The 123,858-nt window shown below is 52.0% G+C and overlaps 7 protein-coding genes and 2 pseudogenes across 34 annotated transcripts in view; 3 read left to right on the top strand and 6 right to left on the bottom strand.

The window, feature by feature from the left end:
* Positions 1 to 15,066: 15,066 nt before the first annotated feature.
* NFATC2IP (nuclear factor of activated T cells 2 interacting protein) lies at positions 15,067 to 27,523 on the bottom strand. 2 transcript variants are annotated; one of them, XM_054714545.1, is made up of 9 exons: positions 27,096 to 27,523; positions 26,381 to 26,453; positions 24,177 to 24,297; positions 20,762 to 20,842; positions 20,489 to 20,675; positions 18,765 to 18,909; positions 18,536 to 18,645; positions 17,798 to 17,884; positions 15,067 to 17,405 (listed from the first exon to the last, which is right to left on the bottom strand). In XM_054714545.1, the coding sequence occupies exons 1-9, from the start codon at positions 27,480 to 27,482 to the stop codon at positions 17,247 to 17,249; spliced, it is 1,350 nt and encodes a 449-aa protein (XP_054570520.1). In that variant the 5' UTR covers positions 27,483 to 27,523; the 3' UTR covers positions 15,067 to 17,246. The 2 variants fall into 2 exon arrangements, with proteins under 2 accessions (XP_054570520.1, XP_008155914.2); XM_008157692.3 differs by lacking the exon at positions 17,798 to 17,884.
* Positions 27,524 to 34,160: 6,637 nt separating this feature from the next.
* LOC114228407 (60S ribosomal protein L9-like) lies at positions 34,161 to 34,755 on the top strand (annotated as a pseudogene).
* Positions 34,756 to 38,240: 3,485 nt separating this feature from the next.
* CD19 (CD19 molecule) lies at positions 38,241 to 45,974 on the bottom strand. Its single transcript, XM_054714143.1, has 16 exons — positions 45,925 to 45,974; positions 45,562 to 45,773; positions 45,040 to 45,294; positions 44,536 to 44,727; positions 44,110 to 44,406; positions 43,017 to 43,124; positions 42,703 to 42,751; positions 42,320 to 42,408; positions 41,835 to 41,954; positions 41,607 to 41,705; positions 41,454 to 41,522; positions 41,305 to 41,364; positions 41,136 to 41,192; positions 40,187 to 40,279; positions 39,988 to 40,089; positions 38,241 to 38,816 (listed from the first exon to the last, which is right to left on the bottom strand). Exons 1-15 carry the CDS (start codon positions 45,972 to 45,974, stop codon positions 39,998 to 40,000), a joined length of 1,842 nt encoding a protein of 613 aa, XP_054570118.1. The 3' UTR covers positions 38,241 to 38,816; positions 39,988 to 39,997.
* A 3,737-nt stretch (positions 45,975 to 49,711) lies between these two features.
* On the top strand, positions 49,712 to 62,801 carry RABEP2 (rabaptin, RAB GTPase binding effector protein 2). 2 transcript variants are annotated; one of them, XM_054714543.1, is made up of 14 exons: positions 49,712 to 50,203; positions 50,679 to 50,888; positions 54,898 to 55,055; positions 57,262 to 57,372; positions 57,457 to 57,807; positions 58,898 to 58,993; positions 59,086 to 59,184; positions 59,893 to 60,045; positions 61,037 to 61,214; positions 61,353 to 61,364; positions 61,449 to 61,504; positions 61,596 to 61,637; positions 61,723 to 61,839; positions 62,187 to 62,801. In XM_054714543.1, the coding sequence occupies exons 1-14, from the start codon at positions 50,143 to 50,145 to the stop codon at positions 62,286 to 62,288; spliced, it is 1,746 nt and encodes a 581-aa protein (XP_054570518.1). In that variant the 5' UTR covers positions 49,712 to 50,142; the 3' UTR covers positions 62,289 to 62,801. The 2 variants fall into 2 exon arrangements, with proteins under 2 accessions (XP_054570518.1, XP_054570519.1); XM_054714544.1 differs by lacking the exon at positions 61,596 to 61,637.
* On the bottom strand, positions 62,756 to 78,423 carry ATP2A1 (ATPase sarcoplasmic/endoplasmic reticulum Ca2+ transporting 1). Its single transcript, XM_008157695.3, has 22 exons — positions 78,133 to 78,423; positions 77,765 to 77,782; positions 77,300 to 77,382; positions 75,904 to 76,008; positions 75,080 to 75,218; positions 73,133 to 73,213; positions 72,198 to 72,283; positions 71,486 to 71,783; positions 71,162 to 71,328; positions 69,052 to 69,140; positions 68,699 to 68,801; positions 68,323 to 68,454; positions 66,733 to 66,855; positions 66,396 to 66,614; positions 65,437 to 65,772; positions 65,032 to 65,252; positions 64,734 to 64,936; positions 64,461 to 64,546; positions 64,232 to 64,365; positions 64,017 to 64,134; positions 63,768 to 63,885; positions 62,756 to 63,036 (listed from the first exon to the last, which is right to left on the bottom strand). The coding sequence occupies exons 1-22, from the start codon at positions 78,248 to 78,250 to the stop codon at positions 63,011 to 63,013; spliced, it is 3,003 nt and encodes a 1,000-aa protein (XP_008155917.1). The 5' UTR covers positions 78,251 to 78,423; the 3' UTR covers positions 62,756 to 63,010.
* Positions 78,424 to 82,487: 4,064 nt separating this feature from the next.
* On the bottom strand, positions 82,488 to 92,219 carry SH2B1 (SH2B adaptor protein 1). 6 transcript variants are annotated; one of them, XM_008157701.3, is made up of 10 exons: positions 92,146 to 92,219; positions 89,247 to 90,277; positions 88,664 to 88,765; positions 88,342 to 88,433; positions 88,063 to 88,238; positions 84,717 to 84,920; positions 84,318 to 84,529; positions 84,011 to 84,182; positions 83,458 to 83,557; positions 83,164 to 83,276 (listed from the first exon to the last, which is right to left on the bottom strand). In XM_008157701.3, exons 2-10 carry the CDS (start codon positions 90,186 to 90,188, stop codon positions 83,240 to 83,242), a joined length of 2,037 nt encoding a protein of 678 aa, XP_008155923.2. In that variant the 5' UTR covers positions 90,189 to 90,277; positions 92,146 to 92,219; the 3' UTR covers positions 83,164 to 83,239. The 6 variants fall into 6 exon arrangements, with proteins under 6 accessions (XP_054570517.1, XP_008155923.2, XP_054570516.1 ...); XM_054714538.1 differs by having other exon boundaries at positions 83,189 to 83,276; positions 83,955 to 84,182; XM_054714540.1 differs by having other exon boundaries at positions 83,189 to 83,276; positions 83,955 to 84,182; positions 84,717 to 84,818.
* Positions 92,220 to 106,706: 14,487 nt separating this feature from the next.
* Positions 106,707 to 107,541, bottom strand: LOC129148667 (F-box only protein 31-like; annotated as a pseudogene).
* Positions 107,542 to 112,998: 5,457 nt separating this feature from the next.
* Positions 112,999 to 116,547, top strand: TUFM (Tu translation elongation factor, mitochondrial). The gene is made up of 10 exons (XM_008157702.3): positions 112,999 to 113,124; positions 113,239 to 113,433; positions 113,898 to 114,064; positions 114,320 to 114,424; positions 114,511 to 114,675; positions 114,829 to 114,961; positions 115,046 to 115,150; positions 115,265 to 115,416; positions 115,502 to 115,621; positions 116,188 to 116,547. Exons 1-10 carry the CDS (start codon positions 113,082 to 113,084, stop codon positions 116,359 to 116,361), a joined length of 1,359 nt encoding a protein of 452 aa, XP_008155924.1. The 5' UTR covers positions 112,999 to 113,081; the 3' UTR covers positions 116,362 to 116,547.
* A 2,878-nt stretch (positions 116,548 to 119,425) lies between these two features.
* The window catches only part of ATXN2L (ataxin 2 like), an 11,975-nt gene continuing 7,542 nt past the window's right edge, over positions 119,426 to 123,858 (bottom strand). For 3 of the 21 annotated variants that reach the window (XM_054714524.1, XM_054714526.1, XM_054714535.1), the window contains exons 13-24: positions 123,752 to 123,822; positions 123,290 to 123,582; positions 123,141 to 123,210; positions 122,467 to 122,613; positions 122,267 to 122,339; positions 121,989 to 122,176; positions 121,489 to 121,618; positions 121,275 to 121,396; positions 120,900 to 121,112; positions 120,476 to 120,719; positions 120,167 to 120,326; positions 119,426 to 120,054 (exon numbers count right to left, since the gene is read on the bottom strand). In XM_054714524.1, coding sequence (XP_054570499.1) covers positions 120,172 to 120,326; positions 120,476 to 120,719; positions 120,900 to 121,112; positions 121,275 to 121,396; positions 121,489 to 121,618; positions 121,989 to 122,176; positions 122,267 to 122,339; positions 122,467 to 122,613; positions 123,141 to 123,210; positions 123,290 to 123,582; positions 123,752 to 123,822 — 1,706 coding nt within the window. In that variant the 3' untranslated portion in view covers positions 119,426 to 120,054; positions 120,167 to 120,171. Of the gene's footprint in view, positions 120,055 to 120,166; positions 120,720 to 120,899; positions 121,113 to 121,274; positions 121,397 to 121,488; positions 121,619 to 121,988; positions 122,177 to 122,266; positions 122,340 to 122,466; positions 122,614 to 123,140; positions 123,211 to 123,289; positions 123,583 to 123,751; positions 123,823 to 123,858 lie in introns of those variants that run through there. The other 18 variants (XM_054714527.1, XM_054714528.1, XM_054714532.1 and 15 more) reach the window with 12 other exon arrangements.

Raw genomic sequence — 123,858 nt, 5'->3', positions numbered from 1 at the left:
GATGGAGAAGAAGGGGGCCACCCCAGAGCCATTAATAACCAGTACTCTGCCGAAACCCTTTTGGCTCAATGAATAGAGCCTCGGCCTGCGGACTCAAGGGTCCCAGGTTCGATTCCGTTCAGGGGCGTGTACCTTGGTTGCAGGCACATCCCCAGTGGGGGGTGTGCAGGAGGCAGTGATCGACGTTTCTAACTATCCCTCTCTCTTCCTCTCTGTAAAAAATCAATAAAATATATTTTTAAAAAATAACCAGTACTCCTCTGGGTGACACCCTACCCCCACCCTTTCTCCACTTTCTTGCTCCTCAGCCCTCAGTTCCTGAGACGGGGGCTGAGCAGGCACATAGAGGAGCGGTAGGAATCCCCTCCCCATATGCTTCCTTACCCTTGATGGCCAAGGGCATATATGCTGGTACAAGAAGAGGTTCGTTCAAGAGTCCCGTTAACTCCCCAGTTCATACACTACAGGTGCCCGGTCCCCTGAGGAGGGAATTTGGGCTCCTTTACCTCTCCAAGGGGCTCTATGGTCAGCCCCGCCCCTGGGGGCCATTTCCCCATTATCTACCCCTCAGCCCAAGGAGGGGTGAGGGGGAAGGGCTGTCAGTTAATATTAAGGTGGTTGTTGTTGTTTTAAACGAAATGGAGAAGCATAAATAAATAAAAGGTTTTATCTCAGTTAAAAAAAACAAAACACCAAAGGCAGTCAGGGGAATTGGTGAAGTTGCCAACCCTCTGAATCTCAGCTTCCTTATCTGCAATACCCTCTTGGCTGACTTCTTCCCAAACGAGATAAAGGAATATTGAAAGGGCCCTAACCGGTTTGGCTCGGTGGATAGAGCCTCGGCCTGCGGACTGAAAGGTCCCAGGTTCGATTCTGGTCAAGGGCATGTACCTTGGTTGTGGGCACATCCCCAGTAGGAGGTGTGCAGGAGGCATCTGATCATTGTTTCTCTCTAATCGATGTTTCTAACTCTCTATCCCTCTCCCTTCCTCTCTGTTAAAAATCAGTAAAATATATTTTTTAAAAGATGTTTCTAACTCTCTATCCTGCTCCCTTCCTCTATGTAAAAAATCAAAAAAAGAAAAAGGAATGTTGAAAGGTTCTGGCCCTGGCTGGGCAGCTCCTCCAGATATGCCCACTGTGGGCTCATCCCCGGTCAGGGCACGTACCAAGAATCAACCAAGGAATGCATAAATAATGGAACAGCAAAGAAATCTCTCTCTCAAGTCGGTAAATAAGTAAACTTAGAGGTTCTGAAAATACTAAGTATCCCTAGAAATGCCAATGAACTGCTCTCCCTCGAAGTGATTATCCTCTCTTCCTGGGTGTCTGATTTGGGCTTGTGTCGAATGAATGAATGTTGAGCAGCGGTCCCCAACCCTGGCCTCTCGCAAGGCAAGATGGAGGAAAGGACACCCTTTCCTGTCGTTCGGATCCCCAACCCAGCTGCCTGTTAAACCCTTGAGCTATCCCCGGAGACCTTAAAGGAAGCCTCTCCAGAACCCCAGACCCCCGCGGCGCAAGCGGGTTTTCCTCACCACGGACTTGGACCCAAGCTCTTGCGCCCTCTGGTGGTCTCAGTTGGGGCAGAGACTCCCAGCGGCAGGGGACTTGGGGGCCCCACAGAGACCTGCCCCAATCTCAAGATACAGCTAATAAACATAAAACCTAAATAAAATTAGTATAGTTCTATGCAAATGTTGCTTCAAGACCCCTCTGGCAGCCAGACCTGGGCTGAAACTCTGGAGTCTCATGGGGAGAGCATGGGGCCCCCAAGGAACCTTATCAGAAACTGTTTTGTCATGAAAACCCCTCATTGGCATTGTTCCAGGAGATGCTTCACGTTTCAGAACCTTAAGCCAGGTCTCCACTGGACCTCAATGAAAACAAGACTTTCAGGTTGTAAAGGCAAATATTTTTATGCTAATTGGTTTTGCGAAATGGGGAAAATATTCAGCTCTTCTCTGAATACAGGTGCTTTTTAAAATTTGATGGATCTCTTGATTTAAATTTATTTAAAGTCAGATAAAGAAATATGTCAGGCCCTCGCTGGTTTGGCTCAGTGGATAGAGCGTCGACCTGCGGACTGAAGGGTGCCAGGTTCGATTCCAGTCAAGGGCACATGCCTGGGTTGCAGGCTCGATCCCCAGTAGGGGGGCGTGCAGGAGGCAGCTGATCAATGATTCTGTCATCACTGATGTTTCTATCTCTCTCTCCCTCTCCCTGCCTCTCTGAAATCAATAAAAATATAGTTTAAAGAGAAGAAAAATGTCTGTACAGTTCTGTTGGTTTAAATTGGGGCCCAACTTTTGCTCTATTTGCTTTGGAAATTGTGGTTTTTGCGATATAAGCATATGTTAACGTCTCGGGGAAAAGTTCACTTATGACAAGTGCCACAAAAGTGAAATCTGCCATATGGGTATTATAAGGACCTGATAACAGGGACGTTTAACCGGGTCAGGGAGGTTGAGGGCCTCTGAGGAAATGGTCCTGGGGCTCAGAGGTGGGGGAGGGGTAATCGTTGACTCCCAGGGAGAGGAGAGAGGGCAGTCCAGGCGGTGTGCAGAGGCCCTGCCACAGAAGGAAGCATGAGGAACACCAGGGTCTGAGCGGGCGGTGTGAGGAGCAGCGAGAGGCCAGAGGGAGCCACCAGGGTCAGGCTGGGTGGGGCCGAGGCCACGTGAAGGATCTTCTTTATTTTAAAATCGAATTGGCATTTGAGATCACTCTGGCTGCCATGTAGATGGACCGGAGGGCCAGCGAGGCACAGAGCCACTGTGAGGAGGCTGTGGCACTAGGACGGGATGGAGGGAGGGAAGGAAACTGCTTTGAGTCATGGGGGAGTTCAGTTGACTTGGTAATGGAGTGAACGGAGTGTCAAGAGTGAAACAGGCCGAAACCGGTTTGGCTCAGTGGATAGAGCGTCGGCCTGCGGACTCAAGGGTCCCAGGTTCGATTTCGGTCAAGGGCATGTACCTTGGTTGCGGGCACGTCCCCAGTAGGGGGGTGTGCAGGAGGCAGCTGATCGATGTTTCTCTCTCATCGATGTTTCTAACTCTCTATCCCTCTCTCTTCCTCTCTGTAAAAAATCAATAAAATATATTAAAAAAAAAAAAAAAGAGTGAAACAGGCTCCTGGCTTACGCAGGGAGATGGGTGGTAGTGGGATTCTTTGAGACAAGGAGCTTATTTTTTTACTCTACAAACATTTGCTAGATAACTCCTGTGCCAGGCGCCGAGCGTGGATTTTTGAGAACAAGATATAGTACAGTCATGCATCGCCTAATGAAGGGGATATATTCTGAGAAACGGATCATCAGGTGATTTCATCGTGGAGACATGCGGAGTGAGTGCGCCACACAGACGCAGATGGCACAGCCTGCTACACCCAGGCCGTGTGGTGTAGCCGAAGGCTCCTGGGCTACAAACCTGCACAGCATGTTACTGTACTGAATACTGTAGGCAGTTATAGCACCAGGTGTTTGTGTATCTACACAGACCTAAACACAGAAAAGGTACAGTAAACGTACATATAAAAGATTAAGATGGTGTACCTACATAGGACACTTATCATGAATGGAGCCTTTAGGACTGGAGTTTATTGTGGGTGAGTGGATGTGAAGGCCTAGACTACTGTCCACTACTGTGGTCTTTTTTTTTTAATTACTTTATTGATTAAGGTATCACATATTTGTCCTCATCCCCCCCATTCCCATCCCAAACCCCTCCCCACGCATGCCCCCCTTCCCCCTGTTGTCCGTGATCACTGGTTAGGCTCATATGCAAGCACACAAGTCCCTTGGTTGATCTATCTCCCTTATCCCCACCCTCTCCTACCTTCCCTCTGAGGTCTGACAGGCTGATGGATGTTCTTGTTCATCAGTCTATATTGTTCATCATTTCCCCTAGACGAGTGAGCTCATGTGATACTAGAAATACACTTATAAAAACCGAAAATGAGACAAGCAATAATGGTTATGCTGAGAAGCAAATGAATCAGTCTATAGTGAGTTTCTTTCTGGGCCAACAGTTCTTTTGAGTCCCAATTTCTATGTCAAACAGTTCCTTATGTGTACATAACAGCAATGATATTTCAGTTCTGGATGGTGGACAAATGGTGGTAATGCAGGTCTGACCCTCTCTGCTTTGGTCCTGGGCAACCTGCAGTGACACACATCTGCTGACTGCTAGCATGGCAAGGCGACGTCAGCGTCTTCCATCTCTGGACTGCTTCTCTTCTGACTTCATGGCTGGAGCACTCCTGTCAATTCCTCTCTGTTGCAGGAATCCACATGGTCTCGGAGTTGTTTTTGCTGTCAGGCGGCGCACCTTTGGAGGTGAAGGTCCCAGGGTCCGCGCGTCTGCAGCTGTGGTGGCAGGTCTTCTACCAGAGTGGCTGTAGTGTCCTGGTTTGCTTGTGAGACAGACTGGGTGGTGGCGAGGCTAGAATTCTAGTCTCAAGCAGTTCTGTTCTTCAAGATGGCGGGGTCTCTGTGCTGCTGGTGTCCTCCCCGGAGTGTTTGCAGTGGCCGCGGGGTTTTGCCTTCTAAGACTGCCCGGATTGGAAGCCCCCTGGAAGAACTGCAGGGTCTAACTGTCCCTATTTCACTCACACACACACCCACACCCGTCCACACACACCTCTATCACTCCTTCACTCGATCACACACTCTCCCTCCCTACCTTCCTGCCGGTCGCCATCTTTTTCCTGGAACTGAGCTACTGTGGTCTTCATTTATTTTTTTAATATGCTTTTATTGATTTCAGAGAGGAAGGGAGAGAGAGATAGAAACATCAACGATGAGAGAGAATCATTGATCAGCTGCCTCCTACATGCCCCACACTGGGGATGGAGCCCGCAACCCAGGCATGTGCCCTGACTGGGAATCGAACCGTGACCTCCTGGTTCATAGGTCAGTGCTCAACCATTGAGCAACACCGGCCCAGCATACTCTGGTTTTTATAAACACTGCACACTCAGGCTATATCAAATTTATTTTAAAATTTTCTTCAATAATATATTAACCTTTGCCGAAACCGGTGTGGCTCAGTGGATAGAGCGTCGGTCTGCGGACTGGAAGGTCCCAGGTTCGATTCCGGTCAAGGGCATGTACATTGGTTGCGGGCAGATCCCCCGGTGGGGGGTGTGCAGGAGGCAGCTGGTCGATGTCTCTCTCTCATCGATGTTTCTAGCTCTCTGTCCCTCTCCCTTCCTCTCTGTGAAAAATTAATAAAATATATTTAAAAATAATAATAATAATATATTAACCTTAGCTTACTGTAACTTTATTTTATAAACTTTTAAATTTTTAATTGTTTGACTTTTGGTAATAACTTAGCTTACAATACAGTGTACTGCTGTAAAAAATTATTTTTATATCCTTATTTTGTAAGCTTTTTCTATTTTTTAAACTTTGTTAAAAACAAAGGCAAACACACACATTGGCCTAAGCCCGCACAGAGTTAGGATCCTCAGTACCGCTGTCTCCCACGCCACATCTGTCCGCTGGAAGGTCTTCAGGGGTGACACGGGCATGGCGCCGTCACCTCCTATAACTATGGCCTCTGCAACACCCGAGGCTCTCTGCGGGAGGTGTCACTCCTTTAAGAAAGCACCATGACTTTGGCTTTATTGCGGCTGAACCATGTCACCAGACAATAGGAATTTTTCGGCTCCATTATAATCCTGTGGAGCACCGCTGTATATGTGGCCCATCCTTTAGTGTCATGAAACAGCGCATGACTGTATTTGTCTTCAAGGACCTCACAGTCTAGGAGGGGAGAAAGACACAGACCAGTGGGTGTCCGAGTATGCTGAGCTAGACCCCTTCTGGGCTGAGGTGGGACATGAACAAGAACATGGGGGGCTTGATAGAAGGAAGGGCCGGGTGGGGAGGTGGGAGGCATTGAAGGTGAGGCTTTAGAAAAAAGGCAAAATAACACCTTGCTACTCCAAGTATGGTCCGCAGTGCTGCAACACGTGGGAGCTTGTTAGAAACGCCGTCTCTCAGGCCCACCCCAGACCGCTGAGCCCACACGTGCATGTTCGCCAGCTCCCCAGCTGACGTGTGTGCACATGGAAGTGTGAGAGGTGCTGGCCTCATCAAGAACCCTGAGCCGCGTCAGGCCCACCTGCTTTTCCATCTGGCTCGGCGCTCAGTGGCTGTGTGCTCTGGGCAGGTTAATTAATCTTTTCCCGCTTCTGTTTCTCTTCTGTAAAATCGGAATACAGAAGCCTCTCCTTCTACACAGGGGATACGCTCCCAGACCCCCAGGGGATGCCTGACACCGGGCTAGCACTGAACCCTACAGATATATTTTCCTGTACATACAGACCTATGAAAGTTTAATTTGAAAATTAGGAATAGTAAGAGATTAACAACTAACTTGACAGCAACGTTTTCTCTTGTGCCTGATTTAACCTCATGTTGCTTTACATGTGACGTGCCATACAGGGTCATATCCTGGGAGCAATAGGCTGTCCCATTCAGCCGAGGTGTACAGGTTATGCCACACGTGTGGTTACGTGCACTCTGTGATGCTCACACAAGGAAATGACTTGACGCATTTTTTTGTTTTAGCATTACTTTTTTTTGTAAATTTCTTTATTGATTAAGGTTGACGCATTTCTTAGAACATTATCCTGTCGCTAAGGGGCACCTGACTATACGGTAACATGTTATGTGACTGTGGTCTCATTGTACTGTACGCACCCTTCTTGTGATGAAGTGAGATCATACAATGCCTATGTGATGTTAAAGTGAGGTACTCGGAACGGCTATTTCTGAGATTTTTATTTTTTTTTAAATGTCTTCCAGGGGAACAGAGACTTTAGAATCATCTAAATGATTTTTAGAGAGAGAGGAAGGGAGAGGGAGAGAAACATTGATGTGAGAAACATAGATCAGTTTGCCTCCTGCATGCACCCTGACTAGGGATTGAACCCGCAACACAAGCATATGCCCTGACCAGGAATCGAACTGGCGACCTTTTGGTGCATGGAACAACAACAAACTAACTGAGCTACCCTGGCCAGAGCATGAAATTTTTCATTAAGTATATTCAGACAGAGGTTTACCACAGGTAACTGAAACCTCAAAAAGCAAAACTGCAGCTAAGGGGGACATCTGTGATAACAAAACCGGTTAGGATTGCTCTGAGGATGAATGAGATTAAAAGTGCCAGGCTTGGTGTGTGGCACCGAGTAAGAGCTCACTATGGTTTTGAAGGTTTCTAAGCAGGAGAGTTTTATTTTTAATTTTTTTGAATTGATTTTTTTAGGGAGAGAAGGGAGGTGGAGAGAAACATCAATGTGAGAGTGAAACATTGATTGGCTGCCTCCTGCATGCCCCCTAGCAGGTATCGAGCCTGAAACCGGGCATGTTTCCTGACTGGGAATCAGACGGTGCCCGGGAGGCCACCCAACCAACTGAGCCACAGGGGCCAGGGCAACAGGAGTTTTAGAAAGATCATCTGACAAGCGACCAATCTCTTTGATCAAAAGGATGAATAATCTCTCTCCTCAGAGAAGAAATGCAAGCTTTTTTAGTTCTTTCCCACATCCTCACCAGATTAAGTGCCGGGGACGATAGAGGAAACTGGACCTTCTACCACTTGCTTATGAACTTACAGAGGTGCCGCCACTTTGGTCAGAAGCCGGGCAGCACTCAGGAGAAACTGGGAGGTGCACATTCAGGGGCCAGTGATTCTACTCCTGGATACAAGCCTGGGCTCTCACCTGGTTCCCAAAGAGGCTCACTGCTAGGTTTCATCGAGCAATTGGGTTGATACCCCTCCCCCGGGAACTGGCTTCTCAGATCATTTCACTATGGACATTCCCTGTGCTGAGACCACTTTTCACTTGCAGTGACCACATTCCATTCTGGCTCGGCGCTCAGTGGCTGTGTGCTCTGGGCAGGTTAATTAATCTTTTCCCGCTTCTGTTTCTCTTCTGTAAAATCGGAATACAGAAGCCTCTCCTTCTCCACAGGGGATTGTTCCCAGGCCCCCAGGGGATGCCTGACATCCCCTCCAGGTATGCATAAAGAAGTCTCCACCCAGAAAAAGCCAGCCGCTGACTCCCAGGGCTGGGTGCTGGAGCCATCCAGGCTCAGCCACTGGGTGTGCGGATGATTGAGTAAATGTGTGATCCCTCACATTCTGGCCTCCTGTGTTCCCCCTCCTTCGGGGACCTAACAACTACAACATCGCCTGCAATAGCAACACCCCGGGGCTAGAGGTGGGTTTGGTTACAGGGACAGAAATCATCCAGTAGCGTCGATCTAAACAGGACAGGAGTTCCCCTTCCCCGTGTAGCCCAGAGGGCAGGGCCGGCAAAACACTGCTGAAGGCTGAGCCTCTCCTTGACCTTCCCTGTGCGGCTTCCACCCAAGGTCACCTCCGTCAGTTGGGTTGCTCCCCTTTGTTAACGAAAAAAAACCATTGAAACCTGTAAAGAATTTTAGTGAGTTTATTTGAGCCAAACTGTCGACATATGCCGGGAAGCAGAACCTCAATGAATTGAGATAATGCTCCTCAATGAATTGAGATAATGCTCCCGGCATATGTCGACAGTTTGGCTCAAATAAACTCACTAAAATTCTTTACAGGTTTCAATGGTTTTTTTTCGTTAACATTACTTGGCGTAGTCGTGGCAGGATTCCAAAGAAAACTCACCCGGGATCATCCCTTGGACTTGGACTTGGAGCTAGGATCCAGCAAAGGGCCCGTTGAGCCCACCGGTTCTCCGCCCATTGGGTGAACGTGGGTGAGTTGTCTCTTGGATCCGGGACCGTCCCTTGCTTTGGTAGAGGGTCTGACTTTATTTGAGCTGTGTTTTAAAATCCTCGAGGTGGAACCAGGGTTGACAGAACCCCAGGTTAAGGGTTGGCAGAACCCAGGCTAAGGCGGGACTGGAGGAAAAAATGGGTGGCTGGTTTTGATTTTGGCTTTTTAATTGGAATTGCTGAGAGTCTGAGCAAAAATAACCTTCGCCATATAAATGAGCTGAACTCATTCAGCTCTGAAGATAAAGGGGCAACATTTTTTTTTTTTTTTTAAAGAATAGTCCGATTCTGAGGTCTTCTTAGGTGACTAAGAATTTTGTGGAAGTGTCAGAAATGCAGGAGCCCCATCTGGAAGTTCCGACTGTAATTAACTAAATGGCTTTTCTAGGGGGCCACCATAAAGGCTTGGTCTGCCCGGGCTCCAAAACTTTTTTGTGGTTTTAGACAGCCGGGAGAGAAACTGAGGCCGCATTTCACTTACTACATAACATATCTAAAGTTTGCTCAGACTACAGATACCCCAAAAAAATAAAAAAATTTAACATGGGAAATTGTGCCTCCAAGGCTAGAAGCTCCCAAGACCCCAGCCCTCATTTAATACTCCTGATAAGAAGCCTTTACTTGCAAGTACTTTACAGAAATGAGAAAATTTAACTAGAAAATATTAACTGAGGAATGGCCAGAAAAAAAAAAATGCAGTTTGTTTGGGGTACCTATGTTAATATTTTGCATGCAGGAATTAAAAAAAAAATGCCGGCTCTGAAATTAAAGTGAATGAGTATATGGGAAGCGTATCTTGATTTGGAAACTAGAAGCTTCTAAGAAAAAAATTTTCTTCCAATAAGATGGAAATTAATAAAAAAGATTTTCAGAGACTGTCTCAGAACTATTCTGAAGTTAACAAATGTCTACAGCCATTTTTGAATGGTCCTTTGGGAGTGGACTGAAATTCTAGAGAGGGGCAGTTCCCGAACCGGGGACAAAAGACACTGCTTTGGTAATTTTAATGCTAGACATTCTCTGGTGTGAATTCTTAGTGTGTTTTCTGCACGCCTGTATAACAGTGTTGATGTTTTTGTGTCTCTGTTGTTGTTTAATTTGTTGAAAGAAGAGGCAAGTCCCTCACTGGGGAAGCCTAGTTGTGTGTGGTGGGGTTGAAAGCGTGAGAGAGATTGCAAGAACGTCCCAGCAGCTGCCAAGAATTCTTAATCTTGGGGGCTCTTCTTGCTCTCCCTCTCAGGGTTCAGCTTCCAGAAACAGCTAGTGAGATTTCTGTCTGTTTGTCTGAAATATAATTGTGGCTGTCTATCTTTTAGGGATTTCGGTTTGCTCTTTCCTTATTTATTGTGAGAATAAACAAATCATCTTTTCTGTCAAAGAATAGTTTAGACAGCCTCCATTTTGGACTGTGACTTGGCAGCCGCCATGTTGGCTGCATGGTTTGCTGCTCCCCTTGAAAGAGCAAGGGCCAACCCCTCCCTTTGATTTTTTTTTTTTTCAATATATTTTATTGATTTTTTACAGAGAGGAAGGGAGAGGGATAGAGAGCCAGAAACATCGATGAGAGAGAAACATCGACCAGCTGCCTCCTGCACACCCCCTACCGGGGATGTGCCCGCAACCAATGTACATGCCCTTGACCGGAATCGAACCTGGGACCCCTCAGTCCGCAGACCGACGCTCTATCCACTGAGCCAAACCGGTTTTGGCGCAACCCCTCCCTTTGAATTAGCCAATCGGGAAAGACTGTGTGCCTGAGCTCCAATCAAGAGCAAGGACAGGTCACGTGCGTTGTTAAGGCACTCTGCTTCAGAAAGAAACTTGCACAGATTCTCAGAGCCAAGTTCAAACAGGAAACTTTAGGAGGGTAGCATGTGTCCAGTCAGGGACACTGGCAAGCCAAGAGTCATGATTCCCTGTGGGGGCGTCTGCCAGTGATACTCTGGGTATTTGCGTTTCACTTATTGGGTGTTTATGTATTATTTTCAATGCTCAATATACTGCTTGCAATAAGCCATGTGCCTCATTTTAAACTCTTACATATTATTCTTTATATGTTGAAATTATAATTGAATCTAAAGGTATACAAATTTCATATTATTCTCTATGTCATTTTATAGGGATTATTACTTACCAAGAAGTTGTTGTCTTGGAATGTTACATTTTATAGAAAAGCAAAGTTTTATCAAATCTATAATCATGCTACTTTTAAATTTTTGTCATTTGTGGACAGCTTTATTCTGATGCATTTGTAGGTATATATGTCTAGAAAAATCCATGAAAAGGACTTGGATTTACTCTAACTTGCAGGCTTCTAAGCAGGTCATATTTTGAACTGGATGAAGATTTATAGAACTTCAAGGAATAAATAAACAAAAACAACTATGGGACTAAATGAATTGAGGATAATTATTCTTATGATTCTATTTAAAATATTGTTGACTCTTAAATCTTTTGTTTCCTGAATATAGGGAAAAGTAAAGAGCAGACATTCTGCATTGTAGGAACTAACAAATTGGTAACAGATTCATTTCACAGTGCGCTCCCGGGAGACGAAGGTTTCAAAGATCATGGCTTACAACCATGTCTTTTCCAAGACACCAAATAAAAGACTCTCTCCAACCTCATTGGAGGGGACCTTACCAGGTATTACTAACTAACTCATGTGCAGCTAAACTTAAAGGAGTTAGCTCATGGATTCACATTTCTCATTTAAAAAAGGCATCTGACTGTGAATGGACGTCTACTCCCATCTCTGACACCATCTCCGTCTGCAGCGGAGATCACAGACTTTTCAAGGATGAGAAGTCGCTGACCACGGAGGCAGACAGCTATCCCAAGACGACGTCAACAAGGCCTGTATACTCACAAACGGATATTGCTTGTTTTATATCATCTGATTGATATTGATTGAATGTACATAAAATGATTTTCATATTATCATTATCCTTATGGTTCCCTAGTGGAAACAATATCTACCTCCCCAGACCTCTTCCTTTATTAGATATGAAAAATTTAACCTAAATACCGGCTAATCTTTTCTACCTACTACACAATGATGTTCTGGTTATCAGGTATGATAGTGAAATTAATGCCTTGTTAGCCACACATTGGTCTTCTGCTATCAATATAAGCTTTGGTTGTTGTTGTTGTTGTTTTCTGGCTCTATCTATTATAAAGGACCCACCTTCGGCAAATACCTCCAAGAATATCTCCCTGATAATTCCACTGGTAGAATTGTATATGGATGTAATCTGGATGACTATTGTATGGCTATAGAGATGGGTGATGAATAACTAAGAAAAACACCTGGATATGATGGCCAAAGGCTTGCAGCAGTCTGTGCTATCTGTCATAGCATATCATGTCCTCAGATTCACCAGCCATGCTCTTATGGCTGGATGTCTGTGAAATAAGAAAGAAATCAATGGGTCCCCATTTCAGAAATTACTGACATCACTTGGTGGGTAGATATGTTTATAATTACCCCACCGTCCTTGTGTCCTGGACGTTTGAGGAGCCCTATAAATACTCAAACTCTAGCTCATTTGGGGGTCTCCTTCACCCATTTAACTATGGCATGGGAAACTCAACATTTTTGGCTCCACTCAGTACACCCTAACTGCTCCCAAGTCATAGCTACCCAATGGCAACAACATTTCTGGTGGATCCAACAGCATTGGTCTCCCTAAAAGAAGCAAAAGGGGAATACTTGGAGGAGCAGGGGCTGGCCTTGGTATCCTAGGACAAGCTGAACTTGCAGCTAATGAAGAATGTCATTCATTAGAAAAAGGTCATCTAGAGGGAATGCTGTTTCTGGAAGAAGGAAAAACAGTGGGAATCAGCATGGAAAGACAATAAAGCCTTAGTTTAATCGATAGAACAGGCTTGACAGACTATAAAAACTCATGCCCAACCCAACAATGGGAACGTGCCCTAACTCAACTGGGCCTGTGCCCTAACTCAACTGGGCCTGTTGTCTATGCTAATGCAAGGAATCTTAAGTGGCTATGAAACAGTGGCTGCAGAAGCCCAGGCCAGACACTTATGGGACTCATATGGTTCCCCAGGAATTTGGAAAATTTTAAATGGGAAATGTGATCTACGATATTATTATATATAATATAAATGTGATCTACGATATTATTATATATATATATAAATGTGATCTACGATATTATTATATATAAAAGCCCAGGTGCGAGTTAAATCCTAAGCTTAAAATTCCCAGTAGTTCAACTGGCTGGCGTAAGGACTATCCTCAATAATACTAGAATACTTCCAATGGGAAGTAGATGGGCCATGTTTAAAAATAATAAACAATGTGAACCCATCTCACTGTCTGTGAAAATTGGAAAAGTGAATGGTTATGCCCTCAATCCATATGGAATACTGAATTCACCCAGTCCTGGCTTATTGTATCTACCCCAACAAGTAACAATATAGTATATGGGAAAGGGGCGTTTTTGCTGGGAAGGGTTAAAAGCAATCTTTACTGTAATATCACCAAGTTTACATTAAATAATACTAGAATATGGTGTAATACTGAAATTATAGGCAGAATGACTTTGCCTGAAGTTCATAAAATCTGTGATAATATTGATACTGAAAAACCAATGTATTGGGAAATTGAACTCCTCCCCATGAAGCCATTTTTATGGGAACTAACTGGCCAGAAGGAAATTAGAGCTTCTAGATAATGAAATAGTAGAGTCTTAATTCATTTGGCCAAACATATCATAAAGTACAAATGACAGTGGATGAAGGAGGAAAACATAATTAGCTTAATAAAAGATTATGATAATACACGTAAAGGGTGTTTCAGTTGGCTGTGATGCTTGTTCCCCTTAGAGTTTTCCTTGTCTAGTATTAGACATTTTCTGTTCCTAATTAGTGTTATTAGTTTAGTATTGTTACTTTTGTTCATGATATGTAAATGTTATATTAGATGCAGAAAAGCAAAACGTAAGACAAACAGCAAAAAGACTCGGATCATGGTGGCTCAAAAATTAGAAATGATCCAGAATACTTTTAACAAGGACATATAGGATTTGACTGCCTCCCATTTACCTGCCTTTTTAAAATATATATGTAATTCGACCTTAAATGCCATCTAAGGTTATGGTCTTGCCCCATCCCCAGTGGTCCACCTGTTCAGCAAGACATGCTGACACTGAGACATCCTAGGAATGAGCCTTCCTAGCACCGTGGGACTCCATTATCCAACCAAAAGGTTGGTCATCAATGCATCCTTTGGATTGATTTATGACCAAAAGGGGGATGTGTGAACGAAAGAAGCCACCTGCTAACCTGACAAGCTCAGGGGAGGCCTGTGTGGCAGTCTTGAAAACTCAGAGACCTAAAGTAACCACAAAAGATGGTCTGAAAATTAAATATTTAACTACAAACAGGTTATAGTGGGCAGTCACGTCCTAGGCCGATATTTTCCCTGACAAAGATCAACTTAGATCTTTCCTGAGCCCATTTGCCTTTTTGCCTCTAAGATAACATATCTGTGAGATGTCTGGGTAACTTGTAACTTCCTTCTTTTGCTGGAGCCCCTGGGGCACAACCAAATGTGATGGGCGCCAGGACAGATGCCTCAAATTCCTTCATTATCATGTTAATTGTTCCTGTACCCACCTAAGTATGTGTCCATCATTTTACTTTTTATCCAATCCCAGGGGTTTCCCACCGTTTGACTTTATCCCACCTCCTTAATCCGTCACCAATGGATTTCATGTAACCCACCTATGTCCCTCCTTTGATGGCAATGTATAAATACAGATGTAACCCACCATTCTTCGGAGCATTATCTCAATTCACTGAGGTTCTGCTTCCCGGCATATGTCGACAGTTTGGCTCAAATAAACTCACTAAAATTCTTTACAGGTTTCAATGTTTTTTTTTCGTTAACACCTTCCAGGAAGAAAGCGAAGGGAGGGGCAGGCACTGCCCACTATGGTCGCATCCTGGACCTGGCGGCCCTCCACCCCTGGCACCCCCCGAGCCTGAACCAGCACTCCACCACGCCCAGCGGCATGGAGCCTGGGAAGTGCTGGCTTCATTCTGAAGTCTCTGTTACCCTGGAAGGAGGAACAATGGCTGTGAGGGGACAACGAATGTCTTAGTCACAGACTGTGTGGGGGTCCCATGAGGGCCACAAAGACAGAAATCCTCAAGTACACACAAGTGGAATGCATTCCCATTTATTCTGCTCACACTGAATATATAATTTTAATGTGTTCAGTTATTAGCAGACATAAAAGATCTGAAAAAAATGAGAGCTATACTGTATTATATATTATTTAAATGTTATAAAGGTTTCTTTCCTACAATACAAGGTCAAAAGAATGCCACATTCTAACAAAAAATATTTTAAGAATGTGATACACTATTGCCAAAATTATACCACATCTAGTGGAAAATTAATGGCTTTATTAGTAGACACTGAGGAAACTGGCTCATTATGTAATGAAAATAAGACTTGGATCTCATATGCAAATGTGAATTTTAAATAGTTGAAAAGTCATCCTCACTATCTAGCAGCCAGTACAGCCTGGAATCAACCAACGAGAAGAAATGTGTAACCATGCAGGCAGACACCAGCCACGGCCAGTGCCGGTGCGCACCAGCTGGACTTCAGCCCCACTTCGTGGCCTACACGTGAAAGGAAGAGCCAGGCCCTGACCGGTTTGGCTCAGTGGATAGAGTGTCAGCCTGCTGACTGAAGGGTCCCAGGTTCGATTCCGGTCAAGGGCATGTACCTTGGTTGCGGGCACATCCCCAGTGGGGGGGGTGAAGGAGGCAGCTGATCGATGTTTCTCTCTCACTGATGTTTCTAACTCTCTGTTCCTCTCCCTTCCTCTCTGTAAAAAACAATAAAAAATATTTTTAAAAAAGAAGAAGAAAGAAAGGAAGAGCCAGTAAGCTAACAAAAGAAAATGCAAAATATCTTACCTACTTTTAAATAAATCAAAGAGCAACAAATTACAACAAAACAGTTCATTCACCTAAATTAAAATTAAAAATGTCCGTTCAGTAAAGGGCACTCCTAGATATATAAACCCAAGTGCCATTCTGAGTTATTTGCAACTGCCCAGGAATATACGAGCAACTCTTGAGAATAAACAAAGAAATGAACAGCTTACAGAAAGGGAAACCAGAAAGGCTGACAGGTACATGAAGAAATTTCCTAAATTCCTGGGAATGAAATGAATGTCATTAAAACACAGTGCCACTTTATACCCAGCAGACTGGCAAAAAGAGGAACTGGGCAATCAAAGTGCCAGTGTGGGAGGGAGAAATGGGGAGCGACCAGTGGAGGGTCAGTGACCATCTAAAGAAAACTCTGGTAGAACAGAGAAATTAACCTGGCCCATAACCCATCCTGGTGTCTATGCCAGAGAACTTGCCACGTCAGCGTGGAAGGGGACACAACAGGGTATTCGTCGTGGCTTTGTCTATGTGCCAAGGGGTTGTAGGTACCGAGGGATGGAGTCACCTAGGGGGCCACCAGTGAACACGTACGTGACACACGGGCGACGCCCACTGTGGAATGTCGCAGAGCTGTTCAAAGCAACGAGGTCGATGTAAAACAAGCAACACGTGTTGGGTGAGAAAAGGAGCCGCACAGATCACAGCACACCACGTACATAAGAAGGGTATTCACATGTGCGGCACTGCGTTTACAAGGATACATTCATATTCAGAGACAGGTAATCGACATCCTAGAGTGGGTGCTTATGGGAAAGGATGGCGTGAAGGGAGAAAAGCCATGAAACCAGGGCCCTCATGAGATCCTTGCATGGACTAGGACCTGAGGTCCAAAACAAAGGCTTCCTGTGCTCAGTTATGCCCTCAACAATGTGTGCGCCGCAGGAAGGGGCTCTAAAGGACCTGGGTGCGCTGGACTCCAAGGCCGAGAACCTTCGAGATCCTTCACTGAGTAGCCCCGTCTGCCTGCGCTAAGCTCCTGCCTGTGTGAGCTGGATCATTTCTTTTCCTGCGTGTGTGCCTCAAGCAAACCTCACCACCTATCCCCAAATGACACTACGCCACTGCTGTCCTAGGTGGCGTCAATCCCAGGGCTGGAATCCCATTCTCAACCCTCATTTATTTCCACTCCCTCTTCAAACATGAGCAGTCCAGTGAAGGAAAGGGTGATGGTGGAAGTGAAAAGGGGGGGGGGGGGATGTCCCAGCGGGGGGTCGCAAAGCTCAGCACACCATGTGCATGGAGCCACAGTGCACCCCGGCAGCAATGACAAGCACAACTCAGCAGGGCACTAACAGTGTGAAACTAGTCAACAGGAGAGGGGGCAAATACCGAGCCTCGGTTTTGCTTCCGCTTAAAGGTGAGTTCTACCTCAGCTTCCGCTAGCCCTTCCGGGCCACAGGACAGCTGTCATCCAGGTCCAGTAGTGGGGTCCCAGGAGGGCCTCCCAACAGGGAGTGGGGTTTCAGCCCCAGACCTCAATGAGGTCCCCGGATTCCATGCCCAGATCAGCCGGCAGCTCCTTGCCCGAAAGCTTTGTCCCATCAAAGAAGAAGGAGAGCTTGTGGCCGGAGAGTCCCATGGCCTCCTCGTAGTGGGACATGAGGGTCTTGAGAGGAGAGTCCTGGAGAGACAGGAAAAGCTGATGTAAATGGAAGAACTCGTAGGGACAGAGGACTGGGACAGGGAGGACAAGGGGACAAGTAAAGTCCTGCCTTTGGAGGGGAGTGCGAGTGAACAAAGAAGCCAGGAGAGTTGGTTCCTCTCTAGGGAACCAGGCCACAGAGCCCACAGCGTAGGACGGCGGCGAGGCGTCAGGCAGGTTCTCCAAGTCTCCCCACCTACCCCTGGAGGCAAACATCTCGATGACTCCAGAGTGAGAATGATGGCGCTGGAGGCAGGCTCTCCCCCTAGACTGGATGTGTGTCCTTAGGCAAGTGTTACAGTTTGAACTGTGTCCCCTCCAAAAAGGTACCTTGTGGTCCTACCCCCTGGGAGGTGTGAATGTGACCTTACTTGGAAGTAGGGCCTTCGCAGATGTAACCAAGTTAAGATGAGGTCATTCTGGATTAGGGTGGGCACTAATGCAACATGACCGGTGTCCTTGTAAGAAGAGAAAACAGACATCCAGGGAGAAGCCATGTGACAACAGAGGCAGACTGCAGTGAGGCAGGGCAAGTCGGGGAACACCAAGGGTCAACTGGAAGAGGCAAGGAGGATCCTACGAAGTCTCAGGGGGCGTGACCTGCTGGCGCCTTCTACCTCCCGATTTCTACCCCCCAGAACTGTGACAGAATGCATTCTGCTGTTCTAAGCCTCTCAGTTTGTGGTAGTTTGTTACAGCAACCCTAGGACACTAATACAGCAAGTCACCCACCTCCCTAGACCTCAATTCCCTTGTTTGTTAAATGAGGGTAACTACTTTCCCATAAGGTTGTTGTGAAATTCAGTGCCCTCAATGTCACTTACGAGTGTGGCCTTAATTTGTTATTTTGATGGATTTTAGTGGTTACTGTCCAAAGTCCTTTCTATTTTAACTGGAAGGAGACAGGAGACTAGAGCAGAGGTTTCCAGCAGAAGGGGGAGGGAAGTTGAATGATGGGCCTTTCCCACTCTCTAGGATGGGCGGGAACCCAAGGCCAGGGAGGGCAGAGTCCAGCAAATCAGGACTAGAAGGAATCCATCCGCAGTTAACTGCCAAGAGAGGAGGCAGAGGAAGGGTGAGGGGCGCGGGGAGCCATGTCTCCCACTCACTCGGGACAGCGAGACCTGCAGCGTCTGGTGCTTCTCCTTCCCCTGCACGCGCAGCTGGAGCAGGTGGGCGGTCTCTGCTGCCTCGGGGGAGCTCGCCAGCACCACACAGTCTGTGGAGGCAGGATCAGGGCGCTGGGGCTGGACGCAAGCCCCCCACCCCGGCCTTCCCTTTGATCCCCTCCCTGTAGCAAAAGCCTCCTCCAGCTCCACCTCCCTGCCCTCCTCTCACCAATGATGTCAGCCACTCCAAGCTTTAGGGTCCTGGGGGTGGCGGTAGGGGACAGCTCTGTCTCTCCAAAGAGCAAGAGGATCCTGCTTGGGGACACCCCGAGATGGGTGGCCATGTGGTCCACCACACTCTGTAGGGGCTCCGACTGGGGAAGGAGATAAGAAGCAAGGAGGCCTTCCTGCCTTGAAGTCCCCATCTCACCGCCCCCCAACACAAGTTTGCGGCCTTTGCTACTCGAGATCCTCAGCTGGGAGTTGCGTCATATTTACCTGGGAAAATACAGAATAAAATCATGTCAATAAAGGTTTGGGCAAGTAACACAAAGAAATGAAGCAACCACGGGTTAGGAGGAAAAAGGGGAGGGTGCGGATTGCAGCAAAGCGGAGCTCACATGCCCCATTAAGCAGGCCAGCCGAGGCCTGGCCAGGGTGGCTCAGTTGGCTGGGTGTTGTCCCATGCACCAAAGGCTGCTGGTTTGATTTCCCCGTCAGGACACATGTCTGGGTTTCAGGCTCAACCCCGGCAGGTGGAGTACAGGAGGCAGCAGATCGATGTTGCCCGTGACTATGTCTTCCTATTTAAGAGAAGCCAGATAGCCGAAACCGGTTTGGCTCAGTGGATAGAGCATTGGCCTGCGGACTGAAAGGTCCCGGGTTCGATTCCAGTCAAGGGCATGTAACTTGGTTGCGTTCGGGCACATCCCCAATAGGGGGTGTGCAGGAGGCAGCTGATCGATGTTTCTCTCTCATTGATGTTTCTCTCTCATCGATGTTTCTGGCTCTCTATTCCTCTCTGTAAAAAAATCAATAAAATATATATTTTTTTTTTTAAAAAAGAGAGAGAAGCCAGACATCCAGACCTTTGCATGAAATCACCTACTGCAAAGGCTGGCAACCAATCCTGTTTTTTTGTTTGTGTATTTGCTTTTTGTTAATCCTCACCCAAGAATATTTTTCCATTGGTTTTTAGAGTGGAAGGGAGAGGGAGAGACAGAGAGAGAAACATCGATGTCAGAGAGACACATGGATTGGCTGCCTCCTGCACAAGCCCTGACCGGGCTGGGAATCGAGCCTCCAACCCAGATACGTGCCCTTGATCGGAATCGAACCAGCAATCCTTAAGTCCAAGGACCAACGCTCTATCCACTGAGCCAAACTGGGTAGGGCTTTTCTGTTGTTGTTGCTGTAAACTCCTAAGCTTTAAAGGCACTCTGCAGGTAGAAAAGGAAGATGCTCTGTTGACAAGGCCAGGGCTGCAGTTTGCAAGCTCCGGCTTAGCTGCTTGCCAATGCATGGCTATGGCTCCTTGCTGTTATCATTCTTATTTTTGGGTGGAGTCATCCTTACAAAAAGAGTAGCCGTCACTAGGCAGGTGGGGGAGCTGAGCACGCCTGAGAGTCTGCGTGTCTACCGTAGTGAGAGCACGAAGTCAGAGAAAAGCGCAGGGTCTGAGGGAAGGAAGGAGGGAAGGACACATATCCTGGGAAGGGGGCTGCCAAGTAAAGCTCCTTAGGATGCTTAGCCTCAGGACTCCTTCCATCCCTTTTCCTGGGTGGAAATTTTGCCAGAAAGGGGAGCGATAATAAAAGACAATCCGGACAGAGGGAATAGTGAGCACAAAGTCATGGAGCCTCAAAGAGCAGGCTGGGCAAAGAAAGACAGTCCCCTCTGCCTGACCACGGCCTCTCCTGGGACCTTCCTCCCCCAGGCCCTGCGCGCGCTTACCATGGTGACGGGCAATCTGATCAGGTCAGCACGGCACCGGACTTTGAGCTGGAAGCGTCGAGGGCTCCTTGGGAGAACGGGCCCCTCCAAAAGGACCACCTCATCGTCTTGGCTCAGGGGGTCCTGGCCCTGACGCTGCTTGGGACTCAGGCAGGAGCGAAGATCCTGGAGGCGCTTGTTCACCTCCCTGAGGTGGGAAAGGGCTTTGGGTCAGCTGGGGTGGGGCCTCCACACTGACCCTCTCCTCCCCAGCCGGCCTCCTGCCCCTGGCACCTTAACTTCTGGAGAGCTCGAGAATGTTTTCTGCTCTTGGTCCTTGGCAGAGGTGAGGGCACAGGAGAGGTGTCCTGAGACCTGCAGAGAGACGAGAAAGGCAAGATGGAGGAAGGGGAGAGACCCCAGTCTCACAGCCCTCCTCATGGGCCCCCTCCTCATGGGCTACAGAGGGGGAGTCAGAGAAGCAAGAGGGAACACCTTCCATAGCACCCACCTTACTGAAGACAAAGAGGGGAAAGGACTGGAAGACCTGAGTAACATTTTTATACAGAAGAAAATGCCTCTTTTCCCCCCTAATCCTCACCCGAGGATATGTTTATTGATTTTAGAGGAAGGTGGTGGGTGGGGTTGGGGGGGGGGCACTGAGCACCCTGACTGGGGACAAAACCTGCACCCTGGGCCTGTACCCTGACTGGAATGGAACGGCGATCTTTCGGTGAATACACTCCAAGCAGGCCACACCGGCCAGGGCGACAATGCCTAACTCTTATGGTAATCACTTCCGAGCACTTACTATACACCAGTGTTAACTTTTCTTTTTATTAATATGTTTTTATTAGCCAAGATGGCAGCAAAGTTAAACAACTAAACTGCCGCCTCGCACAATTTCAAAAATACAACTAAAAAACAAAACGTCTACCACCCAGAACCACGAGAAAGCTGGCTGAGTGGTAGATTTACAACTAAGAAGAGAAAGGAACACAAACGCTGAAAAGCTGAGGTACGGAGGCGCGCGAAGCGGGCTGGCGGCGGGCAACTGGGCGCGCGGCTTTTCTTCAAACCGAAGGGAGACAAGCTCCCGATCACTCTGAACTCCAGTTTCTGGGGACACGTGGGGGACCCAGACACCTATGGGGAGAAGCTGGACTCTCGGCCATCGGTCGGAGAGTGAGAGTGACTTTTCTGCAGAGGTGCACCCAGCAATCAGGGTTTGATGCGCTGGAGCGCGGGACACGGGGACTTGGAAACGCGGAAAGGCAGAGACAGCTGACGGCAGCCATCGCTGTTGGCCACGCCCCAGCCTAGTGACGCCCTGAGACCCCGCCCCGCCCTGAGACCCCGCCCCGCACATTCTACAAACCCGCCCAGGCTCCACACAGCGGCTTTTACATATAAATGGCCTGTTCTGTGGCAGCTCAACCAAATTAACTGCAGCTCCAGTCAGACTGCTCCAAAACCGCCCAAGCAAAGAGGAGAAAACTGTAGCTCTTGCTGTAGCTCCTGCTGGGAGGCCTCAGACCTGCACCCCATTGGAGATCTAGACACTAGGGTATCTAGTGGTTGGTGTGGACGACACCAGATTTCAACCACTCTCATAAGGGACACATTCAAGAGGCAGACTCAGTGAGCACCAAAGCCCTACTGTGTCTCCAGCACAGCAATTCTTCCGTTATAGACACAGCAGGTCCTCACAGCCAATTGGCCTGGAGGTCAATTCCTCCCAGTGTACCAACAGCAATCAAGGCTTTTAACTACATCAAGACTTTCCACTCAGCCCACAAAGGGGTGTACCAAGAGCGACCACCTAGAGTGATTGGGGAAGCTCAGCTACTGGCCCCTATAGGTCACTGACCACACAAAGCCACTCCATCAACACAGGGAGGCAGCCAAAATGCGGAGACACCAAAGTATGTCACGAGTAGGAGAGATAGAGGAAAGCAAACTAATGGACAACACAGTGTTCAGAACCACATTTATAAGGTTACTCAAGAATCTTCTAAAAACCGCTGAGAAACTTGAAGAGACCTTCAAGGACCTTAATGAGAATACCAAAAAAAATGGAAAAGGACCAGTCAGAAATTATGCATACAACTGTCTGAAATAAAGAATATACTGACACTCAACTGTAGACCACCGTATCCGAAGAGTCAAACCAAAGATCTGGAATATGAGGAAGAGAAAAACACCCAACCAGAGAGGCGGAAAAAAAGAAGAATCCAAAAGTGTGAGGATAGCGTAAGGAGCCTCTGGGACGGCTTTAAGCGTACCAATATCCGAATTTTTGGGATGCCAGAAGAAGAGAGAGAGCAAGATACCGAAAACCTATTTGAAGAAATAATGACAGAAAACTTCCCCCACCTGGTGAAAGAAATAGACTTACAAGTTCAGGAAGCGCACAGAACCCCAAACAAGAGGAATCCAAAGAGGACCACACCAAGACACATCATAATTAAAATGCCAAGAGCAAAAGACAAAGAGAGAATCTTACAAGCAGCAAGAGAAAAACAGTTAGTTACCTACAAGGGAGCACCCATACGACTGTCAGCTAATTTCTCAACAGAAACTATGCAGGCCAGACGGGAGTGGCAAGAAATATTCAAAGTGATGAATAGCAAGAACCTACAACTAAGATTACTCTACCCAGCAAAGCTATCATTCAGAATTGAAGGGCAGATAAAGAGCTTCACAGATAAGAAAAAGCTAAAGAAGTTCATCACCACCAAACCAGTATTATATGAAATGCTGAAAGGTATTCTTTAAAAAGAGGAAAAAGAAGAAAAAAGTAAAGATAAAAATTATGAACAACAAATACATATCTATCAACAAGTGATCCTAAAAATCAAGTGAATTAAAAATCTTAAGGAACAGAATAAACTGTTCTTAAGGAACATAATAGAATCAGAGGCATAGAATGGGAGTGGATTGATAATTCTCAGGGGGAAAGGGGTGTCTGTGTGGGGGGTACGGGAAGAGACTGGACAAAAATCATACACCTATGGATAAGGACAACGTGGAGAGGTAAGGGCAGAGGGGGGGTGGGAACCGGGTGGTGGGGAGATATGGGGGGGGCAAAAGGAGAAACAATTGTAATAATCTGAACAATAAAGATTTATTTAAAAATATGTTTTTATTGATTTTAGAGAGAGATGGAGGGGAGAGACAGAAACGTCAATGAGAGGGAGCCACTGATCAGCTGCTTTTTGCACGCCCCCTAGTGGGGATCGAGCCTACAACCCAGACATGTGCCTGGATCAGGAATCAACCTGTGACTTCTTGGTGCGATGCCCAACTGACTAAGGCAACCAGCCAGGGCGCCAAGTATTACTCTACGGAAAAATCCTGACAGGCACCACTGTTCTCCCCACTTTACAGCAGAGGGAAGGGCAGCAGTGGGAGGACAGTTACAGGCAGCTGGCTGGGTGTGAGCCACAGGGCCGCACCCTTCACCCCTGCGTTACCACGGTCGCAGACACAAAGAAAAAGCACTCCACTCCCATAGGCGGCCCTGAAGGTTCACCGCCATCTCTCGTGGGCCCACCTCTTCCCCCAAGAGCTTCACTCCTCCCCTGAGCCTCAGACTCCTTCCATCCCTTCTCCTTACCCTTCCGGAGCCACCCAAGGGCCCTGCTTGGCTCAGCCTACCCCTCCCATCCCTTCCCGCTCCTAAGGCTCAGCGCCCAGCCTCACTCACAGAGACACCGTCCTTCTCTCTTCTTCTTCCTCAGCCTTGCTCCTCAGCTTCTTCTTCCAGGGAGAGTCTGGGCCTGGGAGATCCTCAGCATGGGGACTGCTAGAGTCCGCCATATCCCCCTCTGGGGACAGAGGAGAGAGTATAAAGGGTTAGCCCAGAGAGGGCAGCAAGAGGCCAAGGAGAGGAGACACAAGTCAGGGGCTTCAGGAAGTCCTCAGGAAGGAGCAGACTGAGGGAGCACCACAGGACTCCAGGACTCCATCACAATCCTGTGGAAGTGCTCAGGGGGCGTGGGTCAAAAAGGAAACGCTTAACTCAGAGAAAAGCAGGAGCTGGAGTCTGAAAGATCAGAGCAGGAGCGTGTCCGAGCCTCGTGAGTGCGACATGAGGCGTGAGACACCGTGGCAGGTGTGGCCCGCTGCCGCTGCAGCAGTGTTCTCCCCTTGTGATCACACGTACCCCACATGTAAGAAACACCAAGCACACAACCCAGAAAGTATACATTTAGTACTGCTATGATACTACTTAATGCTATGAGTATACTATTAGTACACATGCACATACTATTATGTATATTGTAACACGTACATTAAAATAGATGTTGTCACAGTATGATATTTTAAAATGTTCCCATTTTCTTCCTGCACTCAATTTGGTGGGCAGAGAGACTATGTGAGTGGGGCATTGGGGCAAGCAGGGAATGAGGTAAAGAAAAAAGGAGTACAGACCCGCTAAGCCCATGTTTCTCAAATGTTATCCATGAGTGTCATCACATTTTGCCATATCTCTTTGCGTTGTTATTTTAGTAACTGTCTTTCCATCACTTAATTCCTTGTAAAAGTGAACTAGGTATTTTTCCCTTTGTTATTGAGGTATAATTGACGGATAACATTAGTTTCGGATGTAGAACATAATTCAGTATTTGTATGCATTGTGAAATGATCAGAAACCAGGTATTATTCTAGAATAGAGCTCTTTTCTACCTGCGTGCCACCAATAAAAGGCCATCATTAACTATAAAGACTAATACTCTGAAAACAAAACAATGATGATAGTTCCGAGATCAGTGGTTCTCAATCAGAGGCAATTCTGCCTCCCAGAGGATATGTGGCAATTATCTAGAGAAGATTTTGGTTGCCACAATGCAAGGGGGAGGGGTTTGGGCTGCGACACTGGTATCTCCTGGGTAGGAGATCAGGGTGCTGCTAAATACCCTGCAATGCACATTGCAGCCCCACAACCGAGAATCACCCAGCCCGTGTCAGTAGTGCTGCTGTTAAGAAACCGTGTCCGAGCTAAATGTGGCAGCTGCCAGCGGCCTGAGAGTCTGCATTTCCGACAAGCCCTCAGGGGGTGGCCAACATCCTCGGGCCCACATTTTGAGTATGGGGCTGGTGTGCTTCCCACGCACTGGGGCTCAAGCTGGGCCCACATTTTGAGGAGCAAGGAAGAAGGTACATTTACATAGCATTTCTACACGCCAGATACTGTCCTGAACTGTACATGAAGCCCAAGAGAGGGCTTCCGAGATGTTCTCTTTAGTTAATTCCCCCTAACATCCTTTGACATAGGCCCACTATTATCTCCATTTTCCTGAGGAGGAAATTAAAGCGTTGAGAGATGAACTTGCCCAAGGCCACTCAGCTAATGAGTAGAGCTGGGATTCAAAACCAGACCCCCCCCCCCAAAAAAAAAAAAAAAAATTACAAACCCAGACCGGCTAGTTCCTAAATCAGCTCTTCACCCGACCATACTCTCTCACAGTATAGAAGTCTTGGCCCTAGATCTGAAATTGCCCACTGGATCGCTCCCTTATTAAACGTGATTCCCAGTCATTGCCCTTGGATGGGTTGCAAAAATCGCATCACTGGGGGAGGATGAAGGCTGGGCGGCCCTGATAAGATTCAAGGAACATCCTGCTCGCTCCAGAGTGTTCCCAAGGAACTCTGCAGATGTAACAAGGTTACCGATTCTCATCCCCTCCCCCTCCCTTGTCCCCAAGACGGCAGAGCCAGAATCTCCAGGGAGGCGCCGGGAAATCTGTGTGCCCTACTGGAGTTGTTAGAAGGGCGGTTTGAGAGCACTTCCTGTGCCTTCTGATGAACAAGCCAGCTCCTTCCCAGACTGGAGCATTTTTCTGGCTGGGATGCAGGAGCCATCTCTCCTACTCCGTCCCTGGCCTCTCCCCGGAAGCCCTTCCTTACCTTCCTCAGCCCCTGGGGGACAGAGTTTCAGGAGGGGCAGGTGATCTGGGATGAGCTGGAGGCTGCTCTTCACCTGCGAAGACAAACGTGGATCAGCCCCAAGCCCTCCCTCCGCTGAAAGGGAAAAAGGGGTAATTCTTCCCTCACACCCAGGCCTCCTTCAGCTCCCAAGTCCTCCCTAAGGATACAGACACCACAGCCTGCTTGCGGGACTCGGGGCTTTCCCAGGATCCACAATTGTTATGCGCTGACCCCCACACGTCCTTTCCCGGGGCCCTCTGAGGGTGCAGGTTTAGTTCTACCTTTGTACTAGGTTGCCAGCCATCCCGCTATCTTAGAATCCTAGGAATCCCAGCCCCCTAGCTCATCGACCACCCGGGGACCCCAGGCTCCTGGAGCCCCCAGTTCTCTCCGAACTTCTATAACCCCCAGCCCCCAACACCCCAGCTTCCTGGATCCTTAGCAATGGGCTCCAACCTCAAAATCGAACATGCCCCAAATTCCAGCCCCAGACCCTCCTCGGGGATGCCAGCCCCATAGCCTCTCTACGCCCCCGACGGGAATCCCAATCCCTGCACACTTCCAACCCCTTCACCTCCCCGGGCTGCAGAAACCCCAGGAACCCTGCCTCTCGCTGCCTCCAAGAACACCCCCAAACCTACCCTCAGTACTCCAACCCAGCCCTCCTGCGCCAGCCCCCCGGGAACCGCTACACCTTCTCGGAGTACACCGGAACCGCCGGTGCCTCCCCCGGATCCAGCAGCAGCCGCCGCCGCCGCCGGACCAGGGGCGGAGGGGCTCCAGCCGGCCGTGCGTCCGCCCCTTCGCTGTCACTGTCGCTGTCGTCCCGGTTGTCGGGGGGCGCGACCGGCACGGGGGACTCCGGGAGCGAGACTTCGACCGGGTCCGCGGAGCCACGCGCCGTTGAAACCTCCAAGATTTCCTCATCACTGTCGCTGACCAAGTCCACAAGCACCGTCTCCACGGAGCGCCGGGCTGGACACCGCTGGGCGCCAGGTCGCCGGCCCCGGGCCCCCCGAGTTCCTCGGCCGACACCGCCGCCTCTGGAGCGCCGGCCCCGTTTCCTCACCGGCTCCGCCATGGCACTGACCCCACCGCTAAAGTCGCCCACCTCTAGGTTATTCGCCCGGCCCCCTCCCGCGAGTTCCGCCGTTCATTGGCGGAACCGCCTGCTAGTCATCACTCCTCCCGCCCATACGCTCTAGACCCGCCTTCCTGCCCTTTCAGTGGTCCCTTCACCCGTCCATCACACATCCACCACTGAAACCAAGGCGCCAGAGATTCCAATGAGCCTTGAGGTAATTAGTGTAGGCTTAAATTCTACCGGGATCACCCATTGGCTGGGCTGCCTCTCTTTCAAACCTCTCCCAGTCCCGCCCATTAAAGACTTCCGTTTTCCTGTTTGGTGGAACCAGGCATGCTGGGAACTGTAGTCTTCAAGCACTACTAGGCGTGGGGAATATAAGACGGGGGAAATCATTTGGTCGGGCCCTGCCAAGGCATTAGGGGTGAGTTAATTAAATGATCACATATATCAAGCTAGTTTTTAGATTGTTAATTTTGTATGGCCCTGGAATCCTCCTATCTAATAAAAGAGTAATATGCAAATTGACCATCATTACAACACACAAGGTGGCCGCCCCCATGTGGTCAAAGATGGCTGCCCCCATGTGGACACAAGATGGCCACCACAAGATGGCCTGCAGGGGAGGGCAGTTGTGGGCAATCAGGCCTTCAGGGGAGGGCAGTTGGGGTGGACCAGGCCTCCAGGGAAGAGCAGTTGGGGGCGACCAGGCTGGCAAGGGAGGGCAGTTAGGGGTTACCTGGCCAGCAGGGGAGGGCAGTTGGGGGCGACCAGGCCTGCAGGGGAGGACAGTTAGGGGTAATGGGGCCAGCAGGGAGCAGTTAGGCGTCGATCAGGCTGGCAGGCAGAAGCAGTTAGGGGCAATCAGGCAGGCAGGCAGGCAGGCGAGCGGTTGGGAGCCAGCAGTCCTGGATTGTGAGAGGGATGTCCGACTTCCCATTTAGGCCCGATCCCGGGCAGTCAGACATCCCTCAAGGGGTCCCAGATTGGAGAGGGTGCAGGCTGGGCTGTGGGACACACACACACACACACACACACACCCATGCACCGGGCCTCTAGTGATGTTATATATATCCAAATGGCCTTTGTCAGAAAAAAGGTTCAGTGTAATTAGGAAAGGGAAGGAGCTTAAATATTTTTAATTTTAATTTTTATTGATTGATTTTAGAGAGTGAAAGAAACATCAATTTGTTGTTCCACTTATTTATGCATTCACTGGTTAACTCTTTTTTAAAAATTTTCATGTGGTGCCGAAACCGGTTTGGCTCAGTGGATAGAGCGTCGGTCTGCGGACTGAAAGGTCCCAGGTTCGATTCTGGTCAAGGGCATGTACATTGGTTGCGGGCACATCCCCCGTGGGGGGTGTGCAGGAGGCAGCTGGTCGATGTTTCTCTCTCATCGATGTTTCTAGCTCTCTATCCTTCTCCCTTCCTCTCTGTAAAAAATCAATAAAATATATTTTTTAAAAATTTTTTCATGTGGGTTTTTTTATGTTTTTCTTGATTTCATAAAGAAGAAGGGAGAGGGAGAAATAGAACCATCCAGGAGAGAGAAACATCTATTGGCTGCCTCCTGCACGCCCCCTACTGGGGATTGAGCCTGCAAGCCCCGCATGTGCCCTGACGGGAAATGAAACCTGCAATCTTGGCTTATCAGGACAAAGCTCTAACCAACTGAGCTATCAAGCCAGAGCCTAGAGGAGTATTTGAGATCTTGCTCCCCCAGTATATGTGGTCAGTTTGGCTCAAATAAACTCATAAAAATTCTCTAATGGTTTGGGGGAAAAATGAAATCACAGAGTTAGGCCCCAGACTTCATGATGTCCCCATTAGTGTTTCTCCCAATCATGTTCTGAACTAATTCCATGTGTCACCCACTCTCTCACACATCCCCTCCTCACATGCAGAATCTACACAGTAAACACCCGGACTAACACTTTAATACCACTCAACTCTCCGAATTGCCTCCAAAGTCATACAAACCCTCCCTCACACCAGACATCATGACAGATAAATTCCTCACACAATGTCAACTGCATATACCTGTTATTCTTGTAATTAGCTGGTTAATATTAATAAAGAAAGAACCCTCACCAGTGTGGCTCAGTTGGTTGGTGCATCGTCCAGTACACCAAAAGGTGGCCGGTTTGATTTCTGATCAGGACACATTCTCAGGTTGTGGGTTCAATCCCCAGACACACACACTTTTTCTCTCCGATCTCCTTCCTCTCTCTAAAAAAGTCAATTTAAAAAAATGTTTAAATAATAATAATAAAAGAAAGAAAGAAAGCAAAAGGGAGGCCAAACATTGTAAGTATGGTCATCTGGGCAGCTTCACTAGGAAGCTACAGCTTCACGCTCCCCAGGGAACCACCAGTCCATTCCCTACGTATTACTGGGGGAAGGAAACAAACAAAGGGGAAGATGGCACATACAAAGTGAAGTCAAGGTGACTTAGGGAAGGTGCTACCTGTCAGTCTAGCCTGGGGAACAATGGATTGGCTAGGGGGGTGGACTCCCTCAGAAGCATGCAAAATCTGGGAGGGTTAAAATCCCTGGCCGGTGTGGCTCATTTGGTTGAGCATTGCCCTGTGCACCGAAAGGTCGTAGGTTCAATTCCTGGTCATGGCACATGCCCAGGTTTTGCCCCCCATCCGGCAGCCAATAGATGTTTCTTTCTCACATTGATGTACCTCGGTTGTAGGCTCCTCTCGGTTGTAGGCTCCTCTCCTGCCTGGGACCTGGTAGGAGCTAGTGCAGGAGGCAACCAATCAATGTGTTTCTCTCACATCAATATTTCTCTCTGTCTTTCCCTCTCTCTTCCACGGTCTCTAAAAAAATCAACCGAAAAATATCCTTGGGTGAAGATTAAAAAAAAAGGAGAATTGAGGCTCCTATTTTTCATTTGCATTGTTCTGGGAGGGTACTGCATGGGTGTGTTACGGATGGAAGTGGAGTTCTTGGGGTGCCGCCAGGAAAAGAGTTTCCTGAGACCCCATGGGAGGGGTCTCTCTCTCTCTCTCCCTTCCTCGCTCTCTGAAAAAATCAATAAAAACATATTTTAAAAATAAAGTAAAATCTCCAGACAAAAAGAGTTCCCTCTCTCTTTCTTATGCTTTCTCTCTCTTGCTCTGCGCCCCACACTTGCCCATGGGCTCACGTGTTCTCCCTCCATAGCCATGTGGCATTAAGCAGCCACAAGGCCCATGGCCAAACAGACTCCACATGCAATGGACTGCAGCTGGGAACACAAGCTAAGCTAGCCAAACGCTGGACTGGACTGTATTGTGCGTGTGTGTGTGTGTGTGTGTGTGTGTGTGTGTGTGTGTGTGTGTTAATCCTCACCCAAGGATATTTGCTTAATGGAAGGGAGGGATAGAGACAGAAAGAAACATTGACATGAGAGAGACACCTCAATTGGTTACCTCCTGCACACGGCCCAAACTATGCTCTAACCACTGAGCAAAATGGGGTGGGGCTGCACTGTACTTTAATATGGAACAGAAATTCTGGGCAGTGGCCTTAATTCTGGCCCTGCTAAAGACAAGAATGGACTTCTTCCATGGTGAGGTGGACAGAGATGGGACCTTGGAGGGGAACCCCCTTAATTTTACATTATCAATAAAACCTTCCACAAAACCTCACCCTCCCATGGGGTCTCAGGAAACTCTTTTCCTGGCGGCACCCCAAGAACTCCACTTCCATCCGTAACACACCCACACAGTATCCTCCCAGAACAATGCAAATGAAAAATAGGAGCCTCAATTCTCCTTTTTTTTAAATCTTCACCCAAGGATATTTTTCGGTTGATTTTTTTAGAGACCGTGGAAGAGAGAGGGAAAGACAGAGAGAAATATTGATGTGAGAGAAACACATTGATTGGTTGCCTCCTGCACTAGCTCCTACCAGGTCCCAGGCAGGAGAGGAGCCTACAACCGAGGTACATGCCCTACAACCGAGGTGCATGCCCTTGACCAGAATCGAACCCAGGACCCTACGGTTCGCAGGCCAATGCTCTATCCACTGAACCAAACCGGCTATGGCTAATTCTCCTTCTTGAAAATAAGGAATATGACTCCTCTCTGCCCCCTTTTCTTTTTTTCTTTTTTTCTTTTTTTTATTTTTTTTTTTTAATATCTTTATTGATTAAGGTATCACATATTTGTCCTCATCCCCCCATTCCCATCCCACACCCCTCCCCACGCATACCCCCACCCTCCTGTTGTCCTTAACCACTGGTTAGGCTCATATGCATGCACACAAGTCCTTTGGTTGATCTCTCTCCTATATCCCCACCCTCCCCAATCCTCCCTCTGAGGCCCGACAGTCTGATCCATTCCTCCTTGTTTCTGGGTCTGTTCTTGTTCATCAGTCTATGTTGTTCATCATTTCCCCTAGATGAGTGAGATCATGTTCTACTAGAAATACACTTATAAGAACCGAAAATGAGACAAGCAATAATGGTTATGCTGAAAGGCAAATGAATCAGTCTGTAGTGAGTTTCTTTCTGGGCCAACAGTTCTTTTGAGACCCAATTTCAATGTCAAACAGTTCCTTATGTGCACATGTCACCAATGATATTTCAGTTCTGGATGGTGGACAAATGGTGGTAATGCAGGTCCGACCCTCTCTGCTTTGGTCCTGAGCAACCTGCAGTGACGCACAGTTGCTGACTGCTAGTATGGCAAGGCATCGTCAGCGTCTTCCATCTCTGGACTGCTTCTCTTCTGTCTTGATGGCTGGAGTAGTCCTGTCGATTCCTCTCTGTTGCCGGAATCCACATGGTCTCGGAGTTGTTTTCTGAAAATATACAAACATATTCTCGACCAAAAGTTAATAAAGGAATATTTCCTATAAATTTGACTTGGATCCTTTTTCATTTTTTGCCCAAATGATTTTCCTCTGGCTTGTCTTGACACCATGTGTGTTTTTCATGGGTGTCTTGCTTTTAGCATTACAATTAATTTTCTAAAGTACAAATTTTCTAGATGTAATTTACTTACAGGATATTTTTCCTTACATGATATTCTTCTACTATTCCCCCTTTTTTTTTATTTAAATATTAGGAGCCTTTTGAAAATTTTTTAATGTAGTCTTGATAGATTTTAAATTTTAATTTTTTGCACTATAATATGACTACTTTAGGTTCATTACATGTTATGCAATTTTATCATGAAATGAACTACCACTAAAAATTTTAGTTAACACTTTAGGAACTGCTTTTTGTCCAATACTATTAATTTTTCTAGAATATTTGCTTGTTTCAATTAGCCAATTTAAATTAGCCTGAAAACTTGACTACTATTTTACTGTCAAATTTATTACTCTAACAACAATCTTATTTTACCCTGTAAATATTAGTGGAAAGGATTATTTGCCTTCTTGAGTAGGCCCTGAGCATTCCTGGTGGTAGGCTGGATTTAGATATCAAAAACCCAGCCGAAACCGGTTTGGCTCAGTGGATAGAGCGTCGGCCTGTGGACTGAAAGGTCCCAGGTTCGATTTCGGTCAAGGGCATGTGCCTTGGTTGCGGGCATATCCCCAGTAGGAGGTGTGCAGGAGGCAGCTGATCGATGTTTCTCTCTCATTGATGTTTCTAACTCTCTATCCCTCTCCCTTCCTCTCTGTAAAAAAATCAATAAAATATATTTATTTAAAAAAAAAAAAAAACACTTCCCCACACCATGGGTTCAAGACAACTCAAACAATTCTTGTTGGAGTGAGAGGGCAGCTGCTGTCGGCCAAGTCTCTGTCTGTTACCCGGGTCCCAATTTGAGCTGGGCATGGGATGTTAAGCAGCCATGGGGGCAGGAGACTTCCTTCAGTAGGGGTGAGGGTTCAGGCCCTTGCAAAGTTAGGGGGGTGAGGGTCTGTGCCCCACCTCTGTTGACCCCCAAGTTCTCTCCTGATGGCCCCTCTGCGACTGTGCCTGTCTTAGGTTGTTCCTTCCCTGAGGAATCTTACCTGTCTCTGACTAACCAGCCATCCTCCGGGGCCAAGCAGGGTGATGTGAGGTTCAGTTCTGTCTCCTTGGTACCCTATGTCCCCGTGGCCTCCACGCCCAGCACCTGCCTTGGGATCCCCTCACCTGCTGGCAGGGTCCCAGCACTGATCACATATCTTGGGGAACCCGGGTTTCTTCTCCACCTGCCCCCTTTTCTTTCAGAACTTTTCAAGTGCATGTAAATCTTTATAACTGCTGAATGAGTCTCTTGCCAGCCTCAAACAGGACCTCAAGGATTGGGAGCCATCCTTTTGAAGTGCAACATCAAGGAAGATCCCTCTCTATCCCTCAGTTCCTGGGGGAGAATAACTGCTCAGGCCTGTGCAGTGTACACAACTGCCTCCCCACACGAGAAGTTTGTTTCTCCCTTCCCCCCCATAAAAGCCAACTACCGTTATAAAGTTAGGATGAACTATGTGCAACTAAAGGTGTTGTCAAGTCCACTTACTTGAGGCATATTCATTGCTTATTTGGAAAACAAGGTATGGATTTTGAAATTTTATCTTGGCCCTGACGGTAGCTCAATTGGTTACGTCTGGATACACCAAGGTTGTGGGTTCAATCCCTGGTCAGGGCACATACAAGAATCAACCAATGGATGCATAAATAAGTGGAGCCTCTCACTCTCTAATATAATAAATAAAAATTTTAAAAACAGGATGATGGCTCTTCGCCGCATCTACTGTGAGGATGAAGACAATTCTCAGCAATCAGACTGTTGACATCCCAGAAAATGTGGACGTCACCCTGCAGGGACGCACAGTGATTGTGCAGGGCCTCACAGGCACCCTGTGGAGGGACTTCAGTCACATCGGTGTAGAGCTCAGTCTCCCCGGAAAGAAAAAGAAGCGGCTCCATGTTGACAAATGGCGGGGAAATGGAAGGGAACTGGCTACTGTTCACACTACCTGCAGTCACGTACAGAACATGATCAAGGTGTTACCCTGAGCTTCCGTTACAGAATGAGCTCCGTGTACTCTCACTTCCCCATCAATGCCGTTATTCAGGAGAATGATTGTCTTGTTGAAATCAGAAATTTCTTGGGTGAAAAATACATCTGTAGGGTTCGGATGAGGTCAGGCATTGCTCGTTCAGTATCTCAGGCCCAGAAAGATGAGTTGATTCTCGAAGGAAATGACATTGAACTTGTATCAAATTCAGCTGCTTTGATTCAGCAAGCCACAAAGTTAAAAACAAGGATATCAGAAGAATTTTGGCTGGCATCTATGTTTCTGAAAAAGGAACAGTTCAGCAGGCTGATGAATGAGATCTAAGCTGTCCAGCTACAGGAACACCCAGGTGCCGAAAGACTTGTCACACTCATTTGCAAGATTTTAAAGATGCAATAAAAGCCTCATTTTATTGTTGGAAAAAAACAACAAAAACAGGATGATGGGTTGTACCTGTTTGGCTATGCAAAAGGTGAATGTCTTTCTGCCTTTGCAATCTCTTTCTTAGTGGGTTGCCTGTGATGTGCATCCATTCTGATTTAATGCTTTTTATTTATTTTTTAATGTTTTCTGTCTCTACTACATCTGCAGAGAGGGTTTCTGGGTTGGGGAAACATTTTGTTTTCTCATTGTATTTCCCCAGAACCCACCAACAACATTGACACCCCAGAGGCTATATGTCCTCCATGTATCTACCTTACTCACAATTCCTGTACCACATGCATCCAAAACACAGCACACACACACACACACACACACACACACACACACACACACACACAGCATACACTCAATACTACCTGCCTCTCCCACACATACTCTTCACAGAACATGTACTCCGCACACCCATCCAGGACGCAACCACCACTCACATCCTATCCCATCCACCTGCTTCGCCACACTGATATCTCCCCACTCAGATACCCCAACTTGGTCAGCCTACACCTCAAATCCTCTATGCAGATTCGCCCAGGCCCAGGCTAAAGGCACACATCCCAGCAGGTAGGGCTGTTTCCCAGGGAACGAAGGTTCCAGGCTCTGGCAGAGGGGACACCAAGAACCTCCCACTCCCAGGAAATCGTCAGCCACTCTTTGCAGCCAGGCCAGAAACATAGGGATGGCACCCAAGCCCTTCCGCCAGCCTTGGGCCCTTCTGGGAGCCACTGCAAATGAGGGAAGCTGGGCATCACCCTAAGTGCCTGCAGCTTCTCCAGGTCACCTCCCTAAACCTTGTTGGAAGTGGCCCAGCCCCTGTTGTAAAACCAGGTCTCTTACTTTGCACGGGAAGTTGAGGAGCTCTGGGTATGGCTTCCTCCTGGGTAGAGACCTACCTGGAAGGAAGCCCCAGTCTGAATGGTGTACGTGACCTCTGGCTCCTGGCACACAGTAGGCCCTTAATAAATGCTAAATAATAGTAATGATGGTTAAGCCCTGGGCCGGGTTAGCGCATCGTCCGCACCCAGCCTCGCAGGACTTTCCACAGACCTTCACCCACTCCTCCCTCCCTCATTTCCTGAGCTTCTGATCTTTGCCATCCCCTGGCTGGGTACCCGGGACACAGAGAAGACTTGGGCACGGATTCACTCTCAAGAAGGCAGGATGGCCCTGGCTGGTTTGGCTCAGTGGATAGAGCATCAGACTGCTGACTGAAGGGCCCCAGGTTCGATTCCAGTCAAGGGCACATGCCCAGGTTGCGAGCTCGATCCCCAGTAGGGGGTGTGCAGAAGTCAGCCGATCAATGATTCTCATCATTGATGTTTCTACCTCTCTCTCCCTCTCCCTTCCTCTCTGAAATCAATAAAAATATATATTAAAAAAAAAAAAAGAGCCGAAACTGGTTTGGCTCAGTGGATAGAGCATCGGCCTGCGGACTGAAAGGTCCCAGGTTAGATTCCGGTCAAGGGCATGTACCTTGGTTGCGGGCACATCCCCAGTAGGGGGTGTGCAGGAGGCAGCTGATCGATGTTTCTCTCTCATCGATGTTTCTGACTCTCTATCCCTCTCCTTTCCTCTCTGTGAAAAATCAATAAAATATATTTTAAAAAAAAAAAAAAGAAAAAGAAAGCAGGATGTTTTCACCAGGAGTCACATGCTCAAATGTATCAGGCACAGGCAGGAAACCTGAGGAACGAAGCAGCCGGATGATAGGTAATAGGGAAGGATTATGACAATGCGGGAGAGCTCATTTTAGCTGAAGGGGAAGGTAAGGGTGTGACTGCTAAGCTAGATCTAGGATTTGTATTTTTTTATTTTTTACTTCTTGCCATGGGGACTGTGTTCAAGAGGTTCATGTGCCACCACCCACACTCCAAACATACACTACACAAAACATAAGGAGGAGTCGTGCTTTGTTTTTTAAAGATAGTTGAGCTCTGCCCGGACGGTGTGGCTGAGTGGACCTATGAACCTGGAAGTTGAGGTTCAATCCCTATCAGGGCACATGTCTGGGTTTCGGGCTCCATCCCCAGTGGGGGGCATGCAGGAGGCAGCCGATCAATGATTCTCTCTCATCATTGAGGTTTCTATCCCTCTCTGCATCTCCCTTCCTCTGCAAAATCAACAAAAAAATATATTTATTTTTACTTATTTTTTTAATTTTTGCATTCTTTTTATTTTTTTAAAATACATTTTTATTGATTTCAGAAAGGAAGGGAGAGGGAGAGAAACATCAATGATGAGAATCATTGATCGGCTACCTCCTGCACGCCCCCTAGTGGGGATCAAGCCTGCAACCCAAGCATGTGCCCTTGACCAGAATTGAACCTGGGACTCTTCAGTCCGCAGGCTGACACTCCATCCACTGAGTTAAACAGGCTAGGGCCAATATATATAATATATATATAATTTTTTTATTTTTTTTTAAAGATAGTTGAGCTCAAAGCAAGACAGAATCTTCCTGATGCTAAAAATAAAGAAGGAAAGCAAAGCCACAACAGTGAGGGGGGATGAAGTCCAGCAGCCCTGGGGAAGCTGGGATCCCTAGGATGGAGTTTAACACTCACATGGGAACAGAGGTCAAGGTGGGAGGCCTGGGACAGCAGAGAGCTGAGGGTGAGTGCACTGCACAGGCTGAGAACTGAGAAGAGGCTGTCTCTTCCAGGCACAGAAGACAGAGAAAAAAGTCCGTGCACCTGCCTCGGGGTGCAACATGGGAGCAAGCCACCCAACGGGCCGTGGATGGGAACCGTCACGGCAGAAAATCAGAGTATGAACCTGGATTCAGACCAAACCTCGGGTGCAAAAACCTGCTCTGAGAAGCTCATGAATAAAATGGTCAAACCTGTGTAGCCTGTAAGACTGTGGCAGGAGCCAACGCAAGCTGGCCCCAGGGTGGCAGTGGGGCGCAGGGAACTCACGGGGCTCCTGCCGACAGGAAACACAGAAGTCCAAGAAGCCTTCCACCGTGACACTGCCCTGGGAGCACTCACCCCGAGTGCGGACAACCAGGCCATGCCCCTTCCCTACCACTGTTTATAATTGGGAAAACTGAGGGCCATTGCGTTGAGGTATATTGCCTAAGGTCAGTTAGCAACTGATTACTTTCTCTGTACCTCAGTCTTCTTAGCTGTATATTGACAATAATTTTAGCGTACCTTCCTCACAGGTTGAGAACCGCTAGCAGGGTCGCCTAAGACCATCGGAAAACACAGATATTTGCATTACGATTCATAACAGTAGCAAAATTACAGTTATGAAGTAGCAACGAAAATAATTTTATGGTTGGGGGTCACCACCACATGAGGAACTGCATTAAAGGGTCGCGGCATTAGGAAGGTTGAGAACCACTGTGGACCTAAGAGGTTATAGAGATGAAACGAGATGCTCCCATAAAGCACTTCTTAGAATAATGCCCGGCGCATAATAATAATGTTAAAGTAAGTTTTACAGGGTCAGAGGCAAAGAAGGAATAGAGTCTCTTAAACAAAAATAGGACATTAGGAAGAAAGAACTGGTACATTAGGAAAAGTAGTTCTGGACTTAAAACTGTAGATACTGAAAAGTCTAGTCAGTCTTGCAAAGACATCGACACTTCCTAAGCGGACGAGGGGCTGGGTTTCAGCCAGCCCTGGGCTTCGGAAGAGCACTGGAGCTGGGGAGACAGGCAGGAGACGGCTGATTCCACCCTCGCCTGAGAAGCGAATTGGGGTGTGGCGGAGCTTGCTACAGAACGGTTTCAGGGCCCGGCGACTTTTAGTTCTGGAAGTCTTTTTGCTCGTGGTTTGTATCAGAAGTAGGCAGTTGATCAGGTGGTGGGCACAGTGGCTAGAATGGCGGCCAGGTTTCTGGACTCGGCCCCAGCTCTGTGGAGTGCTAGCTGTGTGACCTTAGACATGTTAGTTGACCCCTGGCACTCAGTTTCCCATCTGCAGAATTGCACCTAGGAGGGGAGAATGTCAAGACTGAGTATGGGCTCACCCAGCTGGCATAGCTCAGTGGTTGAGCGTCGACCTATGAACCAGGAGGTCACGATTCGGTTCCCACTCAGGGCACATGCCTGGGTTGTGGGTTCGATCCCCAGTGTGGGGCGTGCAAGAGGCAGCCTATCAATGATTCTCTGTCATCATTGATGTTTCTCTCTCTCTCCCCATCTCCCTTCCTCTCTGGAATCAGTAAAAATATATTTTTAAAAAGACTAAGTCTAGGCTCTGGAATCAGACTGCCAGAGTTCAGGTCCAGGCCCCGGCACTTACTAACTAGGCACACTTTGAGCATGTTATTTAGCTTCTCTGCCTCAGTTTCCTCATCTAGGAAATAGGGATGTTTGTGAAGATAAAATTAGCTAATATACATAAACACACGTATACCTAATACATACGTAAAATACGTGAAATACTTTAATACAATCCTGGCACATAAGTGCTCAATAACTTGGGGAGGTTACTGTAAAGATTAAATAATTGATGTGAGAACATAGTAGTTGTTCAATAAACGCCAGTGATGGCTGCCAATTCCTGGATTGCTTCCTTTTCACTGCACACCCAGCATACAAGTGCTGAATGAACAATGATTGAACAACTGATGGTGGGAATGGCAGGCAAGTAGGGGAGATGGTGTAGGCCAAGACACAGGAAAGAAACGGCCCTGTTGTGCCCAAGATGCAGCTCTCCCTCCGCTACTGGACCTGAGAGAGGATGGGAATACACCGTCCTCACCTTCCCTTCCCCTCCCACACAGGGCACTACAGCACAGGATTGGAACAGCTCGTGGAGTTTATTGGGGCAGTGCAAACGGGACTGACGTTTCACTTGTGTACACACACACACACACACACACACACACACACACACACACAGGTACACATATCCTGAGCAGCGTCGCTCGAGGTTGACATCATCTGCTTTGGGTCCCCAGATTTCAGTCCGCTGTGGGTCTCAGGAACCTGAGGAGGCCCAGGATATGCAGAAGAAACTGTGATGGGGAAGAGCCCAGGAGCCCTCCCCTTGCCCCCCAGGCCTTGGGAACCCTTTCTCCTCTCCCTCCCTGAGTGCCAGACCCCCACTTCCATCCCTGTCATCATCTCCCTCCTTCGAGGGCAGTTCCCAGCTTACCTGAAGGGAATCAGCGGGTGTTCCAGGCGCCCTTGTGGCTCCCTCCTCCGCATGCTGGTTCTGGCCCATCAGGATTGTCCATGTTCTCATAAGAATCTGCATCTGGTCAGGACCAGGAAGGAGGGAAACACAGAGCTGGGAGGAGGCTGGGAGAGAGTCAGCCCAGAGGACACCAGGCGACAGCAGTAGAAGCACCCACCTTCCTCATGATTGGGACCAGGCTGGACCCGAAGGGAGCGGAGCTGGGGGGCTGCATACACGATCCCTCTCATATCCTCATAGGACTGGGACCCTGTGTGGGCAGGAGACGGAGAGCTGGAGGTTTGGGAGCCATGCTGGGGGGTGGGGGGAGGGAAGTGCAGCCTAAGATAATGAGGGGGCTTGAGGGGCAGGGAGAGGTGGAAGGCTTGACCCATGTTTACTAGGAAGGAGGGATTAGGGGCAGCATCAGGTTCGGGGTCCTTGCTAATTTTAGGGTTCAGTCAGGTATGGGTTAGATTATGGTCATGGTCAGAGAAATAGTTAAGAACAGAATTAGAGCCCTAGCTGGTTTGGCTCAGTGGATAGAGCGTTGGTCTGAGGACTGAAGGGTCCCAGGTTCAATTCTGGCCAAGGGCACATACCCAGGTTTCGGGCTCAATCCCCAGTGTGGGGCGTACAGGAAGCAGCTGATCAATGATTCTCTCTCATCATTGATGTTTCTCTCTCTCTCTCTCCCTCTCCCTTCCTCTCTGAAATAAAAACAAAAACAAAAGAACCCACTTTTAAGTCGTTATGAAAAAAAATATATACATATTAAAAAAAAAAAAAGAACAGAATTGGAAAGAGTCCAAGTTAGAGTTATGAGGAGGTTATAGAGAGAACTGGGGTCAAAGCGAAGGTCTGCATTGGGGCTGAGGTGAGGTGAGGTGGAGGTCAAAGTCCAGGCTGGAATTGGCTTGGGATCAGGGTTGATGTTCATGGTTAGGGATGGGGCAAATGCTGGAGTGGAGATTAGGGCTGGGGGAGGTGTTGAGGTTATAGGTAAGAGCCAAATCTAAGATCAGGATTGGGCTTGGGTTTGGGGTCAAAGCAAAGGCAAGGTTCTGCCTGGAATTCGAGCTGAGACCAGACCAACCCAATCTGGGCAGATCCTAAGCATTTCTCACCAAGGGATGTTGCCTCCCGGCTGGGGTCCCAGGCAGTCCCAGGGGGGCTCAGGAAGTCTGAAGAAGGGAGACGGGGGTCACTATTGCTTCTGGCCTCCAAGCCACACACACCATCACCACCACCACCACTCACGCTCTCAGGAATGTGACCATCCTCACACACACACACCTTTTGTCCTGGCCACTGGCTGGGCCAGCTCTTCCTCCTCGTTCTCATACAACTCAGATGCTGCAGAAAAAAAGAGAATTTCAGGGACCACTCCTGCCCTGTCGGAGCTCCATGGAGGTTTGGGAGGCTCCAGGAGGACCTCAAATTACCATTGGAGAAGGAGTCTTCTTCCTCAGGACCCAGGGCCCCGTCCTCAGGGTTCTCATAGCCACTGCCATCTGGTGGAGAGGGAGAAGGGTCCAGCGAGGGTCCACAGCCCCCGCTGAGGCGGTGGGGGAGGCAGGGGCGGGGGGCAGTCTTACCCTGGGAGAGCTGGTCCTGCTCCAGGTTGGAGTCATTCTCGTAGAACTGGGAGCCCCCCTCACTGTCCGGCTCCTCATAGGCCTCCCCTTCTTCTTCGTCTGGGCCTGGGATTTGGGGGTAGGGGTGGGACCGAGTCACGGCCCCCTTTCTCCCGGGCCCCAGTTAACTATTCCTGCCACCGAGGACTCCGACACCCCCACATATGAGTAAAGACCCTGCACCATCACCAGCTGCCCCCGTCGGGCTCCGGGCCCCCGCGGCTCCGGCCTCCTGGACCTCGTTGTACGGGTTTCCTCCGTAGGACTGGACGGCGGCGGCCAGGCCTGCAGCCCACCGGTGGGAGCGTCCTGCGAGAGGGGCGGTGTGGGGGGCGGGGGGGGGGGGGGAGACGTGGGCGTCAGGGCTAAGTCTGCGCGGCGGGGCGGCGGGAGAGGATGCTCAGGATTGGCGGGAGGGCTCCGAGGCTGCACCGGATCCGAACCAGGGGCGTGGCCTCCCGTTCCCGGTGCGCGTCTGTTCTCGGAACCGAACTTCGGTCCGAGTCCTGGGGGCGGGCCTTGGTCCTAAGGGCGGGGCTCGCCTCTGGCCGGGACTCCGCCCCCGGGGCGGGCTCTGTCCTGCCGGCGGGGCTCGGAGCTGGGGCGGTGGGAGCTCCGGGGACTGAGGGGTGGGGAAGGGGGCCCTAGCCGGGTGACCCTGCCCGGCCTCCTACCCGTGCCAGCCGTGGGCGAGGAAAGGGAGAGCACGTTCCCGTACTGGCTGTGGGCGCCGTTGCCCGGGGGAGGCGTCACTTTGAAGAACCTGGAGGAGGAAGGGGGTTGCGCTGGGCCTGGCCTGGAGGGGCCCGGGACACACTCAGGGTGCAGGCCAGGCCCTCGGAGAGTAGAAGGTGGTCACTTGTCACCAGCTCCTGGTCCCAGGACAGCCTGCAGGGAGGGCTCTGGGGTCGCTCCCAGGAGGTCTTCCCAGAAGGGGTGGCGTTGGAGCTGGGCTTGGGAGGTGGGCAGCATTCCCTCCGCAGAGCAAACAGCAAGCGAAGCTTTCCATGGAAGCGCAGGAGTGGGATTCTGGGGGCGGGGGTACCCGCATTCTTACCTTCTGGTGGGGTCAGTCATTCGCTTTCTTTTCCTCCTCAGGGCCAGGGCTGGTGGGAGTTCATGGGAATGATCAGAGGAAGAGCTCCTGGGCTGGGTGAAGGTTTTGGGGGTGCTGGGGAGGTCGCTTGGGTCAAGGGAGGAGCTGGGAGTTCAAATTCCAAGGGGCTGGGGAAGTCTGGAGGGCACTTAGAGAAGGAGTGGGGGGCAGGACTGTAACGGTGGGGAGGAGAGACGGTGTAAGACTGGCCAGTGTGGGCTCTCCGGCGGGAGGTGGCGTGAGGGCTCGCAGACCCTTTGGGGGGCTCGACTCACCTCTTCGCAGATAAAGGAAGCCCGCCACGGAGCCCACGCAGAAGATCAGGTAAGCCAAAGTGGCAACGGGGACTCTCCAGCCTCCAGCCTCCAGCAACCACCGCCGTACTGCCGGGGGGAGGCGCTATGAGACCAGGACCAGGGCTGGCATCTTGTTTCCCGGCCTCAAGACCTCAAAAGGCCATAAATCTGGGGGACAGGGCAAGACGCCGACCCTCGACGTCCCAAGCTACAAGGAGGGCTCGGAGTGGGCCTCGGAGCCTGGCACAGGGCCTGGAGAAGTAGCGAGGAAGCAAACCATGACATGTCAGGCTTGAGGTGATGGCGACCAGCGTCCTGCCGCAGTGATGGACAGCCGCAGTCAGCGTGAGGGCAGAGCTGAGCTCACCAAGTTGAAGGTGGGAGGCAGCAGGGGGCTGAGGTAAACTTGGAGTGGAAGTTGAGACTGAGTTTGAGGACTGTTTAGGGTGGCATGGTCGGATTGTATTGGGAAGAAAATGGGCAGGACACTGTGACAAATTTGATGGGTGAGGTAAGGCAAAGGAAGGGTGCCCGCATTCCTGGCCTGGGCATGTGGGCAAGTGGTAAATTCTTCACTTCCCCAGGGCTGCCCGGGAGATCTGCTTGGGGAACACATTGAGTTTCACTTTCTCGTACATGTTGAGCGACAGTGCCCGCGGGACATCCAGTGGCAACTCCAGGAGATGGCTGGGTGTAGGCGTATGGAGCCTCGAAGCCAGTCACCAAGGCCTGGTGGTCTGAGGAGCCCAGAGAGTAAGGGGGGTCCAATAGGAAGAGTGTGTAGACAAGAACGAGCGAGTGTAAACAGGGATGAGAAGGGGGCTCAGGACTCCAAAGGTGAGGAGTGGGGGAGGAAGGCTCTACCAACGCTGATGGGAAGGGGCAGCCAGGGCAGGAGGAGACCCAAAAAAGCAGTATCTTGGAAGCAAGGAGGAGAGAGGTGGCGTCAGCGTTCGGCGTAGGGGTTGGGTCTCGGGCGCGGCTGTCCTGGCCAAGAGGAGCCGAGGTGGGCTGGCTTCCAGTTCTTCCCAGTAGCTCTGCACACAGGCCCCACAACTGGGAGAAACCCTACCTGACCGGGCAGTGACTTTCAGCTGCATCGCGACGACGGTCGTGTTGCCATGGTAACAATGATAGGTGCCAGCATCTCGAGCTGTGGCCTGATGCAGCCACAGAACAGCCCCTCCCCTGAGGGTGCCCGGGACCCACATCTCTCTGACGGGAGCCTCCTCACTCAGGTTCAGGCTCAGCAATGAGATGTTGGGCTTTCCGGGGTGCACGTGGATCCAGGAGACGGGTCCTCTGGCCACAGAAGCAGAAGGCCCCCCACAGGGCAGACAGAGCGTGGAGCCAGGGCTCACTGTGAGGTCTGGGGCAAGGAGAGGCGAGGCCGGTGGAGGCCTTAGAGTCTCCTCCCCCACAAACCAACCCTCCAGTTCCCAATCGCCATCCTCCATCCCTGGCCCCCTCACTTCCTGGCCTTTCCCTAGCACCTCACCTTGGTTTGCACTGCCGTCAGGTGGGGCACATGCAGGGTCTTTCTCCCAAATCTCAGGGTGACCTTTGGCCCATACATATAGCTGGGAGCTGGTGAGGCCATCAGAAGAGGGCCCGGGGTCCTGTGTGGACCTGTTCCCCGGGTCACAGCCTGGGTCATCCAGGTTTGAAGCCTTCCAACGGAACAGCTCCCCTGGGAAGAGACCCGGAACCAGATACAGAGACATCCAGGAAAGGCACAGAGACCCGAGACCCAGAAGGACACAAGTAAACAGAAACAAAGATCCAGAGGGAGGCAGAGAAGCAGTGTCTCCGAGAGAAATGGGACAGAGAGACGCGGAGCAGTTCAGTGTGGAAGTCCAAAGCGGTAGGCATTTTCAGGAGCACCTACAACTGGCTTCCTGCTTGACCCTAGGCCTTCCAGCCCCACCCTCCAGACCCTCCTCCTTCCACGCCGGGCTGCCCTCTTCTCATCCAGCCCTCCCTGCCCCACCCCAGACCTCACCGCTGCCGTTCACGCTGACTGCCCAGCCAGGCTGCCAGGCCTGCTCGGAAGGGGGCCCCTGTTGGCACAGGTAGAAGCCCCCCATCTGGTCAGAGATGTTGGAGATGAGCAGCAGGATGCCCAGGGGCCCCACCTGGATGCCCAGGCCTGGCAGCCCTCGGCTCTGGTTCCGCTGTGACTGGCACGCCTGATACCAGGCCAGCTGATCGGGGGGATCATCGGAGGAAAGGCACGGCAGCACAGCACTGCCTCCCTCTGCGGAGAGAGAGCGGGGGGGGGGGGGGGTTAGGGGGGGTCGCGGGGAGCAGCTAGCCCCCTTCACGCCTCACACTGGGTTACAAACCCAATGACCCCATTCCCCACCGACTGGGAGCCATGAGCCTTCAGCATCCTTCAGCCCTGGCCTGAATTTTACAATTAAGGAAATGGAGGCTCAGAGAGGGTAAGTTACTTGGCCAAGGGCATCCAGCCTGAACCCAGGTGTCCAGCCCTGGCCCCTCCATCTGTGCCCTTCGTTCATACCTGTAGCCTCCACCAGCTGTGATTTCTGGGGCCTGACTCCCACCGGGGTAAGGAAGAGGAGGAAGAAGAGGAGGAGAGGAGGTGGCATGGTGGCCAGACTCTCCGAGGCACCCAGCTTCCCCGCGCAGGGGATGCTGGGGCAAATGGGGGGCTGCGGGGCACTGAACCATAGGTGTTTGCGGGGGCGGGTGGGCAGTCCCCTCCCCTCCCCTCTGGGGAGGAAGGGGTGGTCACGCCTCAGGCCCCCTTCTCCGTGCACCTCTCCAGACCCACAAAAGTCCCCTCCTCCCGGCTACCCTGGCTTATTTCCATCCCAGCACTTACCACCAGTGAAGTGAAGTGATCTGGAGTCCATTTGCTCACTTTCTGTTCCCCTGACGAGAGGAAGCCCGTTGCAGCACGAACGGCAGCATGGTGCCCTGAGCAGTGCTGGGCACACTGAAGGTGCCCAATGAGTGTTTGTTGAATGAGTGGACCCAGTCTTAGGGGTCCCTCCTTCTTCCACTCCTCCCTCCTTCAACCTCAGGCTCTAAATCCATCCCCGCCCCCCCCCCCCCACACACACACCTCATTTACTCACTCAACCAATACTTCTTGGGCCATGGTCACTTCTATACAACCAGCCTGTCACAGATATTTGGGATCTGGCAGGCCTGAGTTTGAATCCTCCGCCTCTACTACTTGGTTAAATTTCTTCGTCTGTCTAAACCTCCGTTTCTTTCTCTGTAAACCGGAGGTAATGATAGTACTATTAAAGTGTTGTTTACGAAGGTTAAGCAGGACAACAGACACATGGCATCTTCAGCCCAGCACCCAGCTAATGGGAGACAGCATCAGCTAACGGCTGAGCTCAAGCCAGGCTGCCACTGCGGCTCCCTGCACTGGGCCTGATCCCCATTCTCTCCCAGTGCTTTCCTACGAAGCCCCTGCTTCAGTTACGGAAGGAACCCACTTAGAAATGAGGACACTGAGGCCCACAGAAGGGTAGGTGTTACCCCCCCCCCCCCCCAGGTGTGCGTGTGAATGCCTATCGGTGTCTGCACGGCTGCAGTCACCAGGGAAAGAGGCTGGGGACCCAGGAGACCTGCTTTCTCAGTGGCCGGTTCCCAGAGCCGCCTCACTGGGCTGTGGCTTCCTGTTTGCCTAGGGCAAACCCCAGGGGACCCCCATCTGTCAGGGCCCCCACTTCCCTTTGGTGGCTGGCAGGGGGAAGAGTGGGCATTGGGGAATGAAGAGGGTGAGGAGGCAGGACTTTTGTTGTTTTTTATGGCTTTTTTGTGTGTGTTTTTTTGCCTTTCATTCAACAGAACCTCTCTAATCCTGCCATTAGCTTCCCAGCTGCCTCAGGGGCAAAGTCTTGCTAGAGCACAACAGTCCTCTGCTTAGAACCGTGCAGTGGCTTCTCTCGACCTAAAAAACACTCGGAATCATGCCCCCAAAGGACTGAGCGAGGCTGCCCCACCTCCACTCCCCCCACCTCCACTCCCCCCACCTGCACTCCCCCCACCTGCACTCCCCCCACCTCCACTCCCCCCACCTCCACTCCCCCCCACCTCCACTCCCCCCCACCTCCACCCCCCCACCTCCACTCCCCCCACCTCCACTCCTCCCCCACCTCCACTCCCCCACCTCCACTCCCCCCACCTCCACTCCCCCCCACCTCCACTCCCCCCCACCTCCACTCCCCCCACCTCCACTCCCCCCACCTCCACTCCCCCCACCTCCACTCCCCCCACCTCCACTCCCCCCACCTCCACTCCCCCCACCTCCACTCCCCCTACCTCCACTCCCCCCACCTCCACTCCCCCACCTCCCCTTCCCCCCCACCTCCACTCCCCCCACCTCCACTCCCCCACCTCCACTCCCCCCACCTCCACTCCCCCCACCTCCACTTCTACCCCACCTTCACTTCCCCCACCTCCACTCCCCCCCACCTCCACTCCCCCCACCTCCACTCCCCCCCACCAACTCCCCCCCACCTCCACTCCCCCCCACCTCCACTCCCCCCACCTCCACTTCTACCCCACCTCCACTCCCCCCACCTCCACTCCCCCCACCTCCACTTCTACCCCACCTCCACTCCTCCCACCTCCCCTTCCCCCCCACCTCCACTCCCCCCACCTCCCCTTCCCCCCCACCTCCACCCTCTGCCCCTCTGAACAGCTCCTTCCCATCATTCAGTCTCAGTTTAAGTGTGGCTTTCTCTGAGAGGCTGTCCCTGACCCTGTTTGTTTCCTTCCCAGCATTTACCCCCATCCCAAAGTATGCTTGTTAGTCTTCTCACGGGCCTCCTGCCCCGGCATGCCCCCTCTTCCACATCAGGGATCTTTACTGTCTTGTTCACTGACATCCAGAAGGTGTTTGGTAAGTGTTGTTGTATAAAGGAAGGAAGTTAGGAAGAGTGAAAAAAAACTCCCTTTTCTCTTCCCGCCATGCACGGTTACCAACGCGTCATCTTCTAGCCTAGCTATTTCCAGAACCAACTTTCTCCCCTTTTTGGACCCTTCCTTCCCAATAGAACCATTTCAATGGCCTTCTTTTGTGTGTGTGTGTGGGGGGGGGGGGGTCCTCTGTCTTCTATCTCTTTGCTTCCCACCTACGCGCCATGGAGAGAGCTTCCTTCGTCTTAGTCATGTGCTTCCCCTGCTCAATGGACTTCAGGGACTCCAAGGGCCTCAGGATAAACCCCCAGCCTGATAGTTGACTGGAGCTTTATTTATAGTCATCATTTCACCCCGTCCCAAGAAACCGTGCCACACACACACACACACACACACACACACACACACACACGGAGTCCTGAGGACAAGAAGCTGCTGAGGGCAGTGAGCTGTTGGGGATTTATAAGCCAGGCATTGACCTGGCCAGGTTTGCACTTTCTAAAAACACCCCCTGGCTGCAGTGCGGAGGGGAATTGGAGGGAGACCAGAGAGATCCATAAGGAGAGTGTTCATTCATTGATTCCCCGGATGTTTACTTCTCAGGCACTGTGCTAGGTGCTGGGGAAAGAGCCGGGACAAGAAAGACAAGGTTCCTGATCTCCTGGAGCTTTGATTCAAGTTTTGGGGCCACAGAAGGGTAGAGGGGCAGGTAATAAACAAGTTAACCAATAAATAATTTCAGGTGGTGAGAAGTCTCTAGTGCGATCCAATGGTGGACAGGTGATTGGGGATGGCTATTTTGGATGGGGTGGTCAGGGAAGGCCTCGCTGAGGAGGTGACTTTTGAGCTGAGACCTTGCAGTTTAAAGCTTGGTGTTCCAGTAAGGTCATGTTCAGTTTTGTTAGAAACTGTCATACTGAGTGGCTATACCATTTTACATTCCCATCAGGAATATGTGAGGAATTCCGTCTCTCTACTTCCCAGCACGTGGTATTCTCACTCTCCTGTTTTAGCCATCCCGGGAGGTGTGTAGTGATATCTACTTGTGGTTTAGTTTGCGTTTCCCTAATGGCTAATAATGTTGAACATCTTTCCATGTGCAAATATGCCATCTGTGACATCAGCGAAATGTCCATTCCCGTCCTTTGCCCATTTTCAAATTGGACTGAACTAGACTGTAAGCAGGGATGTGACATGATGTGTTTCACAGATGGCTCTAGTTGCTTTGAGAATGACTCAAGGAGCTTCAAGGCCACACGGGGGTGCAATTAGGAGGCATTCTGGAAGTTCAGGAGAGAGGTGATTGCGACTGGGGCTGGGTTTTAGACCTGGAGATGAAGAAAAAGGGACACATTCTGCAACTCAGTCCTTCGGAGGTAGAGTTTACAGGACTTCCAGGCCCCTGGAGAGTGCTTTACAGAGGGAGAAACGGGTTGAGAGAAGGGGGATCAAAGCTCTGGACCTAAGTTTGAGTTTCTTGTTACCATCCAAGGGGGGATGTCACAGATGAGAGCTTGACGGGGCCACGGCAGAGGGAGGAGAGGAGGGGTTTGAGAGGCACTGGACGGGGAGGGGGTATTAGCAGGAAGCGGTGAAAGGCTGAATATCAGAGTGGGGTGGGGACCTTCAGCGCCAGACTTAAACGACTGACTGACGACGCGGGGACTCGGGCGCCCAGAAAAGTGGAGCCGACCCAGCCCTGCCCCGAGGGACGCCCACGAGGGCGGGGGTGCAGGAGGCCTGGCCACAATCGCTGTAACGTGAGCCAGGCCCCAGCGGAAGGGCGGCAGGGGCCCCGCCAGGAGCCGGCTCCGGGCTCGGGAGGCCGCGAGAGCTTCGCCCACCCTCGGCTGAGGCCGGCGGGCACCTCCGAGGAGGTGTAATTTGAACAGAGCTTCCAAGGTCACACGGAGACACTAGGGAGCTTTTGGTGAAAAAACTTGGGGTTTTGAAGAACTAGTGTCCTCGAAGAGCGCTCCCCAGGAAGGAAGGCGAAGAGGGGCGGGGCCTGGCACCGCGGCCAGGCGTCCCCACGGATCTCTCCGGCCGACGCTCGGCAATTCCTCCCCCACCTCCAGCCTCAGCCTCCAGCAGGGCTGATCCGGAAACAGCCGAGCGGATCCGGAAACAGCCGAGAGGACCCGGAAGCGGTGAGCTCGGTCACCTGGGAGTGCGGGATCCCGCCGTTTGCGCGGAGGCAATGGCGGCAGCGGCGCCGGCGGCCGCGGGCGAGGATGGCGGGCGACGGCGGCCGGGGACCGGTACGTGAGGACGTGTCGGTGCATGCGAGGGGCGGGAAGCCGGAGGCGGGGCCGAGCTCAGCAGCCGGCGGGTGGGGGTTGGTGAGGGGGGGGGGGAAGACTGGAGAAAGGGGCGGGGTCTGTAAACACCGGCGGGTGGGCGTGGCCTGGCGATTCCCGGGGAAGGACCAGCTGGGAGGTGGGGCCCCGTGAGGAGATGTGGGCGGGGCCAGGTGGGCAAGGGGCGGGGACGTCGGAAGGGCGGGGTCACGTCAGAGGAAAGAGGATTGGGTGAACCGTGGATTGGGAAGAGGCGGGACTATACCAGTCGAATTAGGTGAGAAGAAGGCGGGGCCAGGTGAGCGTGGCGGGTCTGGGGCAGGGGCGGGGACCGTGGTTGCGGTAGTACCAGGTTGGTGGACTTTGGGGTTTGGTGGCCTGGGTTATTGGGGGTTCTGGAGTGATGGGAAGAGAGGCTGATTCTTGTTCCCCACAGTGCTTGATCCCCAGCCCCAGGAGGGCGCCAAGGCCGAGGCTGAGTCAGGGGAACTCTGCCGACTTCGAGCCGAGCTGGCAGGCGCCCTGGCAGAAATGGAGACCATGAAGGCTGTGGCCGAGGTGAGCGAGAGCACGAAGGCCGAGGCTGTGGCTGCGGTGCAGCGGCAGTGCCAGGAGGAGGTTGCTTCCCTGCAGGCCATCCTGAAAGGTGAGTCAGGGTCTCTTCGCAGACTCTCCATCAGCGCCATAGAGGGGAGTGCATGACCAGAAGAGGGTCAAGGGGTCCCTCTATGGGGGGGGGGGGGTAAGTTAGCAGGGCAGCCTAGCCCAGGACAGGCCTATGGGCCATAGGAAGGGGCACCCTTGTCTAATTTGCACAGTGGCACTGCCTGTGCTGGCAGCAGCTGTCAGTTCCAGCTAAGTGTAGCTCTGACCTCTACCTGTTCCCTTGCCCCCTGTCATTTCTTGTCCCTCACTGATCATCCCTGAAGATGAGCAACTTCTCAATTCCCTGAAGCTCCTTCATTTGAGCTTCTGGGCTCCTGACTCAGCGTTGGGCCCTGTCTCTTTGGAGTCCAACCCTCTGGTTTCTGGTTTCCTCCCTTCCCCGCGCACCCTTACATCCGCACCTGCCCCTACCACACACATACGTGCATTGACTTCCCTGTATGTACTTGGGATGCAGCACCATCCATTGCCCCAGATCCCGTAGCTTCTTTTTCTGTTTCCCCCTCCTCCTCTAGTCAGAGGCCAGTCTCTGAAATAGCTTCCAGTCCTGTCCCCCACTCTGCTCCCACAGCCAAGCTCTGGACAACTCCCCTGGACTGTTACCCCAGCCTTCTCACAGGTCTCTTTCTATAACCTGGCCTTGACATTGGCTTTCAGAGTACACTTTCTTTTTTTAACTATATTTTTATTGATTATATTGATTTCAGGGAGGAAGGGAGAGAGAGATAGAAGCATCAATGATGAGAGAGAATCATTGAGTGGCTGCCTCCTGCACGCCTCCCACTGGGGATTGAGCCCACAACCTGAGCATGTGCCCTGATTGGGAATCAAACCGTGACCTCCTGCTTCATAGGTCAATGCTCAACCACTGAGCCACTCCAGTTGGGTCAGAGTACACTTTTTTTTTTAATATATATTTTATTGATTTTTAACAGAGAGGAAGGGAGAGGGATAGAGAGTTAGAAACATCGATGAGAGAGAAACATCGATCAGCTGCCTCCTGCACACCTCCTACTGGGGATGTGCCTGCAATCAAGGTACATGCCCTTGACTGGAATCGAACCTGGGACCCTTCAGTCCGCAGGCTGACGCTCTATCCACTGAGCCAAACCGGTCAGGGCCAGAGTACACTTTCTAAGATTCCCACCCCACCATGTCACTTGCTTTTCCAACAGCTGCTCCACCTCCAGACTTCTGGGGCTGTATTTCCCACATCTCAGGCGTCCACATACTACCTCTGCAACGTGGTTGTCTCCTTGTATGACTTGCCCTGTTATCTGCTTACTATTTGTTCTTTAAATAGGTCCACTTTTTTTAAAAAAGTACATACATTTAATTTATTAATCCTCACCCAAGGATATTTTTCCATTGTTTTTTATTTTATTTTATTTATTTATTTTTAGGAAGCTTTTTTTCTTTTAAGATTCTTTTTTTTTAACTTTTTTTTTTTTTATGGATTTCAGAGAGGAAGGGAGAGGGAGAGAGAGATAGAAACATCAATGATGAAGAGAATCATTGATCAGCTGCCTCCTGCACACCCTCTACTGGGGATCGAGCCCGCAACCCGGATATGTGCCCTTTACCGGGATCGAACCCAGGACCCTTCAATCCACAGGCTGACACTCTATCCACTGAGCCAAACCAGCTCGGGCTCCATTGATTTCTACAGAGAGTGGAAGGCATTGGGAGAGACAGAAAGAGAGAGAAACATTGATGTGAGAGAGACACATTGATTGGTTGTTTCCTGCATGTGCCCCAACCAGGGCTGGGGATCTAACCTGCAACTGAGTTACATGCCCTTGACCGGAATTGAACCTGGGACTCTTCATTCCACAGGCTGATGCTCTATCCACTGAGCCAAACAGGCTAGGGCTTACATACATTTATTTTAAAGGAAACTTTCTGTCCCTATAAGAAAAACTATTCTAAATCATCATCATAATGACAGTGATAATAATGCAAACATCTATTGAACATACCATAACAACAACGTTTATAATAATGGCTAACACATATATGCCAGGTTCTGAGCTAAGTGCTTTATGAATATTTTACCTTTATAGCAATTTCTATGAAGTAGGAACTATTACCTATCTCCATTTTACAAAGAAGCGCTGAGGCCCAGGGCGGTTAGATAACTTACCCAAGGTTATGCAGCTAGAAAGCTACAGATCTGAACCCAGGTGGTCTGGCAGCAAAACCTTTTTTTTTTTTTTTCCAAGAGGATATATTATAAATTTATTCTTTTTTTATTCTTTACTAGAAGCCCGTTGCACGAAGATTCGTGCAATAGACCTTTATTCACCTGGCTGCCTGCACCAGTTTTCCGCCAGCACTGGGGACCCAGGCCTTGGCTCTGGCCACCGCCTTCCGCCTTCTTTCAGGGTTGGGGCTTGGCCCCCGCCAGCAACGATGCCAGCAGCGATGGGAGCAGCGGGAGGCCCTGGCGCCTCCCGCCGGCCCTGGTTCCCTCAGCTGGCCCCGGTTCCCTCAGCCGCTCAGTAATGGGGGGTGGGGCAGCGTGTGGGGGCCGCCATCTTTACTGGGTTAATTTGCATAGCGCCCTAATTGGCTGTGGGCATGGTGAAGGTAGGTCAATTAGCATATTATTGTTTTATTAGGTAGGATGATTTTAGAGAGAGGAAGGGAGAGGGAGAGAGAGAGAGAGAGAGAAACCAATGATGAGAGAGAATCATCAATTGGCTGCCTCCTACACAACCCCCCTGGGAGTGTGACCCAACCAGGAATTGAACTGTGACCTGGTTCATGGGTTGATGCTCAACCACTGAGCAACATTGGCCAGGTTCAGGATATATTACAAATTTTTGTAAGCAATAACTTAGTTCACACCATGCAATAAAAATTACATTAATAAAAGTAAGTAAATAAAAGTACATTAGCTCTAACTGGTTTGGCTCAGTGGATAGAGTGTTGGCCTGCGGACTGAAGGGTCCCAGGTTCGATTCCGGTCAAGGACATGTACCTTGGTTGCGGGCACATCGCCAGTGGGAGGTGTGCAGGAGGCAGCTGATCGATGTTTCTCTCTCATCGATGTTTCTAACTCTCTGTCCCTCTCCCTTTCTCTCTGTAAAAATCAATAAAATAATATTTTAAAAAGTACATTAATCAAAATAAACAAGCTTTTGTAGGTTCTAAACTGAAGGATGTTCTTTTTTCCGCTGCAGAATCCTTAAAACCTGAGGCACTTAAAATATGTTAGCCTTTCGCCCTAGCTGGTTTGGATAGAGCGTTGGCCTACGGACTGAAGGGTCCTGGGTTCGATTCTGGTCAAGGGCACGTGCCTGGGTTGCCGGCTTGATCCCCAGTAGGGGGCATGCAGGAGGCAGCCAATCAATGATTCTCTTTCTCCCTTCCTCTCTGAAATCAATAAAATTACATTTTTAAAAATATTTGTTAGTCTTTCTACTGAGATGTGAATTATACACAATGACGAAAAAGGTTAACAGACCAGTTGTCTATTATGGATCATTCCAGCTTTGTTCAACAGTGACTGGAACTCTTCTCATACTCTCATTCGTTCTCCTGAGAAAGTTGTGCTACCTGATTATTGGCTGAACTTTGGATTTGGCAGAATATTTACTTCTAATGTTAGTATACACTAAAATAAGTGTGAAAATAACAGGTAAAAATATTATGTTAGATAATTGATTTTTGTTGGTGTATGTTGATACCTATCTGTATAAGCCGTTACTGGTCTAAATGTGGGCCAGGTATCATATCCTCAGCATCATGTGTAACACCCAGCAGATGTCATCTTCGATCCTTCAGCATTCCAGTGGGGGAGTCATTAGTGTCCCCATTTCGCAGCTGAGGACACGGATGCGGAGAGGCTAACACTGTCCAGGGCCATCTCTCCACAGGCCCACCGTCTTAGTGTCGTCACCGTGGTAAACTGCCTCGCCCAGTGCATTCGTGCTGGGGAGCCCCGCGCACTGACCCTCCTCTCCTCCGCCTTCCTGCCCTGCCAGACTCCATCAGCAGCTATGAAGCCCAGATCACTTCTCTGAAGCAGGAGCGGCAGCAGCAGCAGCAGGACTGCGAGGAGAAGGAGCGGGAGCTGGGCCGCCTGAAGCAGCTGCTGTCCCGGGCTCACCCCCTGGACTCCTTGGAGAAGCAGATGGAAAAGGTTGGGTTTGGGATAGCCTCCCCCTGACCCCACGGGTGGCCGTGGGACAGAGGGGTGCTGGTGTGCCGCTCCCAGATCATGGGGAGCAGGGCACCCAGTCATCATTCTAGGTGTCGCAGACGCTAGTTCCACACTTAGCAGGGTCTTGGCCTGCCGCTTACTGGCGGCTTTGCTATGTTCACTTACCTCCAACGTGAAGGACAGTCATGTAGGGAAAGGGAGCTGACCCTTAAGGAGACCTCTGCAGCACTAGGCACTCTGATAACTGCTGGACAGATTCAGGCTCCCTCGGCTTTCCCCTGAAAACTAGGTCCATTGGTCCATTTAACAGATGAGTAAGATAAGGCCTAGAGAAGTTCAATAATTCTCCCCAGGTTTTGCACACAGAAAGGAGATTTGGGACTTAAAAATCTAAGCCATCTGGTTGTAAAGTTTTTGTTCTGAAAATAGCATATCACTTCCTTTAATGTTGTTTTCGTTATGAATAATAGTAGGAAGCACATATTACCAAATTCTTCATCTTTCAAAGCAGGTTCACATCGTTACCTCACTTGATCCTCACAGCAGCCCTGTGAGGTAGGTACTTAGCTCATTTTATGCATGAGGAAACCGAGGCTCAGGGAGGTCGAGTCAGTCGCCCGGTTAGACAGACAGAGGTCAAAACAGGAGCCCAAGAAAGGAAGGTGTCTAACCCACACCTTCCCAGCAGAGGCTGCGGCTTGCCTGCGGGTGTTCCTCCAGGAGAGTTACCCAGGGTGGGGAAGGAGAGGGCTCTGCTGACGGAGAGCCACCTGGGACGTGGGAGGGGCTGCAGGCCTGGCGTCAGGCAGTTCCAGTCCTGGCCCAGCTCCTGCACGTGGCCATGGTCAGTCCACAGCCTGGGATCTGCAGAGTGTGGATTCCAAGGCTTCAGATGGGATCCAGAGTGTTTTGTTTGGGCCACACAGGCTTACCCTGCCTGTTGCCATGGTTCACGTGAGATTTGGAGGGTTAGACTGAGCTTGTTGTTGTTTCTTTTTTATTATTGTTTTTATTGATTTTTTTTTTTTTTTTTTTTTTTTTAGAGAGAGACATCAGTGTGACAGAGAAACATCCATCGGTTGCCTTCCACACACACCCTGACTGGGGATCAGGTCCGCAGCCCGAGCATGTGCCCCGATTAGGAATCGAACCTGAGACCCTTTGGTCCATGGGCCGATGCTGTCACCACTGACTCGCACGCCAGCCAGGCAGCAGGGCCGTTCTCGCTGACCTAGCACTCGTGGGAGATGAAATGGCGGTGACGTGGTTAGGGTTGGCTGTCCTAGGACAGAGGGGCCGGGCTTCATCCTCCCCGAGCTGCTGTGCTCAGCAGGACCCCAACTTGAAAAGAGACCAAAAAGGAATAGCCATACGGTGGTGACTGGAGTGTGAGGGCATCTTGGTTAGGATGAGGTTTGGACACCCGAGTCAGCAGCGACTTAAATGAGATAGATGTTTATTTTCTCAAGGTCCAGAGGTAGGCGTTTCCAGGGCTGAAATGGCAGCTCAGCTCTTAGGGAAGCTGTAGAGCTGCTGTTCTCCAGAGCGACTGAGATCTTGCTCCCCAGTGTATGTCATCAGTTTGGCTCACATAAACTCTTACAAGAATTTTTTAAAAAGTCATTAGGAACTCGGGCTCCTTCTGTGTTGCTGTGTAGCCATAGGTCGCTTACTGCCTCATGTCCAAGATGCCTGCTTGAGTGCCAGCCCTGTCCACATTCTAGCCAGCGAGGAGGAGGGGGTGGGGAACGCACACCCTCCCTTTAAGGAGTTGCCCTGAAGTTGCACATGGCACCTGCCTCCATCTCCTTAGCTGAAACTTAGTCATGTGGCCATGCTTAGTTACAGGAGAGCTGAGAACTGTGGATGTGTTCTAGAATATAGGCTCTGTGCCCAAATTAAATGTTAGTTTCTGTGATAAAAGGAAACTGGATATTGGGGAGGAAATATGGTGAGCAGGTGGGAAGATAGTTGTGACTGTGGCCCCTTTACCTGCCACGTGCCCTGGGGCAGGTCTGAGCGCCAGACCCTCTGTGATCTCAGATGGGGGTGGACAGGGCTTTCTTGGGAGGATTAGAGGGGCTGATGTACTTGGAAAGAAAGCTCTGAACAGACCCGAGGGGTCCTGCAGTTGGGAGGGCGACTGTCGCTGCCCAACTCCCTCCCCCGCCCCCCCTTCCTTCAGGCCCATGAGGACTCGGAGAAGCTGCGAGAGATCGTGCTGCCCATGGAGCAGGAGATAGAGGAGCTGAAGGCAAAGCTGCTGAGGGCGGAGGAGCTGATTCAAGAGATCCAGGTGAGGGGAGGCCAGGGGGCACTGAGGGAAGAGGGGCGTTGCAGGACCCTGTCCCCCAGCCTCTCCCCTGACCCCCTTCCCTAGGGACGTCCCCGGCACCCCCCTTCCCTGCATGGCTCCACGGAGTTGCTGCCTCTCTCCCGGGACCTGTCTCCCCCGCTGGAGCCTCTCGAGGAGCTGAGCGGAGATGGGGGTGCAGCGGCCGAGGCCTTCGCCCACAACTGTGATGACAGCGCCTCCATCTCCTCCTTCTCCCTCGGCGGCGGGCCCGGCAGCAGCACCTCCCTGCCCCGCGGCCGCCAGGGCCTGAGCCCCGAGCAGGAAGAGACGGCCTCTCTGGTGTCCACGGGCACCCTGGTCCCTGAGGGCATCTACCTGCCCCCTCCTGGTTACCAACTTGTCCCAGACACCCAGTGGGAGCAGTTGCAGATGGAGGTGAGTGGAGTGGTAGGGTGCCTGTCTGCCCGCATGCGTCCGCCTCTCCTTGCACCAGTACTTACTGAGCACCTACTGGGCCCAGGCTGAGCCAGAGCTGGGGATCCACAGTGAGGAGAAAACTCCCTCCCTCCTGGCGCTTCCACCAAGTGAGGGAGCCAGGCCACACATGCACGTGGACACATGAGGTGGTCAGTGTCCCCGGGTGAGGCCCAGGACAAAGGGCAGGCCATGCAGTGCTGGAGACTAACCTGGATGGTGACAGAAAGCACTCCTCGAAGAGTGGGGGCAGAAGGCACTGAAGTTCACAGGCCCTGAGGATGGATAGACCATGGTGTGTCTGAGGCCCAGGAAGGCCTCCGAGAGGGAGAAGAGAGAGGAGATCAGAAAGGAAGGCAGGCCCAGGAGGTCAGCCTCGGTGCACGGAGTGTTTCAGACAAGGAGCAGTGGGAGTGCCTGCTCTGCTTTAGGCTTCAGCAGACCACTTGGGCCTCAGTGTAGGAATGGGCTGTAGTGGGGGGAGGGCAACAGGAGAGGCGGGCTGGCCAGTTGGAGGTGCTTGACATAGTTTTGTGTGTGTGTGTGTTTTTTTTATTGATTTCAGAGGAAGGGAGAGGGAGAGATAGAAACATCAGTGAGAGAGAATCATTGATCGGCTGCCTCCTGCATGATCCCTCCTGGGGATTGAGCCCGCAACCCTGGCATGTGACCTTGACGGGAATTGAACCTGGGGACCCTTCAGTCCGCAGGCCAATGCTCTGTCCACTGAGCCAAGCTAGGGCCTTGACCTAGTTTAGAAGAAGGTTGTGACTGGGACCAGGAGATGGCAGCAGAGATAAGGAGAAGTGGATGTGGAATCTACTTTGGAGGCAGATTGGCAGGGCCTGCTGGTGGGTTGGACTTGGGAGTGGAAAAAAGAGAAGAGTCAGCATCAATTCCTGGGCTTTGGGCTTGAGCAACTGTGAGGATAATGGCACCACCTACTGAGATGCCAAAAAGGCGGAGGGTGGGGGTGGCGGGGGTGCGGCATAAAAGGCATGGTGAGGGGAGGCCTCCCTGGAGGTTGAGACTGAGGACGGGTCTGTGGCAGGGGCGGCAGCTGCAAAAGGACCTGGAGAGCATCAGCCGTGAGCGGGATGAGCTGCAAGAGGGCCTGAGGCGAAGCAATGAGGACTGTGCCAAGCAGGTGGGTCCGGCCTCTGCTCCAGCCCAGCAGGGCCTCTGGCTGCATGCCTCCTCCTGGGCCCCAACCTCACCCTTGCCCCCTGCCACCCACAGATGCAGGTGCTCCTGGCGCAGGTCCAGAACTCAGAGCAGCTGCTGCAGACCCTGCAGGGGACCGTGAGCCAGGCTCAGGAGCGGGTTCAGCTGCAGATGGTGAGGGCTTGGGCGCTGGGGCAGGAGGGAGGGGAGTGTGATGGGAATTGGTTGAGGGGGCACATGGAAGCTTGAGGCACCTGTCCTGCGCGGGCTGCACCTGGAGTTGGGGCCGGGAGGGTGAAAGGGTTTCCGGGGCACCTGGCACCGTGGCCCGAGCAGGGGCCTGTGTGCAGAGAGCCCACGGCACGCGTGCTGCGGAACCTTGAGCTGATCCCACAGGCTGGGAGCCTCAGCCTTGCCGCCGTGAAATGGAGACAGTGGGCCCAGCTTAGAGTCATGAGGAGTAAAAGCAGGGATCGAGAGGCCAGATACTTCCCAGACCAGACGAGAGCTGCAGGCGATTGAACTGGGCCAGGTGCGAGGCAGGAAGGAGCAACCTGGGAGCCGAGAGATGGTGCGCAGGGCCGGCTTCCCTGGACTCCGCCACGTGGGAATTCGGGCTCAGTACTGCCAGGTGTTCTGTTTGTCAAGAGAAGCCAGAAATCTAGATATTTGTGTGTCCTCTGCCGGTTTTTAGACTTAGCAACTAATTTAAAGTAAAAAAACCGACAACCAACATGGACCAAATAAAGCAGCCGACATGGTTGGTGGCTGCCACTGTGTGACCCGCAAGTCACTGAGAAGGGTGAAGGAAGAGGGTCAGGGTTTGTCCTCCCAGGGGCTGGAGACGCTTGTCCCCTCAGCGCGCACTAACTCCGTCCCCAGGCAGAGCTGGCCTCCTCCCACAAGTGCCTGCGCCACGAGGTAAAGCGGCTGACCGAGGAAAACCAAGGGCTCCGGGCCGAGCAGCCACTGCCTTCAGCCCCCCGGGTCCTGGAGCAGGAGGGCCAGGAGGAGTCAATGCCCAGCTCAGTGCCGGTAAGGGGGGTGCAGGCACCGGGAGCCTGGGGTTCACCCTGGGGGCACTTCCTCCCTGTGGGACTGGGGGACAGATCCAGGCTGCTGTGCTCTCACGGCGTCACCTTGGCCGACTCACTTGACTTATCTAAGGCTGTTTCCCCACCTGAAAATGGGACCACGCCCCCTCGCCAGCATGGGCATGAAGAGAAAATGAGCTCACAGAATGCTTGATGTAAAAGCAGTAATTTGGTTTATTTTTAAGGGACACGAGATCCACAAAGTTGAATTCATCACAGTCTTTGGTTCATAACAAGCTGTCATCATCGGTCTGTGCATGGTCTTCGTTGATATTATTAATTTGTTAAAAACATGAAGGTCGCCCTGGCCGGGTGGGTCAGTGGCTCGAAGCATCGCCCCATTCACCAGAAAAGGTTGTGGGTTTGACTCCTGGTCAGGACACATACCCAGGTGGCGGGTTCCATCCCCAATCGGGGTGCATAAGGGAGGCAACAAGTTGATGTTTCTCTTTCACGTCAGTGTTTCTCTAAAAATCAATGAAACGTCTTCGGGTGAGGATTTTAACAGAAAGTGACGGTCATCGGCAGCCCTTGCCCATCCTGAAAATACACCTGGTATCTCCTCACGGGGACCCTTCCTGCTTGGCTCTGCTCCCTCCTTCCTGAATTGGACCACCCCCTGCTCTGTTTTGGTGCCATTTTTATATGCACATGCCTCCCTAAGCAGTGGAGTGCTGAGCAGTTGGTTGTTGCTGAGCGTTAGGAAAGGGTATCTTGCTCAGGGTAATCCGGACCTTGGCACCATTCCTCATGGGCCTCTGCCGGGGCGTGTGCTTGCTGTGAAACACTCACTGCTGGGTCATGTGCTGTCTCCTCGCCCCATGACGGGCTGTCCCCCCTTTTAACAGGTTCCTCCCTTCCTCCCCTCCCCACACTCCCTGTGCGGCTGGTGACCCCTGCTGCCACACCCAGCAGGTGCTTTGCCCTTCCAGGAGCTGAAGCAGCTGGTGCTCCGCATGGGGCAGGAGGCCAGGGCCCACCAGCGGGCCCGGGAGCACGAGGCCGAACGCCTTCGCATTGAGATCGTGACGCTGCGGGAGGCGCTGGAGGAAGAGACGGCGGCCAGGGCCAGCCTGGAGGGGCAGCTGAGGGTGCAGCGGGAGGAGACAGGTGAGTGGAGAGATGAGCTCCCTCACTCCTGCTCTCGGGGGGTTGGCCTCCCCACAGGGGACCACCTGGGTGCCAGGAGGGGAGAGAGATGGTGCGAGAACAAGCCTTGACCTCTCTCTCTCTTTCCTTCCCACACAGAGGTGTTAGAGGGTGAGTATGGCTGGAGCCGGCGGGCTGGGGCTGGTGGAGGAGGAGAGCGTGGGCCTGACGGCTCGTCCCTGCCTGACTTCCTAGCCTCCCTGTGCAGCCTCAGGACAGAGATGGAGCGGATCCATCAGGAACAGAGCAAGGTGAGGCAGAGTAAGGCCAGGCAGGATGATGGGCAGGGGTGGCAGAGTGGGAGAGACCCTAACCAGCCCCTCTGCCCTCTGTCTGCCTCAGGAAGCCTCGGGGCAGCCACCAGGGTCAGGCCCCACAGAAGAGGTCAGTCGGGGCTGGTGTAGAGGGACCCTCCAGTGGGCCACCCCTCCTGCCTGGCCCAAGGTCCCAGCCTCATCCTGTCCCCTAGGCTGAGCTCACAGACCTCCTCTCAGAACAGAGGGCAAAGGTGCTGCGGCTGCAGGCCGAGCTGGAGACGAGCGAGCAGGTGCAGAGGGATTTCGTGCGCCTGTCCCAGGCCCTGCAGGTATGGCAGGTCCCCTCACCACCAGCTGCCGTGACTCCAGGTGACGTGTCCTGGGTCATGCAAGGACAGTCCCCAGTTAGAGGAGTCCTCTTCCCCCTGGCTGGCATGGTTCTTTCCTCTGAGCTCCTGCTCCAGACGTTAAAGCCCCATCTTTGTGTGTCCATCTTTGTCATGGGCAGCCCGGCCAGGCACACGGACCTGCTGCGTGCCATTTACCACCTGCCCTGCCCGCTTCCTCAGGCCGCCCTTCCAGGACCCCTTTCTTCCTTGAACCTGGTGTCACTACGGGATGGGGGGCGGGGCTACATTTGCCCACCGAGGGCCTCTGCTTTCCTCACGGCCCGCAGGTGCGCCTGGAGCAGATCCGCCAGGCAGAGAGTCTGGAGCAGGTGCGCAGCCTCTTGGACGAGGCGCCGCTCAGGGACGTCGGGGACATCAAGGACAGCTGAGGGCCAGCCCCACCCCGGGGAGACTGCCTTTCTCCACTGCAGAGCCAGGAGGCCTCGGCTCTCGGGCTCTCGGGATGGAGCCTTTCCTTCTCTCTCAGCCTGGGGTTAGGGGACAGGGCCACACCGCCCTGCCAGGGCCTCCTCCCGGGAGTGGCTGGGCCTTCTGCTCCCCAGGATGACATGGGTGAGGGTCCCAGCTCCCTCCTGAACCAAAGGTGCAGGCTCAGCCCTGCGGCTCTCTGGCTGCTATGCTGCCTCCTGGGTCCCACCCTGGTGCCCCTGTTCCCCAACCAGACTACCGGCCCCTCCCCTGCCCCTTCCCTAGTCCCAGCCAAGCTGTGGGTGGTGGCGTGGAGCCTTCCTCCACACGTGCGTCCTGGACAGACGGCTGCTTTCTGGACTGCATGACACTAAGAGGCTTGTCCCCAGGGGCTCGAGGAGGCCCAAGATGTGCATGGAGGCAAGGCCAGACTTTTCTGTCATTTATTTTCAATAAATAAGCAGCTCAGCTCAGTCGGTCGCCTTGTCCCTGCAAGCCCCACGTGGCCGGGAAGGGAGGTTTTTACAGGGAGAGGGAGGTGGGTGGCTGGGTGGGGAGGCAAAGGGAAGGGGACATTGTGCTTATAAACAAGAATGTCGAGGGGGATGGGTGTGGGGTCTGTGCCACAGCTCTGGCTAAAGGTGTCACTATCAGGATGGGGAAGAAGGGGCAAAAGGACTGGTTACTTCCTTCTTTCATCTTCTGGATCTGGAAGGAGAGAAGGAAGGGTTGAAGCAGGCGGCGGGAGAGGAAGCGTCCCTCCCAGGCTCCAGGCTCCCACCACCTGCAGACTCACCTGGAGGGTCGCTCAGCAACCCCCATACCCACCTGTGTCCCCAGATCCCACTCCCAACCACTGCAGCCCCAGCGGCAGACAGCGCAGCGCCCAGCCAGCGCAACGCAGCGCAGCTCAGCAGACAGTGTGCCCAGAGGCCGGGCAGTGCGAGCCCGCAGTGAGGGCAGCAGCTACCCCTGCTTGGAAGCGCGGCAGTGGCAGTGTGCGAGCGCAGTGACCTCGGAGGCCAGGAGGCCAGCCGAGGGGGAGAGGGGTCAGGTGGGGGCACAGCAGCTGGGGGCAAGGACAAGAAGGGGGGCGATACCTGTGACACGGTTCAAAGAGATGGAGGAGGGGGAACGGGTTATCCTATGGCCAGAGAGGACAGAGAGACAGCCGTTATTGGGGGAGGGTGGGTGTGGCGGGCCTAGAGGGCTGAGGAAGTGGGGCACCGAGGAGAAGGTGTCTGCACCAGGCATGGAGGGAGGCGGGGAGGAAGGACCTGGTGCGCCTCCCTGGTGGACAGTGGTCCTGCCAGGACCCAGAACACGCCCACCTGAAAAGGAAGAGGGTGGGGGCGGGCGCCTTCGCAGCGCAGAGGGAAGGGGCTGTGCTCAGGGCCCGGGGCTGACAGGGCGCCGCGCCGAGGAGGGGAGCCGCTTACCCTCCAGATAGTTCCGAGCAACGAACTTCAGGAGTTCATCGAGCCCGATGACAGGCAATGAGATCTTGAGGACCATAAGCCACTGGGTCAAGTCCAAGGCCCGGAGCTTGAAGATCATCTGAGGGGGTCAGAGGCAGTGAGGACAAGTGCCCCTCTGAGCACCCAGCACTGCCCAGCCTCCTCCCCTTTGTGAGCGCGTGGAGTCACAGGCTCCGCCGTGGGAACGGGTGCCCGGCGGGGGAGGCTCACCGGCAGAGGGTCCACGTAGAGAATGAGGAAGTGGAGGGACATGGAGAGGCAGATGGAGCCCAGCAGCCAGATGTTCACCCAGGGCGGCATCCGCACCAGGGACTGGTTCTCGGAGAGGCTGCCAGCGGAGGCCGGGCAGAGGCAAGGGGGGGACACACAAGAGAGGTGAGGCGAGAGGCGGGGGCGAGGAAAAGGTGGGGGTGGGCAGGTCCTACCTGTTGAGAGCATTGCACATCTCGATGGTGACCAGCACAGACAAGGCCATGGTCATGGGCTCAGGGGCCTCAAAGATCTCACACTCCACACCCTCAAAGTCGGGATTGTCCTCAGTGCACTGCATGAAGTGAGTCTGCAGGGGGAGGGGAAGGAACGGGTTCCACGGAGGCCTCGGGGCCCCCCTTCTGCTTCCCGTCCACCTCCGTCCTCCCTCTTCAGCCTCCCTACCAGCTGGCTGTAGGTGACGTGAGGCCCATCATCCGCGTACAGGAACCACCAGGCAGCCGCTCCCACAGTGGCCGCACCCACGTAGCCTGCGGTGGAGAAGATGGGGGTTGGGGGTCAGGGCTGGGGCGATGGGAGGCATCAGGAAGACCCATGGCCGTGAACAGCTGGCGGAGGAGGAGCAACCGGGGCAGCTGCACTGGAAGGGCTGGGGTCCTGGAGATGGGTCCATTTGGAGGGTTGGAAAGGATTGTGGGGGGCTCTCATCCTACTCACCCCCAATTGCCATGTAGCGGAAGAAGAGCCAGCCACTGATGAGGGGCTCCTTGGGGCTCCGGGGGGGGCGGTCCATGATGTCCAGGTCCGGTGGGTTGAAGCCCAGGGCTGTGGCCGGGAGCCCATCAGTCACCAGGTTCACCCACAGCAGCTGCACAGGGATCAGGGCCTCAGGCAGCCCCAAGGCGGCTGTCAGGAAGATGCTGCCAGAAGCAGGTGGTCATGTCCGTCTGCTCCCAGACCCGTGGTCCTCCCCGACCCAGGCTGGGTCCTCCTGGGCGCCCCCCCGGCTGCTCACCAGACCACCTCGCCCACGTTGGAGGAGATGAGGTAGCGGATGAACTGCTTCATGTTGTTGTAGATGGCCCGGCCCTCCTCCACGGCAGCCACGATGGTGGAGAAGTTGTCGTCAGCCAGCACCATCTCGGAGGCGGTCTTGGCCACGGCGGTGCCGGAGCCCATGGCGATGCCGATCTCGGCCTTCTTCAGAGCAGGGGCGTCGTTGACCCCATCGCCTGTCTGCGGGGAGAGAGAAGGTGGGACCTGGCCCCTCCCACCCGCCTCCTGCATTTGACCAGGGCCCTCACTCAGCTCTTCCCTGCCAGGCTCCTAGCTCCTGAAGACAACCGTCTCAATGGACCCCAAGCAGACGGCCCCATGCCAGACTCCACCGGCCCCGCCTGGAGGCCTGTTGTCTCCTCACCATGGCGGTGATCTCATCGTAAGACTGCAGATACTCCACAATCTTCGACTTATGGGCAGGCTCCACGCGGGCAAAGCAGCAGGCGCGACGGCAGGCCTCCCGCTGCTCGCTCAGGGGCAGGTCATCAAACTCCCGGCCAGTGTAGGCTCGGTCCGTCACCTCCTCGTTCTCCCCGAAGATGCCAATTCGTCGGCAGATGGCAATGGCCGTGCCCTTGTTGTCCCCAGTAATCATGATCACCCGGATTCCGGCATCACGGCACAGCTGGATGGAGCCTGTGACCTCCTTCCGGGGAGGGTCCAACATGCCTACCACGCCAACAAATGTCAGGTCCGTCTGGGGAGACAGCAGAGCGACAGGGACATGAGCCGGGAGGAAGCACTCGGGAGAAAGGTCTGAATGGGAGAGCTGACGGGCCTGGTGTCTAACCCTCAGCGGGGCAGGAAGCCTTCCGGTTCACACGTCTGCCTACAGGCTTGGCAGTGCCACGCCCATTGTCAGTGGCAGACTGTGTCTTTCACCGAAGAACTTGAGCTGGGGGTGAGGGTGGTGGTTTCTGCTTTCTGAAGGGCCATTCACTTGGTCTACAACTTGGAGCAAATCTGTGTGAATGGCCATGGCAGAGTCCCCTCCATAAAGTGAAGGGAGTGGACTTCGGTGCTATTCCGAGAGCCAGTCCACTCGAAAAAAGGAGCCTGTGCCAGAATGCAGGCCGATGTGTGCTGCGTGCGTCAAGAAAGCCACGATGGAGACGTGTCCGCTGCCGAGTATGTGCGCGGACTTCTGCTGTGTGCTCGTCGCCTTACCTCATCACGGACAGGTGCACGATCACACGCAAAGTGGCACTAAGGTTCTTTCAAACTCCTGTGCTTCTAGGACCCGGGACAAAGCAGGAAAGGACAGGGTGGAGGAGGGGGTGAGGCAGATGACGCTGGGACAGTGGGATTCCATCTGCTCACCTCGTAGTCCATAAATTTGGTAGAGTCTTCCAGGATCATATCCTCTCGCTTCGGGGGGGTGTCCCGGGTGGCCAGAGCCAGGCAGCGCAGGGTGTCCCGGCCAGTGCCCCACTCCTTGATCACAGTCATGATCTTCTCCTTCATCGGCCCTGTCATCGGCACCCGGGTGGTACCAACTCGCACGTAGGTGCAGCGGTCGATGACCCCCTCGGGGGCACCCTAGGAGACCAGACCAGCACTCAGAGACGACTGTCTTCTTCCCGGGGCACAGGGAGGGCAGGGAGAGGAGGGGCTCGGGCCCAGACAGAGAAGTCTGGGGCACATTCCGATGTCTGACCTTGACAAACATCTTGTTGCCTACGGCTGCCCGGGATTTGGCTGGGGAGCAATAGACAGACATGGACTTTCTGTCCCGGGAGAACTCCAGGGTGAATTCCTTCTTCATTAGCTGGCGGATCACCTGTTGAGAGGAGACAGGAAGCGGGAGGGCAGACATGAGGCTGGAGGAAAAGAGCGCTGACGCTGTGCTACAAGGGAGGAGTCCCAGGCATAATCAAAAGGCTGTGGAGGACGCGCGGACGCCAGGCTGTCAGCTGAGTGGCACCCACAGCACACCGGGCGAGAATCCCACGGCCACTGCGTTACAGTGCCTGGCTTAAAGCACAGCAGAAACAAGATGGACAGTGTGGCACTGCCCATGAACAGTCAGTGATGATGGCATGTTCTATACTAGGAACGACCGAGCATGGGAAATGTGGCTGGTGCAACTGCAGAACCGAGTATTCACTTAGGTTTATTTTTAATTAATTTACATTTAAACAAACACGTGTGCTTCTAGAGGCATGTGCTTGGGACAGTGCAGACCTAGTGCCTGGCATGAAAGAATAAGTGTTCCATAAAAATGAATGAGAGCCTGTCACCAAATGCATCATGGATATTTCTCCATAAAAGAAAATAAAACTAAACTAAAGATAACCATAATAAAATAAAAATAAGTTGATGTTTACCTTATCATTTGTGAATTTTTAAAAAATTATCATTTGTAAATGATTAAAATAGGTATCAAATATCTATGAAACAAAAATAGATCCAGAGACACAGAAGCATCGAATAGACCATCCAACCTCAGAGGGAAGGGGGGTGGGGAGGGGTAAGAGATCAATCAAAGGACTTGTACGCATACATATAAGCATAACCCATGGACACAGTAGCGGGGTGAGGGCATGTGCTGGGGGTGGGAGGGCCGGGGAGAGGTCAACAGGGGGAAAATGAAACATATGTAATACCTTAAACAATAAAGAATTTAAATGAAAAAAAAGAGTGGTGATGGTTGCACATCATGAATGTATTGGAAGCCCCTGAAATGTACACTTTAATGGTTAAAATGGTGAATTTTGTTATGTGTTTTTACCTCAATAAAACAAAAGCAGAAAATTAAAAAAATGTCTCCTGACATGTATATGAGCATCTCGCATATAAGACTGGGTGCTGTGGGGAGCAGAACACCCCAGAGGAATTCAGTGTAGACGCTGAGTAAATATTAATAGCAAGAACTCAGTGAGGGAAACAGACCAAGGGGAAGTGAAAGAATGTGCAGTGGTCACATCTCGCAAATCCGAAATCAGGTCTCAAGAAATAATTAAAGCAAGTGTGTTTCTAGAGACAAAGGGGTAATAACTGCCCCGGTGGTTTCTGGGTCCAGCTCCATCCCTTTTCACTAGGGCGGGGCAGGAGGAAGTGATCTTAAACCAAGAAGGGATGCTGCAGCTCCTGGCCCAGGGCAGCAGGTCCTTTCAAAGGCAGCCTGACCAAGAGAAGCTGAGGAGAGGCCACCAGGGCCTCCCCAGCCCGACAGGGGGCCTCTGCTTCCTGAAGTTCCTGGGGTCCTGCCTGGCCCAAGCGATGGGGGTGAAGCAGCCAGACTCACCGAGTTGCAGGCGTTGGCCCTCTCCACCTTCGAGAGGCTTCTCACATCCGTGTTGAACACATTCATCTTCTCCACGAGGGTGGTGAGTGCCGTCTCGGTGGCCTCGCCTACCTTCTCATAAACACCTTTGGCCTGAGAGGGCAGAGGAGGAAGAGGAAGTAGGTGCCCGGGGCTCCTGGCCCCTGGCTCCCACCAATCCCACCCACCTTCCACCTAGAATAGGAAGGAGCAAGCCACTCCCTTCCCCTTACACCGAGGAAAGAACTTGCTACGAGGGACCCCTTCCCGTGACCCCTGCCTGGTGACCTGGTGAGGACGCCTGCGCCTGAGCCAGCTGGCGGGGGAAGGAGGGCTGCTTTGGGAGTGTCAAGGTTACCTCATTGAAGTCCAAAGAGGAGTCATTGCAGAGGGCACAGATGGTGGCCAGCTCCACCAGCCCATCATACTGCCCTGCCCGGACTGGCTTATCATTCTTCAAGCTGGCAGCGGGGTGGGGAGGAAGGAAGGAAGAGAGACAAGTGGAGAAGAATAGGGAATGAGATGTAGAGAGAGCAAGGGGACAGCAGTGAGGCACAGTCGGGGCAATGACAACCCACTTGGAGATCAGGTGGGACAGAGAACAAGGTCAGGGAAGGAAGAAGAGAGAGAAAGGAAGACACAACTAGAGGGAGCCCAGGGAGGAAGGGGGGTGTGCGGAGGCGTGAGGAGCTGGGACGCTGGGGGACTTACACCTCTCCTTCAGGAGCGTAAGTGGAACCAGTGATGGAGAACTTGTTCAGCACGCAGGAGTCTCCTTCCACCTTGTCGATGACAAACATCTGCAGGAGAGAGAGGGGTCTGTGCGGACGCCTGGCTCCCGGCCCCTGAAGGCACCGAGGGGCCCAGGCTCGGAATGTCCCTTTGCCCGCCACCTGCACAAACCAAGTGAACTTCCTCCCAGGCCCCGCCTTGCCTCTTTTTCCTCCCTGCACCCTCCCTCTCCCCCCACGCCCCTGCAACCTTCTCAGGACGGGCTACTGGCCTTCGCACAGAAGTGAAGGCGTGCACCCTAAGTGGTGGGGACTGGAGCTACAGGCCCCTGTTCACACAGGACCATAGGTAGCTCCAGCCTCTGGGGCCAGATCTGCTAGTTTTGCAGGAACAGTTAGAAATTCGGTTATTTTCCTATGAAATCTCTGGACTTGGAATGTGGGCAATGAATTCATTTTTATGAAACACGACAGGAGCTCAGCTGCACAAGCCTGGGGCCTGGCTCTGGAGCCGGTGCTGTGGAAGGAGCAGCATCTGCAGTGCTCAGCGGGGAGCACGCACTGAACCAGAGCAAGTGTGGAGGGACGGCGTGAAGACATGTTCCGAGACAAAGCGGTCTGTGGTCAAGGACGTTCGGGGGACTCGGGGCTGAACAAAGTGAAATCCACCCTCTTTACAGTCAGCCTCCTCCGAGGCTTTCCAATGCCAAGGGGCCTGTGGGCCTCCCCAAGGGGCCAAGCGTACAGCCCTTCCTCCCCTGCTCTGACCACAGAGTCCCCAATCCCAGAACAACAATTTCCATTTAATGGACATGCTATTCCAAGAGCTCTGTTCAGGTCGGGGATTCTTGGCCAGGGGGTCTGTGAACTTTGATGGCAAAAAAAAAAGAAGAAGAAGCAGCAGCCCTGGCCAGTATCTCAGCTGGTTAGAACATCGTCCTGATACGCCAAGGTTTCAGGTTCGATCCTGGTCACGGCACATACAAGAATCAACCAATGAATGCATAACTACGTGGAACAGCAAATCAACATATCTCTCTCTCTCTCTCTCTTCTCTCTCTCTCTCTCTCTCACCAATCAATTAAAAAAAATGCTCATACTTAAAGAAAAAGAAAAAAAAGAAGGCATCTTTTATTTTCCCTCTGACATTTAGCATTTCCTTCCAATTATGAATGCAGGCAATGAACCACAGCTTCAACATTACGGCAGTTCTTAGACCCACTGCCAGACTTGCTACTTAAACGCATTAATAAAGAAGCAGAAGTGTTACCAAATTGCAAATCTGTTTTTAAAATATTTTGATAACTGTGCTTAAATCATTGGTTTCTTCTGTGATCTGCTCTATTTTTAAAACAGAATCCTAAGTATTTACTTTATTTAATTTTAAAATATATTTTTATGATTTCAGAGGGAAAGCGAGATAGAAACACCAATGATGGGAGCGAATCATTGATTGGCTGCTTCCTGCACGCCCCCTACTGGGGATGGAGCCCACAACCCAGGCATGTGCCCTTGACAGGAATCAAACCTGGGACTCTTCAGGCTACAGGCAGATGCTCTATCCACTGAGCTAAACCAGCTCGGGCCCTAAGTATTTATCTTATACATTAAAAATATTATACTGAGAAGAAGTCCAGCCTGCCGAAGAGCCTGAGGCACAGGGAGACGGAGAGCCCTGGTTTGGGAAATGCTGCTGGAGATGCGAGTGGCCGGCTCCCAGGGCCCGGCTGTGACGACCATTCTGGAAGGCGGTCGAGGGCACAGGCGGCAGCTGGGCCAGACAGACTTGGGTTTGAAACTCAAATCTGCTACTTCTCAATTGGGCACTGAGCCTCCTCCTCTGGAAAGCGGGGTGAGTGAGACAGTGGCCCGTCGGGGCTGTGTGGGGGACTAGAGGTAGCGCAGGGCAAAGTCTGGCCGGGGCAGAGGGGCCTCTCGGGTCCCCTGCAGAGCTCGCAGGATGGCACGCCCTCTGCCCTTGAGCATCTCCTTCCAGGTCAGTAAGAAGCGGTGAGTGGGGAAGGGGGAACCCTATCTGCGGAGCCTGGTTTCGCTGGGCAGCGCCTGAGCGGGAGGGCCGTGCTTCTGACCTTGCAGACCGACATCTGGTTGGTGGTGAGGGTGCCTGTTTTGTCGGAACAGATGACAGAGGTGCAGCCCAGGGTCTCGACGGAGGGCAAGCTCCTCACGATGGCGTTTTTCTTTGCCATCCGGCGGGTGCCCAAGGCCAGGCAGGTGGTGATGACTGCAGGCAGGCCTGGGGGGTAAGTCGGAGTGAGGGGTCAGTAACGGACATGGGCAGGAATGGCCCCCGGCGATATCAGGCCCCATCCCTGGAACCTGTAGATGTTACCTTATTGGGGAAAAGAGTCCCTATTGACGAGATTAGCAAATGGGGCGAGAGACGGCCATACCTTCTGGAATCGCAGCCACAGCCAGGGCCACAGCGATCTTAAAGTAGTAGATGGCGCCACGGAACCAGGAGCCCCCGTGGACGGGGTCGTTGAAGTGGCCAATGTTGATGAGCCACACGGCCACGCAGATGAGAGAGATGACCTTGGAGAGCTGCTCCCCAAACTCATCCAGCTTCTGCTGCAGCGGGGTCTTGTCCTGCTCTGTGGCGGCCATTTGGTCTCGGATCTTCCCAATCTCGGTGCTCACACCAGTCGTGGCCACGATGCCGATGGCCTTGCCAGCTGCAATGTTGGTGCCCTGGAAGGTACAGACAAGGCAAGGAATCAGGCAAAGGACTCCGACTGCGAGACTCATTTCTTTTCTCTCTTTTTTTTTAAGGATAAAAAGAACCTTTATTTTTAAGGATGGAAATGGTTATTTGAAAATTTAAACAGCTAGATTATACAAGATCTTTTTTTTAATTGATGTCAGAGAGGAAGGGAGAGGATAGAAACATCAATGATGAAAGAGAACCATTGATTGGCTGCCTCCTGCACGCCCCCTACTGGGGATCCAGCCCACAACCCGGGCCTGTGCCCTGACAGGAATGGAAACCGAGACCCTTCAGTCCGCAGGCTGATGCTCTATCCACTGAGCCAAACCAGCGAGGGCGGGACTCATTTCTTCTCACACCGCCACGTCTCGCCCAGACCTGCTGCCCGCATGGCTCACCGAGAAGAGCATGTTCTTCTTGTCCTGGTTGACAGCTCGGGGGTCAGGAACAGGATCTGTGTGCTTGATGACAGACACGGACTCGCCTGTGGAGAAGGGGGTTTTCAGACGACACCCCACACTCCCCGGCCCTAGCGCCCCCGGCGCGGCAGCACAGGCCTGGTAAGGACCGGCAGTGATCCTGGAGGAAGTCTGGACTCTGGGAGCAGCCACTGGCAGCAAACGGGGAACTCATTGCCCTTCGAGTAAGAAGACCCGGACCCACGCCTCGGCTTCCCCACTCAAAGCTGCACGTCTCAGGTCACCTAACCTGTTCGCTCCTCTGTAAACGAGGAGGGTACCAGGTCCACTTAGGAAAGGTCCTGGTGAAGTCAGTCAGCTGTCTGGGTGCCATGCACTGCCCATGGGGGGGCAGGCCCCTGGGAGGGAGGCCCGCCCGTGGAGCCTGCCCGCCCCTCCCACCCCACCCCACCCCCGTGAGCAGTGCATGGTACCAGGCCTCGCCTCCTGGGCCGTGGGAACCCTCGCTGGCTCTTCACCACCTTCTGTCCCAGTGGAGACCCAGAAGCAGCGGTGTTTTAAGTGCATCTGAACCTTGTCTTGTCCTAGAACCTATGGTTCCTTACTCGCGGGCTTTTGCGGAGACAGGATAGTTCCCTGGGTGAGTGTGTCCGTATGTCTGTGTGGAAGGGACGATCAACGGCCGCCTGGAGAAGGGGCACGAACGCCCCGCCCCCTCCCAGACCCTTGTGTTTCAGTTTTGCAACGTGAACAAAGCTGAGCAGAGCTGAGCTGCTGCCACTGCGGAGCCAGGAAGGGCCCTGTTGCTGGGTGTTCTCTTCTCACCTGGAATCGCATCCCTGTCTGTCCACCCGGCTCCTACTCGCCCATCCTCCCCCCTCCCCCAAGGCACCCTCCCACCCCGGCCGCCACACCTGTCAGGATGGACTGGTCAACCCGGAGGGTGGTGGATTTGATGGAGAGGATGCGGATGTCTGCAGGGACTTTGTCCCCCACTGTGGAGAGAGTAGAGAACAGTGAAGTTAGTTGAGAAAGTATTTTTCTTCCTTCCCAAAAAAAGCGCAATTTTTGCCCAACTACCTCACCTCATCCTTCAGGTCTTGGAGAGGTCACCTGGGCTGGGTGCCCACCCTGGGCTTGAGTCAGGCCCTCAGCATGTGCTCCTGTAGCCCCAGCATCTCCCTCTTAACACTCATGCCACTGTCCCCCTCGCTGAAAGCTTTTCTCCCCACCGGGCTGTGAGCCCTGTGAAGGAGGCCTGGCAGCTGAATAAATGTATGTTGAATGACTGAAGGGAAAATGAATGGCAGGCAGCACAACAGAGAGGCGGGCCAGTGAGAAGGCGAGGCGGAAAGGGCAAGAAAAGAACTAAAGGCAACAGGGCGAGTTGGAGAGATGTGTGTCGGGGAAGAGAACGGAGTGGAACAGCCAGGGCAGTAGGAAGAGACAGGAGATATGGGAACTGAGAAAAATCAGCGTCAACCAAGACTGAGGGTGGATGGAGCAAGAAGCAGGAGAGAGTGAGTGAGAGGAGGTGTGAGGAGGGCAGGCGCGGGAGGGGAGAGAGGAGCGGCTGAGGCCGAGGGCACAGTCCATTGGAGAAGGCGCACATCGGAAGCGTGCTGTCCAGTCTGAGCATGTGAGGGAGGGCGGGACGGGTGAGCGCACTGGGAGATGGCGGAAGAGAAGGGGAGGTCTGCAGGGCGCGAGGAGAGGGGGACGGGGAAGCCACACAGCAGTGGGCTGAGAAGTTGTGGGGGAGGCCAGAAGGAAGGGTCAGTCCGGGAAGCCCATTGGGGAGGCTGCAGGCGGACGCCCCACCAGACTCGAGGCCTCTGAGGAGGCTACGTGTCTGTCGGGCCCTGTGCCTGACCCTGCCTGGTCCTAAGGATGGTTCTGGGGACAGGGTCCGACTGCTCTCCTTCCCTTGTTTCTGAGGTCCCTCCTCCTGTGCCAGAGGAAGCTGATGGAGGAGGGACAGGGTTGGCCATGGAGTTGGGCGGGACACACTGTCACCCAAGTCGAAGCGATATTTATAGACATTCATGGCACAGACTCCAAACTGTCACCATAGCAGGACAGCGATGGGGCACCGGGGTCTTCAGCCTGCCCTCCCTCCCTCTCTCCAAGTTTCCCATGGTGGCAACGTAGGTGTCTGGGAGGGAAGCCCACTGAGGAAGATACGTTCCCCTCTGCCAGGGGCCTGGAGATGTGGGGAGGCCTGTGCAGGGCAAATATAAAAACCGCTGAAGGGGGCAGAATCCCAGTAATCTTAGCCACCCAGCCCCCACCTCCCGTCGGGCATTAAGTGTCCCTCGCACAGAGGCGGGGCCCTCCTTGAGCTCTCCTCCCAGGTCCCGTGTTCTCGGCTGGGGCTGAGTTTCCCTTACATGGTCGGGGGCTTGAGCCTTTGGCCCCCCTTCCTCCCTTCAACCCTCGCTCCTTCCCCTTTGAGGCCTCAAGGGCACAGAGAGGTCAAGATTTAAGGCTGACCAAGCTTGGGGGGTGGAAGGAGGGGAGCCAGGCCTCGGGAGGGGGTGGAGATGGGGCCATTGGCAGGGACCGGGCTCCACCTGTTGCTTGCAAGTACTGGGTGAGAGGCGGGGGAAAGGGGGTCTGCCTGCAGCCTCAGGGACAGGACTGGCTGTTCCTGTGAGGCTCTCGCAGGGAGGGGGTGCTGCGGCGACAGTGCCCTGGGGTGACCTCCTGAGGAGTCTAGAAGGAGAAGCAAAGACTCCTCCACCCTGGCTACCTCCTGGACCCAGAATCAGGAAGTGACCAGTCCTTGCCCCCAACATATACATCTTCTTGGCCTCGAACCCAAGGCCTCCTGCTCTGGACCACTCCATCCCATCACTCACCAGCCACCTCCACAATGTCCCCGGGGACAATGTCCCGAGCCTTGATCCTCTGCACTGACTTCCGGTCAGCCCGGTAGACTTTCCCCATCTCGGGCTCATATTCCTTCAGGGCCTCAATGGCGTTCTCTGCATTACGTTCCTGGGGTACAGGGTGGACGACAGGAGGAGCATCAGAGGGAGGAAGGTTGTGGGAGGGGGGGGACTCCCTGGGGAGGGCTGGGGGGTGGAGTGTAGAGACGGCGGAGCAGGAGCCAGAGTCCTGGGGGCAGTGGGATCTCACAGAGGAGGAGGGAGGCTCTGCAGCCCTGGCTCCTGGCACAGGGAAGCAGACAAACCCCAGTGTGTGTGTGAGGAAACTCACTTATGGCCGACACAGTTAAGGGGCTTTTAGGGAGAAAAGAAAAGAGAAGGAAAGAAAACCCGGAAGCAGGGGACAGGAAAAGTAAGGGTAGTAAGGGAAGAGAAAGAAGAACTCAAACTATTATTTACTGAACTCCTTCTATACGCCAGGCACAGGGCCAGGCACCTCCGCACTCATCACCTTGTTACGTTTCACCATTCTGGGGCAGGACTACTAGCCCCGTTTTATGGATGAGGAAACTGGGGTTCAGAGAGATGAGGAACTTGTCCAGGGCTATACAGCCAGCCAGTGACAGTAGGAGCAACAGGCTCCCCCTCTTTCCAACACTCCGCCCCGTGTGCAAATGCAGCAATAGGACCGGAGGACAAGGCCAGCCCAGGGGAAGTGATGGGGGGGGGGGGGGGGAGGCTGGCCTCCTGCTCAGTGTCAGGATGGGAAGGAGTGAGGTGGGGTCAAGGCTAACCTGCCAAACCCCCACGATGGCATTGGCAATGAGGATCAAGAGGATGACAAAGGGTTCAACGAAGGCAGTGACGGTCTCTTCACCTTCCTCGAACCAGGCCAGCACCTGGGAAGCAGGGAAAGGGAGAATGACGAGCTGGAGCCCCTCCGACAGGCGAGGAAAGCAAAGGAGGTGAGAACACGTGCAGGAGCAAGCGGCAGGACCACGGGGCACTGCATCGCCCACGGCGTGCGTAGGGCTCCACACTCCAGGCCCGAGCCACGCGAGCACTGCCCTGCTGATGCTCACCGCGCAGGCGGGCAGACACGCACAGCTCAGGGCCTGACAAGCGACGCTTGCGGGTTTCCCTGACGGAGCTGTTGGCTTGTAAACAAAGCTCAGGAACACCAGGCCGACGACCCCCACAGCCACATCCATCCCATGGGAGCCAAACCCCTAGGAGAACCCTCGTGGTCCTCACCTCCTCACCGGCGCCTGCCCACCCACACCCCTCCCCCAGCCAAGGCTGGAAGCTCCGATTTCATGAGGGAGCAGGAGAGGGGATAGAGTTACCCGCCTCCTGTACACACCCCACCCCAGCTGTTGCCTCTGCCAGGCAAAGGCGACAGCCACAGGCAAATGTCAAGGAGCAAATCTGAGAAGGGAGAAGGAGGCCCTGCCAGCTAGTGCTCAGGGGCCCGCGAGGCCTCCACTGAGGAGCGGGGGACAGGGAGACGTGCGCCTACAGAGTCCTCCTTCCATCGGGGACTAAGTTAAGGAAGAAACTCTCCAATGCGGGGTGGACTGCTGGGAAGGTGGGTGCCAGGGCCTTGAGGAGGGGTCAGCCTGAGGCTGCGAGGGGCCAGGGAAGGTCAGCCACGCTGGTGAGGAGGGGTCTCAGGAGCTCCAGCCCTGATGGGGCGGGAAGGCCAGAGGCAGGTGAGGGGTCACCCTCGCACCAGCAGCTCTTTCCCGCCTCTCGGAGGGAGTCTGCCTCGCCCAATCAGCGCCAGGGGGCGGGCCAGGGGCCCGAGGCTGCTCGGGGATTGGTGGAATGGCGTGTGGGCCCCGGGCCGCAGGGAGCAGTGGTGCCTGGGGTGGCAGCAGTCTCCGAGCTGGGGAGCCCTGCGCTCAGGGGGTAATCCGAGCCTTCAGAGCCCTTGAAGCTTCGGGAATGGCTTAGCTTCAGTGTTTTGGCTGAGAACACCCTTAAAGCTTAAAATAAAACCTGCCTGCGGGGTGTGGGAAGGACAGAGGAGGACGCACACCAGTCCCGCCCCACCCCCTCAGTTCTGGTCTGTAGAATAGGATGCTGAGGGCTTGGACTAGAGCAGCCTCTGATTCGAGCCAACACCCAGCACGCTCCCCAGATCCCCCACCCACACCCCCGCCCTCCCCCATGCCCTCCCGCACTTACAAAGGAAATGCAGGCGGCCAGGAGGAGGATCCGCACCAGGAGGTCTTCAAACTGCTCTGCTACCAACTCCCACAGGGACTTCCCTGGGGGGAGAGGCAAGGGGAGGCGCCCCGGGCTCAGGTCTGGCGGATGAACCGCTGGGACTCCGGGTGCAAGCAGGGGTCCAGGGACTGAAAGTGCCCTGACTTCCAGCCTGGAGCTGTGAGGCTCTGGGGTGATGGGCAGGCCACTTGGCACTTAAGAGAAGGGCGGAGGGAGCTTGCCAGGCCTCCAAAAACAGGCTCCTTCCTCCAAGTGGTGGGCAGTTGTTCAAGGGCTGGATGCCTCAAGGAGAAAGTGCCTGGAAACTTCTGCCCCCAGCCAAGCTCCAACCTTTGGGGAGGGGTATTTGCCCCAGGAGTGAGCAGGGAGAGGGCAGGGAGAAGGGAGTGGGGCACAGAGGGGAGAGCGAGTCCAGTAACTTACCTTCCTCAGCAGGTAGCTCTACCCAGGGAAAAGAAAAAAAAAGGACATATTCATTTGGGGTTTAGTGTAATGCCCCCACACCCTGGAATTTGTGACTAAGGTAGGAGAATCAGGCCATCAACAGGGCATCTGAGGCTCACCAAGGTCACCCATAAAACCTCCCAAACTCCGGGTCTCAGGGCCCCTGTCTGCCAGTATCCTCTCCCCCCACCCCCCCGTGTAGTCATTGGACCAGGGCCCAGCTCTTCCCTAAGTCCCCTGGAGGGAGAGGCTCCCACGCGAGTGTGAGTGTGTGCGCCTGTGTGTGCGTGTGAGTGGGTGCTGCAGGCCTGCGATAGGGCATTGCCAGCTCTCCAAAGGACACTTACCATTGGGGCCGTATTTCTCTATGTGCCGCTTCACTTGGTCGGGGGTGAGGCCTGTAGTCTCGCTCACCCCAAAATAGGCCAGACATTCTTCTGTGCTCTTGGAGTGTGCAGCCTCCATTGTGCTCCCTTCCTGGGGGCCAGGGGGCGGCGTTCCTTCTGGGGGGGTTCCACGTGTGGGGGGCCTTCCTCAGTGTGTTCACCTGCCTGTTTGTCTGGGTTTCTTCCTTTTTGTCTCCTGCCCCCCCCAGATTTTTCTTCCCTCCACCAAGCTCTGACCCCCGTCCCACTTGCAGCAGCTGGCCACCCCCCCCAGCCCCCAGCTGGTCCTTATGAGGGAGTGGGGGGGGCAGGCTCCCCCCTCCCCCAGATCAGGGATTGGCTGGCAGAGGCTCCAGCAGGAGGGGTCAGAAGAGAGATATTTCTGCTGACAGAGGGGGAACAGTGGGGCTGCAGCCCGAGGTGTCACTCAGAGGGAAGCTGAGGTGGCCCAGCCACAGGGGAGGGGGGAGGGAGGGACTTCACTTGTCTTCTGCTGCTGACCCCTCCCCCAGTTGCCTCAACTTCCTCAGTGGCACTGAATTTCCTATTCCAAACTCATCCCTCCAGTTCTTCCCTGAAGCCCACTTCTACGCTGTCCTTCCTTTCCCTCTCCTCACCCCTCCCCGTCTCATCCACCCTGACCCTGTCTCTCCTGCCATCTCCTTCCTCACCTCGTTTGCTTAAAGGCCAGCAGATACTCGGACCTTAGGGGGACTGAGGAGGGGAGAACATCCTTTGGGGGCCAGAGGAAGTGGCTCTAGGGGAACAGGGGAAGCGGGAGGGGAGAGGGTCAGGGGACAGAGCAGAAGATGGTAACCCTACCCCAGGGAGGGGTTGCTGCAGCCATCAACAAGGGATTTAGTGTCCAGGCCTGGTAAGCAAAGCCAGGACTGCCTGTCTCTCCCCTAAACTCCCCCCTCCATCGCTCTAACCAAGCCTCTGGGAACATAGCCTTCAGGCCCCCCCCATCCCTAACAGTGAATCCCCTCCCAAGAAAACGGGATACCCAGGCAGCAAGGTAACCCAAGAGGCTAGAGAATGTGCTGATGGCAGAGGGGGAGGGATAAATGTTTCTGGATGGGGGTGGGGGTCACCCCAAGTCATGGAAGAAGGGTTACTTTGTCCCACACTGCTCTCTTCAACCCGAGGGGTTTACCTGGCAGACCCCAGACAGCTTGTGTCTGCAGCCACCTGGCCCTGAAGTATCTGTCCTCACAGGGAGGGAGGCAGCTCTGTGCTCAGGCTCGGGGCCACCCCGCGAAGAGGCCTGAGAGAAGCGCATCCAGGCAGCAGGAGAGGGGCCTGGGGAAGCTGGGTAAATAAAGCAGAGGTCCAGACCGAAGGCGTGGGGAGGGCAGATTGAGGGGGACAGGGCTAGGGGAAATGAGGACACAACAGAGCTGGGGGTGGCAGAGACAGAGCTGCCGGGGTCAGAGGGAAGTCTGAGGAGCAGGGGGGAAAGGGACAGCAGGGGGCTGGCATGTGGCAGCCAGGTGGGTGGGGGCCCAGGGCTCGGTGCAAAGCCACAAGCTGTTGCTGAGCGGCTGGCCTTGGCGTCAGCTTCCTCAGAGAAGCAGCTGCTCTGAGCCCCCGACCCCCACCCGGCTCTGGAGGAGCAGGAGGGCAGCATGGGTGTGAGTGGGGAAAGGGCGGAGAGGCTTCATGGTGCAAGGTCAGGGAGGGGAAGCAGCCTCATGACCCTGACCTCAAGGCCTTCCCTGCTTTAGGCCTCAGTTTCCTGGAACAGTGAGGACTATAGACTACTGCTGGGTTCGGGCTGCTTCCCTCTCTGGTGCTCAGGCCCTGACAATGGGGGTGGGGGTCACAATGGCATAGGAGGCAGTGAGGCCAAGGAAAGGGAAGCCCCACTTTCGGGGAGTGGGTAGGCCAGCAGGAGTGGGTTAGGTCCCCCACACTCATCCCTTCCTCCCCCCCTCCAGGGTGAGTTAAGGACATGGTGCTAACCCCCACCCCTCATGGTCCCAACAAACTCCCCCTCAAGGCAGAATCCTGCTGTGACCAGGAGGAGGGGGCTCAAACAATGGGCTGTGAGTGTTCATCGACAGGCACCTCCACCTGGCCCACCACCCCCCACCTTTAGGCCAGCCAGGCTCAGCATCTGCCAAGCCTTTGGCGCTGGCTGGCTTCTCCCCACCACTACCTGGAGGAGTGACAGGAGCACTGTCTTAAAGGAGCAGGAATGCCCAAACATGGAGAAGGGGGAGAAGACTGGACCGAAAACAGCTTCAAGGGACTTGAGAGCTGAGGAAAGGAGGCAGGCTTTACAGGATGCTGCTGCCAACAGGGCCCTTTAAGGTTAGTCATGTCTACCTCCCTCCACTTCCCAGAGGGGGAGACTGAAGCCAGAGAGGGAAAGCCACCGGCCAAGAGCCGCAAAGGGATCACCATCAGGGTGTGAACAGGGATGGAGAAGGCTGAGCAATGAGGCGCTCGCTCTCTTGGGTTCCTCCCACTGGGGGTCTCCAAGCGAGTTGGTTCTCCCTTCCAGTCTCGGATGCTTAGAATGGGGGGGTCTAATTCTGAAGGATATGGAGATAGAGCCTGGCCAATCCCTGACCAGTTCCGAACTCAAGTTGAACCATCCAGAAAGGCTTACAGGGAAATCATCTCTTCGGTTCCTCGATGAGACATGCAAATCTTGGAGTATAGGAAGGGTCCATGTGCCCTCCTCACCCATCTTCAGAGACAAGCCCAGAGGGCTGCCAGAGTTTAGGGGAGGGGAGCCTTGCAGCACCAGTTGCTGCTAGATTAGGAGGGGATCCGGCCCTACAATGCCTACACTGGGGCGCCATAGTCTTTCCTCACCATCTCACTTTTAGAATACAGAGCACCTAGATCCCCAAACCATCCTCACCTTAACAAGGCCAATTCCATCCCCAGTCTCCTAAGGCCAAGGTTTGGGGGAGTCCCAGGGCTTAGATAGAACTGGGAGAGCCAGCAGGCTTCCCCCGGCTAGCCCAAAGCCCGGTGGCCTGAGCCCAGCTGTCTCCTGTCCATCTCCCAACAGGACAGGCCCAGAATAGCAAGGTCATAAGCATGGGTAGGGCCAGGAGGTGGGGGCAGAGGCTGAGGGGCGTGAAAGGAAAAGGGAGAGGCAGAATGATGAGAGGCAGTGCTGGATGGAGGTGGGGAGGGGAGAGGGCCAAGAAAAACAGGTGGGAGTCTGCCATGGCTGGTGTGCTCAGTGGTTAGAGTATTGGTCCTCTCATGGAAAGGTCTTGGGTTCAATTCCCCATCAAGGGCATGTACCTGGGATGCAGGTTCAATTCCCAGCCCCAGTTGGGGCACGTGGGAGAGGCAACCAGTCAATGTCTCTCTCACATCAATGTTTCTCTCCCCCTCCCTTCCACTCTCTAAAAGTCAATGTGGGGTGAGGATTAACAACAAAAAAAAGGTGAGTCTTCAGAATCTGGCCCCTCCTTGTTGGCACCCACCACCCGCCGCGCTGGGCAGCCCAGGGGTGCCTTCCACTGGAGGGCACAGCACAGCCCCGAGAGCAGAGCCTGGGCTAGAGGACTTGGATGGGAGTGGGAGGGACTCAGGGAGGGCGGGAGATGTTGCAAACTCAATACAGGGCAGGCACATCACGTGAGTGGTCTGCGGGGATGGAGATGAGGAAGGTGGACCAACCGCATGAGGCTGGATCATCTGATTTTCAAGAAAAGCCAATAATCTGAACTTTTATGTGAAAATTCAATGGAAACATTATCCAGGTCAAGCAAGCCATGTCAGTAGCTCCCCCCTATTTTGTAGATGAGGATACCGAGGGCTGGAGTGGAGTCTGATGGAATGGGAACAGCAAATGAGAGGCAAAGCCAATGCTTTGCCATCTATCCTCCACCTCCCCAGCTTGGCTCTGAGAAGGGGGAGCGGCAGCCGGACCTTGGGCCCCTCTGCAGCCAGACTGTGTGTGAAATCGCTCCCAACACAGCCCCCCGCCGTCCCAGCCCCACGGCCTCTCTGCCAGCTTTCTCCCTAAGGTAGGAAGCCTCACTGAAGAATTCGGGGCAGGAGGGGTCCTTGGAGATCGTTGATCCTGCTGTTCACTGTCCTGTCCCATTAAGAGAACTTGCCCAGAGACCCCGAGAAGCGCTATTTGGCTCTGTACTTACCGCTCAACACACAGGACAATCCCGAGAAGCAATGGACAGAAAGTGCAGGACTAGGGAGCAACAGGGACTTCATCTGACCAGCCCTCTGGCCGCTCAGCTCTGGGGCTCACAACACGAGTGGGCTACCTTCCTGACCCCCTGTCCCAGCCCCCACTGCAAACACTGGCCACAGTCACCACAATGAACTGAGATAAACCCTTTTATTTATTTATGCTTCTCCATTTTGTTTAAAACAACAACAACAACCACCTTAATATTAACTGACAGCCCTTCCCCCTCACCCCTCCTTGGGCTGAGGGGTAGATAATGGGGAAATGGCCCCCAGGGGCGGGGCTGACCATAGAGCCCCTTGGAGAGGTAAAGGAGCCCAAATTCCCTCCCCAGGGGACCGGGCACCTGTAGTGTATGAACTGGGGAGTTAACGGGACTCTTGAACGAACCTCTTCTTGTACCAGCATATATGCCCTTGGCCATCAAGGGTAAGGAAGCATATGGGGAGGGGATTCCTACCGCTCCTCTATGTGCCTGCTCAGCCCCCGTCTCAGGAACTGAGGGCTGAGGAGCAAGAAAGTGGAGAAAGGGTAGGGGTAGGGTGTCACACAAAGGAGTACTGGTTATTAATGGCTCTGGGGTGGCCCCCTTCTTCTCCATCACCCCCTAGTGGTAACTGCTGGAGCTGCACCATTGGTGTTGCTTCAGGGACCCCACCAGATCCAGGGCCTCCCTGGACCTCCATGCCTGGTGTCACGGCCGCTTCCAATTCAACCATGGGGACCAGCTCAACCACGGGGACCAGCTCTTCCTGGATCCCTCCACTGCCCACTTTCTCTTTCTCTTGCCTCTCTTTGGCTGCTGTGGCTGTTGCTGCTGCCACTTCTGACATCCCCGACGCCTCTTCTGCCCCAGGATGTGGGGGATCTGTCCATGAGGGGGGTTCAGGGGGTGGGGGTGGGTCGTGGGAGGTGTTCGGTTCTGGATAGGAATGGTAAGAAGACAGACTAATTGTGGAGGGAGGCAAGCTCTTGCAGCAGCCTCCCCTTCACTATCCCCCCCCAGGAGCCAAGTGCTATCTCCCCACATCCCATCTTCTGAGCAACCCCCCCATCCATGAAAGATGGATCATGGGCGGAGGTGAGAGGAGGACCACACTTACACACAGTCACTCGCTCCGAAGGGCATGAGGGTGGAGGAGGCATCGGGGTAGCATCGATCTCCCTCGCACACCCCTGCATGGCTCCCGGCCTGCTCTCGGCCTGGGGGGGAGGGGCAACGTGGGGACAGATGGGACGTGGGGGTGGGGAAAAGGGAGAGATCAGACAGGGACATCAAACATTAAGGGAAGAGGGAAGGGGATCAAACAGAGCATTCCCCAAAAGGGCAGGCCCAAGGCAAGGTGATGAGGAAGGGCAAAGACAGGGAGGTGTACCTGGGGGACAGACAAATGATGGAACAGAGGAGTCTGATGGAATGGGAATGCACCACCCCACTCTCCGCTTCCTCCCGCTCCAGCAGGAGCCCTCTGCCTGCCTGCCTCCTCGGCATCCTTTTTTCCCTTTGAAACCCCAACACACAGACCCCTTCTCTCCCTGTTCTCCCCAACAAAGCCTCTCCTCTTCACAGGCCCCCACCCCACCTTTCTGGCACACACACCTCCTCACTTCTTGGGTGCACGGGCACCTCCTCCCCTGCAGACCTGCTCTGCTCACCCTGCTGCCGCTGGGAGGACACCACATAGCTGCCAAGGACAACATCACTGGGGCCTCCAGACTCCAGAGGGATGGGGTGCACCCGGAAATGCTTGAGCATATCAAAAATGGACTGGAACCACAGGTGCTGCACCCGGCACTGACCCTCCTCATTCAGCGACAGACGCAGGTGCTGAGGGCAGGACGAGCGAGGTGAGGCAGGAGCCCAAGCCCCTGCCAATTACGGAACACATCTCCCCGATGGCAACGTTCCCCACTCCACCCGCCAGCTCCCTGCGGAGGACAGGCCTTTTCCTCAGGCACTCACCTTGGCCTTGCCCTGGAAGTTGAAAGTGAGGACGTATTCGCCCCGCCTCGTCTCACTCTGACGTACCAGGAAAACACCATGGGAGTCGGTGCCTCCGGCCAGTACTAACTGGGCAGCCTTGAGTCGAGAGAGCATCCCGTGGAACCAAGGATACCCTGAGAGGGGCTGCTCCCCCTCACCTCCCTCTGACTCCCCCTGGAACAGGAATGACCCTTCAGGAAGGAGAGAGGGAGGGAAACCTGGGTGTCAAGGAAGCCTCCCCCATCCTGGGAGAAAAGCCTTGCTTCCCCTTCCTGGGTCACTTCCCTCCCCCGGGTCAGCTCCCTCAGGATCCCAGGACAAGTTTCAGGAGGTGGGCAACCATGCCTGCACACAGACACACACTCACACCTCTGGTACCTGTGGCTGTTTCTGGAGTGTCCAGGGGTGGGTAGGGGGCTGAGAGGGGATGAACTGTCCCAGCCGGGGGTTCCTCTTCAATGGGGATGCGGGGTGGCAACTCTGGGGGAAGCAGTTCCATTGAGTCAAAATGGGAGGCAGCAATGGAGGCGGAACTAGGGGAGATGGATGCTGAAGGGCGGTCTGAAAGGCCCCCATATGCCCCTGGAAAAAAACAGGAAGGCAAAGTTGAGAACTGGAGAAGCTACTTTTTTTTTTTTAAACATATTTTTATTGATTTCAGAGAGGAAGGGAGAGACAGATAGAAACATCCTATATAATAAAAGGCTAATATTCAAATTGTCCCTTCAACTGGGAGTTTGACCAGGGGATGGGAACAGCCAACTGCCTGAGGCCCCTCCCCTCCCACCTGGCTGATCAGGGCGGGCCAGCCAGACCCCACCTGTGCATGAATTTGTGCACTGGGCCTCAAGTCAAGGATGAGAGAGAATCATTGATCAGCTTCCTCCTGCACACCCCCTACTGGGGATCGAGCTAGCAATCCGGGCATGTGCCCTTGCCCAGAATCAAACTTGGGACCCTTCAGTCCACAGGGTCTGAACACTCTATCCATTGAGCCAAACCAGCTAGAACTAGAGAAGCTACTCTTTGACAGGTGTGGTCTGCCTGGGCCACCTCCCACTAGTCCTCCCTGGACTGGCAGGGTCAGCTGGCTGAATGTCGGATCCTTCTCCAGGCAGGGACCCTGATATTTTCCCACCAATGGCTAACTTAGGTTGCATACACTGCTCAGGGATTACAGTTACTGAAAGGAGGTCCTAGAACCCAAAAGTGCCTCTACCTTTTCTGTTGTTGTTAATCCTCACTGAGGATATCTTTCCATGGATTTTTATTATTATTTTTTAATCTTCACCCTAGGATATTTTTTCCATTAATTTCTAGAGAGAGTGGAAGGGAGGGAGGGAGATGGGAAGGAGAGAAGAGCGGGGAGGAAGGGAGAAAGAGACAGAGAGAGAGAGAGAGAGAGAGAGAGCGAGAGAGAGAGAAACATCGACATGAGAGAGACATTCATCAGTTGCCTCCAGCATGTGCCCCCACCGGGGCTGGGGAACCTGCAACCGAGGTACATGCCCTGGACCAGGAATCGAACCCGAGACCCTTCGGTCCCAGGCCAACCCTCTAACCACTGAGCCAAACAGGCGAGGGCTCCATTGATTTTTAGAAAGTGGAAGGGAAGGAGGAAAGGGGAGAAAGAAACATCAATGTGAGAGACACATCAATTGGCTGCCTCCTGCACGTGCCCGGACTGGGACAGAGGACCAAACCTGCAATTCAGGTAAGTGTCCTTAACTGGAAATCGAAACCCTAACCCACTGGTGTGAGGGCTGATGTTCTAACCACTAAGTCACACTGGCCATGGAGCCTCTATCTTTTGAATTGCCAGTAGAAATGGAGACAAATATTTTTGCATTAAAAAAAGGTCCCACGCCCTAGCTGGTTTGGCTAAGTAGATAAGAGTGTCAGCTTACAGACTGAAGGATCTCGGTTCGATTCCAGTCAAGGGCACGTACCTTGGTTGCAGGCTCAATCCCTGGCCCTGGTCAGGGCGTGTGTGGGAGGCTACCAATTGATGTATCTCTCTCACATCGATGTTTCCCTCTCTGTCTCTTCCCTTCCCTTCCACTCTCTCTAAAATCAATGGAAAAATATCCTCAGGTGAGAATTAACAAAACAAACAAACAAAAAAGTTTTTTAAAGGGGGTCTCAACTTGACCGGCCAGTGTTGCTCAGTGGTTGAGCATCAACCCATGAACCAGGAGGTCATGGATAGATTCCCATCAGGGCACATGTCCAGTTGCAGGCTCCAGCCCCAGTAAGGGGCATACAAGAGATGGCCGATCAATGATTCTCTCTCATCATTAATGTTTCTCTCTCTCCTTCTCCCTTCCTCTCTCTGAAATCAATAAAAACATTTTTTTTTTAAATGGGGGTCCTGCCCAGGCCCTGGCAAAATAAAAAAGAGGGGGTGGGTCCTTTTTTTTTGGTCAATAGGTCAAAGCCTCCAACTCTCAGAGGCATCAAAGATCCTCCCTCTATGCCGTAGTCGATTTGGCTCAGTGGATAGAGTGTTGGCCTGTGGACCAAAGGGTCCCAGGTTCGATTCCCGTCAGGGGCCCATGCCTGGGTTGCAGGCTCGGTCCAACATGCAGGAGGCAGACAATCAATGATTCCCTGTCATCATTGATGTTTCTGTCTCTCTTTCTCTCTCTCTCTCAAATCAATGAAAAAATGTTTTTTTTTAAAAAAATCCTCCTTCTAGCCCTGATTCTCTTCCTCCTCTGAGCTCCCAAGGCACTTTCTTCTTGCTCGTGCTGCTCAGAGAACACTAAGCACAAACTCTCCATTTTAAAGTCCCGCTTTTTAGATGTCTTGTCTGCTCAGCTATATTGTGAGCCCATGGAGGGCAAGGAGCTAATTTCAGGCATGTCTGCATCCCCCACCTTGCCCGAGCCTGGCACAGAGCCAGGTGGGTACGGGGGCATTCCCGAATGTCTGCTGAGCGGCAGGCGGGAATGCTGTACACAGTCACCGCTCAGACGAGTATGTGTGCAGGGCAGACGCTGTGGCTCAGGCATCAAGCTGGCATAGCCCATCTTTGCTAGTGACTCTCAGGTGACACTGGGAAAGCCATTTCTCCTCCTTGGTGTTAGCTGCCTGAGAACAGAGGGGATGAGAACTGATGGCTTGTAAGGTCTGTTCTAGCTTTAAGATTCTATCGTTCGTTTTACTCACCGAACACAGCCTATAGTTAGGCTAGGCACCGTGACACTGAAACTCAGAATGGCAGGTCATGACGAAAGGGTGTAGTGGAGTCTAGAAAGGTGAGCTGGGGTCAGGCAGATTTACTGTCTCTGTGCTTATGTGTGTGGGTGAGGGTATGCACGTGCTTAGTCAGGCTGAGAAATACCGTCAAAAGAAAACTGGCATCGTTGACACATGCACAGAAACACAGAGTAAGAGCAGAACAAAGATGTGTACAAAGTGTTCTGGGAGCCGGGAGACGAGAACTGTATCTGCAGCCGGAGTGGTGGTCTGCACAAGGCTTACGGGAGAGGTGACAAGGCTGGGCAGGGAAGGCAGGCGAGGGGTTTCCTTGGAGCTTGTGTGAGTGGTGATGCTGATGGTCCTAGATGGCAAACTGTGGCTTAGCATGTTCTGGGACAAAAGACAAACATTTGGTGGGTGGGGGTGGGCAGCTGAGGGGCAGGAAGGGGGCGACGCTGGAGCCCAAAAGCAGGGGGTCTTTCCTGGCGGCCGAGGCTCACGGCTCTGAGGCCCACCTTACCCTGTGACAGGCGGTCGTTGCTCTCGCTGGGTCCCAGCAGCAGATCCTGGCTGGGCAGGCTCTCCGAGTGCTGCAGGCAGGGCAGCTCCAGGCTGTCTGTGTTCTCTCTTGTAAGAAACGAGGTCCCAGGGGCCAGCGGGAGGGTCATGGGGTGGGGACTGGTAGCAGGGCAGGGCCTGCAGACAGGGAAATGGTGCTGGCAGGAATGTCACCAGGGGAGAGGCCAGGCTGCTCCCACCCCAGCCCTGGTTTCCTCAGTGCACAAGTGAGGTTCCTCACCCCGGGCTCAGGCACTCTTGGATGTCAGACACCCAGGCCTTCACATGTAGAGCATCAGCTGTCTCCAGGATATACTCGGAGGAGCCTTCCACCTATGGGACAAGAGGAGGTCCATCGGCACTGCCAGTTCTTAAGGCCTTAAGGCACCCCTACTGAGAACAAAAACATCCTGCTCCCAGCAAAGCTGTGGCTTCAGGGACCTACGCTCAAGGAACCTGACGCGCATGCACCTCCTTCCACCAATGCCCCTTGCTCTTATGTACTGAATGCTTTCTCCCCGACAGGAGTGCTCCAAGGGGGCAGGGGGGCTCACGGCTCCCACCTTAACCACAAACGTGTTCTCTCGATCAGGCATCTCCAGGGCTGTGGTCGCCCGCACATCCGTGATGGTAGAGCAGGGAATGCTGAGCCGAGGCCGAGATGCCTAGGTTGGAAGAGAACAAGATCCAGACCTTTGGTGGTAAAGACCGTCTTTCCCTTCCCTCCAGATTCATCTTTCCTTCTACAGCCTAAGGGGATTAGACAAAAAGGAGTAACACTACTCTTTCAGTCCTGCTCACAGCTACTAGCTCAGAGTCAGGAGCTGGCTTTAAAAACCAAAGCCTGGCCGGTCTGGCTCAGTGGCTGAGCATCAACCTGTGAACCAGGGTCACGGTTGGATTCTGGGTCAGGGCACATGCCTCGTTTTTGGGCTTGATCCCCAGTAGGGGGCATGCAGGAGGCAGCTGATCCATGATTCTCTCTCATCATTGATGTTTCTACCTCTCTCTCCCTCTCTGAAATCAATTAAAATATAAAAGACAAACAAACAAAAAACAAAGTAAGCCAAGCTATGTATGTGGACTATGACCACTTTGGCAGCTCACCCATTCACTCCCAGTCACCCCCCCTTCTTTGGGTCTCACCTTGGGTGGTACAAAGAACTCCAGGCGACTTCCTCCTCCTCCTTCTCCTTCACTTCGAAGCAGTAAGCGACACTTCTGCCACTGAGGTTGCCCTCCTCCCCCTGAGGTAGGCCCAGCTGCCCCTCCTCCCCGGCCCACTCCAGCTGGGTCAGGGGCTGCCTCTTCAGCCCCCATGAAACTCAGCAGCTCTTCCCTCTGCACCATCCCTGCTCCATCCTTCAAGGTCCCTCCTCCCCGACTGAGTCTCAGCCTCTCAAAACGGTGAGTCCATCTGTCCCCCGGGGATGTTCCATCACTAACCAGTCCCCTGCCAATGGTCCCAGCCCCACCAGAGGAGTTGGAGTTGCTGTTGCCACCTAACACTGGGGGGCCTGACGAGGTCTCCAGGGGCCCAGCTGGGGAGGGAGGGTCCACGGTGCCCCGCCACTGCAGGATGCCACGGACTGAACCTCGGACGGAGCGACCCACTGAACGGAGGGAGAAGCGTTTCTTTAGCTTCGGCTTCGAGGAGGAGGTTGTAGAAGAGGAAGAGACCGAGGAAGGGAGGGGGCCGGCCAGGTCCTCAGATGATCGAGAAGGGCCCAGCACAGCCAGAGGCCCGCCCACCCTGCAGCTCTCAAGGGACAGGTCATGTGGTGGGCTCTCCACACCAGGACTCAGAGGAGCCAGGATGGGTGGTGAGAGGGAACCAGAGGCCCGGGCCACCTCAGCTTCAAAATGCTGCAGGAAGAGCTCAGCAAAACGGCGGGAGAAGGCAGCCTCGGCCCCGGGCCCTGCATATTGGGGGTGGGAGGCCAGGTACAGGCGGAAACGGCGGGCAAAATCCAGGGCAGCGGCCCGGGCATGGGACTCACAGAACTCCCGCCAACTAGGGGGAGGGGGTGGTGGCAAGGGAGGAGGAGAGGGGAAGGCCCCGTCCTCCAGGGAAGGGGCACCATTCATGATGGTCCCCAGGAGGTGGAGAGGGGGAGCCTGTGGGGAGGGGCAGCAAAGAGGGAAGCGGCCAGAAGACACGGGGTGAGCGGCAGCAGCTGCAGAAGAAAGAGAGGCACATACACCGAGTCACTGCTGAGGTGGGACTGGGGGCAGAGTCCCACCCGAGCCAGACTCCCTACTCTGGTCTAGACTCATCAGAGAGCAACGGGGAAGAACACCAACTGCTTCCCTACCCTTTCCAAGACCCTCGCACCCCACAAGCCCCAGTCCACCAGCTCCCCAATGTCTAGCTGCACCCACCCTGCTGCCTTCCCAACCCGCTTTCCCAGGCTTTGGTTCCAGGAGCGATCAAGGGCTGTGATAAAGGAGCACCTCCCTCTACAGCGTCATCTCCCTCCTCCCTCTCTAACACAGACCCTTCGATGTTCATCACAGGCCTCGCAAGGGCCGTTCTTACCTTCCCCTGTGGGAGATTTTAATCCCCTCTATCACAGATGAGGAGACTGACGCTCAAAAGTTTCAGGGACTCGCTGGACCAACCTCAGTCATGGCCGCTCACTGCCCCAGTTCTCAGAGGAGCTAGGCCTACAGAGCTCAGAGACCCTGCCTCCCGTATCCCGAGGTCCAGCTCTGAGGGAGGCTGCTCACTGAGGAGGGTGGACGGATGATGGATTGAAACAGCAATTGTCTTGAAAGCTGCCCCCAGGGCCCAGCACCCAAGCCCTGTGTGGAGAAGGCTCGGAATGGTCACAGCCCACTTCTCCGCTGCCCCTTCAGGCTGGAGCTCAGGGGCAGCAGCACCAGGAGAGGAAAGGCTACGAGGCTGGGTCAGGGCAAGTCTTTGCTGGCCACAAACGAAATAAAACAGGGGGCGGGGGCCCTCGGACTTTCCCCCTCCCTCTTCTCTCACTGGGGCGTGTGCCCTAAAGGCTGGCTGGTCTGCTGGTTAAGGCCGTGGGTTATGGAGTCAGACTTGGGATGAAATCCAGTCGGACACCTATTAGCCGTGTAATCTTGAACAAATTATATGTCCTCTCTGAGCTTCAGTTTTTGTATCTATCGGGAGAATTAAGTGGAACACTTCGGTGCTTGGCACAGAGTAAGCACAAAATGAATGACTACCATTATTGCTCTCTTTATGGGTTCCAATCTTCTAAAAGAGAAATTAGAGAAGGAAGAGATTTCCCGAGGTCTTACAACTAGCAAATGGCAGAGCTGGACATGGAATTTAGTGCCCCTCCCCCATATTATACTGGACAATGACTGGCACCAGGACTGGGGTGAAGGCAGCTTAGGAAAGTCTCCCCAAAACCTCAGACTCCTATTCAGACCCACAGTCAGCACCCCCTCCCCTCCCTCCTTGGCCTAGGCCCTACACACTCAGATGGCTCCAAGCACAGGGACCATCCCAAACCAACGCGAAGCCAGGAGATGCCAGAGTCATGGAGCACAGGGGACCCGAGCCAAGAGGTGCGGACACAGAAGAGAAACCGATCTCCAGGCAGAGGCCACCTCCGCTCACAGGCCCACCCCACCCGCCGCGCCACAGGCTGACCCAGCGCCCTCAGGCCCGCTGACCCTGCGGCTCCTGAGCTGGTGACTCAGTTTCTCTTCTGTCAAACAGGACTCAGACCCATCTGCCCGGTGCACCTGCCTCTTGGCTCAGTTCTGATATTCCCCGAAGGGCGGGTGGTGGAGGGTGCAGGCTCCGCTCCCGGCTCGGACCTCCGGGCCCGCTGCAGCCCACCGACCCGCCCCGACTCCCCGGACCCCCTCTACCCACCCATTCCCCGGGGCCGCAGTCTCCTGGGGGCCACCCCGCCTCCTGCACTCTCCGCGCCGAGCGCCCCCCTGCCTCGGGGGGCCCCGACGCCCGCTCCCACCCAGGGCTTCTCGGAGGCGCCAGCCGGGTCGCGGAGAGGAAAGGAGGACTTGGAGAGGGGGGTTCCGGTTCCGGTCCCACCTGCATCTCGGTCCCCGCGGTTCGCTCCGGCGGCGGCGGCAGCTCCCGCTCCCTGCCCCTCCCCCCACCCCGCGACGGCCTCCCAGCCCGGCTCTGCGCAGGCTCCGGGACCCCCTTCCCGTCACCGGAGGAAGCGACCATAGAGAAGAGCGGAGAGGGAAGGGCACCTTCACGCTCACTTCCGCCACCCTCCCGCTCCGCTCCGCCCTGGCGGCGGGGAGGGTGCGCTCCCGGGGCCTCGGGGGCACGGCGGCCGCGGGGCGGGCTGCGGCCCGCAGAGGGATTCGGGACGGAGGAGAGCGGTCAGCCTCAGGGAGGCCCCTCGAGCGGGTGGAGCCGCGAGGCCCGCTGGAGGCTGGAGTGGGCGCCGGGCCGCAGCCAGCGAGCTGAGCGGCTTTTCCAAGGGCCGCGCGGCAGCCTAGAGCGCCGGGCCCGGCGGCGGCGCGGCTGCCGCCCCCGAGGAACCGGTCCCGGGGAGATCGGGGTGACCTTGGTGAGGCCCCGCGAGGAGGCGGAGCCTGAACTTGCGACCTTGGCTTCTCTGAGGAAACGGACTAGAGCTTGGACGAGGCTCCGAGTTGGGAAATAAAGGCAGGGATGGGGCAGAGAACCAGAAATAATGTCGGTTTGGGACGTGTTCGTGGCCTTCAGGAGGCAGGTGGACGTACAGTCTGGAGCTCAGGAGAGCCATCAAGGCCAGATACAGAAACTGAGAATCATTAAGGTAGAGAGGACAGTTTAAATCGAGCACAAAGAGACCTCCAGCTTCTCTCTGACCAACCCCAACTTGCCTAAGCAATAAGGGAACCTATTTGCCCAAGCAGTTGAAAATCCCAGAGGAGGCTAAGCTTCCTCAGGACTACCCCAAAAAAAGGCCAAAAAATACCGGGAACCTGTGGTTCACCTTCTCCGGGCTCTTCGGCTTCCCCACGCAGTTGGCTTCGCTCTAGACAGGCTCTCCTCTCGGCGGCAAAATGGCTTTCCATAGCGCCAAACGTTCAGTCCTAATAGCAACTCCAGCAGGAGCATGCCTCTTTTCTGAGATTGCAATATTTCCAGAACTGACTTTAGCTTATTGGTTTGGATTCAGTGCTCATCCTGGAACACAGAGGCAGGTGACCCAAGAGTTTGGCGATGGGTAAATGCCTTAACTCACACGAGAATGTGCAAGGCTGAGGCTGCCTGATGCAGTTGGAAAAATTCATTGTGGGCCGAGACCGGTTTGGCTCAGTGGATAGAGCGTCAGCCTGCGGACTCAAGGGTCCCAGGTTCGATTCCGGTCAAGGGCATGTACCTTGGTTGCGGGCACATCCCCAGTAGGGGGTGTGCAAGAGGCAGCGGATCGATGTTTCTGTCTATCCCTCTCTCTTCCTCTCTGTAAAAAATCAATAAAATATATTTAAAAAAAAGAAAAAATCTTTGTGGCCTAGCCAACCTTGGACCCCCCAGCCTCTGCTCTAACCAAACATCAGCTGACAGATAGCTTTTGTTAATGTCTCCATCTTTGTCCACCCATCTTCCCCGATCAGAGAAATATCAATGAAAACGATTTTAGTTCTGTGGTCATCTTCCTCCCTGGTACCTGGACACACACTTTCTCTGTAGTTGGCCCGTCATTGTCTAGGACAGGGATAGTGGAGGAATACAAGGAAAGCAAGGGGCTGGTGATGAGGTTAAATTTGGAAATGTGTCTAAGCTGTCCAATAAAACTTCCTGCAATGAGTGAAATGTCCTATATTGGCACTGTCCAATGTGGTAACCATTAGCTACATGTGGCCATTGAGCCCTTGAAATGTAGCTAGTGTGACTGAGTGTTGTAGGCCGTGGGAATGGCACCAGGTGTCTGTCCAGTGGGGTTAGACCAAACCTGGGTTCAGCAACCTTGGTACTTGGGTTCTGGCTAGGAAAGAATTCAGAGCGAAGATAACATTTATTTGGTAAAGAAGTGAGTGTAGAAGTAATTACTAGAAGAAATGGGCTGAGGAAATAAGCTATGCAGGTAAAGGGAGGGCCCTTGGAGCTTGGGAGTGAGGAGGCTAATGGGGCAGAGCGGGGTGGCAGGGCTAGCAGAGCGCAGGGGGCCTCTTCCTGAGGGTCTGAGGGTGGAGATGTTAGGGGAGGTCCCAGGAGGAGCTCTCAATAGGATCTTCAGCAGCTTTCCAGGTGTGTCCTTCCAGGGTTGTGGTTTCCGCTGATGGATTGGCCAGCACATCAGCCTGGCTGGTTTTGCTTATCTGGGCCTGGAGCTGAAATATAACTCAGGCATAGATGTTATCTCTAGAGAGCAAAGGTTAGGGGGTCCAAACCTCATGACGAGAGATATGCGAGGGGAGGAAAAGTCATCGTGGGAGCAGGGTCCCACCCTTTGTCTATTGTTGGGCACCTGGGGCTTTCCACCCTGGCGACCTGCACCTGGCCCCTTGCCCTTGCCCTGCTCATGTCTGTTTAACTGCCTGTCACAAAGAACATGTGGCTTGTGACTACTGTATTAGCACAGGAGGGGTCTGTGGCCATCCAGGTGGAGCTAGCTCTTCAGCAGAGATGGACCGAGGGTCTGAACTGCACAAAGCAGTTTAGTGGTGATCAGACATGATAGTGGTTGAAACCATAGATATGAATGACCTTGTCCAAGTAATATATGTAGAAAGAGGAGGGCCAGAGCCTAATTCCGGGGAACGAGACAAAGAAAGAGGAGTAAAAAATACGCAGAGATGATGTCTTGGAACAGGTTTCCCAGAAGCAGACCCTGAGGTGAGGATTTGTGTGCAGATGATTTATTTAAAAAGTGCTACGAGAAGAAACCAGTAACGGAGTGGGGAAAGCAGGAGAGGAAACCAAGCAAGCAGGTAATCTCAGGCAGCTTCACCACAAGGGAGCTTTGGATGTCAAGTTATGCCTCAGATTTGTCAGGAAATGAGGGAAGTGGGCCTTACATATACCAACACCCCTTAGCTGTTGACCAAGGGTTGCCCCTGGGAGATGTCAATTCCAAGGCAAAGCCTCCAACATTCCTCAAACAAAAAAAGAAAAGAAAATCCACCTGGAAGTTCTGTTAGAAACCACACACCAAAGACCAGGGGGTTCAGGGGGTGTGGGAGTATAGAGTGTATATGGGGGGGGGGATGGGCAAAAACAAATGATAAACAGAGATCCATAATACTGCTGTTGTCTTCTATAATGACTACCATTGCTGAGTGACCTTGGGGAGAATAATTTTAGGGAAGTGGTGGAAGCAGAAGCCAAATGGTAGAGGATTGAAGAACAAATGGAAGGTGAATAAGTGGGAGGAGGGATGTGGAGAACTGTCTCACAGTTTGACCAAAAAGGGAAGGAAAGATACGGTGGGTTGTAGTTTGAAAGGGAAGAAAAGATTTGCCTGTTTATATCCCAAGGAAGACCTAATTATGTCCAAGTCTAAGGAGAAAGGAGCCAGTAGAAAGGATGGTAATGGAATGAGTTTTGGGGAAGGTGGGAAGGATGGGATCCAGGGCCCAGGTTAAGCCCAGATATGAATAAGGAAGTGAGAAACACGTCTTCCTCAGTAAGAGGGCATGTACTTCTCAGGATGCTTTCAGCTACAATGGAAACTCCAATTTAAGGTTGATTGAACATAAAAAAGGGGGTGGGGGGGAGTTTGTTGGTTCACAATATTGAAAAAATCAAAGATAGAATGACTTCAGGCATGCTTAGAGCCAAAAGCTCAAACAGTGTCCATTTGAACTTGGTCTCTTTCTCTCAGTTCTGCTTTTTTCCTGGACTAGCTTCATTCTCAGGCAGGCTGTACCCTCAGAGGTAGCAATATGGCTGCCTGCAGCTGCAAGCTTACCAGAGTAACAACCCTAGCAGAAAAAGGTCCTAGCTTTCCCAATAGCTCCAACAAATGCAATCGGGTTGAATTTCATCAGCTCAGCTTGGGTCACCCAATAAACATCTGTTGTATAATAAAGAATTTGATATTTGTCCCGTGTTCCCGGCACAGAGGATTATAAGTACTTGGTATTTCCAGAGTGATAGAAGTGTCTGTAATTCATGAGCCCTTTAGGTGACCCATGGCAAGCCCCTGAATATCTTCAGGATGGGGGCTGGTCACCGCAAAGACCAACGTTGTGATAAGAGGGTTGGGATTTTGCACCAGCTCAGCATCCAAGGAGGGAAGGGAGGGAGCCTGGAGATTGTGTTCAGTCACATGGTAATGGTTGAATTAATCATGCCTAAATAATGAAGCCCCACTAAGTACTCTGGACAGTGAAGCCCAACCAGTTCTTCCTGGTTGGTGGATGCATTGATGTTCCAGGAGGATGATATGCTGACTCCATGAGGAGAGGGAATGGACGCTCTGTATTTGGACCCTCCCAGACCTCACCCTAGGTGTCTCTTCATTTGGCTGTTCCTGACTTGGTTATAAAACTGTAATCGTGAAGCATAGCGCTTTCCTGCATTCTGAGCTGTTCTAGCAAATATCAAACGGAGTGGGGGTCATGGGAAACTCTCAGATCTGTAGCCAGTTGGTCAGAAGTGTAGGTGGCTGGGGGACTCCACTTGCAGCTGGCATTTGAAGTGGGGGCAGTCTTGTCAAGGACTGAGCCCTTAACTTGTGTCTATGCTAACTTCGGGCCGTTAGTGCCAGAACTGAACTTCGTTAGTACACCATTTGGGGTTGAAACAGAATACTAACCCTGAACCAATACTTGTAACCAGGAGGGATAGATTATGCTAATTTGTAAACTCTGGATCATGGGCCCATCTGAGATTGGGGTGGGCTGAGCATAGCAGAAGGTGGCTCTTTAAAGGAAAAACTGGGTCTGACTGAAGGGAAGTGGTTGCTTATGGGATTCTTTTGGAGGTCATCCTGACCCTCACCCCAAGAGAAGGGGATTTCTTGTATTTTGTCTTCTTTCCTGGGATGTCAAAATCAGCCTTGGTGCTTTGGCCTAGACCTCCTGGCCCTCCAAATCAGACTCTGTTCTGTCAGGACAGTTTGACAGCCTCAAGTACGCGGGCTTTACTTCGGCTCTGCCTCTGAACGACACACACCATCTCCCTCACTGCTGTCCATCTTCTTCCCTCCGGCTTCAGGCTTCAAAGTGTGTTCCCCTCCAGGAAGCCAGGTGTGGCCGAACCACCTAGGCCACCTCTCAAGTGCCTGCTCCTCAGTAGCTTTTGTGTGGCATTCACTAAGTGTTTTCCATTAGAATGTCTCCAGTCACATCTGAGTGAATGGGTATGATCGAAGTTCTGCATTTGGAAGGGCATCCAGGCCAGTATGGGCCTGGGGTTTGGGGGCTGGAAGCAGAGAGGAGACTGTTGTAGTGTCTGGGAGAGCTATGCTGACCTGGCCAGGGTGGTGCAGTGGGGTTAGTACCAAGGAGAATGTCCAGAGAGATTTCTGAGGAAGCACTGCCAGGCTGGCTGGTAGGGAAAAGAGGGAAGGATGGCCTTGAACTTCCAAAAAGTCTGTTTAGTGACACTGAGGACAAAGCTCTGGGTCCTGGTCCTCAATTTTCCATTAAGTTGCTGGCCAGTCCAGTACTCATTTCAATTACAACCTCCTTTTAGAAGTCAGAGTTACAATAAATCTAAGAAATCATACAGTTTGACCTTGCCACTCCATCCTCATGTTATAGATAACAGAGGCTCCAAAAGTTAGTGACTCATCTTTATTTTATTTTTTTAAATATATTTTTATTGATTTCAGAGAGGAAGGGAGAAATAGAAACATGAATGATGAGAGAGAATCATTGATCGGCTGCCTCCTACATGTCCCCTACTGGGGATTGAGCCCACAACCTGGGCATGTGCCCTTGACCGGAATCGAACCTGGGACCCTCCAGTCGGCAGGCTGACGCTCTATCCACCGAGCCAAACTGGCTAGGGCGACTCATCTTTATTTTTAAAATGAATGTGAATACAAAATTTGCTTTCTATTGAAAACATCAGAAAATTTAACAAGCCCAACACAAATGCTCAACTGAAATGATTCAACACATAATTCCTTCAACAAATACTTCTTCACCTGTTCAGCACTGTACTTAAGAGTAAAAAATAAGTTCTTATTGTCATGAGCTGGTGAGACAGAAAACAACCACCACCACCAAGCAAACTTTATAGTTTTGGGTCTTTAGGTGCAATGAAGAAAATCAAAGGGGACACTTGATAAAAGGATGACCTGGCATTACTTTAGATACCAGAGGTGGGACCTGAATGAGGAGAAAGAACAAGCCATGGGGAAAGCTACAGGAAAAGCATCAAAGCCCTAGCCGGTTTGGCTCAGTGGATAGAGTGTCAGCCTGCGGACCAAAGGGTTCCAGGTTCAATTCGGGCATGTACCTTGGTTGCAGGCTCCTCCCTGGCCCAGACCCTGGTCGGGGTGGGTGCAGGAGGCAACCAATCAATGTTTCTCTCACATGGGTCTTTCCCTCTCTTCCACTCTCTCTAAAAGATCAATGGAAAAATATCCTCAGGTGAGGATTAACAACAACAACAAAAAAACATCAGACACTGAGGTGGGAACAATGGTGGGATGTGTGCAGAACAGAGTGATGGCGAGTGTGGCTGGGAGGGAGGGAGAGGAAAATCATACTAGATGGGCCAAGGAGGTAGGCAGGGGCCAGATCATTCAGGTCTGTAGACCACAGGAGTTTGGATTCTTTAATAACAGCTTTATTGCGATATAATTTACCTGCCATACAGTTCATCCATTTCAAGTACGAGTTTGGTTGATTTTTATACCAAGTGTCATAAGGAGTCATTGAAGGGGGATTAATTTTTCACTCATATTTTAAAGATTGATGTGGCTGCTGAGGGGAGGATGGGTTTGACAGGTATTGAGAATAAGAGTAGAAGCGGATGCTCAACCAGCGTGGCTCAGTGGGCACCTATGAACCAGGAGGTCACGTTCGATTCCCCATCAGGGTACATGCCTAGGTTGTGGGCGCGAACCCCATTGGCATGTGGGAGGCAGCCAATCAATGATTCCCTCTCATCGTTGATATTTCTCCCTCTCCCTCTCCCTCTCCCTTCCTCTCTAAAATCAATAAAAGTTTGTGTGTTTTTTTTAAAGAGTAGAAGCTGAGAGGCCCATTGGAGAACCTATAAGGTAACCTAGATGAGAGATGATCCCATATTGAACCTCAGTGTCCACAGTGGAGCTAGGGAGACGTGGTCACATTCAGCATATATTCTGGAGCAAGAACCAGCAGGACTGGGTACTGGGCTGGGTGTAGAGTGAGGCGAAGGGTGGATGGCGATGCTGCTTATTGGATGTGGGAGGACAGTGTGGAAGAGAACTGAGAACCTGTTTTAGATGTGTTAAGTCTGGGGCACCACATAGTGGCACCCTTCAGTTTGGAAGGCTCATAATTCAAAGCAAACATTCACAGAGGACTGCAGTGGCCAGGCACAGAGGATATGGAGATAAAGGAAGCCCAGTCCTGGCCTACTCGAGTCTGTCTCACACAAGTGAAACCAAGAAGTATGCCTCAGGGTACAAGCACTGTAAGGGTATCTGTCAGGATGTATTTGGCTGCAAATAACAGACAAACTCTGACACAGTCTGGGCTAAACAATAAGAACATTGCCATTGCATACCACAAGGAGTCCAGCCTTCTAAGATCCTCTTTACTTTGCTCTCTTCTGGATTCTGGCTGCATTATTGCCCAGGAACAAAATGGGCACAGGAGTTCTAGGCTTCCCATCCAGACCGAGGACCACTCAGAATCCAAAGAAGGTCCATCTCTTTGGTGTTTCCTTCTTAAGAACGAGGAAGCCCCATAAGCAGACCTCTTACTAATCATTGGCTCCATAGGAGCAGCAACCAACCCGAAACAAACCGCCTGGCCAGGAGAACAGGACCACCAGAGTGGACCGGACCTGTCAGGATTTATTCCTGGAACGGGAAATGGGCCACTCCGAACAAAATCAGAGCCCTGCCTACAGGAAGATGGAAAATGGTTATTAAGCAGGAACTCAAAGTGTCACCAAACACTAAATGCCAGGACTTAGACTTCTCTGCAACAGCTACTGCTGGTGGCACTGAAAACTCTGCTGCAGCAAGAAAGGGACCTCTCTCCCCGCTCCTCCCCGCCAAGCCTGGCAAATTCAAAGTCTCACATATGGATTGGAGCAGGCTCAGAGATGTATTCTTTGATGTTGGGGGCAGGACTAGTAACAGGGAATGCCTGTGACCAACGTCACAGTAAAAGAAGGGAAGGAACACAAATGAATGGACTCTTGGGAGGGGCGGGGGGCAGGCCATGTGATTTCAACAGCGTCTTTTTAAAAAGTTCAAGATTTTACATAAAAAACGTTTCTTTTTTTTAACTATAATCACATAAAATGTTTGAAAGAGAGAACAATCTCTCTCCTTAAGTAAATTCAGTCTCCTAAAGTCATAATGGTTTTCGACTTCCTTTGTCCCTCACCCCCAGCTTATATGCATGCTATTTTTCTATAGCAGCAAGGCTCACTCTTCATTTAGCATGGCTCACTAGCTTTTACACAGGTGCTTGGCAACCCTGGTCTCTGCAAGCTTGAGCCCACTCCAATATTTCATGCAGTGGCTGAGCCAAAGTTCATGCTACCATATCCACGTACGGGACATCTGTGTTCCTTCCCTTCTTTCACTGTGACATTGGTCACAGGCATTCCCTGTTACTAGTCCTGCCCCAACATCAAAGAATACATCTCTGAGCCTGCTCCAATCCATATGTGAGACTTTGAATTTGCCAGGCTTGGCGGGGAGGAGCGGAGAGAGAGGTCCCTTTCTTGCTGCAGCAGAGTTTTCAGTGCCACCAGCAGTAGCTGTTGCAGAGAAGTCTAAGTCCTGGCATTTAGTGTTTGGTGGCAGTGGCGGTGGCAACAGTTTTTTTTTTTAATCAGATCAGTTCTATGGCTTGGGAGCTATTTCTCCAGCCCATCCCACAATTCTATAAGCTGCCTAATACCCTGAAACGAATCCCTTTTCCACTTAAATCAGCCAATGTAAATTCTGTCACCTGTAAATCAGAACTCCTGACTATTACAGAGGCCGCTACATCAACAGCTCCATAAGAACTTGCCTCCCTTTGGACTTTCGTGAGCACTGTGTTTCTCTAATCTCAGTTATTTATGTACCACCTTCCACAAAAGTTGTCATATATTCATATCACCCATAATGTTATCAACTATTGTTTTAAAAACTGATACACACACACACACACACACACACACACACACATACACACATATATATATATATATACTAGAATTCGTGCACAGGTGGGGTCCCTTGGCCTGGCCGGTGACTGGGCCATCTTGCTCAGTCCTGGGGGAAGGACCACAGGAGGTTGGCCGGCTGGGGGAGGTAGGCTGTGAGAGCACACTAACCACCAACTCCGGCATTGAGTGTCGCCCCCTGGTGGTCAGTGCGTGTCATAGCTACTGGCCAGTCATCAGGTCATCCATTCGTAACAGTCGCTTAGCTTAGGCCAGTGATGGCAAACCTATGACACGCGTGTCAGCACTGACACACGTAGCCATTTCTGATGGCACGCGGCCACTGAGGCGGCCGCATGCCGAGGATGGAACATTTGCTGCTCCTGAGGATGAAACATTTGCGACTAGAGTCTCTAGTCGCAAATGTTTCATCCTCCCCCTATTAGACACTCTGTGCTGGAGGTCTGTAGGCCAAAACAACAGAAGTCCGGCACAGAGCGTCTAGTTCTGGGACTTCCGGTTAAGCCGGGATCTTTGCCCTCACTTCCGCCAGCAGAGCAGGGAGCAGCGGAACGCAGCGGGGGACACATCTCTGTGGGCCCTGCCATTACCAGTAACCAAATAACAGTTAACCACAGCAACCATTATCTACTGTTCTGGGGTGTCATGGATTTCTAATCCATCATTACTGAGATAAGTGAGGGGGAGGCTGGGAGAGGCGAGGGTTTGTGGCGTGCTATGGGTGCCGTTTCCCGCCATTAGAAATAGCGGCAGCCATTTTAATTCACATAAGGAACACCATCTTGCTCCATAGTGCAGACTCCATTTCACCACTATTACTGTTGTGCATCCTTATTAACCCCTATTTCTGCTTATTAACCCTGCCCTTTCCTAAAAGACAGTTATATGCACCATTTTGTGGTTAGTTAGGCTAGTTAACCCCTAATTGCCTGCAGGCCTAACAAGCTATCTATAATTCTATCTTCTGTCACTGCCCCCCTGATGGAGAACCCAAAAAATAAAAAACTAAGGTTAAGTAAAGGAAGTGGTAGTAGCAGTGGCCGACCCTTTCAAGAGACATGGACCGAGATGTATGGCTTTATAGAAAAAAATGGCAGATCATTTTGCGTTCTATGTACTGAAACGGTAGTAAGCAGAACGTGGAATATAGACATTTTGAAACTAATCATTCCCAGCTCTTGGAAAAAAAGTGAGGATGAAAGGAAGGAATAGATTTCCAGGCAGCTACACCTTTATAAGAGCCAATCTAATTCCATCCTTAAATTTATGAAAGGCTCTACAAATTTAACATCTACAAGTTTGAGCATTGCTCACTCTATAGCTCAGCATGGAAAAGCGCTCAGTGAGGGAGAGTTTATTAAAGAAACTCTCCTAAGATGTGCACCAGTTCTATTTCACAATATGCAGAATAAAAATGCAATTATTAAGAGAATATCTGAGTTACCACTCAGTAGAAATATCATAAAAGACCGAATAATGAGACTGAACACAAACGTACAACATTAAAGAGAGACATAAGGAAGTGTAAATATTTTTCGATCTCTCTTGATGAAACTACTGATGTCACATCACATGCTCAGTTGGCCATTATTGGTAGATATTCTTTTTTTTTTTTTAGATATATTTTTATTGATTTTTTACAGAGAGGAAGGGAGAAGGGATAGAGAGCTAGAAACATTGATGAGAGAGAAACATCGACCAGCTGCCTCCTGCACACCCCCCACTGGGGATGTGCCTGCAACCAACGTACATGCCCTTGACCGGAATCGAACCTGGGACCTTTCAGTCCGCAGACCGACGCTCTATCCACTGAGCCAAACCGGCTTCGGCTATTGGTCAATATTCTGATGGTCTCACAATGAGAGAAGAGTTGATAAAGTTAGTATCAGTGTCAACAAGTAAATCAGGAAGCGAAATATGTAAGGTTGTTATACAAACATTTTGTGACCTAAGCATTGATATCTCTAAAGTTGTGTCAGTGATGACAGATGGGGCACCAAATATGGTGGGGGGAAAAGTCGGATTTGTCAAATTGTTTACAGAAGCTATTGGACATCCGATTGTGCCTTTTCATTGTATTATCCATCAGGAGGCTTTATGTGCCAAGGCAGGATTCACAGACTTAAACGACTTAATGTCAGTTGTTACAAAAATAGTTAATTTAATAGCTGCTCGCCCCCTTCACAAGAGAGAATTTTCGGCACTTTTACTGGAGGTTGACTCCACCTACAGTGGACTGCTGATGTACAATAATGTAAGATGGCTGAGCCGAGGCAAAGTTCTTGAGCGCTTTGAGGAGTGCTTTGAAGAAATTAAGGTATTTCTTGACGATAAGGATCTGGGAAACTTCCCTCAGCTTAATGATGATGAGTGGGTCAACACCCTGATGTTTTTTACAGATCTCTCTGTTCATATTAATGAACTGAACTTAAAGTTACAAGGTTTTGGCAAAAGTATTTTTTTAAAAAATATATTTTATTGATTTTTTACAGAGAGGAAGAGTGAGGGATAGAGAGTTAGAAACATCGATGAGAGAGAATCATCGATCAGCTGCCTCTTGCACACCCCCTACTGGGGATGTGCCCGCAACCAAGGTACATGCCCCTGACCGGAATCGAACCTGGGACCTTTCAGTCCACAGGCTGACGCTCTATCCACTGAGCCAAACCGGTTTTGGCAGGTTTTGGCAAAAGTATTGACGTTATGTTTGGATACATAAAAGCTTTTGAAAGTAAAGTTAAAATTTTCAAGCGAGATGTAGAAACTAAAACTTATAAGTATTTTCCTCGAGTAACAAAGTATTTTGAGAAGGCCAGTGCAGCTGTACAAAATGAAACGGAACTCTTGCATATGAAGTACCAGCATGTTTTAGACTTGTTATTTGACCAGTTTAGTGATAGATTTAGTCAATTTAGAAGTCTAGAACAGACCATGAAAATAATTAAGTATCCTGATGTAGTAGTCTACAGTAGTTTGGAATTAAATGGTTTCCAATGGATGCAAATTGATGATTTGGAGATGCAACTTGAAGAATTTCAAGACAGTATCTGGGCTCAGGTGTTTGTCGACTTGAGGTCAAAGCTTGAGAATCTGGAAAGGTGCCGCTTGGAGAATCAAGAGGAGTGCCACTACGAACAGGAAATTTGGAGTGCCTGGAACCGACTACCAGACACTTTTAGCACCCTGAAAAATATAGCAATGGCTTTACTCACAATTTTTCCCTCTACATACTTTTGTGAGGCCTTATTCTCAGCGTTAAATAATATCAAAACCAACAAGAGAAACAGATTGACAGATGAAGTTAGTAGCGCTTGCTTGGGCCTGAAGTGTACAAAATACCAACCTTCAATTGAAGATTTAGCCAATGAAATTTAGCAACAAAAGAGTCACTAATAGGCAGGTTAGTTAAAGAATTCCCCCTCCCCCTCACTTATCTTAGTTCACGGCACCCCACACAAGCTAAATAATATCAAGACCAACAAAAGAAACCGACTGACGGATGAACAAAGTCACTAAGCAGGTAAGTTAAATATTTAGTTTTTTTGTTTATTAAATACAATTATATATAACAATTATACATTTATGTTATTTAAACTATAAATATCGTGAAATAATGTTTTTTCCTCAAAGTCACACTACCCGAGTTATGCTCAGTTTTTTGGTGAAGTTTGACACACCAAGCTCAAAAGGTTGCCCATCACTGGCTTAGGCTTTTATATACAGTATATATATACATATATATATGTGTTTATATGTATATATATTTATTTTATTATCTAAAGTTTTACATATGTCTCCTTTTCCCCCAATTGTCTCCCTCCCAAGCCATTCCCACCCCAGGAAAGCCCCTACTGCCCCAATGTCTGTGTCCATTGGTTATGCTAATATGCATGCATACAAGTCCTTTGGTTGCTCTCTAACACCCCTCCTCCCCTACCATTTGTCTCTGGATCTATTCTTGTTCATCAAATTATGTTGATCATTATATCCCACATATGAGTGAGATCATGTGATATTTATCTTTCTCTGACTGGCTTATTTCGCTTAGCATAATGCTCTCCAGTTCCATCCATGTTGTTGCAAATGGTAAAAGTTCCTTCTTTTTTATAGCGACATAGTATTCCATTGTGTAGATGTACCAAAGTTTTTTAATCCACTCATCTGCTGATGGGCACTTAGGCTGTTTCCAAGTCTTACCTATTGTAAATTGTGCTGCTATGAACATAGGGGCTCATACATCCTTTCTGATTGGTGTTTCTGGTTTCTTGGGATATATTCCTAGAAGTGGGATCACTGGGTCAAATGGGAGTTCCATTTTTAACTTTTTGAGGAAACTCCATACTGTTCTCCACAGTGGCTGCACCAGTCTGCATTCCCACCAGCAGTGCACGAGGGTTCCTTTTTCTCAGCATCCTCGCCAGCACTTGTCATTTGTTGATTTGTTGATGATAGCCATTCTGACAGGTGTGAGATGGTACCTCATTGTTGTTTTGATTTGCATCTCTTGGATGATTAGTGACTTTGAGCATGTTTTCATGTCTTTGGGCATTCTGTGTGTCCTCTTTCAAAAAAGGATCTGTCTATTTAGATCCTTTGCCCATTTTTTGATTGAATTGTTTATCTTCCTTTTGTTAAGTTGTATGAGTTCTCTGTAAATTTTGGAGATTAAACCCTTATCGGAAATATCATTGGCAAATATGTTCTCCCATGCAGTGGGCTTTCTTGTTGTTTTGTTGTGATTCATTTTTAACAGTATTTACTTGTCAGTCTGTTTTTCAAGCAAATACACATTAAAATTGATACAGCAACACTAAAAAGGAAAGTATTATTTCTTTAAGAAGTTTACCATCCCCCAAAAATCTCACAACCCAATAGTGGTCAATAGTGTCATAGGGTAGATTTCCAGGAGTGGAGTGACTGAGGAACAACAACAAAAAACACACACGCTTTTTTATAGTGTACCAGCCCCTTCCTAAGGAGATTCAGGACATAAGTCTTAGCAAGTTCCTCATTTTATCATTAAAACTAGAGGCCCAGTGCAGGGGATTCATGCACTCGGGTGGGGGGGGAGAGGGGAGGTCCTTCAGCCCAGCCTGCGCCCTCTCCGCAGTCTGCATTCTGGGAGCCCTCAGGGGATGTCCAACTGATGGCTTAGGCCCGCCCCCCCTAAGCTGGCAATCAGACATCCTTAGCGCTGCCGCAGAGGAGGGAGAGGCTCCCACCACCACTGCTGCTGCACTCGCCAGCCATGAGCCTGGCTTCTGGGCTTCTGGCTGAGCAGCACTCCCTGTGAGAGCGCACTGACCACCAGGGGGCAGCTCCTGCATTGAGCATCTGCCCCCTAGTGGTCAGTGTGCATCAAAGTGATCGGTCTTCCTTGCTTCACTCACCCACTTTGGTGAATGCTTTTGGATACACCCAGACATCCTGTGATTGCACTTGGTGGTGAACCCATCCTTCTGAATCTGCATGTGGCAGCTGTGGGGCCTACTGTAGCCTTCCATGCACTCCACCATGGCTGATTTCGGCTTCAATTGCATTGGGCCATCCACATGGAGGTTATGGGGAGGCAGGTACTTCCAACCAGTAATGCATAAGCCGTTCACCGCTACATTCAGCAGTTCTCTATGGGACTCAGTACCTAGCTGCCACAATCCCAAAATGTTTCTGTATGGGTGGAGCAGCTTCGTATAGACTTCTTGGCAAGACATACCCATCACCTCCAGGTTCTGAAAGTTTTCACAAACTCCATACTCCTCCCGGCAGCGCCGTCTCCAGATGCTGTCGGTGTGCAGGAGGCTGTGGAATTTGGTGCAGGCCTGGGCCAGGCTGGGCAGGTCGGTGCCGGGGAGCGAGGCGAAGATCTCCACCGGCAGGTCCTGCAACGAGCAGCGTGGGGGCGGCATGGGGCTCGCGATCCCTCCACTCGCCGCACAGCACAGCGTTGCCATGTTCGCCTCGACGTGCTTCTCTGCCGGGACCGGGGCGGGGCGCCGTCTCAGCTGGGCCCTGGCGCTGCTGACGACACCCGCATCCCCGCGAAGAGCACACGCCGCTGAGGAAAGCGCACGGCTCCATGCCTCTTGGCGTAACAGCCAACCATATCCTGAACCGCTGCAGCCGAGCGTTAAACTGGCCCGGTCCCGCCTAAGAGTCCAGCCACGCCCCCCAGGGCCTAGCCATGCCCCCTCAGAGAGGACCCAATTGTAGGACTTTAGCAACACTTCCGAAGGAAACCCATACCCATTTACAATAGCTAAGATTTGGAAACAGCCTAGGTGCCCATCAGCAGATGACTGGATCAGAAAACTGTGGTACATCTACACAATGGAATACTATGCTGCCATAAAAAAGAAGGAATTCTTATCATTTGCAGCAACCTGGATGGGATTGGAGAACATTATGCTAAGTGAAATAAGCCAGTCAATGAAAGAAAAATTCCACATGATCTCACTCACTTATGGATAGTAAAGAACATTATAAACTTGCCGAAACCGGTTTGGCTCAGTGGATAGAGCATCGGCCTGCAGACTCAAGGGTCCCAGGTTCGATTCCGGTTAAGGGCATGTACCTTGGTTGCGGGCACATCCCCAGTAAGGGGTGTGCAAGAGGCAGCGGATCGATGTTTCTAACTCTCTATCCCTCTCTCTTCCTCTCTGTAAAAAAAATCAATAAAAATATATATATATATAAAAAAAAGAACATTATAAACTGATGAACAAAAGGATAGATACTGAGACAGTAAAGCATCAAACAGACTGTCAAATTACAGCGGGAAGGTTAGGGAGATAAGAGATCAACTGAAGGACTTGTATGCATGCATATAAGCATAACCAATGGACGCAAAACTCTGGGGGGTGAGGGCATGTATGGAAGTAGGGGGGGGGGGCAAAGGTAAGATATGTACACATATAATACCTTAATAAAAAAATGAAAAAAAAGTTAAAAACAAAACAAAAAAACACAACAAGTGATGGGTCTTTCGGCAGTTCGGTTGATTTGCATATTACCCTTTTATTATATAGGATGATGCATATATAGTACAGTGCAGTAGTTAAGTGCACACTTTGGGGTTTAGTTCTATTGGGTTCTTTAATCACCCTGGTGCTGTTTTTTCACCTGTAAAATGGGGGCAATACCAGCTCCTGCTGATAACCGGAATAGTGAGTTGAGGTTTTTTCTCCGGGGTTGTGCCTCTCAATACTGAAGAATGAGCTCCAAGGACCAGAAGATTTATGCAAAAGTATGGAAAACGTAATACAAGCAGATTTAGACTCCTCGCATGGGGAGGAGGGTCCAATAATGGCTGCCTGTAAAGTCTTGTAGTCCAGGGGTATATATTTGCTATGAGCCTGCTTTGTATCTACCTGTGTCACCACCTGATTGATTCCATTGTTCAGGCCCAGCAATGGACCTGAACTTGCTCTGTTTATATGTATTTGTACACTTTTTTTGCTGCAGGCTCTCCCTTGGTTTCCCATGCCTCCCGTTCTGTGTCCAAAAACGTTCTATTTTTTTCAGCATGGTTGGTTTTTGTGACCAGGCTTGCTCAAACTGTCATGTCTGTCCCTGCCTATGTTCCACTTGCCTTTGTTTCACACTGGACCCCTGCCCTATCTGCCTGCATTCAAGCTAACTTCTCTCACTACCACACAGGGTAACACTGAGCTTAAGAAGGGTGTGTGTGTAATAAATAAATATGGTTTCCCTTTCTGTGCCCAGATCCCACTGAACATAATTTATAGGAAATCTTTTTGAAACATTGTTAATTGAGTCCTAGGATCTGATGAATTTTGGAAACATTAACCAGGGTTAAAAATAAGCAGCTGCTATTATCATCCCAGGGTGATGAGATGGGGATGTGAAAGTTAAAGGTTATATACTAATACTCTCCTTGAACTCATTCATTCATTTAACAGACATCTACTGAGCACTCACTGGGTGCCCCACCCTGTGTTAGCTGCTGGGGACAAACAGGAATAAGAAAGACTCAAGCTGCTCTCTCTTTTTTTAATGTATTTTTCTTGATTTCAGAGAGGACGGGAGAGAGAAATATCAGTGATGAGAGAGTATCACCAATCGGCTGAACCCCTGAACACCCCACACTGGGGATGGAGCCTGCAACCTGGCATGTGCCCCTACAGGGAACAAACCCCCACCGGGAGTCCAACTGTTATTTGTGTTAACATAAAAACATTCAAACCTGTAAAGAATTTCTGTGAGTTTGAGCCAAACTGTCAACAATTGATGGGAAGCAGAACCTCAATGGATTGAGATACTAGTAATGCTCTGGAGAATGGCGGGTTACATCTGTATTTATACACTTAGAGGCCCGGTGCACAGATTTGTGCACCAGTGGGGTCCCTTGGCCTGGCCTTCGCCCTCCCTCAAGAATCGGTGCACCAGGCCTCTAGTCTATATATATAAAAGCCTAAGCGCAGGTCCGTCAGCCTGGCCTGCAGGGATCAGGCTGAAACTGGCTCTCTGACATCCCCCGAGGGGTCCCGGATTGAGAGAGGGCACAGGCCAGGCCAAGGGACCCCACTAGTGCATGAATTCGTGCACCAGGCCTCTAATATGCATATAAGATCTTTGGTTAATCTCTTCCCACCCTCTCCCCACCCACTTCCCTCTGAGATTCATCAGCCTGTTCCATGTTTCCTTGCCTGTGGTTTCCGCTCCTGCATTGAGCATCTGCCCCCTGGTGGTCAGTGTGCATCATAGCTACCGGCTGGTTGCTTAGGCTTTTATATATATAGATTGCAATCAAAGGAAGGGATGTAGGTGGGTTATATGAAATCCATTGGTGATAGACTAGAGAGGAAGCAGAGCAGGGAAACCCCTGGGATTTGATAAAAAGTAAAATGATAGACACATACTTAGGTGGGTGCAGGAACAATTAACATGATAATAATGAAGGAATTTGTGGTATCTGTCCTGGTGCCCAGGCACATTAGGTTGTACCCCAAGGGATCTGGAAAAAGGGAAGTTACAAGTTACCCAAACATTTCAAGGGTATGTTATCATAGATGCAAAAAGACAGCTAGGCTCAGTTAAGGTAAAGGTTGACCTCGTCAGTGAAGATACGGGCCTAGGATGTAAGCACCCACCATAACTGCTTTTAGTTAAAGTTTATTTTCAGACCATCCTTTGTGGTTACTTTAGGTTTCTGAGTTTGCAAGACCGTCTTGCAGGCCTTCCCTGAGCGTGTCAGGTTTGCATGTGGCCCCTTTCGTCCACACCTGGTTCATAGGTCAATCATCAACCACCCGACCAGGCCAGCTGGGCTCAAGCTGCTCTTAATGGTACCTGAGGCTGGTCCCTCACCCTTGGTATCATCAGTAAAACTGGGTGGGTGGTGAGGCAATCAACAAGGGAATTATATCTTGGACTGCTGAAGTGTGACGGGGTGAATGGCAACGCTTTGGCTGTCCCCGCAGGCTGTGGGCTAGGAGGGCAGATATTTGAGGTTTAAGGACTGTGCGACCAGGAGGCCTCAGGACCCCACTCCTGCTTTTTCTCCAGCTCATTCATTCCCAGAGCAGGGTCTCTCCATATGGTAGATATTACTACTTAATCCCATTTTACAGATAAGAAAACAAAGGCTCAGCATTGAGATGGGTCTTACCTGAGCCCCACCCCCGAAAGGCGCCTAGGATCCTCTTCCTCAGCCTGTCGGCAGGGCCTTGTCCCACCTCCCGCTCGACAGACCTGCGCAGTGGGTCGGACTCCAGGGATTCGAGGCGTGACGGTCCCTGAGCAGTCCACGCTTCAGCCGCCTCTGCTGCCTCTGCCTTGCGGAGGCCGGGAGCCGCCCTCCCGACCGGGACTACCCGTACCTAACTCCTCCCTAAGCTAAGGTGACCAGATTTTAACATTGGTAAAGCGGGACACCATTGACCGGGGAGCGGTGGTGGGGTCTTCTTTTTTTAAAAATATATTTTATTGATTTTTTACAGAGGGGAAGGGAGAGAGATAGAGAGTTAGAAATATCAATGAGAGAGAAACATCAATCAGCTGCCTCTTGCACACCCCCTACTGGGGATGTGCCCGCAACCAAGGTACATGCCCTTGACCGGAATTGAACCTGGGACCCGTGAGTCCGCAGGCCAACTCTCTATCCACTGAGCCAAACCGGTTTCGGCCCCAGCGAGGGGGGGGGGTTCTTGATTAAAAATTTGGTCTATATTGTAATCGCTTTTGGTTTTTTTAATAAAAGGAAATTCACTTCTTCGATCATCGTTGAATTTGCATCCTCTTTTCTTACTCATTATGTTAACAATCTAAAAAAAATAATTTAAAATTATATTATAAATTATTATATACATATTGCTTAAAAACACAGTAAGTAGGTACATAATTACATGAACATATTTTATTGTTAGTTTATAAATTAAATTAATTTGATTGTTATAAAGTAACTATATTTTAAAAATTATTTTAATCCTATATTTCTTTCTAAATAATAACAATACTAACTTGTATTATTTTTCCTCTGAATTTGCCGAAACGTAAGTCGTAAGTGTCACTTTCAAGGCCGGCGCTAGACTTTTTGCCGCCACTATAAAATATAAATAATACGAGTACTGTCTGCTAAATTCAAGAAAATGTATGTATTTATGAAATAAATAAATAAATTACTTACCTAAATTATCTGAATAGCTGATTTGTAATGACATCACTTGTTTAACTAGCTCACTAGCACGCAGTACGATGTGTATCGTCTGAGAGACAGTTACAAAATGTTTTCGTCGTTGCCAATCCCAAAAAATGCCATTGTTCATTAAGTCCAAACAATGGTGGTCGAATTCTAACTGATCAACAATGCGAAGTTTGATAAGCAGTTCTCGATAATCAGTTCTCAACAATTATTTGTTATTATTAAAGTTTAACATTATAGCCGAAACCGGTTTGGCTCAGTGGATAGAGCGTCGGCCTATGGTCCCAGGTTCGATTCCGGTCAAGGGCATGTACCTTGGTTGCGGGCACATCCCCAGTAGGGGGTGTGCAGGAGGCAGCTGATCGGTGTTTCTCTCTCATCGATGTTTCTAGCTCTCTATCTCTCTCATTTCCTCTCTGTAAAAAATCAATAAAATATATATATTTTTAAAAAGGTAAAAAAAAAAGTTTAACATTATAAAATTAACAAAAATAATATAAAACTCATATCCTGGCTAAATAGCCACATGGCCGCCGAAAACCGTCTATTCCCTTCCCGTTCTCCCGCCGTTCCCTAGCTTGTCGTGCATTCTTTCCAAAAATAGGGACTTTTTTAAAACGCCGCAGGACAAATTGTTAAAAATCGGGACTGTCCCGCCAAAAGCAGGACGTCTGGTCACCTTACCCTAAGCGCAAACGCAGCCCGCTGCTCGCGAACCCCAGAGTCCACAGGTCTTCCAGGCGCTGGTGCATCATGGGACGTTCACATCGCCCCCTGGCGGCACCGGAGAGAACTGCGTGCTCCCTCCTCCCGCGGGGCCCGAGTGGGTGTGGAGACCTCCATCCTTCCCCGCCCCCGCGCTCCAGTATTTACCTTCCTTGACGTCTTCCGGCCCGCGCCCGGAAGTCGGCGGAGATGACCATAAAAATTGGTGGCTAGAGGTGCCCGGATTTGCCCTCTTGGTCTTCACTTCCGCCGGAAGTAACCTCCAGTCGCAATTGCCCTCTCTGCACGCGCGGGCATCGGGTACCTCGCAGCGGTACTGGGGCTGAGTACGACCACAATGGCCGTCACCACCTTGCTGCGCGCGACGCCCCTCTTCAGCGGTGAGGGGGCGGGGAGGGCGGTGACATTTGGGGGTCCGGAGACACGTGGGGGTTGTCGGGAGTGGCCGAGCTCCGACCCGCGCCCTGATTCCACGCCTCGCCTCTCCCCGGCAGGTCTCGGCGCCGGCCCGACCCCACTGCTGCAGGGCCTGTTGCGGCCGCTGACGGCCCCGGCACTGACCCTCTTGTGCCGCGGCCTGGCCGTGGAGGCCAAGAAGACCTATGTGCGCGACAAGCCCCATGTGAACGTGGGTACCATCGGCCATGTGGACCACGGCAAGACCACACTGACCGCGGCCATCACGAAAAGTAAGCGGCTTGCTGAGGGGGCATCCGGCAGGGCCCGCTCTGCAGGCGGGACCTGGAGCCAGGGAGGCGGGGCCCGCACAGCGGCTGCTGGAGGTGTTTAGTGTAGCCCGAGGAGCCAGAACTCCAGTGGGCGGGGGTGGGGTTGGAAGATATCTGTTAAGGAAACAGATTTCCCCTGAACATGAACTTTGTGGTGCATAAATTGGGGGACCCTGAATGGCCTCCCTCTAGCATTAGCGACCGCCCTGTAAGCGGAGACTTTACCAGAAAGTCGCTGAGCAGGACCTTCAGGCCTCTTTCTTTCTTTCGGACTGGTTATCTCTGCAGAAGTTGAGGGAGGGTCCACCCCCAGGCTGTCCGTTTAAGGTTGTTTAAGTGGGAGGGACCTGGGGGTGTGCCCAAAGCCAGGCCTCTACCTCTGGAACTAGAGCTGAGAGCTCTGTTCTCTTACCTTCCCCGATTAGTTTTAGCCGAGGGAGGTGGGGCCAAGTTTAAGAAATATGAAGAGATTGACAATGCCCCGGAGGAGCGAGCCCGCGGTATCACCATCAATGCAGCTCATGTGGAGTATAGCACTGCTGCCCGCCACTATGCCCACACAGACTGTCCAGGTCACGCCGATTATGTTAAGGTGAGAGCATTGCTGGGGACAGGCCAGGAGCTGCCTCCTGTCAGGAGAAATGGTAGGCTTGTGGGAGGAGCTTAAGGTATTCAAGATCTATAGGTTTGAGATCATGGATTTGTGGGCATGGCCACTTAAAGTGGGTGGTGAGATGGCAGAGAAAGGTGAGCCTCAGTTCCTAATTGCTGTGCTTGGCTAGATGGATGTGGAGCTGAGGTCGCTGAACGAGGCTGTGTTTCCTCTCCTCCTCCTCCTTCTCCCCAGAATATGATCACAGGCACTGCCCCCCTTGACGGCTGCATCCTGGTGGTGGCAGCCAATGACGGCCCCATGCCCCAGACCCGAGAGCACTTACTACTGGCCAGACAGGTATGCGGAGCCTGGGTGGGAGTGGAGAGAGGAAGAGTGGTGAGTTGGGCCCCTTAGGACACCATCTCCCTCTTTCCCATCTGCAGATTGGAGTAGAGCATGTTGTGGTGTATGTGAACAAGGCAGATGCTGTCCAGGACGCTGAGATGGTGGAGCTAGTCGAGCTGGAGATCCGGGAACTGCTCACTGAGTTTGGCTACAAAGGGGAGGAGACTCCGGTCATCGTAGGCTCTGCCCTCTGTGCCCTTGAGGTGAAGGCAGGGTCAGGCAGGGGCTGTAGTAACAGAGGACGGGGTGGGATAGGCATCTGGAGCCGTGCTCTGAGTCTGGGGGGTACTAGTAGTTCTTGGTAAGCAAAATGGAAACTTCAGAGTCCTGTCATACCCCTCCCCCACCCCTTCTAGCAACGTGACCCTGAGTTAGGCCTCAAGTCTGTGCAGAAGCTGCTGGATGCTGTGGACACTCACATCCCAGTGCCCACCCGGGACCTAGAGAAGCCTTTCCTGCTGCCTATAGAGTCCGTTTACTCTATCCCTGGTGAGGACCGTACTCATTTGCATTCTCTCCCCCTAACAAGAGCCTTGCCCAAGGTCCCGAATATCCTTTCTTGTTCCCTCCCAGGCCGGGGCACGGTGGTGACAGGTACGCTAGAACGTGGAATTTTGAAGAAGGGAGATGAGTGTGAGTTCCTGGGACATAACAAGAACATTCGCAGTGTGGTAACAGGTATAGGAAGAAAGCCTTGAGACCCAGGGGCTGGCTCCAGGATGACCTCTGCCTTGCAGATCCCTGTGCCTTCCCTCTGCTCCAGCGGTCCTCGTCTCCTCTTCTCCCTCCTAGGAATTGAGATGTTCCACAAGAGCCTGGAGAGGGCAGAGGCAGGTGATAATCTTGGGGCCCTGGTTCGAGGCTTGAAGCGGGAGGACCTGAGACGTGGCCTGGTAATGGCCAAACCAGGTTCCATCCAGCCCCACCAGAAGGTGGAGGCACAGGTGAGGCTTCAGGCAGTGGACAGGGCTGACTGAGATGGATTGCCCCCGAGAGGCAGTGCTTCTAGCGACTTGCTCTCCTTTCCAGGTTTACATCCTCACCAAAGAGGAAGGTGGCCGCCACAAGCCCTTTGTATCCCACTTCATGCCTGTCATGTTCTCCCTGACCTGGGACATGGCCTGTCGTATCATCCTGCCTCCAGGGAAGGTATGGGGGCATAGGGATGGGATGTGAAGGAGCACTCTTCATATTAGGCCTGCCTCACTTACAGTTCCAAAGATGTGACAATGTGGGTGACTTTTCTTTGGGTGAAGAGAAGCTGGCTGATGATGTGGATGAACCTAGTGATGGAGGTCTGGACCAATGGATTTTGGAGGAATGCGTCCTCATCCACTATTCCCTAGGCTGAAATAGTTGAAAAAATTAGTTATATTATCATTTACCCAGAGACTTCTCAGAAAAGGGTATTTCTTCTTGAGAGTTTTACTATACGTAGGGCTTAGAGAAGTTCCTAAGACACTTCCATAGTCCAAAATTTAAACCTTTTCCCTTAAGAACATACCTTAGGAATACTGATCAGTGGTCCTTTTTTTTTTTTTTTTTTTGCCTTTGCATATTCTGTTTGCATCTGCCTGACAGCTGGGATGAGGCTGTTCACAGAAATAATCATCATGCTGCATTTCCCCATAACCATTAACTTTGGTAGCCAACAAAACAGTTGGGATAAAGACATCTTGAAGGCCATGTACGATCCCTGTTTCTGTCCCTGCCAGGAGCTTGCTATGCCCGGGGAGGACTTGAAGCTTAGCCTAATCTTGCGGCAGCCAATGATCTTAGAAAAAGGCCAGCGTTTTACTCTGCGAGATGGCAATCGGACCATTGGCACTGGCCTCGTCACTGACACACCAGCCATGACTGAGGAGGACAAGAACATCAAGTGGAGTTGAGTGCGGACCTCTGCTCAGGCTCTTGTCTGCAGGGCTGTGCCGGCCAGTGTTCTGTTTCTCATGCCCCTTCCCAGGGCATAGGCTGCAATCCAGCAGAGTGGCAACTAGACCATCACTTCTCCTGGCCAGAAGGGCCACACGGCCTGCCAGGTGAGGTAGGTCAATAAACTGTTCTGTGAATAGTAAGCTAGCCTGGGTTTTGTGTCCTTTGTTTAAGTTGGAACGATAGAGGAATATAAAAAGGGAGCCAGAGCCAGGCTGGTGTGGCTCAATGAGCTAGTCATGGTTCGATTCCTGGTCAGGGCATATACCTGGACTTGATCCTAGTGGGGAGACATGAAGGAGGCAGCCTATCAATGATTTTCTCTCATCGTTGATGTTTCTCTCCCTCCCCTCTCTGAAATCAATAAAAATATATTTTAGCCCTAACCAGTTTGGCTCAGTGGATAAAGCGTCGGCCTGCGGACTGAAGGGTCCCAGGTTCGATTCCGGTCAAGGGCATGTACCTTGGTTGCGGGCATATCCCCAGTGGGAGATGTGCAGGAGGCAGCTGATCGATGTTGCTTTCTCATTGATGTTTCCAACTCTCTATCCCTCTTCCGTCCTCTCTGTAAAAAATCAAATATATTTTAAAAAATAATTTTAAAAGGGGGTGGGTCACAAGCCCAGGAGGTACCCTGAAGCCAGCTATTTTAACTTGAGTTCTCTCTCTAGCCTCAGTTCATCTCAATGAAAGCTCCTCTTTGCTGTGGTGACTGGAGAGAAGCCAGAGGGTTGAAAGCTAGTCCTGTGAGCTCTGTATGCTGCAGTAGAATATTAGTGGATGTCTTTTTGGGAGAAGGTGGGAATGGATTTATCACTTGGAACCAGCTTGGGCTCAGCTCGTTTCCTCCTTGAGTAGGCACTGGCATTAATGTCACCCTCTCCTTGTTTAAGCTCTGATACTGGGGACTGTATCTTACCTCTGGAACCAGCACCCATATAATCTGTACTTGATGGGTTATTACCGCCGTCTCCAATTCCAAACAGGCTTGAGAAGGTGTAGAATGAAGGTTTCACTTTTCAACGTTTGAGATTTAAGAAGGAAAATGCTGTTTATCAAATAATCAGAATAAAATGCTGAGGTTTTTAAAAACTTGAGGCCCTGGCTGGGTAGGTAAGTGGGTTAGAGCGGCATCTTGATACACCAAGGTTATGGGTTCGATCCCTGGTCAGGGCACATAAAAGAATCAATCAGTGAATGCATACCAAAGTGGAACAACAAATCAATGTCTCTCTAAAATCAATTTTAGTGGGGGGGGGGGGGTAATGGTAAGATATGTACACATATAAAACCTCAATTTAAAAAAAATTAAAATAAAATCAATTTTAAAAAGAAAAAAAAAAAGGAACCTACTGACCAGGATACTGCCTCAAAACAGCAACAAAAAAAGGTAACATTCAGCAGGGAATAATGGGTATACCTTTCAAACTTGGATCCTGACAAATGAGTATATCCCAGACATCTTACTAAGCAGTCCTGAGAGGGGAGGCTGAGGGCTGTTTGGAAAAACTCAACCTGATCTGACTCCAGAGAACAGGCTCAAGGGAAGGAGGATTTAGGATTAAGAGGGGGATTCCTGGCTGGATGGAGTATAAGCTCCCAACTTTGAGATTTCTGCTCTTAGGAGTAAGATAAAATCAACCTGCAATTCTGAACTCATCAAAAGGACTACTAGGGCCCTGGCCAGTGTGGCTGTTGGTTAAGTGTCCCATGCACCAAAAGGCCGCCAGTTTGTTTCCTGGTCAGGGCACATCCTCAGGTTGTGGGTTCGGTCCCCAGTTCAGATATGTACTGGAGGCAACCAATAGACATTTCTCACACCAATGTTTCTCTACAAAGTCATTTTTTAAAGTACTACTACTTGCCCTAGGTGGTTTGGCTTAGTGGATAGAGCGTCAGCCTGCGGACTGAAGGATCCTGGGTTCGATTCCAGTCAAGGGCACATGCCCAGGTTGCAGGCTTGATCCCTAGTAGGGGGCGTACAGGAGGCAGCCAATCAGTGATTCTCATCATTGTTCTCTCTCCCTCTCTGAAATCAATAATAAATATTAAATAAAAAGTACCAGTTAACACCTGCAGTTAAATCACTCACAGTACTGGAGACCTACACTTCAAGCGTCCTCAGGCCTCCCTGGCCAGTGTGGTTTAGTGGTTGTCTCAATGATTCCTGGTTACTGGTTGGTTGGATTCCCGGTTGGGGTACATGCCCAAGTTGTGGGCTTGATCCCCAGTGGGGGTGTGCAAGAGGCCCTATTGCTGTTACTCGCCCCCCTCTCAGAAAGGTTTTTCTGCTTCTTCCAACCTTGCCCCCGACAACTCCAACTGACATCCCCTAGAGAGCTAACTTTTTTTACTCTGTGAGATGGCTCTTGAATTTGGGACCTCAAAACTTCTCCCTCTCCAACCCCATGCCCACCAGGTTTCAGATCCTGGGAATTCTTTCCCAATATCTCATCTTCATTCTTCCTGTCCCAGTCCCAGCCAATTTTTTTCTGGCTTTGCTCAGAGCTGAAATTCCCCTGCCTACAATTAAGCACCAGTCCTTGTAATTCCCTAAGGGTGAAATAATCTCTTTTTCACAGACAAAACCAAGGCCAGGTAAAAAAAAATTTCTACTGCTGCCTGGAACAAAAAAAATCCCCAAACCTCTGAAACCTGATTTTTCTACATCCCATGCTTGGTTCTTGTCCTAGTTTAGCTCCAACTCCCCATAACCTGGCCCCTCAATCTAGCCCTCTCCCCTTTTCCCACTGCAACTTCATTTTTATAGGTCTCACCCACACCCAAGCCCGCTCACCAAACCTTTACTTCCAGTGGCCAAACACACTGAAGTGTAAACCAGTAGATGTACTTCATGAGGACCAATCTGGAGGTGAGAAAATTGGGGGACCTGTACAGCAGTAGAGCCAGAAGGGCAGCATCCTCAGGCTGAAGGGCCCACCTTGGGACCACATCACACCACATTTAAGACTGATGGCCACAATCTTAACTGTATGCTCCAAAAAGTAAACTTTAGGCAGGTTAAGTTAGTTTAAAATTTTATTTTTTTAATTTTTTTTTTAATATTTTTATGTAATAAAAAGTAAAAGTCCTTGTCCAACCATCCTTGTGGGGCATCTGTCTCTCACGCAGGTCACTCGAGTTAATGGGGAAGAAAGAACAGGGGGCCCAAGTCTGACATATAAATAATAGAAAATAAAAGATCTTCCGTCTCCAGTGGGGGATAGAGGATGGGAGGGCAAGATGGGGTGGGGCTGGGGCAGGGGCAGAGCAGGAACCTCCCCACCCCCACTGGACCCTGGCCCACCCACTTTGAGGCCTCTCCCATTCAAGGTGCTTGGCAGGAATTCCCCAGCTCCCCCGGGGAAAGGGGGGGGTTGGGGAGCTGGGACTGGTCCGAGCTGCTGGGGGAAGAGACATAGAGATCACTCTTCCCTCCACTCATGGAGGTCTCAGGTCGCGGCCAGGACAATCTTCAGTTCCCCGGGGGGTGGAAGGGGAGCTGCTGGGAGGGATGAGATTGAACTGGTTGGAGGGGAAAGAGAAGAGAGCAGGAGCATTAGAACCCAAGCAGCTGTCCATCCAATGCCGTCCAGTGTGGGGTGTGGGGGGAGTGGGTAGGAGCGGCCTCCTCAAGGTGTCTCATGGGGCTGTCAGAAGCACAAATCAAACACTGTTTCCCAGTGAGCCAGAGCCCTTACTCGTGTGCCCAGCTCAGCCCCCCACACCCCAGCCTGGCCCTGTCTGCTGCGCTGACCTTACCTCGGCTAAGTCAGGAGACAGTCGGGGTCACTGAGAGCTGGGGAGGCAGTGGGGAGGGGGGCTGCTGGATCACAACTGAGCGAGGACGGAGGGAAGCAAAGGACAGAGCCAGGAGCAAGCCCCTGGCGGCGGCGACTGTGGCTTCTGCCCACCCTACATACTTCACAGACAGGTGCAGGTCGGCAGGCGCCCTGTGGGACAGCCCTGCCTCCAAGACCCCTCACTCCCCACCCAGAACCCGTGCATCCTGCCCCACCTGCAGCCCATCAGCTCTTCCATGCCAAATTCCCCCAGCTAACGAGAACTCACGAATCCTGTCATCGGCTCCTCCTGGAAATCCAGGCGCCTGGCCAGGCTGCTCACCTTGGGGGTGTCCGATGTAGGGGTAGGGTGAGGGTGTGGAAGCTGAGAGTGCAGGCACCCCACTCTGGGGCACTGCGCCTTGGGGGGGTCCCCCATGGCTCTGGGGTGGGTGCAGCAGCATCACCTGGGGCGGGTGGGGAGCCCCAGGGTGAGGGGGCGGGGCTGCTGTGATTCCAGTTTGGACATGGGCCTGCAGAAAACAGAGTAGTTAGGAGCACCACAGAAGCCGGACAAAGGCGCCAAGAATCCTAGCGTCAGGAGCATGCCATAGAGGCAGCCCGGCACCAGGGACTCAGGAATGGGACAGTCTCATGGCCCAGGTCCTCATGGCAAAACAGACCCAGACAAAGCAGGTTCCTCGAGTTCTTACCTGGGTAACATGGGCCATGTTGGTGAAGCCGTGGGGCAGCTGCTGGTGGGCATGGATGGCATACACAGCAGCTGGTTGGGGGAAGCTGCTCTGAGGGGACTGGGCAGAAGGTCCCGGTGGCAGAGAAGGAGGCGTGCCTGTGAGGGCCCCTGGGTGGTACAGATTCTGCTGTGGCTGTCCACTGCCCAGGTGTGGGGCCTGCCCTGCCTGGTGCTGTCAGGGGGAAGGGAAGGTTAAGCGCCACTCACTCCTGATACCCAGGCCTTCTACCCACTGACCCCTAATCCTCACCACTGGGGAAATACCCCAAGCTCTACCGCTCTCCTTCAGCCCCCAACTCCTGCCCCAACCACTTAGCTCCCCCACGGCAAGCACCTGGACAGGACTGGGGGCCGCATGCTGGGACTGTGGCTGGCTCCCCGTAGGCGTGGTGGCCGGCTGCGGCTGGTGGGCATGGAGCTGCGTGGCATGGTGTGGATAGGACTGGTGAACAGTGGCTACAGATGGAAGGAGAGAGATAATCAGTGCTGAGCACACTGGAGGGGACTGAGGAGCACAGCCTGGAGGGAGAGGGTCCAGCAGAACTCACCATAAAGGGCCTGGGGGGTGGGCTGCTCTGCTGAAGGGTACTGAGGGGTGGAGGACGACACAATGGCCTGGGGATGGCTCCCCGAAGTCAGCATACGTGGGTTGCTTTGAAGCATGGGGGCAAACACCGGCTGGAGTGGCAAAGAGAAATGGTCAGCATAGGACTTGGAAGGCATAACCTCTGCACAGCAATGCTCTGGCCTGGTCACAACTACCTGCTGGACCTTCACAAATAACCGAACCGCGTAGGTGCTATTTTACTGACACTTTAGTGAAGGCTTGGGTGGTGGCTATCTTTTAATTTTTATTTTATTTGTCTGGAGCTTGGGTCTTAGGTGCCTTGCAACAGATCCTACCAGAGCCAGGACTGAATCCCCAGCCTGGCCCCACCACCCAGAACACTGACTGCCTCTCTCACCCAGCTCCCCTGTGTCTGGGAGGTGGAGATGGGATCTCTAGCAGGGCCTCTGTACCCTCATGTCCCTCCCGGGCTTCAGTCACCTGTGAGGGATAGTGGGCCATGGGCTGCATCATGGCGGGCTGGCCTGGGAACTGCTGTGGGTTGTAGGGGATGTAGGAAGAATAAGGTGTAGCAGCCACCAGGGGTGGGCCAGCAGCAGCGGCAGCCTGCATCATTGGAGGGGCTGAGGCAGGCTGGTGTTGGTCCGAGCGCTGGGGAGGCAGGGAGCCTGGGGGCAGGGGAAAAATAGTGCAGAGCTCAAGCTCCATCTGCCAGGAGGCACTGGGCAGCACCGACTGCCCCTCCCAACCCTGCTCACCTTTTGCTCCCCGGTACTTGCCCTGCTGTCCAGGCACTGAGTTGGATACAGGATATGGATACATCTGAGGTGCCTAGGGACAGTAATGCAGATAAGGCTGAATGACTGGCTTACAAATGCCCAGAACAGGTCTGACCCGGTCCCTCAGCCAGCCCAACCAAACCTCTTACACCCTGGGCCCACCGAGCCCCTTCTCTTACCTGAACAGCTGGTCCCATGTGGATCTGAGGTATGTAGGAAATGTACTGGGGGCTGTACAGCCCACTCTGGCCTGCTGTCAGCACCGGGATGGAGGGAGTAGAATGAGTCCGGGGCCCCGGAGAAGTTGGGGTACTGGTGGATTTATTCTGTAAGAGACAAGGGAGGACGTGTATAAAATATCTCACGATTTTTCTATTACTCATAGCAACCCCCTTGCCTATACAGCAACAGCATTTATGGATGGAGTATTGTGTGCCAAATACATTCTACACTCTATTTTGGTTAAGCCTCACGTCAACCCTACGAGGTGGACACACTTGAATTATAGCTGACAATACTGAAGCAGAGAGGTAGGGTAAGTGGCTTGTCCAGGATCACAAAGCTTATAAAAAAGTACAGGGGTTTAAGCCAAGTCAGTGAGTCCAAATGAAGCTCATGCTCATAACTACCACACTCAAGACATTCCCTGAGCCAAATGCTAAGTATCAGAGAGAAACAAATCAATACTTGTCGGACACATCACAATCCTTTGCCACCCAGCCCCGAAATTGGTCTGTTTTTCCCAAATCAGCCTACACACTTTCACACAGCTGCCTGGTGGCAAGCGCTCTCCCCTCCAGTGCTTTCACCCCATTCCCAAGACTCCTTTATGGAAGGTGCTACCCCATCTCACCACAGACAGCAGAGGCTTTGCAGGATTGAACTCCTTGGCATTAGGATTCAATGTAGATTTCTTCACTTGTCTATGAGAGAAAAGCAAAGTAAATCCTCATGGCTTGCCCCTCATCACCCAACACCCACCCACCTCCCCACCCAACTCACTCGGCAACAGGGCCCTCATCCTTGTCATCTCCCTTGATGAGGCCCACTGGGGGGCTGCCAGTTTGGCTTGGGCAAGGTGGTGGGAGCTGATCTGGCCCCTCCGTGCCTCCTGCTGGTGGCAGGGGCGGTTTGTCCTCCTTATCCAATAAGGACTCTGTCTTGGAGACCGGGGACCCCATGGGCTCTGAAGTCAATAGACCATCAACTTCCTTCTCCTTCCCTTTGGCCTCCTCCTTTAAGATCCGGGGAGGAAAAGGATCCAGGCAGGTCTCAGGCGAGCTACTGGGCTGAAGCTGGAAGGAGAAAAGTCACACATATAACACCGGTCCAGACCCAAGGCCTTGCTTCCTTCTTTCACCCTTGCTCTCATCTCTTCTACCTGTACCTCTTCTTTAAGTTGCCCAGACCCACTTCACCTTCATCCTCTTAATATCCTAGAACTCATTCCCACACATTTCTCACCTTAAACTGGGCCCCAAACTTTCTCAGTTCTTCCAGTTGAAAGCGTTTCTGTTCATTCTGAAGGCCAGAGACTATGAGAAACAGTGAAAAGAGAAAATATACATTTC

Source organism: Eptesicus fuscus, chromosome 4 (genome assembly GCF_027574615.1).
Source record: "Eptesicus fuscus isolate TK198812 chromosome 4, DD_ASM_mEF_20220401, whole genome shotgun sequence".
Classification (NCBI taxonomy): Eukaryota; Metazoa; Chordata; class Mammalia; order Chiroptera; family Vespertilionidae; genus Eptesicus; species Eptesicus fuscus.
The sequence above is the reverse complement of the archived record's forward strand: the minus strand, read 5'-3'. Positions and strand labels throughout refer to the sequence as shown.

Excerpts from the sequence above, each read along its gene's own strand:
- NFATC2IP (XM_054714545.1), bottom strand. The coding sequence starts at position 27,482 with ATGGCGGAGCCGGTGAGGAAACGGGGCCGGCGCTCCAGAGGCGGCGGT. Across the intron at positions 26,454-27,095 it reads TTCCGGTGTACTCCGAGAAG|GTGAAGAGCAGCCTCCAGCT; the intron begins GTGTAGCGGTTC and ends TTGTCTTCGCAG. Across the intron at positions 20,843-24,176 it reads GAGAGAAGGACGGTGTCTCT|GTCTCAGGACACCTCTCCTG; the intron begins GTGAGTGAGGCT and ends GTCTCTCTGCAG.
- CD19 (XM_054714143.1), bottom strand. The coding sequence starts at position 45,974 with ATGCTGCCGTTCGTGCTGCAACGGGCTTCCTCTCGTCAGGGGAACAGA. Across the intron at positions 45,774-45,924 it reads TCTCGTCAGGGGAACAGAAA|AGGGGAGGGGAGGGGACTGC; the intron begins GTGAGCAAATGG and ends CTTCCTCCCCAG. Across the intron at positions 40,280-41,135 it reads CCGGGAGGCAACATCCCTTG|GGTCCCAGTCCTATGAGGAT; the intron begins GTGAGAAATGCT and ends CTGCCCACACAG.
- RABEP2 (XM_054714543.1), top strand. The coding sequence starts at position 50,143 with ATGGCGGCAGCGGCGCCGGCGGCCGCGGGCGAGGATGGCGGGCGACGG. Across the intron at positions 59,185-59,892 it reads AGCGGGTTCAGCTGCAGATG|GCAGAGCTGGCCTCCTCCCA; the intron begins GTGAGGGCTTGG and ends CTCCGTCCCCAG. Across the intron at positions 61,505-61,595 it reads TCCATCAGGAACAGAGCAAG|GAAGCCTCGGGGCAGCCACC; the intron begins GTGAGGCAGAGT and ends TGTCTGCCTCAG.
- ATP2A1 (XM_008157695.3), bottom strand. The coding sequence starts at position 78,250 with ATGGAGGCTGCACACTCCAAGAGCACAGAAGAATGTCTGGCCTATTTT. Across the intron at positions 66,615-66,732 it reads GCAACAAGATGTTTGTCAAG|GGTGCCCCCGAGGGGGTCAT; the intron begins GTCAGACATCGG and ends CTGGTCTCCTAG. Across the intron at positions 64,135-64,231 it reads ATGTGCAATGCTCTCAACAG|CCTCTCCGAGAACCAGTCCC; the intron begins GTAGGACCTGCC and ends CTCCGCTGGCAG.
- SH2B1 (XM_054714542.1), bottom strand. The coding sequence starts at position 90,188 with ATGAATGGTGCCCCTTCCCTGGAGGACGGGGCCTTCCCCTCTCCTCCT. Across the intron at positions 88,239-88,341 it reads CAAGAGTGCCTGAGCCCGGG|GCCCTGCCCTGCTACCAGTC; the intron begins GTGAGGAACCTC and ends CCCTGTCTGCAG. Across the intron at positions 83,277-84,010 it reads GTCCTCCCAGCGGCAGCAGG|AACCGAACACCTCCCACGAC; the intron begins GTGAGCAGAGCA and ends ATTCCTATCCAG.
- TUFM (XM_008157702.3), top strand. The coding sequence starts at position 113,082 with ATGGCCGTCACCACCTTGCTGCGCGCGACGCCCCTCTTCAGCG. Across the intron at positions 115,417-115,501 it reads ACCAGAAGGTGGAGGCACAG|GTTTACATCCTCACCAAAGA; the intron begins GTGAGGCTTCAG and ends TCTCCTTTCCAG. Across the intron at positions 115,622-116,187 it reads TCATCCTGCCTCCAGGGAAG|GAGCTTGCTATGCCCGGGGA; the intron begins GTATGGGGGCAT and ends TGTCCCTGCCAG.